This window comes from Archocentrus centrarchus, chromosome 4 (genome assembly GCF_007364275.1).
Source record: "Archocentrus centrarchus isolate MPI-CPG fArcCen1 chromosome 4, fArcCen1, whole genome shotgun sequence".
In the NCBI taxonomy this organism is placed as follows: Eukaryota; Metazoa; Chordata; class Actinopteri; order Cichliformes; family Cichlidae; genus Archocentrus; species Archocentrus centrarchus.
This window is the reverse complement of record NC_044349.1, coordinates 343,609-487,787: the sequence shown is the minus strand read 5'-3', so window position 1 is coordinate 487,787 and position 144,179 is coordinate 343,609. Positions and strand designations below refer to the sequence as shown.

The following is a 144,179-nucleotide window of genomic DNA, read 5'->3' as shown; positions in this document are numbered from 1 at the left end:
GGGTGAGTTGCCTTGGACTCTGTAGCTCATCGCCGGGGCCAGCGATAATACCCCTGGACCCGTGGCTGCCGTGTGCACGGCTTTGGCGTCCATGAAATGGAATCATCACCCCTCGTAACAACACAAATAAATCCTTCCTCCCGCCCGGTTTTGATATGTAACGAGTCGCTGTTTCCCTCTTCTGAGATCTTGTTATATGGCGTATCAGTGATGTGTCTCTCGGCAGCCGCGGTTCATCTGTCAAACTGGATTTTCCCACCTCAAAATAATGATCCCATGCTGCACCAAGGGCCCCGCTAAAGTATCTGCTTATTTAAGATGGCTTTGCACCATCGTTCCATGTAGGTAACACCTGGCCCCCAGGAGCTGTCTGCAGAGGGTTACAAGTGGAGAGGCCCCTGACAGTGATGGAGACACAAACAAGCATAATATCAAGAGATGGCGGGTTTTGCAGTGTGTGAGTAATACTGTGGCTATTGTCTGTGGATCTCCACCGATGATGGATGCCATAAAAATATATACCATACTTAGGAGCAGTGTGGGCTCAAGACAGCCTGAAGAAGAGCAGATGGAGTAATTCAAAAGCAGAGCTTCTCTGCTGTAGATGTGACAGACATTTCTTTGATACCAGAAAATAAATTAAAATGAAAAAACTACATTTTTACAGCCTGCATGTTTCCATTTATTATCACTGATTACTTCCAGCTGATAATAAATATAAAATAATAAGAACACAGGAGTGAGAAGAGCGGTCTCATGATAGGTCAGCATGATGTTGTAGTGATTTGGGAACATGAGGAATACAAAACAAGAAAACAGCATCTTTTGAGTGCAGCTTCCTGATACACGCTCACAATGAACCTTCATTAGCCTTTATAGCACCTGTAGTTCACATACCACACATATTGTGTCATGTACATAATGCAAAGTGTGGTGATGCGGTGGTTTAGTGATGGTTCGGTTTGATCACTCAGGAACGAATCACAGCAGTGAGGCAGCGTTGGAGACGTGAGCTCTGAACTTGTAGTCTTGTTGTCTTTGAGACGGTTGCTTCAAAGAAAGACGACCTGCAGTCAGTCGCTGTCTTCAAAGTCACTTTGTTGCATTAAGATGGCGATAAGACGGAGTCGGTCTGTTAGCTATTGAATCAGGTCACGTTGGCAATTACATGCAAACTGTCATAATATCACGATAACTGCAATAAATCTGTGAAAACTGCAAATCTGTTGACGTCTGCATGCACAGAAATATACATTAAACACAAATTCACATTAACTGGTTATATTTAGAGTGCCGCCAGAACCTCAGAGAGCAACCACCTGGCAACCAGTTGAGTCAAATCCCCCACTGAAGGAGACGCGTTGCAGACAATTCAGATTGCAGCTTTTTGGCAATTTGTCAACAATTATTTGCAAACCTTCACCAACCTTCACAGTCAGTCTGAGTTCAGTCTGAGTTGTTTGAAGATAAATTGCCTCCCAACAGGAAATCTGTGCAATCATTGGTGCGATTGGGGGGGGTCAGTGCCATCACTGAGCAACCACCAATTCTTTGGTTGGAAGGAGGTTACCGTGTGCTTCATTGCCACAGTGATCTGAATCTGTTGGCAGTCAGACACGAAGACAGAAACTGATCAGGCTGGAATGAGCCGGCAGTTCACAGCCAGCGTCCCATAGCAGAGACCAAAGGAAGCCTTGTGTACCTGTGGGGGACTGCGAATGTTATTCATTCATAAAAAATATCATTGCATTAAACTCTTGATGATGTGGCTGTACTTAGAACCATTTTTCTGTGTTTTTTTTTTTTTTTTTTTACATGTACAACTTACAGAAACCAAGAAGTTGCCCTGATGTTGCACCAGGTACAACAAAGCAGTAACAGCTGTCTCGTGTTATTTCTTCTTGTGCTCCAGTAGTTGGAAATCACAGGATCTCAGGATTGCAGTAACTGATTTGCTGGACCATCAATGATTTTCATGCTTCCTGATGAAGTGCACCACAGTACCTACAGTAATACAGTAAAAGTGTCTGTCAAAGGATTTAGATGTCCTTGATCTGCGTATTAAGTGGTGATATAATTTGCTGTATAGCTGACGCCTCCTCTTAAACCTCAGAGGAGCATGTCTGTGTCCCAGCCTGTAGTCTGTGATTCCTGCACCTCTCAGAGCCTTCACATCACTGAGTCGTAGCTGATGGAGGAATCTGTCTGTAGATCAAATACATTTTGTCACATTCAAAAAAAGTTACCTTTTGTATGCATGAAGCTTTAATCAAAACTATATTATTTGAGTGTTTAACAGCAGCTGCAGATCAATGGAAAGAGCTGCTTTGTTTTTGCTGTTGTAAAGGATGTTCGTGTCTTTCAGAGAGGCCTCCTGCATTTCCTTCAGCTTCTTCTGTGCTTTTAACTGCTCTGTTTTAGAGAGCGAGGCAGCAGGGGGTCGAGTGTGAGGGCAGGTGAAAACAGTTGGTGCTGTAGTCTTGAGAAACAGCTTGCCCTTGATACCTGGCCTGTTCTTCATTGTACTGTCAGAGCCACAGAGGAAACCTCCCCGATGACCTGCCGAGGCCAGTGTAGCCCACCTCTCCATCTACCAACCTGCACGCCATCGTAATTGAGACAGTTTTTAAAACCCACTGCATTCCCAAGATGCAACCTTGAGCACATCTGAAATAATCAGAACGCATTGGGAAGGTTTTCTTAACCCTAGCTGGAAGCTAAATTCAGAGGATCAGGTGAGAGGGGAAAAGATGGTTCATATGTGAGGACCTGTTAAGGCTTCCAGTAACAGAACATTTGTTTGGGGGTGTTACCTGCCTTTAATATATTCGAATGATTTTACCTTCACATGGCTCTTCTTACTCCCTGCTTTGTCCTTTTAGAGGGAAATGAAGGTGATGATTGGGCTTCATTAAAGAGGTAAATAAAGAGGGTAGTGCATGGCCCCGATGCTTCATTTGTGTTGCTAATTGGCACGGCATGTGGGTTTGATGTGGAGCGCTGCAGAAGGGGAAGCCGTCCGGGGTGGGCCGAGCATGTGACCTGGAGCTTTGCCATCCCGCCGTGCAGCCCTCTCTCGCTCTGCTCTCCCTGTGTTCGTGCTGTGGGTCCCTGCATGTTTGTGGGCTTTGCTAAGTCAAGGTCTTCTCATTCATGTTAATGACTCCTCTTGGATGTAAAAAATTAATTGATATTCTTACAAGCAAACACCTTCGGGCTCATTAATCAACGTGTCAGTTTCTCACTGCCATAAAAATGTACTTTACAGGGTAATTAATTTCCTAATATCCTCCAGTCATCCTGAGTGCCCTCAACTTAAAATACTTGACATTTAGCCCTTCATATACAGCTCAGTGGCTCAGAGAGCTCTCAGCACACGAAGCCAAACTAAAGAACAAACATGCATTTTTGCAGTGATGCTCGTCTGACACAAACATCACTGGAAGAAATGCAGTTTTTGTTTACCTGCTCCTGAGATGTGCTTTTATCATTTCTACCAAATCTGTATACATGTAGAGGGACGCCACAGCTCTGGGTTTCTGGGTTTAGATATGTACATTAACCCATGTCAATATATTACAAATATACAAATGGATTGTCTTAATATGATGTCCAAGATACAAGACAGTCTTTTACTGTATGGAGGCCATAGCACAGAGCTTTGTTACACAGTAACAAATGATCCTGTTATGCAACAGAAGCTCTTTGATTAGTGGTATGAAAAATAACCAAAAGATCGATATTGTTCCCAAAAAGGCTCAACATTTGAACCAAAGTGATCAAACTCAGATATCCTGCATTCACTTCAGAACTGTGAAATATCTGTGAGGGAGTCGGTGTATGAATATTTGTATCAGAATGATTAGTGTGTAATTACAGGCATCAACCAAACACAGGCCTATATTATATCAGAATGTATTTATCAATAACACCTCTGCATGTTTCATATTAAACGTCTGCTTTGTGGGATGTTGTGCATGAAGCTGTTAAGCGCATTTAGTGATACTTTGTTGGGAAGTTTAAATCTTGAGCTCAGCAGCTGTATGGATCAAGCTCCAGTGTTAGTGTCTTAATGCCAGCATCATCCACCGTCCATTAGGCTCCTCCCTAATCTGAGATAACCATGATGACATCATCCATCCATGGAGCTCATAATAATTGCTGCGTTTATGCTCCAAAGGCAAAGTAAACTTGACTGTTTAAAGGAAATGAACCACAGACCACTCTGAGGTAACGGCTGTGATTTAAGGCACAACCTCTTTTATTTATTGACTCGATACAAAGTAGAAACTGCTGATAATCCAAACACTGAAAGCAAGTGAATTGTAGTTTTTTCTGAACTTTGCTTTAAAAATAAGGATTTTCTATATAAATATACAGAGAGGCCTCTGACCCTGAAAGGTTTCTGGCAAAAGCTGCTTTCTAGTTTTGGACACTGATGTAATGTGCAGAGATTCTGCCTCTGGAGGTGAGCTGTTCAACGTTTTCAGACATTCGGAGTGCCGGAGCTGGTTCATTGCTGTCTTCAAAAGTCAATTTCTTCTTTCCTGATGCTGAAACCAGAACTCAGACTAATGATCAGTCCAAAATTGGAGCGTTTGTATCTGCAAATGCACAATCTGCCTGCCTGTGTGCGCAGAGCGGACATTTTTATGGGAATAGTTGTGTTCATTCGTGTGTGCATACATGTGGTTCTGTGGTGTGCCAGGTGTGGTGGCTTCTTCACAGATGCTCAGCATCTTCAGCTGTTTAATTGTCAGATAGCTGCAAATGTCAGCATCAGGGGTGCAGAGGTTACAGCAGGAACGTGTCATTACCAACGCCTAACAACCAAGAGCCAAGCAAGAAATATCAGCTCCTTCACAGACTCACAAAGTGACTTACATAAATGTGGATGAAGCTCAGACCGATGCAGATTTCACAATAAAATACATAAATCCATCACCCCCCCCCCCCCCCCCCCCCACACACACACACACACACACACACACACACACACACACACACACACACACACACACACAGGCTGTCAGTCTGTCGCCGGGCACATTTAAAACCAGCAGAGTCAAAATTAAAAAAGGTGCGATGCCTGTAACAAGATTGAGACTGAGAGATAAAAATGTCCAATAAGGTGTGTCAGTGGGAGAAAATGAGATTTTTATGGAGATGGTTCCTCGTGAGGTTCCTCAATAAACGTTTTCGTGTTTCTTCAGGTTTCAGAGAACACGGTCTAAAATCAGTGTTTCTGTGACAGAAAGCAGGGACAGGCTCTGTGTCTATCATATATATCCCATCATCATCCCCACAGCACACACACACACAAACATACTGACCTCAGATCAGTTCACAGCTACAGTGCTGCTCTGTTAATAGAAGCCGTATCAAGCTTCATGCTCTGAGCGGTCAGCAGACCGACACAGATCCAGGACCAGCGGCCCGGCCTCTGAGTGGAACTGATGGATTCATCTATTCAAACATGAATGTGTAAAGGAAATGATTTTCTCAGTGGGGCTTGGTAAAGGTCAAAGTTCACAGCTGTGGATCCTCAGCACAGCAGATTTGGCTGCTGGCTAAATTGATTTCTAATTAACAAACTGTGTGTTTAATAAATAACATGATTGGTTTCTCTGGGCTCTTATTCAAAGTCACTCAACATTAAAGTCAGTGTGTTGTTGAGTGTTTGCAGAGTTGGCTGTTTGCTTGTGTTTCGCTCAGACTTTCAGCTCTGAGACGTCTGCAGAGAAAAGGAAGTAATTGCAGACTTTTAAGCAGAAATCATCCAAACTGTAACTTTATTGATATAACCCTTCTGTTCTGACGGTCCTGCACGAGCACACTCGAGAGCTTTTTTTCAGCGCTGTTGATTCTTGTTGATGGCTCTGTGGTAAACCTTTTGGAAGGAAAGGCATTTATCTCCTCGCGCTGCTGTAAATGCACTCGGTGCCGTCTCGTGTCCCACACAACAGCAGACATCTTGCTGTGAACTTAACGATTCAGCACTCACACATCAGACTGAGAGGCAGGCGAGAACATCGCAATATTTGATTTCTCGTCATGCAGCTGAGCATAAATATCACTCTGGAAAATGTCCAATAAGTGATTTACAATCTGCAGTTCTTCATAGACTTCATATAGTTTTCCTTTTCAGATCAGCAGCTGCTGAGCAGATACGGTGGAACTGTGAGTAACTAATGATGCTTAATTCATGGTGGACAGGATTTAGAGCTGCAGTCTAACATGCTCTGTGCTTATGCTGACTATTATAAAACTGCTAGTTATGTTTGTTAAACTTGATTACCTGTTTTACTCCAGGGGAATGTGGGATCTATTGGAATATTTTTGGAAATAACCGTATTTTCTGTCTCAGCCAGTCTGGGAGGGTGATCAATACTGTTTTCATTTATTTACAGAGATATTCCAGACGTGTTTGTCCAGCTTAAACCGAGCACAAGCCAATCCTTTATTTTAAAAATGCATCACATGTCTGTTCACTGCCAAACTTCTCACTAAATCAACAGATAATTAGAACCCGACTTGTCCTTCAGATCATTTTTCAGATGACCGAGTGTCGTTTTGACTCCATCTGTGTTTGACTCGTGACTTAGAAGTGCTGAAAAAGTGATCGCAGTCCTTTTAAAATGTGCAGCACAGTTTGCAGGGCAGAAGCATCAATCCCACAGCTGCTGCTGACTGGAGCGACTGATGCTGATTATCTTTCTTTGCATTGTATTTAAAAAAATGCAGTTTCATGGCACAGCCACAAACACTCATTCATATGGACTGGATGGACTCGAAGGCCTGGTAGTTTCCTGTGGAATCAGATTAGTGTGACTCAGTCACACAGGCCCAGGGACCGATCGACGGTCTCCTGGCAACCTGGGAAAACTGTGCATCCTCTGACCGGCTGCTGGGTGATGCTACATGAACTCGGTTCATTTCTGCACCGAAACCCTTCCTGTGATTGCTTAGGTCATCAGCCATGCAAGCTACAGGCGACCACAGCAGCCTTCTAGCACAGTGGTTCCCAAAGTCATGATTGCTACAGCCCACTTACAAACCAGGAAATCCTGTTTCTGTTATTACTGCGGCCCAACTGCAGTACCTTCACAGCCCACCAGGGGGCCGCAGCCCATACTTTGGGAACCACTGTTCTAGCAGATCATCGCACCAAGGTTTTCGGTCCACTCCCACAACCTCTCTGAGGCCAGTTTCATTTAGTGACTGCAACCCTCAGCATCCAATTAGTCTCCCAGCAGCCTCTGGTTGCCAGCGGTTACTAAAATTGATTGCTTTTATGACAAAATTTCACAATGACACTCAGCGGGGGCGGGGGGGGGGGGGGGGGGTACCAGCTGGTCTCTAAGCCCATGTGACTGGAACTTAAAATAAATTAATAAATTATATATAGTTTAGGGCACAGTCATCTGATGCAGGGGCGCCACTTTAGCCTGTTGGACTGCAGGTAGTGATGGCAGGATTTTATATATATATATTAAAAAACTTTTCTAATTCATTCAGTAAGTGTAAAGTCAGAATGAACAACCTTAAGCCCAGGCAGTCTGAATTTAATAATATACATCGTCCAGTCCAAGAAAATAGAAGATATTTATAGTATGTATATACATCATAAAAAAACTGAGTTTAACTTCTGCTTTTGCAGTTGTGAGGATGCGTTTTACTTGGCTGGGGAGCAACTGTATCAGCAGCCGCGCCCACACAGATGTGTTCTGATTTAGGCTGAATCTGCTGAGCACCTCTGGATTTACTGGAAGGATGTTTTTCGGTTTTGGACCGGTTTCCACACCAGATGCTTGACTTGGTCTGAGTGTGGCTGTTTGAGTCGGTGCAGAGCTCGTATCAGAGCACACACACACTTGTTTTAGCCTGGCGTGTTTAAAGCTTTGCTGCTGTAGCATGTTGCTCGTGGAGTTCAACACTTTCTCATTTGCACTGGTCAAATGGATGTTGTGTCCAACTCGGGGCAGGCTTTGACTTGTTTCCTCCACATGTGTGAATGCTCTGGCAGCCCACTCAGTGTCTGAAGCCTCCCATACAGCAGAAGCTGCTCGGGAAAATGTCTGCCTCACAGTAGCACACACATTTAAGCTAGCTTGCACTGTAACACGTCCTCCTACTCGCTCCTCAGAAAAGTCAACTACACAGCTGCACAGCTCAATGTATGCTGACTTTTTATGTCTTCACAGATTATGTGTGCATTCTTACTTTGAGGCATAATATTTATTAATACCCACTGTGTCCCCCAAAGACTATCTTAATAGCTAATCTTCATCACAACATCAGATGCAGCTCTTTGCTCGAAGCATTCAATAAAAGCATATTCCAGTCAGCTGTGGTGTGTTGCTGCTATTAGAGCTTTGAGCAGGTTTATGCATAATTGGGTGAAAGCGGCTGCTAAATTTCTGTCCAAGCAGTTAATCCTCCTTTTAGGTCTGCGTTGTTCATCGTTACTCAGTTAAGAGGAATATTTACTAAAGCAATCCAGAGTAAATCCTCGGCTCGGGGCGGCATCACCAGGTTTGTCACCATATGGTGCGAGCCTGCAACCCTCCAGTCATCCACCTAAACTGTGCTGTCAAGCTGCAGCCTTTTAGCACACAACACAGAGTTTACTGATTAACATTTTCAGACTGTGCAGCTCTGAAAATTAGGCCTTGGCTTTATGTACAAAATCTGTTCTTCTTAAATGATTCATGTGCTCCAATATGTTAAGACTGGGAATTATACTTCTGATATTTATTTCATGGTATCATGCCCTTGGAAACAAATAGAACTTTATGCTGAGAATGAAATATTAAAATCAGATCTGTAAAATAAATAAGTAGAAAGACCAGTATACATATTTACAAGAGACATGGTGTGATAGTGGAAAATAAATGAGGGCTCATCTAGCATACTCAGAAAATGATGTACAATGAGGCAAAAAGTGCTCTGGGATATTTGGATGAAATTATTTATGAGTTTAAATAAATCATTTATTCAGCCAGGCTTAGACTGTTTATCTAAAATGAATGCACCCTGCATTAGTTTTCATAGCTCAGCATTTAGAGATGTTTTCAAAGAGGAACTGTGGAATAACCAAACCCGTACGGACGAACTGTGTCAATAAGTGTTAGAGCACATTCGAGGCTTCACTGAGAGAAAATCTGTTTTCTCTTTTTTATTTGAGGATACTGACCACTTCTGACCTGCGTGTCATGCATTACAAATATAATTTCTCTGTATTTATCTTAAATATTTCAAGGCTGCTTTCCACGAGTCAGCGAGCCTGTTTGAATGTATTGAATTTAATCGGGTCAAATATTCACTCGAAAGCTTATTTTGGCTCAAACGCAGGACAGCAGCCTATACAACATCTTATGTAAGCAATGAAAATGGAGAAATGTGTGAAGATCAGTGCGGTAATGATGTCATTAGGAGTGATACGGCGAAGAAAACACAGCTTCGTGTGGATATGCAGAATCATCACCTTCTTACCAATAAAAACTGCTGCATTTAAAACATTTAACCCATTTTGCTTCACCGTATTTCACATATCAAACGGCTGTTTTTGAAAAGCGCTCTGTTTCATAACTGCAGGGTACACTTTGTACGCTTTATGCTCTCCCCCCCTTCCCTGGCCTGCCGCCCCTCCACTCTTCATTTCTGAAGAAAGCTAGGTGTTAACACTACAGAAGCAAGAAGAGTAAGAAGAAATCCTGCAGGTACCCTGTGGGTATCTTTCAAATTAATCGTCTGGCTGGTCTGTCTTATGTGCAGTTTTGAAACATTAACAAGACCTTTGAGAGCAGGGGAGAGGGGAAGAGGGAGAGGGAAAGAGAGCAGGACATGGCATGATGGGCTTTAATGTTTTATTGAACAGATACAAATTATTTTGGCCCTGGCCTTCACTGTTTGGTGGAAGTCAGTGGGAAAGCACGTCAGGGCATGCCATGGGCACTGCGTGGGGACAAAGAGGAGCCGTGTGATTGAGGGTCTGAAGCTTAAAGCTCGCTTTACTTATTTATTTATTTTCTGTGGAAAACAATGCCACAAGAAATTCTCAGAAAAAAAAACATTGGAATTGATGGAAAGCTTGATAAGCACCCAAATGTCTCAGAAGAGGAAAAATTAATCTTGAAGATGAGCTTTTATTGGAGACGCTACATCCTACATCTTCATGTGACTGAACGATTGAATGTGTTGTCATGGTAATGTTTCCATTAATCTAAATGTATGTGTTGTTATTTTTTGACTAAAATCACATTTTACAAAAAACAACCAGTCCTGTAATTAGACTTAATTTAATTAAGTTTATGGTTTCATTACTTTTTTTTAATTCTTTTGTCTGGTAAGCACTTCTAATGAGTAAAAGTAGCTCTGCACCCTGTAACACAGTTACAACTGTAACAGAGCTCTGCACCCTGTAACACGGGGACAACTGTAACAGAGCTCTGCACCCTGTAACACGGGGACAACTGTAACAGAGCTCTGCACCCTGTAACAGTTACAACTGTAACAGAGCTCCACACCCTGTAACACGGGGACAACTGTAACAGAGCTCTGCACCCTGTAACACAGTTACAACTGTAACAGAGCTCTGCACCCTGTAACACAGTTACAACTGTAACAGAGCTCTGCACCCTGTAACACGGGGACAACTGTAACAGAGCTCTGCACCCTGTAACACAGTTACATCTGTAACAGAGCTCCGCACCCTGTAACACGGGGACAACTGTAACAGAGCTCTGCAACCTGTAACACAGTTACAACTGTAACAGAGCTCTGCACCCTGTAACACGGGGACAACTGTAACAGAGCTCTGCACCCTGTAACACGGGGACAACTGTAACAGAGCTCCGCACCCTGTAACACAGTTACAACTGTAGCAGAGTTCCGCACCCTGTAACACAGTTACATCTGTAACAGAGCTCTGCACCCTGTAACACGGGGACAACTGTGACAGAGCTCTGCACCCTGTAACACAGTTACAACTGTAACAGAGCTCCGCACCCTGTAACACAGTTACAACTGTAACAGAGCTCTGCACCCTGTAACACAGTTACAACTGTAACAGAGCTCCGCACCCTGTAACACAGTTACATCTGTAACAGAGCTCCGCACCCTGTAACACAGTTACAACTGTAGCAGAGCTCTGCACCCTGTAACACGGGGACAACTGTAACAGAGCTCTGCACCCTGTAACACAGTTACAACTGTAACAGAGCTCTGCACCCTGTAACACAGTTACAACTGTAACAGAGCTCTGCACCCTGTAACACAGTTACAACTGTAGCAGAGCTCTGCACCCTGTAACACGGGGACAACTGTAACAGAGCTCTGCACCCTGTAACACAGTTACAACTGTAACAGAGCTCTGCACCCTGTAACACAGTTACAACTGTAACAGAGCTCTGCACCCTGTAACACAGAGACAACTGTAACAGAGCTCAGCAAAGCTTAACTCAGCTGTTCATCTGTGACAGCTGAAAGCAACAAGATGAACTACAGGATCAGATGAATCGAATGATGATTCGTGAAATGATGGCAGCACTTAAACATTTCACTCAGTTGTTACTTTGACAGCAGAAATAAAAGAGTAAAAACTGGACCAGAAACTCTTGATTAATGTTGCTGTTTTATACCCATCTGCTTGCAGAGGTATTAGTGAATGTCTCTGAAAACATTTAAATTTGCACAACTAAGACTTGAATAATTTGCCAACTATTGAAAAGTCTCCTCTTATTTCTGTCTTAATTTGATTTTAATAGAGAAATTTCTGCTCATCATTTGATGACAGTGAAACGTGGAACATGAAAACTAATTATGGTGTGTGAGGAAACCAAGGCCTACCACTGCAGCATACACAGTATCTGGGTATGTGTGAAGTTCAACTGTTGTGGAAAAATGGAGGAAGTTGAAATGCTTTTGGTCACAGCAGCAACATGAAACTTTAAATTGAACTGATTTGGTCTAAATTATCTCACATGCTGTGAGATTGGTAGCATGTCAGAACAGTTGTTAGCAGTTCCTGTTGGTGATGTAGCAGTGAATGCACTGTGGTGTTTTTCCAAGTGTTTGCAGTGATGTTTGTTCATGTGCTTTTTGCCCTGCTGATGGTTCATGGCTACCACAGAAGGGTCTGTGTACATTTTGGTTATTCGTTTGTCGTTTTCAAATCAGATATTAAAAAACTCCAGATCCATACAATATAAAATGAATTATATTTGGTTTATTCCATTTGAAATCAAAATAAATTTGCAAAGAGCAGGAAGCGGAAAAACGGCCTGTCTTTTTATTTTTCTCGATTGATCACTATGAAGTTAATGCAGATGGTGTAGTGCTTGACTCTTAGACTTTTGGCACCTCGACCTGCAGATGTGCATCAGAGAGTCCACTTCAGCCATTTTCCATGCAAAATCTCCCGATGCTCCTCGGGGAGAACCCCCTTTCGTCTCCATAGCGATGTGAAATAGCCGCAGGGATTGCTGTAGAAAACAGGCCAAAAAGTACATGGACACGGACGCCACAACTTAAATTATCAGGGACTATTTTACTCCCACCTCCCTCTGAAATGTTAATCCCAGCAAAACTGGTGTTTAACACAAGACTGGAATTCTGTATTTCCATTCAGTCAACAAGCACCTTACAGGAAGTTCAGAGGACGTTCAGCCCTTTGACATTTTGGTGGACAGTTGGTACGTTTGCTCAAAGACAGAAGGTCAAAACAATGTAAATTTCCACAGAAAAAGAAGTGGAGCAGATTCTTTTGTTCATGCTCAAACAGGAGAAGAACCAATAAGCCAGCGTTACCGTCCACTCAGCAAAAATATTTTTAAAGCATAACTTCACCCACAGATCCTCAAAATTCCCTAAATTATCTGAGAATTTCTTGGTTTTCCTGGATACTCTCCTGCATGGAGCTTCTCCGGCTGTGTATCCAGTTAATGAGTGCAGGTTATTTGATAAAGTTCCCACTAAAAGGAATTGACAACAAAGAGAATGATGCCTCGACTCCACTTGTTGTCCTTGGAGTGCATCACTGTTGGTGCATGATTAACACACCTGCTAGTTTAGTCTAACGAGCCATGTCCATTTACATGAAACTGGTTCTAATGTGTTAATGATGCGTTTCTATTGTTAATTCATGTTCAGCATATAAATGATTCCTTTAGGATTGGGAGCAGTGTATCATCATTAATGCTGTTGGAAGACTCATATTAGAGTCACTGTTCCAAACCCTGATGTACCTGCTAATGCATGTTGGTGTTAACCTGAGGAGCTCTGATGAGCTGTGTGATGAGGTGCAGTGTGCTGGCTGTGTTCACACAGTCTGATGTTAGGAGAGGTTTACATGACAGATCCTGTTAAGGGATCTCGTCCACAGTCGGTGCTGATCCTGTTCATGCAAACAAAAGCATGCAGGAAGAAATTACCCCTGATCACACCTAATTAAACGCTTTTATACTCAAAACATGTATTTGAATTGTCACAGTTACTCTGAAGATGTGCTCATAACTGCTTCTCAAAGCGGACTTTTCCTTTTCTTATGTGTGCTGTTTTTGGATGTGCACATCGAACATGACCAAAGTTTCAAATATTGGAGTCAGCAAATATCCCAGAAGCTCGGGATTCAGATTGATGAATCTTTATGATTGACATCTTCATGATGTCATAGCCTTGTGTGGTGCTGCAGCCACCGTGGCCGGGCTGAAGTGTACAATCATGCCACCCTGTCAAAGATATATCCGCACAGAATGCACTCAGATTCCCAGATTATTCCGAGGAGTTGCTGAAAAAGCAGCAAAAATGAAACTTTCTGCAGAAAGTTTCATAGTTCCATCTTTCTGTAGTTCCATCTGGAACTACAGAGAACTCCTTGTACAGGATCAGGAACCCTAAGTGCTGCTGCAGCTGTTTATTTACTGTCTCACGTGAGGATGTCACTGTGGAGCTGAGTAGTGACGATCTTTGTGACCTCGAGCAGGTCACAAAAATGGCGGTCGGGGAACTCTCCTTATCCTTTCAGACGCAGCTCCGTTAGGCTACGTTACTGATGAATGTTAGCTTAGTGTGGCTGCTGTCTACGCACAGATGTGAAATTATTACTGCTTGAAACATTTACGATCCACTGTTTACTGTAACAGCGTACTGACTCCTTTAATGGAGCAAAAACACGAAGGCCTGAATCTGCCTCCAACTTTCCCAAAATCTGGAAGCTGAAAATATTCACTGAAACGTGGAGAGGCTTGTTTTCCTGGTGCCTGTTACTACTGTACCTATGAATGTGTCTGCAGTGAGAATCTGTGTGTGACAAAAGTCCACATTTGAACCACAGTCCAGAGAAAGGACTCCCATTACAAACCGTGTTTCTTCCATAAATGAAAGACGGCGGGCTTCTCCCATCGATGGGCCGGTGCATACATTAATGAGGTCGGCCGATGTGTGCTTTGAGGCTCGGCTTTGTGAGGCCCTAATGTGAAAGTGGAAGAGTTCACTGGTCATGAAATTTTCATCGTCTTCCATAAACAACGCCTGCAAAGGAGCCATTAGACAGATGAGTTTAATAAGGAAAAGAAAAGAAGCAGCTGAGCTTCTTCATTTCACTGGAATTTGACTGTAAAGGCTGAAGGAAAACTTTGAATGCAGCTTTTGTGTGACTGACACACAACTGTGTCATCGAGTCTGTAGCCCAGTCTGTTACATTTCACGGTCCGTGTGGGATTCAGTCGCTCCTGTGGGAACGCTGGTGGCAACATGCAGAAAAAGGCTGCAGTGAAGATTCACCTGAGACTGAGGAAAGAGATGAACATTGTGTTATTAATGCGTTTTCCACTGCAAATACAGGGACCGTTCCAACATGTGGCTGTGCACAGACACACAACACAGAGCATTTGCACTACAGTGGACAAACGCTCTGCAGATGAAAAATGTTATTTTACTTTATTTATTTAATGTAATTTAATTTAATTTAATTGATTAATTTATGTTATTTATTCACTTATTTTATACTGCCACTTGTTCAATATGGGAAGGTTTGTACAGTGTTAATTATAGCATTTATAAATGCATAAAATTAATGAGTCAGAAATGGAAAAAAATGCACATCAGTATCCAAAATCATAATTAGAAACTTCATATGATCAATTTTACTCTTTCAAAATAGTCAGACTTGATGAAAAACCTGACACGTCTGCTACCATGAAGAACAGAAAGTCATTGAATTTATCTTTAATCGGTCAGTTTTTAGCACCGTTATTCATATTTTCTCCACAGTTTCTATGCTGGAGTTATGGATGAATCCAACATGTAAGTAAACATGTACACAGAATGTTAAAGGTTATACTTAACATTATAAATATTTCTCTAAAAGGTTACAGATCAGTGTGCAAACGTCCTTGGACTGTAAATGTAGTCGGCTGATTTTACACAGAAGTTTATGCAGTGATGCACAAACGTCCGCAGTCACAGAAAAGAGTGCACCTGAAATCATCAGCAGTGTTTCATGAAAGGATGCTGCCAGTTATTGAAATATAGATTATATATCAGTATTTTGTTCCAGTAACCAATGAAATCTGAGTCCATATACAGAGGAGCAGTTTACAGTGTTAGGGTTAGAATTTCACTCAATCACACAAACTAATATATTTATTATAATAATAATAATATCACAAAATCATCAATCAGCAGGACCCACCCTTGAACCTGTTACATTTATCTTTGCTGCTGTTGTTCCCAGTTTCCTCACTGTCACTGAAGTATGTTTGAGTATCTTCTCCTCAGTTTTACTGTACTCGTGAGTCGCGGAGTGGAAGGATGTGTGCTGACCAGCTGGAGCTTTTAGACTCATCTGCAGCTATTTACTAATTTATTCTTATTTATGAGGGTTGTTTTTCATGTCACAGTCATTTCCCAACTTTTAGGATAAATAAAGTATTTCCTGTGCTTGACTGTATTACCTGTTCCAGTTCATTCAGCCATCAGCAGCGGTCATAACGATTTCGTTTTCTTCATTCGGGAACCACGATGGAATACTTGATTGATGGATTTAAAAGTGAATATTTCCCTTTGGGATGTGGTTCTGTTTTAGTAATATTTGTTCTCCAAAGCAGGCGTCCATCCATCTTGCGCTAATTTGCGAAAAAATAAGAGCAGTGACCATGTTTGGGCTGAACAAAGGTCACGACCTGCTGACCTGATTTCAAATAAAGATACATAATCTAAAATATAGGAGATCAAGGCTTCATCTAATAATTCAGTCACGTTAGTCTGATGGAAAAATGGAGTGAGTTTTTGAATTTAAACTTCTCCCCACACCAGTAATTCCCACGCAGGCCCCGGCCTTCACACACAAACGTGTTGGTAATAATTCAAATACATCACTGTAACAGAACAGGCGGTAACAGCTTGTAACAACATTAATGCCGTTGCTATAAAAATATCGTATTCTGATGGCAGTAGATGTGAGAACAAACATAATGCCAGAAGCTTCTTGATTACAGACACAAAGTTGCCACCGTTTCACTGGAAACAAACGTTGCTTTGGGCCTCTTTGTAAACAGCACACAGCTGCTATTTCGAGTGATGGGAGCTCCACCTTGTCACAACAATTCCCTTAAAGAGGAACGGTTTAATGTCAACAATATTTTCTCCATCTGCCTGCTCATGAAAACCTTCCAATCCACAGGGAAAATGTTTCTCCTATTCCAAAAGGAAAAGCACAACAGAGAAAAGATGAACTGATGACATCGGCGGCGGATTGCAGTGGAAGGCGTAGCATCGGCCTGCTGGAATGAGAGCTTTTGGTGGCACATATCCATCTGTTCACTTGTGCATTTTCAAAGAGGTGTCAGGCCTTCTGTTATTTAGAAATTTCTATGCAATTTTCACAAGGAACTCCTGTGAGCGGTGTGCCCGCTGTCTGATTTGCATGGATGCATTTGGAGGTATTTCACCTGCAAGTATTATCCTGCAATTGTTTCACTTACTTTCTAACTTACATAACCACCTTTCTTCAATATTTGTGCACCAGTCAATGTTAAATGTTATCAGTGTCTGGGAGCAGCCGATCGCCCTGAGGCAGGGAGCGGGCCCGGGGCAAAGAGTCTACCAACCACAATAGAGAGGAACGAGTGCAGGGGTGAAGGTGAGACTGACAGAAAGGAGATTTAATCCCCATCTTCCACCGCTGTCATGGGGAAAGTGAGCAAGAAAGATTGATGAAGCCTTGCAAGGAGTATCAGCAATCCAGCTTAATGTGCGTCATCGAGACACAGCTCCTGGGGAAATAAGCAGACACTACTGTGGGCTTTTTCAGGGTATTTCAGCTTTAGTTTTCCCCCATTCTCAATACAAGAGCAAATCATGCTCAAAAGGCTGGTTATTTGTGACAAAGGCTGGATTACCAGTTGTGCAAAGTGGATAAATGCCCGAGCTTGAATCCTTGTCTGCAGGCAGTGACCTTCACTGTTCCTGCATATCATGATAAACTGGCCTGGGTCAACATCAACAGCCAGACTCTGGGTTTGTTCCAGTTTGCAGAATTAGTTTTGTATTTCATGCATCCTTGTGCCCTGTGGCCCTGAAATCAGCTGAGCTCTGTAACGACATTCCTATGACTGAAATATGTGTCGGGAAAGAAAAGGAGCATATATGCCTGGCATTTGTGTATTTTGATGATTTTACAGTATGTGGCACAAACACAACCTAACAGTCTGCATACAAACTGAAAAAAGTGGCTTCCTCAGTACAGTACATGTATTTCTCTGTCCAAGGTGCTGAAGTTTCTCCTGCCTGTGTGTAAAACACACGGCCCTCAGCCTGGAGCTCGCCTACAAAGGGTGGAAATGAGTTATTAAGTTATTAATAATGCCAGAGGTTTTTTTCTAGTGATGTGAGGATGACTCCAGTGGAAACGTATGGAAAGTTAAGTGTTTTCAGATCTTGACAGGGTTACATGTTTGGGTCTAACACGTAACCCTGTGATCAAACTGTAACCTAAAACTGATGATGAAATCCTGTGTTTCATAAAGAAAAGGACAGCTTTCATATATTTGATTACGCTGTGGTTTATCAGTCTGAAGGTTACCTCTCCTCCCTGTCCTGGGAGCAGACGGCCTCGCAGCCCAACTCTGAAAACACAAGGTGCTAATTAGCTATTAGCATCACTCATTTCATGCTCAAATAAAAGTTTATAAAAATCTTGGATGCAGAATTACTTTGGTGATAACTCAGATGCTTTTACATCACACCAGTGAATAGCTGCCGTTCTCTCAGCACTGGCTCGTTTTTATTGCACGTCAGTAGAATTCTAACAGGTATGTTATAGTAGAATAATGCTGCTATGGTTACAGGAGAGTGGAGCTCTGTTAGCCCTCTGATGCAAACCTTTTACCTGCATTCAAATAGAATCCTAAAACAAATCAAATAGATGTCTGCCAACACCACACCTGTAAATCCAACCTGCTCACATATCTAAAAACATTACAAATGAAGAAAAATCCGACAGATGCTGAACATCTGCATGCTAGAAGTCCGTGATGGAAAACCTGCATGAGTGTAAAGTACGGATTATCTCGACAACAGTGGCCTACAAATGAACACGAGCGCACTGAAACCTTTCTCATAGAACACCCTAAACGCGCGCTACCCCCGGAGACTGCCATCCCATCAGGAGTGACACCCACTTTCAAGTTACGTGTCATCCTCATAACATTTGAAGACTGGCTGTAATTATCAATTACTTGTGCAGCTGCCTCTTCTTCAGCAGCTCAGATGCACTCAGTGTGAGGCCTGCTCAGATATGAAAATCGTATGGAGATTTACTGAAATTTGCAATATTTAATTGGAGTTTGTGTGTCTCTCTTGTGTATGTCTCTGTATCTACTGGCAATGTGCCTCGCAAAATTAAAGCAAAATTCTTTGATCTGATATAAGATTTGAATAGTGGAGATTTAAATATTTAAAATTCTTCTGCAGTGTCACTTTGATCTCTGAAATGATTAATAGGGGTTTGTTATAGAAAATACACTAAACGGAGCTGGGAGAGCCAACCCACTGTAATTGTGAGGTGTCTCGCAGAGTGAGGGTAAATTACACATTTTAAAGTAACAGGGTAAACAGTTCATTTGAATTTTATTTTATTCTTTTATGTTTAATGAGACAAGAAGACAGAGAGTGACTTCAAACACCCCAATCTAAAGTGGGAAAGCTTCCCTCCATGAGAGAATGACACTTGGAAGGGAAAAGTGCTTTCATCGTTTATCATGATGATTAGGAAGAGGAGGCTCTTTGTCTCCCATCTCTGCCGCCTTCTTGGATGAAGAGGGAGAACTTGGCCAGTAATTGAGCGACGTCACTAAATAATCAGCTAACGCTGATAACGCACTGCTGATGCTCTGCCAGCGGTGGACGGTCCTCAGTGAGACATCTTTGACCTTCCTTTAACCAAACTTTCCTTAAACACTGCTAACTAGCTTAGCTTAGCTAACTAGTTTAGCTAAGCTAAAACTGCGGCTGGCAGACACTGCAGGCTAACTATTGAAGCTAATAGTGGTTTCATAAGAAGCACCATGTGCAGCTGTTTCTGCTGAAGCATTGTCCCGTTCACACTGACAGTGATAGCCACAGAAACGAGGCTGCTGAGCACTTCACCTTTTTTCTGTGTGTTTTTTAATGATGTCATTATGCCATATTTTGTGATTATTGTAATTATGATGACCACATAGGCGCTAAAATCACAGAGATGGCCATGAGTGCAGAACGATGGTGAGCACTAACAAACCGCATTCAGACTCCAGTGCAGCCAGTGCTGCTGCCAGCCCACCATCTGACCTGAATAAAGTGAGTGGGTTTGAGCTAAATTAAAATAATATGGTAAACAGCCTTTCTTTAGATGTTTGACAGGATCCTTTATGAAATGTAATATTCTGACAGTCATTCTTTGTAACTATTAATTCTGTCTTTTTTTCACAAATTAAAGAATGAAATTTGGTGCAGTCACACTGATATTAACTGAGGAGTCAATAATTAAATCAAAATTATATTTGCTTTGAATGAATCTTTAATTCATCCCCATCATATTTAAATTCATTAGCATGCAGAGAATAGAATAACTGTGTGCAGTCCATTCGCTGCTGCTTCAGTGACTCTGCCCGGCTAAATCTAAGAGCCATTAAACTGCATTTCCTCTCCTTACAATGCACAAGGTTTTTTTATTCCTATAAATATTCAAAGTTAGTTTGCTGCAAAAAATAAATGCAGGACGTTCAGTTGCTCTGTTGCATGAATTTTTCATTTCTGTATGAAGTCAAACAAAGCATTTAAATCACTTCCACTGCTTTGAGCTGCACCTAAAACTGACATTAACACAAATTCAGTCCCTTTGTAATTTGTGTATCCCTAAAGAACAACATGGATTTTTTTAGATGGGAAGAATCATACTGAACGCATTCCTGACTGGCTTACAGCTTCAACATTGACCTTTCACTTGACTTTCATCACCAAATGCACCTCTTTCACTGTTTTTCTCCCTGAACACATAAATGCACATCTGAAGTGGGGCAGATGCAGCAGGTGCATGTCTGCTTTTGTGCACATGCCATTGCGTCAGTGCAGTATTTCTCTTAATGGCGTCCACAGGTCAGTGAAGATGTGCCTTCAAAAGCTGCTGTCGGCAGCTGACAGGTGACCTACTGGACCGTGAATTGGCTGCCTAACATTTTGAGCGGTGTACCAAACAGTGTTTCCAATTTCTGTGGCTCGCTGCAGGAAAGCCACCTGCTCACCGACCACGCTGATCAATGAAGATGATTTTTTTTTTTTTTTTTTTTTTTTTGGTGACACAACCCAAAAGAGGTGGTATTGACATTTGAGTCTGGGGCATGAATCGATAACAACCAGTCAAGCTGTCTGACTGAGCAAAAGCCATAAACGTCGAGCCCTCTCGTAGCGGTTGAAGGATTGATTGATTATTGGAACAGCAAATATTAAGGGAGGGTGTCAATCCGTCTTTTTTTACTTTTTCACCAGCATTTGCTGAGAGTTCAGAAGTGAAAACATGAAAGACAGATGGTAGAAAATCCCGGACCACCTTTAAGCAAACAGCTCTTATTCTAACACACACTTAATGCAAAAAGCAGCAGGCTTATTTTTAAATGCACAGAAAAGGACAGGCTATAATATCTGTCTCCATGTGCAGCAATGCCCTCCTCGGCTGCCTTTGCCTGTCTCGTCAATATCATGCCCTCAGTAAGTAAAAGCCTCTGACACGTCTGATTTAGTCATTGTGCCTCTCCAAGTATGTTTCCACACTAATCAGAATGACTCTCTGCTAAATAAAGCATGAAAAAAGCTTTTCCATGAATGGTGTGCTGGAGCGGAAGTCATCTCGCCAGTAACGCTACATGATTAATCAACAGATTGGATTCTGCTCAGCATTGCAGTTCCCTCCTGCTGCACTCACTTAGACCCGAATATCAGATCAAAATCAAACGTACCCGCCTCTTTTTCCTTCTAAGTGGAATTAAAGGCAGGCTGATGATGTTTCTTTTAGAGTAGTTGAGTTTCTTTAAGCTGAGACCTGCCACAACGAATGAATGCGTGTCCCCGCTTCTGACAGTCGGGTTGGTTGGTAAATGGTTTTAAAGACAGTGGGGGGTGACACTGTGCATGCCAGGCTGTGGTCTGGATGGAAACGTGGCACCCTTCTGTGCGTACCTTCACCTAACAGGGTGTGGCAGGCGGCTGTCTGCACTCACCACGTGCTTTATGGGTCAGCCAGTGATGAAATGTAGCATATAATTGCCTGGACTCTTGGTCAGCAGCAGCTATGACAGGAAGGAGCGCTAACCAAGCATTAGCTTTCATTACAAGCTGGATGATTGTTGCAGCCTTTGCGTTGCCTGTTCAGTCCATGTCAGCTGTGTGTGTGGCAGGAAATCATCATTATTTTTTAAGTGAAATTGATTTTCCCTGTTTTCTGCTTGTTTACTGTAGCAGGTAAAGGGCACATTCTCAGAAATAGAATCAGCCCTGTCTTCTTCTGCTCAGTGCGTGAAAATAGTATTGATTAATGGTCATCGCCCCTTTTTCCACGCAGAATGATGTAAAGACCCCGTCACTTATCATCACCTTCTCCGAGAATGTGTTCCATCAATCCCACAGCCAAACCGGGCATGCGGTGGCAGGTGGCACATATTTCACCTGCCCAGGCAAAATGGGCCAGTAAGTGGGACAAGGCAGCGAGACAAAAGTGACACATACGAAGGTGACAGCTTTTCACACCTGGGAATAATGGTTTTGATAGGCATCCTGCTTGTTTCACTGCTGTGGACTGGACAGAGACCAAAAATGTGTGATAATATACACAATTAGCTCATGGCGCAAAAAGACCCAGGGCCTTCGCAAGCCAGGGCAAATCTAAACTCTACCTTTCCCCGGGAAGTGTGACGGCTCAGTCTCACCACAGCGCTGAAAGAATACCGTGTTTTGACACATCAAAGATACAATTATTGGACCCTAAAGCTAAGCTTGTCCACACACGCAGCCTATCGGTTTGATAGTGAGCGCCACACCTAATATCCACATCACCCCCACAAGAGCCATCCCAGAACCGCCCGATTCTCCCCGTATGATCAGCATCGGTGCAGCCTCTCATGCACACACTCTCATACGCACACACTCACGCACGCACGCACACACTCACACGCACACACTCACATGCACACACACACACTCACGCACGCACACACTCATGCACGCACACACTCACACGCACACACACACACTCACGCACGCACACACACACTCTCATGCACGCACACACTCTCACGCACGCACATTCGCACACACTCACGCACGCACACACACTCACGCACACACACACACTCTCATGCACACACACACATACACTCTACCGCACGCACACACTCTCATGCACACACATTCGCACACACCCACGCACACACTCTCACATGCACGCACACACATTCGCACGCACACACACTCACGCACATACACACTCTCATGCACACACACACACACACACACACTCTCACGCACACATGCACACACACTCTCACGCACACATGCACACTCTCACGCACACACACACACACACTCTCTCGCACGCACACACACTCGCACACACTCTCTTGCACGCACACACTCTCTTGCACGCACACACTCTCGCAAGCACACACACTCTCGCACGCACACACACTCTCGCACGCACACACACTCGTACACACTCTCTTGCACGCACACTCTCGCACGCACACACACTCGTACACACTCTCTTGCACGCACACTCTCGCACGCACACACACTCGCCCGCACTCTCTCACACACACACACACACACACACGCACGCACACACTCTCACTCGCACACACACACTCTCTCTCGCACACACACACACACACACACACACACGCACGCACACACTCTCACTCGTACACACACACTCTCTCTCGCACACACACACACACACACTCACGCACGCACACACTCTCACTCGCACACACACTCTCACTCGCACACACACACTCTCACGCACGCACACACTCTCACTCGCACACACTCTCACACACACACTCTCGCACGCACACATGCACGCACACACTCTCACACGCACGCACACACTCTCACACGCACGCACACACTCTCACATGCACACGCACACACACTCGCACACACTCTCACATGCACACGCACACACACTCGCACACACTCTCACACACACACTCTCGCACGCACGCACACACACACACACACTCTCTCGCACGCACGCACACACACTCGCACACACTCTCTTGCACACGCACACTCTCGCAAGCACACACACTCTCACACACGCACACACACTCTCACACACGCACACACACTCTCACACACGCACACACACACACACTCGCACACGCACGCACACACACACACTCTCACATGCACGCACGCACACACACACTCGCACACGCACGCACACACACACACTCTCACGCACACACTCTCACACGCACACACGCACACACACTCTCACACACACACCTGACCATGCTGACATGCTCGCCTCACTGACGTCCCACAGTGGAGCTGCAGAGCATGATGGGATGTCTGTGGTTAGGGTCAGTATTATCTGCATACAGGACAAAGTTGCGTGGCTCACTGTCTGCAGGGCGTCCCTGCGAGGCTTCGTCTTATTATTTGCAGTGATTCCAAACACACGCAGCAGCTGGCCCTGAAAGAGAATGAAATGGGAAGAAATCAATGAAATCAAGCCTCTAATACGGTGAGAGGAGAATGAAATATACATGTTAAACCCACACACACCAAAATTAATGGTGTCCTGAAGCTACAGTCAGTAGAAATTACCTCAAAGCTGAATGGGGAATCATACAAACAGCATTATTAGCAGGAATTAAGATTTTTAATAGCTAAAAATCCAATTTAATAACAAAGACGTGCAGCAGAGTCAAGCATACACACTTGTGCTGTTCTCTAATTTTCACATATTACACAGGCTAATAAAGTCCAAGCGCAGACATTAAAGTCCTTAAAGCACTGAACTTGTTACTAAATATAAAAGAATCTAAAGGATGACACGGTTCTGCTTACACCGTACATACAGCAGCTGGATCCAGATGTGAACATACAGCTTCCATTGTTTGGTGCTCTGACACACTTTGTAGTCATAAACTATGATTGTGGTTTGATTCAATCCTGTCAGTTCCCTAAAGTGCTGCTTATTCGCCCACGTGAGGCTGTGGACAGTACTGAGCATGTGTTCATGCTGGGGGGGTTAAAGCAGAGCAGAAATCCAGAACTGTAAAAGCAGCTTCATACCACATGGAGAGCTGGTCCTGGTCATTTGTTTCATTTGATCTTTGGCAGGTGAAATATCATCTCCATAAATCTAAACACAGAAGATGTCTGTTTTTTCCTGTAACCGCAACGCTTTGCTAATGAAGTTAAAGTAAAAAAAAACTGTTGTGTATCAGTGCTGCAGGTCAGCTAAGTAATGTATTTATCCAGGATCATGTCGTTATTTATAAAATAAAAAAGGTGTTCTTACTCAGCTCCTTAAATATTAAATATATTTTGATTAAACCAACAGTGAGTCTCCACATTGTGTCTCCCTGTTTTGTTGGGATCTTGTAAACAGTGATGCTAGGCTAACTCAACATATTCATTAATGATAACAGGCCTGTTAGGATAATCAGACTACAGCTTCTTAAATATCCCACTTCATAGACTACTGAGTAAAATACCTACCAGTAATAATCCAGGGGCACCATCAGCTCCACCCAGCCCCCCCCTCTCTGGGTCAGCTGGTGAAGGCCTGGAATGTGTTTATGGCAGGTTGGGATTTAAGGAGCCCAAATCTGACCTGCTGTTCCTCAAGGCGTTAAAAAGCCGAGCTGGATAATGAAACCGTAGCGATGTGGTTCCTTTCTTCTTGTTCGACTGTTGCTTTCCCTTCCTGCAGCTTAATTTATTTGGACGGGGGCAGACCCGGTGAGCAGACCGGGCGGGCTTCCAGCTCGACTGTGAACACGCTGCTAGAGTGATTCAGTGGCTGGAAGAGTTCAGAGGTTGGGGTGAAAAGGTAGAGCCATCAGGGATGAGCCAGGTCAAGCTCTTTAAGTCAATATTGCTCACCCTGTCTGACAGCCACAGTAACACCTTCCTGATCCACAAGGCCAGCCTGTGCGTCTCATCAGCAAGGGATTGTGGGCTTCACCTGCTGGAGAACGGCCGGAGGGGTGGAGGCATGTGTCCGAAGGTCCCTGCAGAGCAGGCATTACAATGGAGGACTCACTGTTGTTGACCTAGCCCCAGGCCACATGTGTCACCAGCAAAGCCGTCAATACTAGCATGTCATCACATTTGCACTTCAAAAATAAAAGGCTCAACTTTACGGACTCATGGGGATTTCTCAGTATTAATATGCAGCATGAGATAAACCTCGTGCTCCTTCACTACAATGGATTCAGATGTAGTTATTACACTCACAGTCTGAATATTATTAATAAGGTTCCTGCTAAATGCAGAACATCTTTAACAGTGTGTTGACTTTATTTTACACAAAAACATTTCTGGGAAACATTCGGCTTGAAGTCTTCACGTGCACAGATGTGGTGAGTATGTCTTCTCCCGTGCTACCAAAACTATCTGTGTGTGCAGTCTGCAATCAGCAGGCTCTGCACATACCATCTACCCTCCCAGCCCTTGTGTGGGGTCAATCGTCCCACCTCTCCCCAAGCTTATAAAATGTCCCTTATCAATATTTTAGTGCATCAATCGCAGCCCTTCATAAACACATCTCCTGAAAAGTAAATTATCAGCGGACACAGTCACTGGGGATTGGCTGTCTGGATGCTGTCAAGGCTTTCTCTCTTGTGTTTGCTCTCTCTCACACACTCTGACAATTCCATCTTTTGAGTGGAGCACCAATCGTATCCAGCAAAAGCTCTTGTTGAGGATTTTCCAATCTAAACAATGCCCTGGGCATATTGTATTCTCAGGAGGGCTGTTGGCCGAAGTAAGATATGCTTCAATTCCCAGAATACCGAACCCTTTACAGTGCAAGGACAAGTCTGTGTGCACAAAATGAGAATTTTCTATTGAAAACTCAAACTTTATTTAAAACTGTAACAGACTGTAAAGGGTTCTGTAAGGCTATAGTTTAATATTTAGGGATTTAGGCCCATAAATGCCATGAAGCTCCTTGTTGATGCTGTTTACACGCATTCATCGGGAGGTGAGGTGACTCCATTATGGAGCCAAACATTAATATTAGGGAGGAGGACGGACTCCAGTTCTTCGTTGTTCACAGTTTCAGGGCAGCAGCACAGCTGGACTGAGCCGGGCCAGCTGTTTTCTTCTACTCAGAGTCTAACTTTGTATTTCACCGATAGAAATGATCACTGTGAACGATCAGTCCCACCAAAGCTCATGGAAGGAAAAAACATTTAATAGAAGAACATGAACAGAAGAAGGATGTTACCTGTTACTCTGCACGCTCGCGTCTTTGTTCCAGCTCAGCTGTCTGTGCTTTGTGCACAAAAGCAAACACTGAAACCTGCAGTTGACCAGGAGCTCGTGGAAAGACCTGCAGAGCATGAGAGCGTCATCACAGCGAGATGGCAATATTCATCGATGTGTGAAGCTTCCTCGGGCAGGCACAGATTACGTTGGCGTGCAGAAAGATGAGCTTTTAATCTTGAAAAGAGCTTAAAATCAACGATTATCAATTTATAGACAGTCTGGGCAAAGCTAAAGTCTGTTGGTCTGCTATTAATTTTGAAAATAGAATTGATGTAAAAAATGAACTAAAGTGTAGCTATTATTTATTATAACTTGTCTGGAAACCATCCCACACTGTGAGCAGGGAGAATGAGCGTTCTTATAGGAAAGGGCTGAGAACAGCTGTTTATTAACCATTAAAGCAGAGGATGGTATTCACTGGAATCAGGAAGCAGCACAACAGCAGATATAAAAATACAGCATTTTTACCACCTGAATCAGTCCATCAGTAATGTGGTGCAGTCACATCATTTCGCACATTACTGACTTTGCTTTACAAAACCACCTCAACAGCCACGAGCAAGGCATTGCTCATGTCATCTGCAAATCACAAATCGTAGCTCCTGACGCGAACCGCTGCACAGAAGCCAAGTGCCAAAGGGCTCTGGCCAAAGCCAGCATCAGACTTTAAAGTGATTCTGAAACAGTGAGCAAAGGAGGGGCAGAATTCGCCTCCAAGCCCAACATAGACAGAGCTTCAATCTTCAATGGTATGGAAAAAAATAGAAAGATATAAAAAAAGATGAGGAAGGGGAAGAAACAGTAGCATAGCCAGCTCATCCATCATTTCTTTAAAAGGTCAGGATTTTGTAGGTGGAATTGGGAAGAGCAGCGAATTGCAGATGCACCGAACAGCAGGATATTTTCCGCTGCCATGACCAGCTAAGGAGAGCGCCTTTAAAACACATCTGCCAGTAAACATTTTGGCCTGACTCCGGGTCATCTCTCCTGTCTGGACGAGAACCGGCAGAGCGTGAAAATGTACCTGCACAAACCCCAAGACTGACTTAGTCACTTCAGACCTTCCTCTCAGCTCCACCACCTCCATCATAATTAATGACGCTGCAGTGTGTGGTTGTTTCCTGGATTTGGATACGTTTCCATTTGTTGTCTCAACAATCACTGCTGTGGAGCCACTTGGCTACACCACACATAAATATACTGAACACGTGTTAAGATCAGAAATACAGTTAATAAATGAAAGGAAATGCAACAGGAAATGAAATGTCATTCCAAATGATGTGTAATTATCAAACTACATGTCTCAAAGGTGCACTTGGGAAAAATTAAGAGGAAATGGGGCAAAGAAATCAGCAGGGCGGCCTGTCTAAAGTAAAGCCCATCAGTGGCTAAGTGCCTCTTTAACCACAGGAGATGGGGGGGGGGGGGTTCTGGCATTATGAAACAAACCAAACACACGTCACTCACAGAAGACACACACTTTATCAGAATGTGCTGTACTTACAGGGGAATTCAGTGCAGCACTTTCTCTTCCACTGTCAGAATGATGAAAAGGTTGCTCTGGGAGAGGAGAAAAATAGATGGCGAGAGGGACAGATGTGAGCTCGGTTATAAGTCTCCATCAGCCGTGTAGATGCCTCTCAGACACTCCTGGGATACACACAAACATCTGGCAGGAATTGTCAGTGGGATTGATACAGTACCTGGAGTAATGAAAAATGAATTTCCCTGCCGTGATATAAACACAAATGACCTGAGCCATGATGCATTTGCTTAGATCCTTTTTGATCCCCTCCACCCTGTTCCTGAGTCGTCTCCACTCTCCCTGCTGTGTCTCTTAAGCAGTGTGCACCACTCCAAACAGTCCTGTGGCTTGTATGGATTCGGCCTCAGTCTTAAGAAAGCCTTCGTGCCTGAAGTAGTCACTAGTGTCTGGTTTGAAACACCTGTTTAATGATGTTTAAATATCAGAATGTTAAAAAGCAGATGGTTCATTATTACCTTCTTATAGAGATTTAACCAGCACTAAAGCTGCTGAACAGTCTTTGAACATCCTGCATGCTTAGCTAGACAAGTAAGAGAGAAGTGATACATTAAACATGAATTGTTCGAAGGACACAGACTACATAAAAGCATGTGGTGACAGGGTCAGAAGCATTGTGCATGATGTGAGTGGAGGGGACAGATTTGCAGAGTCTTTTAATGTGCTTAACGTTGTTTAGAGCTCAGTGATTTGAAATTACTACCACGGGGGGCAGCCCCGGGGCATTTTTATGATGAGCTTTGGAAAATGTCGTTTAGCTCTTGAAGGTGGCCATATCTTTCTTCTGCTTATAGAAAATCTTTTATCACTACAGAAAACTTAAACCGAGGAACTGCTGATTCAGACGATGTTTGAAACAACAGCTTTTCTGATGCACCCAGGTTCAGTGTTCACACAAGTAACAGTTGATGATGCTGCTGTTACTCTGCTGCTCTGCTGTTGCTCTGCTGCTGCTGCTGCTCTGCTGCTGCTGCTCTGCTGCTGCTGCTCTGCTGCTGCTGCTCTGCTGCTCTTCTGCTGCTGCTGCTCTGCTGCTCTTACTCTGCTGCTGCTACTCTGCTGCTGCTACTCTGCTGCTGCTGCTCTGCTGCTGCTGCTCTGCTGCTGTTGCTCTGCTGCTGTTGCTCTGCTGCTGTTGCTCTGCTGCTGTTGCTCTGCTGCTGCTCTGCTGCTGCTCTGCTGCTGCTCTGCTGCTGCTGCTACTCTGCTGCTGTTGCTCTGCTGCTGCTGCTGCTCTGCTGCTGTTACTCTGCTGCTGTTGCTCTGCTGCTGCTACTCTGCTGCTGCTGCTGCTACTCTGCTGCTGCTGCTCTGCTGCTGCTGCTCTGCTGCTGCTGCTCTGCTGCTGTTGCTCTGCTGCTGCTGCTGCTCTGCTGCTGTTACTCTGCTGCTCTGCTGCTGTTACTCTGCTGCTGTTGCTCTGCTGCTGTTACACTGCTGCTGCTACTCTGCTGCTGCTGCTCTGCTGCTGCTGCTCTGCTGCTGTTGCTCTGCTGCTGTTGCTCTGCTGCTGTTACTCTGCTGCTGTTACTCTGCTGCTAAGCAGTCAGTGAGGTGTTTAAGTTGTTGCCTTGAAACTTGCTAAGGGCTCCTGTTCAGCCAGCTCCTGCTCCACAAATGATTCCCGGGCTACAAGTCAGGTTCCAGCCTGCCTCCGGGGACCTCTTCATTATCTGTCATTAAATGTTTTTAAGTTTGCATAATTGATCTTCTCCAATAAGTCGTCATTGATTTATGGAGGTCTGGGCTGAAGGAGGAACTGGTTAAAAATTCATAACCCTGCTACTAGTCTTCACAATCCATTAGCTGTTCCCAGACCCAGAGTCCTTCCATTGATTGACCTTGTGCAGAGAATCTCATGGACTGCATTTTCCCCTCTTTTATTGCACTGTGGGAAGAGTTATGTTTCAGCTTTTTCCCCTGTAGATAGGTCTTCCTTTGATTTTCTCCCTCTGTACTGCTGGATGTCTGTCTCTCCGTCTCTCTCTCCCTCTGTTTCTGTTTCTGCTTCTCCATCTAAACTGAAGTCCTTACTCTGAGACGATGAATAAATAAAGCATGTTCCATAAACAGCTTTCCACTATTATTTAAGCTTCCAGGACCTCGCACTTTGACAGGCTCCCTTCCCCACCATCAAATTCAAGAGTGTAAATTTTCTAAAAGGCTCTGAATGTTTCATGATGATTTCAGGGAATGATGGAGTAATAGCTGAATAGTGAAGCTATTACTTTTAATATTTATATTGAGTGCTTTGAATCATTAATGTGACAGGATGTAAAATCAGAGCTGCGGGACGTATGTACTTCACAACCGCTGCCACTTGGCAAAAAATATTTGTTTTCCTGAGAAGTCTTTTCCAAACTGTTGTGAAGTAGCCGTCGGGGCGTGCGGGTGACGCTCTTTTTGCATCAATTTTAATCAGACTTTGAGAAAAGGCAATTCTTGGAAAGCGTTGGTTCACATGTGGAGTTTTTCTGAAAGAAATTGCAACAAATCTTTGTTGTGGTGCGTTTATAATTCAGAGGTGAAGAGGCCTCAGAGCCTTCATAATCCTGAGTAATGTGTGCGTGAGCTTCATTCTGCACAAAAGGAGAATTAAAGAAAGAGGAAAAATAAATCTACCCCAGACCATCACACACTGCTGACGGTCACGAGTTAGAAGCTTCAGGTGGGAGCACTGCTGCATGGATGAGCTGAGGTAAACTGTGGAGTGAGACTAAGTTGAATTCATATATTTTTGTGGGAGGAGCATCTGTTTATGCTGTCAGCAGACTTGTATTTTAGTAATCCTGATGTAGAATCTTTTTTATTAATATAAAGTGACCTCTGGTCGGACAGCAGCAACAATAACAAATGAGGAAAGGTTTAACAGGCAGTAACCATCCTGCAGCTGTCCCTGAACATTCATGCTGCTGTCACATCTTTGGTCCTCTGCTGCAGTCGGACTCTCCAAAACCAGATTTGGCTGCCGTGGTGGAAAAGGTGGAAACAGAACCAGCTGGTAAGCATATGTTAATATATAAATACATAGGAGGAGGGAGACGGGTCGTGGGCCGTGTACAGTCATTACTAACACTTCTGTTTTTATTTCCAAGTGGATCGAGGCTGCCTTCATACACTTCTGCTTACTGCAGAAGTAATTTTGCCTGATAAATGATGTAATCACGACCTCTGCATTGTTTTTGTTTGTTTTTAACAAACACGGTGCGCCGTACTCGTAACCACGTGTGACTGTGCAGCCTGTAACCGTCACATCAGCTCATGAACTCCCCGGTGAGTCGATGTTAAAAAGTTTAATGCAGATTTAAAGTTGCATAAAGTCTGATTTTGATTAATCCACATGTGTATTTATGGATGTTTGAAGTCCTTTTCTTTGACCAAGCTTCGATCCTCTGAGTGGATGAGTTACAGGCTTATTGACAGCATTCAAATCCAGGTTCTGTGACCTTTGTCTCAGACAGTGCTGTTATTATCGGCTACAGCTCATCAGAAACATCAGAAAACTCGTGATGTTAGTTGTCAGGCGGCCTTTTGCACATATGACAGGCAGCGGTTAGAATATGGGGCCTTCACAGCTTCGTAGCCTTGGTTTTGTTGTGTTTGGTCCCACAGACTCACACAGCTTCAGCGTGTGTGTCTGTGCTGTGTGGAGCTTGGCAGTTAAAGGCCAGTTTATTCTTGCGGGTATCAGGCAGCCTCGTCCTGAGGGAAATAGCTCTTTCATGCACAGTTAGTGCACTTGACTCAGCATGGAGATGCTTTCAGATGGAAAAGCCATGTTTAGAGGACGTCTTATGAGACATTAAAGCACTACTGTTCCATTGTTTTAGCTCTTCCTAAATGTCACTTTCCTCTCCTGAGTCTGCCCTTCACCACAATGTTGTGGGACACATCACAGAGGAAGGGCTTTCTGTGCTCCCACAGAGGGTCCATTTGAAAAGAGCTCTGACCATTACTGTCAGCCTTACCTGTTTACTTTCCATGCAGTATTTATTGAAAGAAAAGCAGACAAATCAGGCAAATTACGGCCTCTTCAGAATACATTTAGCAGTGTGGGATCGTTTCTTCTGCCCCAAATCCTCTGCTTGCTTTTATGTGGCTAATTCTGCTGTGGTCAGTTAGTGACGAAAAGGCACAAAATGTTTCCTGTAACTTCATGTTATGACTGTTTGTGTTGACATGAGTTTCTAAAAATAACACAAACAGTCCAAAGAAAACATCCTTCATGCTTTGAGCTTAAAAATACTTTTACATATATATGAGAGCATCACAGCCCGCGTGCAGCCGAGAGGTCTTTTAATCAAATGAAACTGTACGTGTGTGCGTGCAGATCTGTCTCATTCAGACATTTCCAGCCACCAGCTGTCAGGCCTGAGGCCAGTGGACCCACATGGAGCTAACGGGACCCTTTTTACCGGCGCGTTAACGGATCGACGAGCCGAGCTCAGAAACTTTTTAGGTTTTTAGGTGCAGATTTAATGGTTGGTGCTTCCTCTGCTCTGTAACGCTCACAGCACTGTAGCTGTTTGGGGGAGCAGTAACATACATTAACAATAAGTAAGCAGTGTACTTGTACGTAGTTTGCAGTACTTTGCAGTTCAACTGCATTCAGATTTACATGATTTCAGTAGTTTGTTTTTTTGTGTGTGTGTTTTAACAGCAACTACAAACACCTGCACAAACAACTTTAGGCCATAAAAATTTTTGAGGTTTTATTTTCTCATTGTTTCTCGAATGCAACACCTTTGACAAGCCCTGCCCCCTCTGCCAAATAAGGGACAGGTAAGCAACCAAGAACTGCTTCCTGCTACCATATCTGTCATATCTATAATCATCAAAACACCTCGATCCCAGCATCAGCTGAATATGTTCAGGTAACAGCTTTTGTGTGTTTAGCTGAGCAGTTTAACGGCCACCAACGAGGAGCTGCTGTGAAACAAACGCTTCAGGCAGGAAAACTGAAACAATGACCTGGAACGTACTAAAATACTTCTTATACTGCAATACAGCAGGGCTGAGGCAATATTTAGGAACAGGCCAAATTATTATTACTCCAAATCTGGGCCTTTTAGTAACCCTAACCCTGAAATTAATACTAAAAACATGATCAACTATTGATACAGACTTTTAACTTGGATTGTCCTACAGTTTCTAAAACTGAAAATAGGAGAAAAACATTTCATAAATAAATAAAATAAAAATAAATACCAACTGAAATAATAAAGGTTTAGGCTGCAGATTCACTGCTCGTAGTTTTCTTGACCCGGCAGTACCTGGCAGCACACACAAACCAAAGTCTGACTTTCTTTAATGTCAAATATTATTTTCATAATAAAAGAAATGATTCAACTTCACAGTTTCAGGCTGGACAGAGTTCACAGATTTATGGATCAAATCATTTTCCTGCCTGTTCATAACTTCATGGACCTTTTTCTCTTTTTCACTTGTCTCCATAACTTTCCCGCTAACTGCTGGGATCTGTTGCTCATACCGAGGCTCCTGGCTCGGAGCGCTGATCCCTTTAGCTTTAGCTGCTTTTGTTTCATATGTCCGTGTTCAGCTGGGTGGACTTGATTTAAGAGCCTGGTTAGGTTTGTTGTTATGTTGGTGAACTTTGTGTTAGCTCGTAGCTGTGAGTGTGTGCGTGACTCTTAGTGATCGCACATATGGGCGTCCGTCCGCCCGGTCTGAGGCTGAGAACGCTAGAAAATCGGATGATTCCAGCTCCTGTTTTAATCTTTGTCCATTTGCAGCGCAGCTCAGCTGATGAGCTTTATGATGTATTATTATGCACATCAACTGTCTTCAAAAGGCCACGTTTGTAATGTGATGCCTGCTCTGAACTTCTTCAGTCCCCTCCATGCTTGAATCCCTAATAAGACTGAAACAGATGAAAATGAGCAAAGAGCAAATCCGTGCTGGAAACTAAGTGAAACTAAACTGGAAACAAAAGCTCAACATGAAACAGACGTGCAGACTAATTAGAAAATACAAAAGTGTAATAAGTGGTGCTGCTCGTGTAAAGATCAACAACTGCACACTGACTCAAACTGCTCAAAGGTCCGACTCTGTGCTGCTAACACACTCCATAATCTTCTGCAAGTATAATTAGAGATTTTCATCATGCGTGCACGACAGGACTAATTAGTGGGTTTGTTTAATTGCTGCTATTGTGTTGTTAAAGTATACAGAGGACTCTCAAGGTCTGCTTAATATTCAGGTGTCAACATTCTCTGTGAGGCAGTCGGAAAGATTCCTCATCGATCCAGCGCGTGTGATACATGCAGGCTGCATCGTGCAGCCGCAGATGGATGATTGACAGCCAGTTATATTTCCTTAGAAGAGACTGAACCAGTGAACCTGGTTAATAAAACATTAGAAGCGCCCGAGAGGCCCGGGTGAAATGAGGGGTGGGGGAGAAGGGGTCACTGGTGTTCAACCACCATCACGACCTGAGAGCGAGCACGGGATCCTCCCATCCTCCAAAGCACATCACAGGGGGTCCATGTGGCCTCATTAAAATCAAGGAGATCACATGTAAGGACCAGAGGAAGAGGGCTAGTCCCGGCTCAAAGCGCCTGGACTCCCAGGGCATTACTGTTTGAGGAAGTGCCACCGGGGAGCGCAGGGATAAAGCCTCAAACCGCTAAAACAGTGGACATTTAACTCAGCCCTCGCACTCTCCCTTCTCCAGGACTCATTCACTTAATGCTTCAAAGGAAGCTGCGGAGCAGCCGCGGCGCTCCCCTGACTCGGATTGAAAGTGAGCCGCGTCAAGTTCACCTGATCTGATTTCTTAGATAGCCTCTTTGGACGGAGATAAAGGCTCTGTTATGTGGTGGTCTGAGCCCTCTTTTTCATTCCATTCATTAGCAGGGAGGAAAACACTGCTGTATCCAGCTAAACTGCATAATTGGGCCTTGGCAGGACTATTTATTTTTCACGATATTTCAATGATTTACATGGTTGATTGTGTAAAGAGTGTGGGAAGAGTGAGCTGTTAGTCACTGCGTTTGTTCAGCTGTCTGCCTCACTGTCGCATGCATTTCATCTTCTCCCGCCTTTATTTACTCTGGTCTTTGGATGCCTTCCGAGTCATGTATTAAAGCTTTGCAGCTTGGCGGCGACAGTGCGCCTGTCAGAGTGGGGGGTGCCACTGCGCATCATCACTGCCTTTAATGGCTCGCTTCAACTTCTGACAAGGCTACTTAGAGCTAAATGAGGGGCTGGGCGGCTGGTGCACCGTGGGACAAATAAACTGCTTATTTTTGTTTTAGTCTTATACATTTCCAGTAAGCAGCACAGCCCTTTGTAGCTCCTACTTATAGCTGACTTTCCTACTTAAAGCAGTAGGTTAGAACCTACTATACACGACAGTGTTCTCAGAGACCATTTACCATGTTGAGATGTCATTAAAAAGCTGCTGTCAGATTCAGGGGCTCCTTCTGACCAGGTCTGCAGTCAGAGGAACACCCATAATGAATGGGTGGCACACAGAGGGAAGGAGGAGCAGGTTTGTTTATGGATACAGTCTCAGAAAGCTCGTGTTTGGGGGACACGGGTTCACGGTGAGCAGAGGGTAATTATGCTCCATCCGGTGGCTTCGGGTTGCTTCACAAAACCTGACACAGGAGGGCAGGCGTGCCAGGCGAACGGGGGTGAGAGAGAAGAGGAACAAACGGTGGTGACAGTGATTTTATGGTGCTCGCAAACACACACACACACACACACACATTGCATAAACACACACCATCCGCGTAACTGGCATGTGCCCCAGGAAGGCAGAGATGCCAGGGAGAGAGGAAGCAGCAGAGAGTTAATTAGGGCTTGGATACACACTCTTAGGGCTCTCACACCTCACTCACCTCCAGCCTGCTTCCTTCCTGTCATTGTTCCCTGCAGTTCAGCCAGGGAGACACACACAACAAGATGGCCCCCAAATAGCTGCTCCCTCTATGACAAGTTTACCTCAGTAGTGTCGGAGGTGTGTGTGTGTGTGTGTGAGTGAGTCAGTGTGTGTGTTCAGTTCCAGTTGTACATTTAACCATTTTTACTTGAAGAGCCAAAAACGGGCCTCCAGCTGTTTATTTACTCATTATCCAATTATCACTCTCACGGCTGCACCGCACTGAAACTTTCCTGTGAGAACACGAGTGCAGATCATGCTACATGTTGAGCGCACACTCGCCCCAGCTGACAGCAAATAGATGTGACACATAAGGTAAGAGTTGTGCTGCGTTATGTTGGGAGACAATGTGACAGATTTGGACTGTAAGCCCTCAGTGAGATGCATTTCTCAGAGTACTCATTTTTCTATTTCAAATTTGTATTGTGCAGAGTGTGAGTGTGGGGTAAAGTATGGAGGTGTCTCCTACAAAGGGCCGTATATACAGACAGTGTTTTGTCTAATGTGCTGCAAAGTCATGCATTCCTGTAAACACATTACATATGGCAGTAATCACAAATGTTAGATGATTTTTAAAGTGTTTGAGTGCTGCAGGAAAACACTTTAAATTTATGATGCAAAAGGAAAAGGAGGTGAAATGCCACCTTTGCTCAAGGCCACTAACAGGAAGCCACTGCTGCTGATATGACATCAAATCTCTTCAAGCAGCTGCAGAAGCAACACGCTAACACAAACCTGGTGGATGAAGACCCCCAGGCCCCCCCAGGTGTGACCTAAGCTTCATTTCAGCAGGTAAGCGTGGATGAAGAGCTAAGAGTTTCTTTGCAGTCCACTTTGACAGAAGCTCTTCTCCTTATGATGAAGGGGTTTGTGGGATATGCAGGAAGATGTAAGGTGTCATTTTTTACTGTAGTAGATTTCAGCTTTCAGCCTTGTTGCTCAATAATTTGTGTTCTTTCTCTTTAATCAAGTTCTTTGTTCATTATCGTTAAAAACTGTCATGAAACATGAAGTAATGCATCATATTCTTTAAAACCGATATGGACCCAGCAGTGTATACTGATACGCTCCTTTCTCAACACGTTTTGAAGGAGGTGTCATTTCTGCCTGCTTTGCCTCTCATATATTCACATGCCATATGCTTATAGCAAACAGTAATTGGTAGCTGTAATCTTTTCTTTTAGCTCTCCATTTTCACTATCAAATGAGCTCTGTGAACACAACCACATCCAACTTTTTTCTGCATAAATATGCACGCAAACCTTTGAGCTAGCACAGAGCTAATGCAAGCTTTCAGTGCATTCACTTCAAATGGGGAGGGGGGGGGTCCTAAATCTCAGCTCGTGGGTCGGTACCCCTGAAATCGCCACAAATCCCTCAGTGGAGCAAAAATCACGCGTACACTACCCTCTACTCAGACTCCCACAATGCAACACGCTGCAAAATGGGCGCGGTGCAGCAGACGCTGATTATGCAAAATGATTCATTAAAACTGGGGTAGGTAATGTGCTCTTGGCATCATTAGACAAAAGACTCACAATTTTAATTCAAGTATGCAGCAGAACAACAGGAGAGTCCATCAGGTGAGAGAAGGAGCACCAATCAGTGGATTATAGGCCGGAACTGCTTCACGAGCTGCAAGAGGACGAACTCTGCAGGTTTTCTTCTGCCTTGGCTGAGCTTTACAAATCTTTCAGTCTTCAGCATTAAAAAACATCAGAGCGCAGGTCGTTAAAAAGAGCTGATACAGTCTGACTAGTCTTCATGTTCCTGCATTCACTGCATTGACTTTGAGAGTCGAGTTTATCTTAGCAGATGAAAAGAAAGCCTGACTTGTATTAATCTGTTTAATATGTCTGCTCCTGCCTGCTGAACTTTGGCACTAATGTTGCCTTTTAGAGGGTTTAGCATCTGTGTCTGTTCTGTTTATTTTACTTTGAAAAGATGGGAGGGTTCCTGTCATCACAACAGTCCTGAAACAGATGGTGAGCGGAGCCTCGCTAACCCACCCCCCAAAGGAATTCCAGTGGAGTGTTCAGATGGCTGGCACGCGTGTAATACTGGGCATATATGGCAATTTGATGCATTTTCATGGACTGGAGAACATTTGTTCTCTTGTTACATGCTCATTCTTTCATAGCCTGTCCCAGTGTGGAAGGTAACCAATGTAAACAGCTGTGCATCGCCGCAGGCTTCCAGATTCGAGCCTTTGGTTTAACTCATCAGGAATACAGCACAGTGTAACAGTGATTTTCCACAGATAAGAGAGGTGATTATTATGTGAAGAGAGTTGATGGTTTCAGCTCATTTGTCTCCCAACCTGAGCACGGTGTAATTATTGACAGATTTCAGGTGTTGCCTGTAACACCACTGGCAATCCATCTGTCTTCTCCGAGAATTTCCCTAATTGGGAAAACTCAATATTTAACTCCGTCTGCCTCTGAGTGCAACAAATTGCACCAAACTAGAAATTCAGCTCCCCTTTCCAGCCCAGCGTGTTGATGATGTGGTGCTGCAGAGTGCTCGCTGCCTGCGTGATGTCACGTGATGGAGGCGCGTGCGGCTCTCTGGCAGATGTACAGAACATCATGTATAATATATGTGTACTCATTCAGCTATGCACAAAAGGCAGCTGTTCTTCCTATCGGCGGGTCCCCGCACCGTTACCACCGTTAGCAACAACAAACAAGTGTTTTCTGTTTCCAGCGGCGGCCATTTTGGAGGAGGCCTGAAAACCGTGGTCTTTGTTTGTGGACCAGGTTCGTGAGGCTGTTTCTTTGTCGCTTGTGTTGCAGGTGAGGTTTGCAGGAGGCTCCTGGATGGCAGTTTTGGCAGAGTGACAGGCGGCTCTCCCAGGGCTAAACAAACAGCTGTGGCATACGGGAAGGACGAACAGCGTGGCGCCACGAGGGAGACGCCTGCCGGAGAGGATGAGGGCGTCGTGGGGATGTGAAACCTAACCTGTCTGTGTTTAATGGCCCGGTCGGTCGCATTCTTGCAGATGCTAGCGGTGGCAGAAGCCCCGCTCTGCATTCGTTAGGCGCGGAGGCCTGGGCCGTGCCCCGCCATGAAAGCTCTGGTGTCAGGCATGATTCCACGGCGAGGGAGCGTGGTGGAGGAAGAGGAGGAGGAGGCGAGGGGGCTGCTCTGCGAAGACCCACCCCTGGGTATCTATCACACACAGCCATCACTCGGGAGCAGAGAAGACCTGATAAATAAATCAACTTAGAGGCCCAGTGAGGTTTCAGGGTCTATTCCTCTTTATGAGTACAGCAGGGTGAGAGATGGAAAGGGGGAGAAAAAAACTTTGACTTCTTCGCGCCTTGGTCCCAGCAGGCATGAGGACCAAAGACACCAACTCTGTGATTCTTTCAAAAATTAAATATATTCACTTATCTGAAAGGCCCAGGCTCAAGATCCTCATCTTTTTCTTTAACATCCCAGATAAAAGCGTGAGGACTTTCCCATTGGCTTTCAATCGGCAGCTCTTTGAAAACTCATACTTAATGATTTGAAGGTCTTTTAGAACTTACTTTGGGACAACAATTTCTGAACTGCCCCTTTTATGTGGAGATGAGTAGAAAAAGGCCTGTATGAAAACATCAGGGAGCTTCAAATTACCCCAACTTTAGAAAGAACATTGCTTATTAAGGCTTAATTGAACACGACTGACTTTACTCCAGAAGCCCCTCTTTCTTTTTAATCCACTCCCCAACGTTTTATTTGTGCTGTTATTTATTTATTACAGACAAAAGTAGAAAGCATGTCTGGGCTTCACTCGAGCTCCTCGGCTGTAACTTTGCAGACGGAGGACATTGTTTACCGTTTTAAGGCGACGATGCTGCAGCGATGTGCTGAAGGAGCAAAGAAAAGGGCTTCACCTCTTCAACCTGATGGCTGCTTTTTATCTTCACAGGTTCAAATTAAATACTTGAGAGCTGGATTTTGATATTTGTCCCCATCAAAACACAGAGAGGAACAGAACAAAACAAAGATTGGGTTGGAGGAGGTGGAGGTGTGTGAGGAGGGCGACGGGGGAGGCAAAAGTACAATCCAGATATTCCCCGCGCTCTCTCGCACTTAGAAACTTAATGGTTGTGTTTACCTTCTCCCCTGAATGTTTTCTCTCAAGGCTCTGCTTTAACACTGGATTTGACTCTAGGAAACATTTCATTCCAGCTTATTTTCCTATCGCTTCCTCATTCTGTTTGTTCTCGGCTCTGTTAACTTTGCTGCAGTTTGGCAAGTGTTACATAGGCTGAATGGGAGACGTGTCTTAAGGCACATTTCTCCCTGACAGAGGCTGCCGTATGAGAGGGGTGACAGCGTCGGCGGGAAATCCTTTCTTCCTTTGTGGTTCAGATAAGTAAGCATGCACAACACCCCTGTGATTAAAATCTCCTTCTGATATTTCTATCAAGATTTCTATTAGCAGACAGACAGGAGGGAAAGAAGCTGCCAAAACACCGCGCAGACAAGACAAGTCTATACATCCTGAGAGTGAAATCCCATTCAAGAGCGAGCGCAGGGTATTTAAAATATTTAAGCCCAAATCTTTGGCTTGCTTCAGTTGTTTATTGTTTGTTGATTGCTGGCATCAGAATGCATTTGCGAGCAGGGCTCCCAAACCCGGAGCGAAAGCACAGACTCGTGGAGATCGGGACAAATTTGACAGATGAGGGACGGATCCCTGCCACGCGCTCGCTGACAGTGCTGCATTTCAGCCTGTTTACAGCACTTCACAGGCTCAGCGCAACAGTCACCTGTCAGCTCCTAAAGTGCCTGGTAATTGTGTTTCCACCACACAATTATGTACGGCGAGCCCGCAAACAGCAGCCAGCTTTAGTTCTGCCTCCTCCTTTCATATTTTCAGCCATGTCTGAGACAAAAGAGTCATTTACATTTCCTTGGGCGAGTGCTCGCTATCAGCCCCCACCCCCCTCCCCCCAAGCCTTCTCTCTCTCTAACAAAAGCTTATTTAACCCAAGGTTAGATTACAGCAGTGAGGTGATTGCCTGGCCCTCTTCCAGCTCGCCATTATCAGAGGGGCTGCCACCTAATCTGAAGGAGCAGCTCTTCATTAATGTATTATTAACAAGCCCGTTACAGTGTGATGCAGGAAAAGGCCCTCCGCTGGGGATACTCCTAATGGGGAGGGTAAGAGTGCGACCAGTGAAGCAGATCACAGCGAAAGGCCGGCGAAGTGGGCCGAGAGGAGGCCGGCCCCTCATCATCCTCCACAACGGATCATAAAGAGTCATCTTAGCAATTAGGCTAATTGGACTGTTAAAGACAGCAGGGTTTAATTGAAAGGCGCCCTTCGACCCCCGCAGCGATGCTGTTGTAAACAGTCTCATCCACACGTGGCGATGCCTCTGAGCTGACGAGTGTTACATCACTGAATCGTTTAATGGTGACGAGAACGCACACGGGCCCGCTATCAGAGCCAATCGGCAGGATGCTTCTTGTGTTATCGCTGACTCGGCTCACTGAGGGTCTGTAGTAGAAACACGTCTGCTGATCATCAGGACAGTTACAGGAGGGTTATCCTTACAGGGTTAGCACAGACATGCTAATGTACTCACCTTTGTCCTGTGAATATTAGTGAGTCATTTTTAAAGACGTCATCATTAGGAAGTTTTGGTCTGAGAGCTAAAGACTCTCCAGGTGAGACAGGTTAGGGTGAACCGTATAAAAAATACCGTAAACCACCTGAGAAAGCCCAGCCTGCAGGTGAGATCAGCCCATAGTCTCAGACCCGTGTCACCTGCCTGATCCTGTGGGATCTTGTTTTTTTAGGGAAGTCTGGCTGAGTCTGCCTGTCACTGGAGACCTGTGAGGGTCTTTATTCGGCGCTCAGTCAACATAAAGAAGTCCCGCTTCAGCAGGTACAGTATGTGGTCAGCTTTAATCAGAGTGCTGATTAAAGGTTGAGTACAGCGGTGTTCCCAGTGTAACGAAAGATAGGCTGGAAATAGAAATCAAATTTCCAGGGAGAACGTTCCCACTCAGGATCAGTAACAATGTTTCTGTACACGTAGTTCTGCAGCTGTTGTTGCAGGGAATGAAATAATGATTTAAAGATCGACTCATCCTTTATTTGTTGGAGCAAATGATGTATAATGGAAAATTATTCATCTTAATCTTGGCTCAAACTGCTTTGTTCGTGTCATGTGACTCCCAAAGACCTGGAAACCACACCTCCAGATTCCTCCTTCCTTTAAGCGTGTTACTCCCTCCACTCTTCACACTCCCTCTCTCCTGTCTAATTGACTTCATGCCTGTTCATGAATAGGATCCTGGTTTCCACCTGCTCTGCCTCTATTCACAGCGTAACACCAAATTCTCCTGTGCTCTCACTCTATTAACAGGGATCATACCCAGGTTCAGTTCCCTGCTATTATTGCAGGAGATGCTAAAATCTCATTTTCAACTCAATTTAACCTGGTCCAGCTCAGGGGGATGGAAAACTTCTCCCTGTGCCTTAATTATGAGCACGGAGCTCTGCAGATCGTTGTGTTTCTGCCCATTTAACATGAGAACATTTACCAAACAAGGCTATGCTCTAATATACAGTGCATGCTAATTGGAGCTAGCATTAACCATTCCCAGTCTTTTTCAACTAGGTGCCCCAGTTAGAGTTAATAATTCAGCCGTCTTTATGCAGTTAGTGCGAGTGACCTAGATTCAGGTCTTTCCTAAATGAAGTAGTCTCTTGTTTCATATTCCACCCGCCTGCATTCAGGTAGCTATTACCTGGCTTCACCGTGTCACAGCCAGCCTTCACCCTGACTCCCTGAAATGTAAACTCTCCAATAAATTGACTCTGGAGGTTCAGTGTCTGTGCCTATCAGACACGATTGTCAGATAGTGTCATTCAGTGCTGCTGCTGCTCAGTATAGACACATACATGTGGATGAGTGTTGGCTCTGGCACCTTCTCGTTCCGTGTTCTCCGGAAAAACTCGAGTGCTCCTTGATTCGATCACCCATATGGATATTCATGCACTTTAGCAGGCGACAGGTTTAATTCACATGCAGCATCGTGAGGTAGCGGGTTCCCTCTAACAAGAGTAAGAGGTGACGTTTATGTGGCATCCTTGAGGAGGTTGTCTGTAGCTGTTGCTTTGAGCTCCCCTCAAGCAGATACACAGATCCTTAGCAGAAAGAGTCTGGCTCAGTGTCTAATGGCACAGCGATACCAGGTTCAGCGTGATGCCGAGGCTCCTGTCTGCGCTGCTTCCTCCCAGCTATTGAGCACTGTTACCGGGCCATCTGTGACTAAGTGCTGTGCAGTTACCCCAGTTTTGGAGCGTTACCCCCAGCACATCTATGATCTTAATGAACCCACAAGCTTTTTACTGTCAATCAATAATTGAGCAGCCACTGAAGGAGCTTTTTCCACAGCTATCTGAAGGGGCAGCAGGGTGGCTGAGTTTATTTAAAATGCACGTCGCAGAGCTTTGGCAGCCGGCTGCTTCCTCTGAGGATGTAAGAGCAAACGTCGCCGTTTGATTCTACAGGATGGTGTTTCTGCTGTATTTTGCTCCTTGTTTTAGTTATATATATTTATGTATAGCAATGATTCAAATTCACACAAAAACTCAGTGAATTTATGGTCTCAGCCTTTTTTTGTCCCATCTTCATTTTCACCTCATTCGCACCTGTAGGGATGCATCTGACTACCATTAACGACAGGTCACAGACCAGCACCGCGCTCCACGAGAGGTTACACCTTCGAGCATCCGCCGAGTCAGGCCTGGCGTCTGCTAGCATCGAGCTGCGACCGCAGCCAAGGCGTTACAGCATCACAGTCATCAAAGATTCAAACATTAATGAGCCCACAGCCATTCAGGGGTTAACGCTGAGGTTGTGTTCATGTTGAGGTCAAAGTGCCAAATGCACGGTGCACACCCTGAAGCACGTTCACAACACACAACAACATGTGGAAACACACCAGCACAGAAACATGCTGCAAACACACAACTGAACACAGTGCAACATTTCACACACACGAGGAAAAAAGAAGTAACAACCTGCCGTCCTGTGTTTAGGATCATTTTAACTACCACAGCTTTCTGGGTGCTCTGACACACACACACACACACACACACACACTGTAACGTGTGTGTTCTGGTTTAAATGGCCCAAAACTGACATTTAGATTTTTGGCTTTGCTGATGTTCGGACTGTCAGCTTTCCCATTCTCCTCCCAGTGCCTCACGCTTGAGTCCAGTCTCATCTCCAGATAGGATTAATTCTTTGATTTGGCAGCTAAAACTGTAGCTGAGGTTCGTTTACCCTGTACTGGCCCTTCACCTTCATCCAAAGCACAGCCAGTTCAGAGCCACGGACTGTTTCCCTCCAGTGTGGGCGGATCTTAGAGGCACCTTTTCTCTAAAAACGCTAAAAATACAGAACGATAGCAGCGTGCACAGGAAAAAGAGCTAAACACACTTGAGAGTTGTTGCTAAGCTCATGAGTGTGTTTTACATCATGATGTAACTCGATTGGTCCTGTGTTAGCTGGTGCACCTGTACACACCTGCTGTGCACCTGTGAATAATATATGAATCATACAGTAAAGTTGTTGAAAACTCCAAATGTGAACCTGACTTCAGCTGCTGTGTCCTGTGCAGATCCAGGCTGCAGCCTTTGGCTTTGTCTCACTGCAGTGAGCTGTTCTGGGCCATCACACACAGGAGACAATAACCAGCTGTATTATAGCCAGATGTTCTGCTTTTAAATGCTTCGGGGAGATCAGAGGACGTCCAGACATCTATTTATTTCTATTTGCTTGGTGGAAACGAGGCAGGAACTCAGTGAGTGCTTGTGAAACTCCCCCCATCAGCTGGCAGTTTTCTTGGGTTGCTTTTAGTTGGAGGTTAAGCAGCTGAGCGCAGAGTTTTTCTTCCTGTAGTGTTCCCACATGTGCAGCAGGGGAATACCAGAGGAAGTATGTCCCTCGGTTCTCTTAGCCCTCTTTATCCTGAGACTGCCACAAAATAGACCTTAAACCACTTTAGCTCTGCTTTATGGTATCATCATTGAGTCACTTGTGACATGTAGATGCACAGGGTGCTGCAGATCTACAGATTCATCCATTATTTATGAATTGTCTCGCAAGGATATAAATGCTGCTATCTCATTGTGGGGTACTTGGCCTTTCGAACCCTCGCCTGCAGACTGCATCATCTATTCACAGACAGTGATGCTGAGCTTTTCATTCCACCAGTGCTCGTGTGGAGAGTATTGCATCTGGCAGGGGAGCTGGTCCAGACTGGACCTGAGCTGTTTGTTATGTGCATTTCCATTTTTGCATTATTTTATGAAGACTTGAAGAGTGCAAGCAAACAACTTTCAGATCTGCCTGAGGCCAGGCCTGTCCTGCACTCTCCTGGGAACCACAAATCCTTCTCCACACAAACTTCCTCTTAATTAGTTGGACTGTGCATAATGGGAAAACATTAGTATTATTATGAGGGGAAAGGGAGTTTGAGTGACAAGGTCTTGCTCTTGACTTTTGTTGAATTAAAAGAGGATGGCTATCGAAGGTTTGGTATATTAAAACGGCCATTTGCATATTTGCAGCTATATTAAAAGGGATTAGCTCCAGCCAGTGAAGCACAACAAACAGAGGGAAGAGGACAGCATGGTTTAATATCACAAATGACACCCAGGGAGTTACCCCCTAGCTCCGAGCCTGATTACAGCTTCTTAATTAGGACAGCTTCTCAACTCACACACATCTTCCTCTCCTGCTCCACCATGTACAGCATGAGTTTAGTCCCAGATTCAATATTTACCCTGCACTCCTCTACTTGTACCAGGAGTTTTTACCGGGGATAGAGGGGTGAGTTGGGGTAATATTAATCATGAAATCTGCTTCTCGTATGCAGGTGCAAACCAATTAGCAGGCTGGCATTTAAAGGACTCTGACTGATATTTCGTCACAGATGAAATCAGTCATGTTTTCATATGCTCGTCCCGAGTGTTGTGTTATCGGCAGCTGCGTGTCAGCAGGTTCAACTGCTGCCTTCCTCTGACACTTCACATTTGCACACATGTGCTGTACACATACTGTGGCACAGTAACAAATTCATTAATACTTCCTGGCCGGGTCGACTGTAAATCACTCTGCAGACAGGCACAGGTAATATATGTGAATATGAAGAGATACCTCACCGGCATTTTTATTTTTGGTTAGGTGTTCGCTCATGTGTACTTCACGATTTTCTGCTCGTAAGCTCATCAAAACATCTTCATTTTCATCAGCTGCAGGCTTCATGAGTCCTATAAAATAACTATTTACCACCAAATACCAACAAAGCCTACAGTGTATGAGTACAGCTGTTCTTCCAGGTGTTGATGCAGGAACAGCATCCAGGTTGTTGTGAGTTGAGCAGGTAGGAGTAAGCTAGCTTGATCCCATGCATGTGCAGGCTGTGGCATTGCTAAAACTAAATAGCAGTCAGGTATCCAGGAAGTGGAGGGTTAGCTGAAATGAGTTCTTGGTCATATACTGAAGAGCCACCCTAGGCTAGCTTGGTATTGGTGGGCTTCTATAAAAACAGGAACCATGTCACGCATTGGAGAAGCTTCGGGGTGAGACTGATTTAAGAACAGTGCACTCTGAGGATCAGTCAGTAAAGTAGGAAGGTGCTGTTTTATGGAGGGATGAAGAAAGTGAAGTGCAGCCAATCGGAGTATTTAAGGTGACGTCCAAACTGGAGACTAGTGACAAATAAATAATGTTTCTGAATGTTTTACCTAAAAAGTTATGATCTCGAGCTCAAAGTCATACCAATACCTGTCATACCTGTTACCTGTGCTTCATTTCTGAAGCATTCATTTACTAATGTGGGGGCACCACCAACCAGAGGGGTGGAGGTTCTGTGCTTGATCGGTGTGTGAAATGAATCATTGTTCATATTATTAAGTGCTGACGATTACAAACACAGTGATCTTTAGTCTGACATCCAAAGCCTTCAGCGTTGGCGCCGCACGTTTCTGTAGCTGATCTGTCGGCTCAGTTCAGTCTGTCTCGTCACACCTCCACCTGTAACGCATTAATTCACACCTGTAATGCATTCATAATTGTCCAGTATCTGTGCTGAAGGCTGACTGTAAAACATGTCAGTGTAGAAAGACTCTAACATTTTATATCTCACACTTCGATATTAAAGCCTGTGCCATCCTCACTTTCTGTTGAGCTTTTGGAATCACAGAGGGGCCGCCGACCTGCAAAGAAGCAACTTCAACCACTTTTTTTTTTTCCCCAGTCACCATGGAGGCCCAGAGGAGGTTAAAGGTCAACTGTCACAGAAGCCACAGAGGATCCTCTAGGGTGAAGATGCTTGAGACTTTCCCCTTAAACCAGGACGCCATGGCCAGGTTTCACAGGTCTGCCCTGCAGCTGCCCCGGGGCTTGAATACATCTGTGTGTTTATGGGACGGTGCTGCACCACAAGCCACAACCCCCCCGACCATTTCCCCAGTCAGAGTTACAGTGTTAATGTTTAAGTGGGCTTACTGCTTTCTGACCACAGAACCTCAGACTGCAGCAGTGGCTCTGCTCTCAGGTTGTGTTGACATCAACTTTACTGAAGGAAGTCATGCAACACTTTTTTTCATAATGCAAGGAAACACTCACTGTTTGCCACACATCAGCAGATAAATGAGATTTGGCTCATTTGCATGTGGTTCAGTGTGGGGAAAGCGTATGGTAAGCACTGATTGGGAATCCACTCAGCCAGAACTAAACTGTGTTTGCTCTATCCACAGTGGAAGGGAAAAAATCATATTAGCAAAAATAAATGTTGGTGGGTTGTTAGAGAGTCTGATTATGTGTGTCTCAGGCAAATTGGCGGTAATGAGTCAAGAGACTGCACTCGTTCACATACATTAAAACAGCGATCATTAGGAAATTAGGGCCTAGATTAATCCTGTTAATGACACGCTGGTGCTCGTGGGAAAAAAGACGGCCCCAGATGTCGAGATGCGGCGCCGTGATGAAGCATCAACTGCGTGCGATGGCTCCGGCTCTCGCCTCCCCTCTCTCTCTTACTGCCTGCCTGACGGCTGCTCCTGCACAGCGCCGCCACTTGAAATGCAAACGAGGGGGGGGCGGCGGGGAGGGGGCCACAGCCGACTGCTAATGAGAGCAGATCCCAGTGATAAGGAGCGAGAGAGGGAAGGAGAAAGGAAAGTGAATAAATTAAAAAAAAAAAAAGGGAGCGATCTGAACTGAGGATAAGACGCAGCAGCAGGAACTCTGATGTCCCCAATTAGGAGGGATGTCACCCCCTGTCTGGGCCGCAGTAATAAAGCCCTCACTCTGTATTCTGAATCACATGGCTCCAACACTGTTAACATTCTAATATCTTGGGCGTGCGTGGTAACATTAATTACTTGGCCGTTTGGATGGCTCCTGAATCTCCTTAATGTTTGCTTCCAAATGGAAATCTGAGCTCAGGCTTAGGAGTGTTACATTAGAAAATAATAAGTAATATTTACCCAGCCAGCAAGCAGTCATGCCTGCTCTACAACTGCTTCAGTTTCTCCTATTGACTGTTTGGATATACTGCTCTCCTATACAAAGACAATTATTCTGTGAATTTTAACTAGGAGGTGATCCCCAGAAACGGTGTCTTTCCCCCAGTTTTTGGTCCTCTTGGATGTAAAGCCTGCTGTTTGAGAGAGGCCATGCCACATTTAGATTTAATTACAGGTGTTTGAAATCTATGCAAATCTCCCCAATCTATTCCTATCAGGCAAGTCCAATAATTGAAGGGAATCTTCCCAAACAACTGCTGCCACCATTAAAATTCATGGTCACCTTGAAAGGCATGTCTGCGGCTGAGAATCCCATCAGTCGGCGCTGCTCTCTCCCCGACAAACAAACACTTTTGTTCTTTAGTTGCTACAATATATATACCACACCAGACGAGGAACCGGGGAGGAATGAACATCCTTCAGACTCCAAATGGTCAACTTTCATCTGGCGGAAGCCGTGTCTACTGTATTGTTTTCAAAGTGTACTGAACCCAGAAGAGAAAGGGTAAAGCCATTTTGGTGTGTGTATACAGCAGAAATGTGTTCTTTGGGGTGGCAATATAAGAGAAGCCCTGGATAGAGGAGAAAAAGATTACAATTTTCCCCCCATGTTGTGGTGGCAGAGCTGCCAGCGAGAGGCTGAGAGGAGCAGCGAATGTAATGGTTGTATTACTGCACTCGGCGATGCATTATTAATGAAAACGTGATCAAGGCAGGTGGACAAGCCCAGGAGAGATAGCGCTGCTTAATAAACAGCCCCCTCTCTCGCAGAACAAGGCCTGGCAGCTGTTAGTGTTGCACTGTGAGGTGTGAGCTGCTGTACCTATGTGGTTAAGGTAGCCCCTATTTAATTAACAAATAATCTGCAGCCACTCCTAATTGACTCTCTTCATAGACCGGTGCACGTGTCAGCGCCGTGGTCACGCCCACCTGTATTTGAAATGGAAACTGATGTTTGGTACCATTCATCATTTGTTTCTGCGTGTAAATGATTCATGTGAAACAAAGTGTGTGCACGCGTGCTGAGTAAATTGTCTGAATGTACACATTTAGATATAAAGAGCCTTTTGTGTCACCCTTTAACCGTACTACACTACGTGGAGTTCCTTGGGTTGGGCCACAGCAGCACTATATCCCAATTTTATGGAATCACATTAGTGTAATATAAAAGAATTAATCGCACATTTATGCACATTAATCTGCATCTAAAAACTTAATTGGATACCATGTATTCTAAAAACCGGCTTTACTTACAGTCCGAGCTGAGGAGGAGTGTGTGCACAGCTGCTGTGTGCATGTATGGAGCCTCATTGAGAGCCGTATGATTATTTAAATTCACACACGGTTTGTAGAAGTGTTGCTCACATGTGCTGTAAGGATTGCTTTTATAGAGGATAACATCGATTTGACTTTAAATTTTCATTTCATTTTTGGAGCACGCACATGGCCCCGTCGAGGCACCGGCTTCATCGGTGCATGTTTTTAAGGCACATGCTGCCCCCCGGTGTGTGTGCAGAGTATTGCTGTATAGCAGCTCCTGTGTGCTGGATTCAGAGATGCATTGTGGCAAGAATGTAGTGAATATGGAAATGCATGATTGTCCAAAAATGTCTTTGGTGGTGTGTGGGTGGGTGTTTCTGAAAAGAGTCTTTTTAAGGGGGAGTTTGTGAATTTGGAGATTTTTACCTCCAAGTCTGCTTTTAGTGCAGTTAAAGTGAGCCGAAGGTCAGGTCAGGGATGTGACTGTAAAGATTAGGTTCAGGGTGCGCTAACACTTCAGAGTAAATGGACTCCAAAACAATGCTCTGTTTGCTACACGTACATATCTGATACACATTTGTGCGTGCACAGCAGTGTTTGTAATACATTCCTTTAACCCCTAAGGTAATGCTGGTTCCACGGAGGTGAACATCCCCCACCCAGAGCCTCGTACCCATGTTGTTTTCCAAGAGACTGCAGCCTGCAAAGGGCCTACAGGGCCCTGCAGTAAAGGAGCAAAGATGTAAGGGGGCACATTCACAGCCAATGAGCACTTTAATAGGCACCTCAGTTCTTGTTTACAATAGGTGCTCGATGCTGATGAGGAACAGGCAGCAATAATGTCGAAACTAAAGAGATGGGTGTGCAGCTACATTCAGTCCCATTTGTCCAGGTCTGATAAATTAACAGATCAAAGACACAAACACAGACTCGCTGATTCTTCCGTGTGCAGCTCTTCAGACCGGGGTTAATGGTATACTTACGGATGTAGTGTGTCTGAGGCTGTGGGAAAGATTGAGGTGGAGGTGGGATTTGGGGTCGCAGTGCAGATGGCTGCCTCCCTGAAGCCCCCACTAACCGTCAGAGCGCATCCCTTCGTCAGGCTGGATTAAGAGCATGTCAGGCTAGACGGAGCAGATAGCCGGGTTTATATATCGGGAAGGACGGACACACCGCAGCGACGCCGACACACACATCCTGCCCTTTTACAGAGGATTTTGTCACGGAACAGTTATTTATGACTCTGGATATGTGCAGACATATGGGCAAATTATTCCAGGATTACACCGATGATGCTTGAAAGCCATCATTGTTATGAATTTGAATTAGGCGATAATATATTTGGATGTGATGGGGCATTATTTTATAGAGGGGGGATAGAGCAGTAATATGTTACAGCTGTTAGCTCAGACATGCAGGATTTGCAGTCTGGAGTGATTTGAATGTCTCAAACTGGTAATGCTGTGTGTGTGTGTGTGTGTGTGTGTGTGTGTGTGTGTGTGTGTGTGTGTGTGTGTGTGTGTGCGCTCAGTTCTACAATAGGCAGAAGAAAGCATGAGAATCCTGCACATTCGTCCGTTTGTAATGAACAGAGACGACTCAAACTGTCAGAGTTTAGATTTGATCAGAACTCATCCCAAACCAGGGGAACCTAACCACGGTGTCTGTGATACCAACGCGAGCCAAGGGTACAATTGGATCTCAGAACGACGTGTCATTATATTTCAGCTGTGCAAAAATAAACATTTGGATACCGTGAAGCCAAGAATTGATTGTGGCTTTGGGGAGGGTAACACTGTAGCCCGTGTAGCTTTGCCTGAGGCTGAAGCTTAGCAGTGCTTTTATACATAGTTTATTCCTACCTGTTCTCTCTCCATGTCTTGGACCTGTATGATAGTATCTGCTTCAATTCCCCAGTCTGAGCAATCTGTTTGAATCCACAAGGTTGTGAATAAAACAAACCTGCTCTCCTGCTCAGCTTAGTGTATAATGCAGGACCTCGCCATTGGTCATGAATTGACAAAGTCCACACGGAGCTATATCCCGCACCCTTACCTGCTGGAAATAGCCATACAGCAGATATGCTAGTATCAAGCAATGAGGTGGGAGGTATTGCACGACGGCACAGAGAATGGAAGGAAAAGCCGAGAAGATGAGCAGAAAAAGGGACATTATTTTTGGAGGAAGCAGACTCCTGAATTCACCCCCCGAGGACCTCGGTTCAAGGTGCAGAGTGGACACTGGACAGGAGTGCGGGGCGAGGCATGCTAACAAAGCCACAGCCACCAGCCTGGTCTCAGGGCGGCACTGAGCCTGAATATTTCATGGCTCCTCCAAGCACAAAAAGACTGCAAAACTGACCCAGCTCATTTGGAGCCATGTGCTCGCTGAAGGTCAGGACCCACAAACAGAAAGGCAGCAGCAAAAGACTTGTTTGAGAAAAGGCCAAACATCAAACAAACTGCACAACGACGCCACTTTTTCTTTAGTATTTTGGTCGTTTCTGTGCCGGTGCAGATTTACAGAGCCTGGATTATTCTGGAGGCTCTCCAGCGTAAACAGACTCATTAGATTGATGTGTTTTTCTTCTAGTTGTGAATGCATAAAGTTGCTCTTTATTATAGGGAGCCTTGACGAGGTGGGTGTAAATTCACATTCGCTCACTACTCCTAACAACACAAAAGAGAAAACAATGGGGCGGTTTATACCCCGCAGACCCTAAAGGGAGGCGTTTAGCTCCTTGTGACTTTGTGTGCAAAGCAACCCAAACTCCCCATGCTGGCGCACGGCAGAGAACAACAGCAAGAACTCAAGGGCTGTCTCTGACAAAAGGGAGCAGGATAGAGGTGTCTGAAACCCTCGTGTACCTCCTCTCCTATTCCCTCCCTAATCAATATCAAAAGCAACAAAAACGCAGGCGCCAGGAAGACACAAAAAAACACTCGCAAAAGCAAACAAATGCCTGTTCAGTGGGGGGAGAGAATTAGAGCGCGGCACCATCTCCCCATCTTACCTGTCATTATCTGCTTTAGCTCTTAATGAGTGCTCCTCTGCACTTGGTCACATCACATTTGTTTTATACAAGTCCCTTTGAACAGCTGAGAGATATTGAGCCTCCTTTGATCACAGAATCCGTCTGAATTTCAAATCAGATACGATCCTCCCCCCATATCTCAGCTCGGTCGTCTCCACACTTTCAGTCACTATTTTGTTTGTTTATACGGCGGCAAAGGCAAAAACAGGCAGAAATAAAAAGAAAGAAAGAAATGTGATAAAGAAAAGCTGCAGATGTGGGAGCCAGCAGCATGTGGGCTCTATATATTTAGTTATTATTAATTAATGTTTATGAATTTAACAATGAAATGATAAAAGTGAAACTGAAGCACTGCCACAAGATGCAGCCTCCTTTATATATATATATATATATATATTTTGTTTTTTGAAGGCAGCCATCCTCTAATGATGACCCTTGGCATGCTGTGGCACCTGGGACCTCCCCCAGCACAGGGGAGGCTGATGAAAATTAGCCCATTCACATTTCAAACAGAATTCAGCCTGGCCCCTGATCACAGTGCTGGGGCCCCCCTCACGGTCCTGCAGAGAGAACACGCACCACCAGAAAAGATCTCCACCCGGCCAGAGCCTCTCCCCTGGCGATCATTGCGGGAACACACGGTGACATGGCTGTGGGACGCGAGGGGTCTGGATGTACTCCGGCTGTTATTCCCTGTTAAAAGATTTAAACCATTGGGGTATGATAGGTCCCTTTGATGTTTGCTAAGCACAGAGCTAGGGAACAAGGAAGAAGGAGAAAGGGGGAGAGGTGGGGCGAGGTACCGTGGTGATGGTGCAGGGCAGAGGCTTGTTACTAGAAGGCAATCATCTGTGGAGCCGCGGCAGAGGAGGGAGGAGACGCGCTCCGTTTCAACGCTGCTACGCCGACAAAGGGAAGATAAAAGACGGAGGTTGAAGCCGAGGCCAAGACCCACTGTGAAGCCGAGATTACTGCCAGCACAAACTTTGGCCACTTCTACCACTGCAGCAACTTTTACCTTCCTAATTGCCCCAATTTGCCTCTTGTATAGAAGTGGGGAGGGTGGCAGACATCACATAGTGATATTCTTTATACTGCAGGAAGAGTTCTCATTGGCTCTCAGATCAGTATCAATTCCAGGTATGTACACGGCTGTTACAGCCTTACTCTCCTTGAATCTGTTAAAAATAATAATTCAACAGGTTGTAAACAAACTTCTAGTTTAGATTTGTGTGAAAAGTTAAAAATGGTGAAAGTAAAGTTTTGTGTGCCCCACAGTTTAACTGCGTCTGCAGATTTAGGCTCAGTGTCCCAGAAATCAGTGACAGTGTACGGAGAGCTGAATGCTCGCAAGTCCCATAACCGCAACCTTGATGGGAGATTTTGCGCTCCCTCCGTCGTCCTTGCTATCAACTTTGTATTTAAGTAAATACTTAATTTGTGTGGTTTAAATAACAGTTAATAACACAAATAACATCTGAATAATTCACACATTGCGTTTAGTTTGTGCATGAACAGAAATCTGTGGTGTGTTCATGGTCAGCCTGGCTGAGCATGATGTTTCTGTGCTTTAGTTACATCATGTCAGACTGCTCTGTAATCACCCTAATTATGCAGCACATTTCACTCGTGTCCTTGATGTATTTTACTCCGTTATTTTCTTCATTTTACTTTAAGTTTGTTTGCTGTGTTTATCTTTTTTAAATATTGGCAAAAGACTGAAAATCATGGCGTCTGTTAGAGGCTGGTTTGTGACGGTAACGAGCTTTCAGTGCTCAAAGCCAGCAGCCGAGGACGAGGACGCGGCGAGCCGAGGAAATGTGGCAACAGGAAGTTCATACGTGCTGGATAGATGGCATTATGTCTTTGCTAACTCGTTCTGTTTTTAATGTGCCAACTTTCACGCCTCAGGCAAACGTTAAACATTTTGCTGTTATTTATATATTTTTTTTATCCAGTGTTCTAGCATTCATGCTGCACGCCCACCACATCTACGGCTGTAACAGTGTTTCATTTAAAGTTACGTGTAACTGTTTTATATTTGGAGTTTATTCTTAATGATGCGCCTCTGTTAATGTGACAGGAATTAATCAGAGATGATGTTTGTCATCTGCTCTTTAGCCAATTAATAGCTGAAACATTTATATCAGTAGGAGAAGTTTATTCTGGAATGAATGAGCGTCATCGTGGAGCTGTACATTTGTCCTGTGTGTACGCCAGCATGTGGCTGCTTCCCGTCACGCTGCAGATGGAAGACTCAGCAAAGGGAATTCTAAAGATCTGAAAGCGTTTTAGCAACAATTAAAATCTTTGATGGTTTAATGTGTTCACATCAAAAGCACCAGTCCCTCTGTTTGATTTTCTTTTGATGACACAGAATAAAACTGATGAAGCCAACAGTTAGCAAACACAGACTGAGAGGAGGATGCATGCAACCATGGGGCAACGAAACCATGACGTGAATGCAAAAACAAAATCACATAAAAAAACATCATTTAAGAGAGAATAGATGCTAAAAACTACAATTTCACAAACTAGTTTTAAACAACTAAATCATGGATGTTTAATTCAATTCAATTTTATTTATATAGCATCAAATCACAACAAAGAGTCGCCTCAAGGCGCTTTGTATTGTAGGTAAAGACCCTACAGAAAACCCAACAGTCCAAACGACCCCCTGTGAGCAGCACTTGGTGACAGTGGGAAGGAAAAACTCCCTTTAACAGGAAGAAACCTCCAGCAGAACCAGGCTCGGGGAGGGGGGGTCATCTGCTGAGGGGGGACAGGAGGAAAGACACTCTGTGTTTTATTTATTCTAATCTTTTGGTTAAATGTTCGGCTCCAGCAGAAGGGAGGAAATTCAGTCTTCAGAGGAGTCTCATCAAACTGCCTAAGAAGCATCACTGGGACCTGTTTCATTGCTGCTCATTCATCACAGGAGGGAGGACTTCACAGGTGAAGGGATTAGTGGAGTCAGGGAGGCTCCCTGACGGCGGTCCGCCGGGTCACTCACTTCCCCCGTGATGCTCTCGGTCTGATGTTCTCCAGGAAAGGATCCGGGTACTTCTCTTTAAAGGAACGAGTCTTTCCACAGCAGGTCTGAGTGCGTCCTCTTCTTCGTGGATGGTATATCCTCCTGAGACCCGGCCCACTGGGTCCCAGGAGGATATAATAAGGTTTTATTGTTGTTATTATTTTACTGTAAGAATTGTCAAACCTAAAGTGTTTTCACAGCTTTTGTTCTGAGAATTTACTTTCCATAAAACATCTCTTCCTGTGTAATTGACGTCCTTTAGTGGAAGTCAATCACATTCCTGCCTGATTGCGTCGATGACCTCAGACTGCTGAGATTTGCACGTGTGCGTTGCATGTGGTATGTTTACATTTGTGTAAATTGAATTCTGCTGCGTGTTCCCGACACCGACTACAAGTGTAAAGTGGCGTGTACAGAGATGTGCGTACCGCTCCTCTGGGGCCCCACCCTCCCTCATTGTTTCATCAAGGCTCAGGATGATGGCTCTGAGAGCTGGAGGAAAATAATCAATAACTCACATGGCATCCTGCATCCAGGAAGACTCTGCTGTAAATTAACTTGACAACAGGGGATGAAAAAGGAGCGAAAGCTCCTCTGGATATCTGTTTGTCTGCTCTCTTCCTCAGAAGCGGCGGGGAAAGAACTACCAAACGGGGAGCAATTGAATGCAAAGTGCTCGTTTTCTCGCCGACTTTTCTGCAAGCGCAGCCTACCCCCCGACCCCTTGAGGCGAGACCAGCAGAAACCCGCATCAGATCAGAAGGTGACATATCAAAAACCATGTCACAAAAAAGGCAGTAATGGTTGCCAAAGATGTGGCAGCAGTTCTAGTTTTCCACTGGGCTCTTTCTATTGCTCCCCTGTCTATTGGGGTTGTATGGTATCAGAGGGAAACGCACTCTCAGGCCTGCCATGTAGGAGCGGGATTTGATCTTGATGGCTTTGTGACAGTTTGGGATGAGGGATAGCGGTTAGTGCTGAACAAGAGACTCTGAGCTGATCAATGGAGCTTTTCAGACAGGCCTCTGTGCAGAGAAGTTATGGGATGGTACCTCTGTGCTGCCAGAAAGCTCCTTTTCCACTTTCTCACTTGTTAATAACCACTCCATCTCTCCTCCTCAAGTTTCCAAGAGTACAAGATGGCAGCGTACACAGACAGCAAGCGCCCTGCTGTCCACTTATAATATTATTTAAATGACAAAAACAAGAGCATCTTCATGACAAATATAAAGGGATGCAGTTTGAACAGTGAGCTGTAGCTGCATTATTACAGGAACAAGGCTGATGGTCACATTTAGTGGCTACTTTTACTTTGATGTAACTAATTCAAACTGAAATGCTTCACGATAATATTTCACTGACAGACACTGAAGCTTATTAATATCAGGAAAGACGGCAGGCCGAGTCCTTTTCTGAAACTCGTTCCTTGGATAGCATCTAGCTAACCATGGTTTCAGATGGCTGTTAGCATCATGCTGCCAGGCTTTCTTATCAATAACTGAAATGTTCCAGGTCACTTTTATATCCGTCATATTTTAAGTCTTTGCCCAGAGGAGGGGGGCAGCAGGATGTGAAGAGAGCACAACTGGAGCTGCTGTTAAAACCTGAGAGAGATTTTTCCCATTACAGTAAATGCACCAACGCCATAATCATGTTTAGGGTCTGTGACATCACAAAATCACACTGATAACATCTGGATCTGGTGGGTTTGCATTATTCTGTTAATAATGTGCATCGCTCATATTAAATAAGCCAATAAATATATGAAAGCTGCTTTGTCAATAGCTCTAATGTAACAAAGGTCTAAATCTAGTTTACTGATGTGTCACGTGATAAATATTTCCAGTTTCTGAGACGTCATCTGATCGATACAGAAACAAACTGATCCAGCAGATACAGCGGTGGCAGGGGAGGCCCGGCCTGAAGTTCACTCTGCTTTATTCTGCTACACAAAGTGTTGTATTAAGATCATCAACATCGATTAATTAATTACAGGGAAATTAACGAATTAAAAATTTTAACGCATTTTGCACCGTGGAACGTTTCTCAGTGCACAAGTTCCAGGCATACAGATTATATCGACGCACAATGTCCAAATTCAGGGGGCGCATCCTTTGAAGGACCCGGCCCGCGTCCTTCGCAGCTCACGAAGACCCCAAAGGCCAGAAGTGAGCGGCTAGCCTTCATATCAGCATCACCTGCCCTCACCTCTGCCTAGCTCATGTCGTCTAGCAACCGTGAGTGCGAAGCACAGCTGTGTAAAAGCAGCTGTTAAACGGAGAACGAACTTTTTCTCCTTTTTGTGGTTTAATTTTAAATCTTTATTCAAAATAAGCTGTTAAAACAAGCATAACAACATCAAGGAATACAGCTGATCAATAATTAGTTTCCAACTATAACAAGTGAGACATTAATGTTGAATAAATCTATCCAGTTATGATGCTTAACTTTAATTTCAGGAGTTTGCTTATCACAGGAGCACTTCCACCCTTCATTGGTCTGTGTAGCAGACTGGTGGGAAAATAAAATTTTGAAGTTTAAGCTTATGTATATTGATTCATTCATCAACCAAACTTAAATTAATATTTATCATGTTAATATTAAAATGTGATTAAAATGCGATTAATTTCGATTAATTAATTACAAAGCTTCTAATTAATTCGATTAATTTTTTTAATCGAGTCCCACCCCTAATATATATATATGTAATAAACAGCCAATACAATCAGAGATTTTACATCACGTGCAGAAAATCAGACATTTCCATTGAAGTGATTCCACCAGCAGCAGGTAGCATTTCTGCAGTCTGTTACAGTGACTGAAGGACGGTTAGTCTCCCACATTAAGGTCACAGGCTTGTTCTAAGTCCTGAGAGATGAGGTGGTTTTAAAGGTCCCTCCTACCTGCTCACAGCGCCTAATCAAAGCGCCACAGACAGGCCACAGATGAATGAATCAAGGAAGGCACCTAACTACAGTGGTCCCAGAGGTGGACGGTCACCAAAAGAGGAAACACGTTAAGGATCAAATGCCAGTGACCATGTGAAATCAAAGGCAAAGACATACAGCGAGGCACCTTTTACCATTTAGAGGCATCTGCAGAGGAAGTGCAGGTTTCATTATGGATGTAACGGAGAGCAGGCCAAGGTCAGAAAGCAATCATTATTCTGACACCTCGCCCAGCAGGCAGCGCTGCTCCTCAGAGCTCCGCCACGCAGCGCCGGGAGAGCCGTCTTACACATAACAACAACAGAAGATGGAGGCCAAAGGCAATGTCACAGGCCACCCGTCCATCGATACCAGTGCAAAGGACCTGTGCCAGAGCTTCCTCTTAGCAGAAAATAGAACCTGTCAGTGTGCAAAATTCGAGGGCTTCATGTCACAGATCGCAGTCCAGTAAGCGATCTTAGGTGTGGACGCTTGTTGGTTTGACATACTGTATGTCTAAAGTGGCTGAAGAAGCACTGAGCCAGGAACAAGTGTGTCTTTTATAAAAGCGCATCAGAGCTCAGCATATGGCGGGGCCCATGGTGGTGTAAAGTGAAGACAGGAGGCAGAAGAGTGCAATCTTGTCCCAGGCATGAGCTGCCATCCCTGTAGAGGAGCCCTGTAATTAGCAAGGCTAATGAAGAATCGGGCCGAGACTAATGTCCCCGCTGACCTCTGAGCCCTGTTGGCAGGGTGAGAGGGTGGACTTCAACAGAGAAGAACATGATACTGTGCTATAGCCATTAACCCTGACCCAGCACTCCCCTCAGGCTTACATCTGGTGCAGGACTGGACCGGTACCAAGTCTCAGTGGGCAGCAAGACTGAATACCTGGGTCCACAGGTAATGAATTGCCACATAGGGCCTATTATATCTCATCTACTCCAGTTCACTGGCTGTAAATTCAACCTTTAGAAGACAGTGTGTTATTACCAGGGCGTGCTTTTCATACCGCTGCTGTTGACTTAAAAATGCAATTGAAAAGTCCATCCGAGGTATCGTCAGGAGTGCCTGTTTAAAGTCTGCACACTGTGGGTATTCCATCATTATAAGAAGTGCTGTTGTCTGCTTTGCACAGCATGGGTCCTCACACTGTGATTACATATCGGAGGAAGACACCTGTCACACGGAGCTGTTACTAGCTGTTACTAGCTGTCACGGCTTCTTACAGATTGGATGCTCATATGAATGCGTAGAAAAAAATGACAAACTGAATATAGAAGCGCATTATTTTGTCTCTGTGAATCAGAAACAAAACGCCACATCCCAAAGAGCCAAAGGAATTACGGGGTTTCCGAGTTTTTGGTTGAGGCTGGAATATTCCTGCCGGGTCCTTGAGGTGAGACACAGGACCGTCCCACAGTACATATTTCCATTAGTTATGATGACACATCTGACACCAGCTGCACTGATGTGTGTCACACTTCAAACTGGTTAAAATCATTTTGGCACAAAGCTGTGACGTCATAATGAGAACAAGTTAAAGAAGATTCTACTGGTTTCTAATGCTCCGGTTACTTCATGGAAGAACTTCATGCTAAAGGTTCGACTAATCCTGCGCTAGAGGAAGCATTTCCTGTTTTATTTTGAAATGGCCGTATTTCCTCATTTTACTTCCAGTCTGTATTCAGTGTCAGTTTTGTTTCAGCTCATTGCTTACTCGTGTACATACCCCTGTTTCTCCTCCACTGTTTCTTTGTTCTCCTAACGAAGTGTTTTTCCTGTTCTGTCCTACTTTAATAATCAACACCTGGTTACATATTTCCCAGTGTGGCCTCTGCATGTTTTGGGCTGTGTGTCAGCAGCTCACAGGTATGACTCCAGCTGTACATGAAAGGTTTGGGGTTGAAACTGTCACAGTGATCTTATTGGATGGGGCTCCTTCCATAAAGCATTATGATTGGGTTAAAATGGTTAAAACTCAATAAGTGAAAGTTCTGCCTCTCTAGTTTTTATGGCCACATTTCATGTGAAAATACATAAGTCTTACAATTCAAACGTTTTCAGCCAATTTAATATTCTAATAATACAACAACAGTTTCTTTCATATGTGCTAATAAAGCTGATTCACTGTGTGCACTGCCTGTACCTGTATGGACTCATATACACATGATTACTAACTGGTAACTTCAAACTGTCGCCCACTTTTGCAGCTCAATGCAATGCTCATGCATCGTGTTCAGGTTTGAACTCCAGATATGTGCAAAAAAATAAGTAGGCTACCAAAAATATCACAAAAAGTGTGCACGTGGTTAACCTGCGATCTAACGAGGTTGTTTTAAAATATTCTCACAAACTTAAAAGAAAATTATATTGTTACAGTGGAATTTAAAAACCTTTTTAACCTTTTACAATCACGTTTAATGAATTTGTTTTTTCTCCTGATTGTACATCATTTAACTGAAATGTCCAGAGTCATCATTACAGCTACACCTTAAACAGCAGCATCATGTGGAAGAAAAAAGATGGGCAGATAATAAAGCTTCAAATAGAAATCTAAACAATGTGATGAGTGAAATAAGAAACACGTTAGCTTTGTCTCTGTGTTTGATTAGACCAAGTTGAAGAAAAGGACGGATAAATATTGTATAAATGAATTTATTGTGTAATGCGAGCAATCAAATTAATTAAGGGGTCCACAGCTGTTGGAGGCGAATAAGGCCATGAATTTTTCAGTGCTACCACTTCTCCCTAAGATTTTACAATAAATATTTCTGGAGGTCTTGGATGAATTTTTCATGGCTGAGTGGGGGAGATGAAAGGCGAATGAGGGATCCAGGGGACGGGAGCTCTCTGCTGCTGACACACCACAGAGAGGTGCATCGGCTCCAATCTTTATCAATGAACCCCGACCGGCAGTATTGCTTTAATTACCCTCCTTTGTCAAGCACTCCACTATCAATAAAGAAAGGCTGGGCCGGCGGTCGGCTAAAGGAGGCGCAGGAGGGGCAGGAAGAGGAGGAGAGGGGTGAGATCGCGCGTTCCCCTTGTTTTCTCGCCCTCCCACTTTAAGAGAGGAAATGATGTAACCAAACAGTGATCGAACAGACAAATGTAGACCACCTCTTCATGCCTGTGACGACTGCAATACACCTGCAACCTTTGTCTCACTCACACCTCAGCAGTGCAGTGTCGGTAACAGCAGCACCGCCCTTAATTCAAGGCACAATCATTTATTTATCTATGATCGCTTTACAGGACACCAATCAATAAAGCATCAAATTAGGATGTATAATATACTACTGTATACTTTATACCATCAATGAGTAACAGATGCCATTGATTTCCAGGCTGTTGTCTAAGCATGAACTATAGCTTGGATGAATAAATCAGAATTGGGTACTTGTATCTTGTCCCTGATTTGGTATTCAAGGAGGCTCCAGAGGTAACTAATTCAGGGGAGACATCTGTTTGGTGGGCAATACACCAGCAATATTCCACCTGGAATCGCATCCATAAACAGCATCCTCATTTTCCCCAGAACCAAAATACAGGGGAGGGAGAGGCAACAGTACAGGTTATATTCATGTTTGGGATATGATGGTTTTAACTGTGTTCACTCTGAGTTTTAAAACAAAACTAAGATTGTGAACATCTGCATATGGAAGCAAAAGGAAGATTTATTATCAGAAGGAACTGGAAACAGTGGCACACTGGCTGGAAACGTATGGATTGTGGTGGACTGCAGGTCAGGGATATTTTTTTTCATAGTTTCCTGTTGAGGGAAACTTTAAGCTGCATTTATTGATTTTTGGTTTCTTGGGGCCGTGTCAGCAGAAGGTAGCCTCTGTGCGAGCACATCACCGAGTAACTTTAGCATTTTTTTGGAGGCAGTTTGAGGAGTGAAAGGTTCTTCACCTATTCAGTGAGCCACCATGATAGCACCTCTTAGTTTGTGGACTGTCACAAGGTTATGAGCTGTGTTTGGTGCTGTACCAGTATTTAATCACGCTGATGGCCAGGGCTTGGCTAACAAGGTCCATCCATAGACTCTATGGCTGCATCACACAGGCACAGATATCTGCTAATGATCGCTGAGTAACATTTAAATAAAATAAAAGTTAGCTGAGGCTGTAAGCGTGTTTAGTTCTGTTGTGAAGTTGGTCATTTTAACATGGGAGTCTATGGAGACCGATTCTCTTTTGGAGGCAGCCTCAAGTGGCCACCGGAGGAACTGCAGTTTTTGAGCCTGGGGGGTTCCGCCTGCTTTAGCTGTGTTTTTCTTTGGTCTTTCATGTGTTGGGGTGGGTCAGCTGTGAGGTAAAGTTTGCGTGGTTGTGAGCCCTACAGTCCCTCCTCAGCCTGAACCCTGTTTTAACCGTGATCTGTTTCCATAATGGTCTGAGCTCATCACTCACAGTTACAGTACTCAGATATTGATCTGCATCATGCAGAGTGATGATGAGGCTCGAATGGTGCTGTCACCAAGAGATGAAAGATGAATTACTGATACTTTCTAACACATACAGTGTACTGCAGTAATATCCCAATAAGGTGTTCTGTGTTCTACTTGCAACAGTGTTTCTGTTCTATTAATAGAAAAGAAAGCTCACAGCAGCTCTTCTCAGTACCGAGGAGCACCGATTCTTTAATTCTGTTATATTCTCACCAATCAATGCCTTCACTTCAAAGCGATGGGAAAGGCTTGCACCCAAAGTAGATTGATCAGTTCTAATACAAGTCATTAACATACAAGCTGTTAACAAGCGAGGCCTCTGTACTGTATCTAGGAATCAAGAGAGCCATCGATGAAGCCGGTTTAAGACTTTTAGCGAGTTAAAAGCGTGAGTACGCACTCCTGCGTTCCAACCATTTTCTTCCTCGCTCTGTCCTTTACTCACTCAGCCACTTAGCTTGAAGCCTGTTGTACGGCATGAGCCCGCTGGTATACTTCGCTGATGTTAAATTTATAAGCCAAACTGAGGGGAAAGTATTAAACAACCTTGTGAATAGCCGGCTGCGCTTTAACCAAGGCGGCGTATCTTTTTCATCAACAAAAATAACTCTTCAAAGGCAGTAAAAGCATGCTTAGAAAGTAAAAGGCCATTTTAGCAGCAGTGGGAGGGGTGAAACTATTTAGTTCCTGATAGCCACCCCACCCCACCCCGCCCCACCCTGCCATCCCCAAACCCCGACCACAGCAACACAGCACATATTCCAGCCTTTAAAAGCTAAATCAAGGCTTTGAAAAACATACAGTGTCTTTAATAATTCAAGCATTGGTGGGTTTGAATAGCCTCTTTAGCATGGAAATATACAGACTCCTGATATAAGATCAGTCCCTCAGGGGCTCCCTCACCATCTTACTGCACTGTGCCCTTTCTTAGCTGCAATATGGGCTCCTGCTTAAAATGCAACTACCTGTCTGATTACGTTAAACAGGAAAATGTAAGATATACGGGATCTCACAGGCTGTACCAGCACTTTCAAAAATATATATTTTTAATGGGTGTACATATTTTTTTAAAGGAACTTGTTTAACAGTGTGAATGCATGAATCAAGCTCAAAGTTCTGCAGCAAAGCAATTATTGCAGTTGACGAGCATCTTTACTGGGGCTGTGGACTAACACAGGATTGTAAATATTTAACTATCTTTGCACCCAATGCACATTCATATTTCATCAGGTTTCTCTCACTTTATTCTCAAAGCAAAGTGTTGGACTGCATAATTATTTCAGTTTAGCTGTTTTTTTCAACCTATTACTTCCATAAATACAGGAATTTGAGTTATGGCTCCTCAGAGGGCTAATTTAAGAAAACCATGCATTAATTAATACAACCTAGATGGAAAGGAAGAAATCCCTGAGTAAGTAAGCTGTTGGCAGATATCAGGGATGATTTTCGCCTTCAAAGGAAATGGGGATGGATTTGAGAGGATGCAGAGGTTTAATCAATACTGTTGACTCTGGAGGTTGGCAGGTGTGGTTGGTGCGTACCTCTCACCAGAAGCATTTCCATCATCCAGGAAGAAAACCTCAGCGTGGCCACTGTGGAAATCTGCACTTCCTGAGGCCCTCGGATGTCATTCGCAGTTTTTAATCGCAGTTAATTTTCTGATTTTGCTCCGAGGAAACGCGTTTATTCATATTTATCCGGGCTTTTCTTTGTCTTTACTCCAATCACAGTCGAGTGTGTGACTTTACCTTTTGTTGCGCGTTTCCATTTGTGTGTACGTCCATTCTCACATCCGATGTGTGGAATAATGAAATAAATATCGAACTCTTAAATATTTTAGTGCATTCTAGGAGTAAAGTGGAAGTGTTTTTCTGACAGACCTTGCCTGCATCCCCACGCCCCCTCCTCTCTATTTCTCTTCACAGATGCATTGTGTGCAGCGGCCGACCCAATCCATCACTCGGCGTCTGGCGGGAGAAAAAGCACTTTCCCAGGGTGGGTGTTTTTTAGTTCTGCCAGCGCTGCTGTTTCAGCGGGCACCCGTGAGACCTCGCTGATGGACACTCTGGTCATCACTGGCAGGGAGCTTTGGGACTCTCTGCAACCTCCCATCCCTCCCCCTGCCTCCCCCTTCTCTCTCCACCTCAGCCTGCTCGTGTTTTCGGCAGCACCTTCCTTTGTCCCAGCAGTGTTGTGCACTCCCTTTTTGACAATGATGACTATTGTACCTGTCTGAATTCTCTCTTGCAAAGTGGCTCGGCCTTCAGAGACCAGCCACGCTGTGTTCGAGGGCTCGGGCCTCTCAGGATGAGATTTTGACCGCATGAAAACAAATAAGCTATAATAATGTTAGCAGGGAGGCGAAGAAGCGCATTTCACGATGTAAGTGAAGCACTGTTTAATCAATCATTATGTGTAAGTAGATGGATCCATTGTGGAGGGATTCTCAGAGGTGCAGCCGAGGATCTGTGCTCAGCATCTCTCTGTGTCTCCCGTTCAGCCTCATTTTGCATCACAACCAGGCAGAATGCATAAAGAGGAGGTTTTGTGCATGCGTGTGCTCAGAACAATTATGTAAAAATAAATCTATTCAAATTGAAGTCTGCTCCAGTTTTACTCCGACAAACTGAGATTTGATTTCCAAAATGCTCACTCGTCTCTTCTACACAAAGAAGCCAGCGGGGAGAGGGTGCAATCGCTGGAGAAAAGTGGGCTGGAAGGCAAATCTAGGTGATGCGTATGTTCTTAGAGTGCCCCTGGGTCTTCCATGGGTAGGTAGGTTCTGACAAAAGAGATCTGTACAGCAAAAAAATCCTCCACTCTGCTTGAGCATGGGAAATTAAGCCCAGATAAAGATTCTCTCTTAAATATACTCCCCTCTCTCTTTTCATCCCTCTTTTTCTCCCCCTCCCGCTGCAGTGGCAGAAGAAATTACCCATTGTACCATTAGATAAACCCAAACAGCCCTCTCCGTAAGACCTCCAGTTCCTCGTGCAGTCCCAGCTTGGCGTCCCTCGGGTGTTTGTTCAAAAGGAAAACTCTGCGCTGCCTCCGGGGGATGTTTAACTCATTGCAGTGGCAAGTATTTAGAGAAAACTCAACAAGTTTGAGGCTGTCAAAGCTAGAATCCAACTGTCAGGCTGAATTATGTCTCCGAGGCGTCTGATGTGAGGTAATGACCAATTGCATCATTCTGACAAACCCACCATCGATGAGAACTGGGGCAGACGGCGATTGCTTTTGCACAAGTGTTTCGTTTGGATTTGAACTGCTGCTGCTAAGTGCATTAAATGATGCTGATTAACTAAGATTATGGCTGCAGCAGGGATGTGATTTCTGTTTTGATATGGAGCATAAATTGAGGCAGAGCAAACAGTTTTTTGAGTGGTTGATGAATAATTGAAAGTCAGCAGAGGGTACATCAATAAAGCGGTAATGAGGCATATTTGTGTGAAATTTCTAATTCTCAGACTCTGTCACTCTCCTGCAGTCCACGACTTCCATTATTACTGCAGATTATGGCTGCTTATTGCTACTATTATTATTATTAATTGCTAACTGAGTTTCATGCCGCTGAGATATTTTTAGATCACATGTTATCGTTCCATCCATATCGAATAACCCCAAATAACCTGCAGTAATTAATTACCTCCCTTTATGCTGTATGGAAGGCATCCTGACCTTTTATTATTAATTACTGCCAGATTCTTGTAACTATTTCCTCCATATTTATTAACCATATCCACATTTTCATTTTCACACCATGCTGCGGATGTGAGTCACTCAGTGTGGAGGATTTCAAACCTTAACCACTCAAAAATATCCCTGAACAATGTTTCATGGCCGCCTGTACCTGATATCTGACCTGTATGTGACCGAGCCAAGCTGGTTATATTTATGCAGTGATCTGTATCTGAGTTTTCTGTCTCATCCTGAAACAGAAGGTTTCCAGCCTGTGGTTCATTAACGGACACGTGTTTCTCTCCTGTTTCATCCAGAGCAGAATTATTCCCCAAATCTGAGCGGTGATGCTTCAGTCCAGCATCTGTTTCCCCAGATTATGGATTATGGATCAGGATTATGATTCTCATGTCATAGAAGTGTTTTTCTTTTGATGATGACTTATCCCAGCTTGTATCCTTTATTGTTAGTGATAGTAATTTTTTAATAGAGCTGTCTCACCTGTGCTGTTGTCCTGTATAGATTTCACAGCGGAGCGTTCACGTCATTTAAAAGCCGGCACAGGCTGTAAATGTTCAATTCAATTCAATTTTATTTATATAGCGCCAAATCACAACAAACTGTCGCCTCAAGGCGCTTTGTATTGTGGGTAAAGACCCTACAAAAATGTTCATGTTCATTTCTGTCAATACAAATAAAGTTTTTCCTGCTCTTGTACAGTGATTTTATCCTAAAGCTGATCCCGTCATTCATTCGTATCAGTAATAATAACAGCAACACTGTGCCTCCTTGTTGTAACCCTCACTCTGTGTTTAGGGTTAAAGGGCGGTTACAAAACTAACCTTTAAGTACACAAAGCGTTTCAGAGCATGTGGATGTTTGACTAGCAGAACGTGAGCCTGTGGCGCCCCCTACCTCCGAGTCAAAGTAGAAAGGAGAGGATTTCTGCTCAAATTGGAGCAGTTTCATTCATTTGGACTTAACAGCAGTTTTGATGACATAAATCTGTGACTGACATCGGACTGGATGAGCCCCCCCCCCCCCCCCCCCCCCCCCCCCGAGACGTTTGTGTGTGACCTCACGCTGAGATTGGAAGTGATGCTGAATAATTTGCTTTGAGAAAAATGACAAAAGCAACACTTTGTTTTTCTTTACAGCAGAGTCTGCAGGTCACTTTCTTTGGAGGAAAACTGTTCCTTTGTTCTGCCTTTTTCTAACACAGTCGTGCCATGTTGTGTCCACCTGGAGTACTGTTGACCTTCTGCAAGGCAGCTAGCTAGTTAAAGAAGTCCATTTTCAAGGCTGTTCTTGCTCATATCAAAACTCCATTATAGATTTTACCTCCAGGGGAACCTAGGGCTCACAAGGTCCTTGGCAATTTTACCTGAGGAAGAAGCTAAAAGGATTTGAATCTCCAAGGATGGGTGAGGAGGAGGAGGGTGTGAGGACGAGAGTGAGGGTGGGATGCGCACCCCAGGACCCGAGCCCCTAATCTTTCTCTGCCAAGCAGGGAGCAAAGCAGAGCAAAAATGGAGATTTGGAGACGGTTCAGTGACACTGAACCCTGAACATCAGGGCCTCGAGAATCGGAGGAGGCAGACAAACCTTGGAAAAACAAGAGGTGGAAAAGAAGAGCTGAGAGATTGTTGTGGAGGGATTGCCAGGGGAGCTGGTTTCTGCTCCCAGAAACAGAGCATCCAATACATTTAACATATATGAAAGAACAACAGCTCTCTCCTCACACCATCCTTAACTATGTGTACTAACAAGACAGATGGAGGCCAAAGATGCAGACAGATCACATCAGGACATCTGTCACTTTATGGCAACAGCCTCCTTAATAAGTGACAAGGCTTCCTCACCCTGTGGGCACAGGACGGGGGGAGGTGGGGGTTATTGTCTCAGAGCAGTGGCTGTGCGAGGCAGCCGTCAAAGTCATGCAGTGCCCTTTTTTTAAACAACTTGTTCCAATTACAGCCAATCACATGCGATATGTACCCTTGATTATCATCCTGGGCAGCAGACATCAAAGCTGCCTTGGATGGGTGCTGACACGAGGCTGTGCAGTAATTAGTGGACTTCACCGGAGAGAGTTTCATCACCAAATGTTTTCAATATACTGAATGTCTTCATTTGCAGGGAGGAGGGAGGGTCGGGGGGAGAATAATGCCCCACAGAAATAATTAAAGCATAATTACAGCTCATCAGCTGTGCAAGTGCTCACAAAGTGCTGTCGCTGAAGATGTGCCGCTGTCCTCGGGGTATCAGAGGCCACATTCACATCCAAAATTCACAACACGACTGCAGCCGGACCAAATACACGCTCCTGTTTTATGACCAGAAATACCAGCAGGAAAATGACATAACAATCCAAACTGAAATGAATTTATCTTGCAGTTACACTGTTGCTTATTATCCCCAATAAAGACCTGCAATTGCTAAGAATATGTTGTCTGCCAAGGACAAACCAGGCAGCACTCATCAAACTGGGAAGCCCAGAATGCACAGCAGGTCGTTAGAGCAATAACTTGTCTCCTCGGCTGATGTGTCAAACCCCATGCTCAGCGCAAGACTGAGATGCACAGATTGAGGAGCCAGTCAACCTTTTAAATTGACATCGTGTTAGCTCTGTCCCCAGGACGAGGCATGGCTGTGTCCTGTGATGACCACTTCATACAAATATGGCTGGCAGTGTGGTCCAGTAAGGGGGAAAGCACGCTAAGTGTTTGTGACGAGTACTAAGGCCACTGTTTGATCCCAAGGAAGTAATGAAGGCGGGATTGTAGGCCATGTGTTTGTCCATCCACCTGATGGCAGCCTTATAACAACCCCAGTGTCAGGCTGGCTTAGAGTCATGCTTCCTCTCTGCGCTGCTGTGCCCACAGTTACCCTGACATATGTTTCCCCCTCCGAGCCGAGGAGGGGGAAACATCTCATGATGTTGCGTGCCCTCTGTGTGTGTGTGTGCGTGTGTGTGTATGTGCGTGAGTGTGCATGCGTGCGTGGAACATAAAAATATGCCAGAATAAAACAGACCGCCCTCTACCGGTGATATGCATGTACAACAAAGCTTTTTCAAAGTAAATGATGGAAACTGAGACTGTTAAAATATTCACCACACAAACACACACACACACACACACACACATATATATATATATATATATGTGTGTGTGTGTGTGTGTGTGTGTGTGTGTGTAATATAATATTTTGATATCTGTATATAGTGTTTTGATGTGTGTGTGTATATGTGTGTATATGTAAATGTGTGTATTGACATTTATATATATATTTTATGTATATAGTGCTTATGTATATGTGTATAGTTTTTTTGCTATTTTATTTTATTCTATTTTAGTTTTAGTTTAGTTATTTGTTCTTACTCATCCTGTTTCATTTTTTCTCTGTATTGAGCTGCTGTAATGCTCAAATTTCCCCGTCGTGGGATCATTAAAGTTTTATCTTATCTTATCTCTTAAATAGCGCTATTCAAAGTAATTCACATAAATAGAACAAAACCATATACGTGCTAACTAATTATTTCCACAAGGGGGCAACACTACACAACAAATGCCTTCAGAAAGTCTCCCATCGGTGCTTCCTGTTTGTATTGTTTTGCATTTGTTAACCCTTTCATGCATAGTGGTCACTACAGTGGACGGCTGTTCAAAGCTGTTCTCTTGTATATGCCTGTGTTTTGTTGTTATAGTTGCATATCAGTCAACACAGTGGATGTTTGTGAATCATCCCGTACACCGCTACCGATTGGCCAGTCCTGGGGAGTTGCTTTTTTTATTTTTATTTGTTATTTGAATATGATTAACAGAATCAGGATTAGTGAATATTAGCAGCAGTGACAGTCGATCTGAGGATGCAAAATCATTTTCTGTTATTGGTGTGTTAAATACACATTTCTCTGGTTGAAAAGTCAAATGCATGGTGTCCAGCTGAGTGGACATATTTGTAACGCCATGAAAAATAGGTTCATAAACAAAATTTTAATTGCATTCTTTTTCTTGCCTTAAGAGAAATAAAAACATTCAGAAAAAAAATCTTGACTGAGGTTCTCTTAATTCATGCATGAAAGGGCTACGGTGATGTTGAAGGTCGTTTTCTGCAGTAGATTTGGTGCATTTTCATGTGTTATATGAATATTTTATATGTCATTTGATCACTTTGATGGTTCATTTCACCGAGAGTCAGTTTGGAACTTGAATGCAGTCTCTCACAACCTGCTGGGTGGAGCACAGCTTCACGGTGAGCTGCTGCAGCAAAGAGGTGGAGAACAACAGGGTCAGAAGTGTTATAAAAACTGGGTACGTTTGCAGGATTTTAATACAAACTGATTTTATTCATTTGTTCATGCTGCATTGAGTTTGCATGTTCTCCCTGTTCCTGCACCACAGTCCAAAAACATGCACGCTTTAGGTTACCTGGTGGTTCTAACCTGGCTGCAGGTGTGAGTCTGTCTCCCTGTGTGTGCCCGCAGCCTTACTCTCTGTGACCAGGGTTTCAACAACCCAAAATATGGAGTATTTCCCAATTCTGGTGCATAAAAAGCATTGCAGTGCAATTTTATTATAACTTCTAGCATTCAGTAATAGCAATAACAACTGTATAATATTCCTTTGTTCATATAACACATTTAAAAACAGGTTTAGCAGAAAGAAACAATGAAAATACACACAAAACACATGATAAGTATTGTGATTAGCACAATAAAACATAACCAGACATAACAGCAGAAGTCAAAATACTTTTTTTAAAAGGAATCTTTGTGATGTGGCTGAAAGCAAAATGGTGTCTACTTCTAAAAAAGCAATAACGTCCGAACTGAAGGATGAAGAAAGAGCAAAAAGGATTCACGGGAACATTTTGGTGTGCAGCATCAAAATGCATCACAGCCTAATGAATATGTTTAATAAGTGTATGCAGACATTTGTACTTTATTCTGTGTTTCACAGACCTACCAGAGAAAGATGGGTAAGTACAGCCCGACTGTTTGTGTTAACAATAACTGCTAACAGCATCTTTGTTGGCGTTTGTGTAGTTTTTGCTGCAAACAACAGTCTTTTATTTCCCAGTTTTGAGAACTCGGGTCTATTGTGACGTTCCCTCCATCAGAATATTGTTCATGGATTTTGAAAACAGCTTTCTGTTTTCTCTGGATAATATTTCTGGTACAGATTCAATTAGCGATAAAGTGCTTGATAAAAACCGTACAACAGTGAGGTCTGTGAATCATGCAGGGACATGAAAATACTGCTTTTGTTTCATTTCTTAAATAATAAATGTCAAATGAATAAGGCACATGCATAAACTAAGAAATACATGTCACCTTTTAAAGGGATAGTACTGCCGTTTTGAGAACTTTTGGGGGGACTGTGGGTTGCATGAAAAGATTGACAATAATTTTATGTTAAATACAGAGCTACAGTTAGCTGAGCTTAAAGCAGGGAGAAACCACCAGGCTATGAATACTGTACGTTACTTAGTGAGCCTTAGATATGCATGAAGAATTTAATTTCACATTCAGACACAGCCGGTGTAGCCATTTCCCCATGTTTCTGCTCTACTGCTAAGCTAAGCTAAGCTAAGCGATCTGACTGGAGATGCATGCAGCCATCAGTCCTTTTCATCTCACTCTTTACACAAACTCCTCATTTAAGCTGTGAAGACAGCAACAGTTGAAGAAAACCAAATGAAGTCACAGCAGTTAAAGGTACTGTATCAATATTATATCTGTAGATATCTGTGCATACAAAGGGTGAGAAGGTGTCTGAGCTGCTGCTATGCATTTACAGTAACTGAAAACAAAATGAAAAAGACAAAATCATGATGTTTTCTGAGTCTGAGCTAAAGTTTCTCACGTGGTACCAACCTGGTATGTGCTGTGCTTTGTTTCCTGTGTAGACCCAGAAGTGCACTCTACTCTGAACAGCTGTTTCTAGCAATGATGCACTTCAAAAACAAAGACTTGAGATGAAATGCCTGACATTTGGTGCCATTTAGGATCTAACTACCGTCCATCACTTAAACATTTACATCCATTAGCAAAAGAAACACTGGCTTCTTGATTGATGCTTTCTTTGACTTCAATTGGAAGCGAATCAAAGAGATGATCCTCCACAATCAGGCAACTCCTGCGGAGGAGGGAGCACTGACCGAGCTGAGCCGGGAGACGATCCAGACAGTTTCCCTTCAGTTCCAGATGTGTGAGCTGAGACAGCTGGCCAATTTTCTCTGGAACAGAGGAGATACAGTTGTGGCCAAGGCATAAAGTCCTCAGTTTGATACACTTGAACAGCTGCTTGGGGACTGCCTCCACTTTGTTGCCTGCAATGGCAAAATACAGGAGATTCTGCAGAAAGCCCACCTCTGGTGGGATTACCACTACAGAATTATGGCTAACATCGAGGTGCCTCAACTTGAGAAGAGTGAATAATGGGGAAGGTAGAGATTCCAGCTTGTTGTGTGAGAGATATAGTGACTCAAGGTTTTTAACATGGCTGATGGACAGTGGAATGGTGATGATCTTATTGTGCCACAGTTTGAGACATGTTAGTCTTTTCAGGTGCTGAAAACTGATGACCTCCTCAATGGTGCGAATGTTGTTGGATTTGAGATCAAGTTCCTGAAGGTTGTTCAAACTGAAGATGGCGTGAGGGATTCGCTCCAGCTCACAGTTATGCAGTTCCAGCTCTGCGAGGTTCATCATTTTCTTCAAACTGTTCAGCACTAAGAGCTTCGTACCATCATTATGAATAACCAGCTTTAACAGATGTGGGGACAAATCGGTTATGTTTGTCGGGATCTTTGTGAGGTTGCTTTTGAGGTGCAGAATCTTTAAGTGCCTGAGATCCCGCAGAGACTCGAGCCCAATCAGTTTGTTGTTCTCGGAGTTCAGGTTACCTACCAAGTACAGTTCCCTTAGATTCTTCAACATGTATACCCAGCTAGGAATCTCTGCGACATCTGTGAATTTGACGTGAAGGCACCGGAGGTGATCTCGAAGGAAAATGAAAGCTGTCTGCTCAACTTTGGCCGGACAGTGGTAGAAGTGCAGCTCTTGGAGGTTTATCATTTGAGAGATCTTCGCTGTTATTTTGGCCTCTGGGATTAATTCCAGTTTCAGGATTTCCAAGTCCGTGAGATCAAACACAGCATCCGGAACTCCAGATAGCATGAAAAGATGAAGTTCCAACTTATCTTGAGGATTGCGCGTTACATGCTGCCGCAACTTGTCAAAGGTCCACTCGTGGTTTAAGCTGATTTCCCGAAGTTTGTTCTCACTCACCTCAGAGAGAAAAACGCCAAAACGTTTTGAATACAGCTGGTCGTATTGATCCACCATGTGGAGGAGGAAAGCAAAGTCATTCTTAACGTCAGGAATGTCACTGAAGCTGCTCTCCTCTCTGACTTTTTCGAAGGAATACTCCTTGAGTGGTCGCCGAAAAAGCCAGAACAGTGTGTATATGCAGATAATGCCATAAACGCATATAAGAGCAATATAACTGACAAGAAGCTTGTTTAACATAAATGCCATGTTATGCGTACAGTGGAACTTGGTATATCCAGTCAAATGCTTTATTTCAGGCTCACACACATGGTCAAAATCTATATAAGCAACAAAGGTCATCGTGTAGCACAGGATCAAAATAAATTTCACAGTTTTGATTACAGTCTGTATGGCATAGAGTCTGTAAATCAGATCACTGTCTTCCACGTGAGCACGGAATTTCCTGACTTTCTCAAACAGGGCTTTCGCTTGCTCACCATCTTTCTTGTCCAGTATGGTCATGGAGGGAATTTCGCTCACAAGCTTTTCAGCAGAAAAGGTAACGCCTGATTTAGTCAGCATTGGAGCGGACTGGTTGGGACTGCCCTCCTCGCTGCTCGTGGACAGGTGTTTCAGGAGAGAGGACGCCCCGGCCAGCCTCTGCTTGTTCTCTGACGAGTCCTCGCACGCGGTCTCAGACAGGGCTTTAGTAGTCCACGGGGATTCGAAACACTTTCCAAGTATGGAAACAAAATGTTCTACTTTTGAACTTGTTTTGGGGTATTTGAACCAGAAGTTGCTGCTGACCATTAATACAATAGTGTGAATTAGAGCGAGGTATGGGAAATATTTTGAGTACCAAGGAAGGGCGACATGGTAGCACATCTGGTTGACAAAAACATACTGCTGAAAATCCAGCTTGGTCCTGACACCTGTAGGGTGGGGCTGTCCAATGGTAGCTGGCTGTGTGAAGCGAATGGTAGGTGTGACGCTGTCAGGACGCCTCTTAGCCATGAGAGGAGCCGCCTGCTCCCCAATGGCGCTTTCTTTGTTCCATAAACCATCAGTTGGTTCTTGTGCTTGAGGTTCCAAGAAGCCCCCGGCCCCCTCTGGAGTTTGCTCCAGAATGGGAAGACAAACTACTTGGTCCTTAGTTAACTGCATGGTTCCAGAAAATATGGCCAACATCAACATGACAATACCAAGATAATCCATGAAGACATCCCACCATGGCTTCAGTATTCTGTAAGTTGGCTGGATGTCATTCAGGGAGGCTACTTCAGTGAGTGTGAACATTCCTGCAACAGAGAGCAATTAGAGTAAGAACATGTGGTAAGATTTTTATCACAGCTGATCTTTTTGTACTGAACTGTTCTCATATGCTTCCTGTCTTCATGCATAATGGACCCACAAATGAAGGATTCTTACAACTACCCTGTAATCTGCTTACAGCGACTCCCATCCTGGTTACACTGGGAATGCCTCCCCTGGCTTAAAAAGTAAAAAAACTTTCATGTTTACTGTGAGGAACTCAGTGAGGTGAGTGCTGTAGGAATGTGATGTCACACTAAAATACCTGATGGACACCTGCAGTTGTAATCTGTAATCCATTATTTATACCCAGCAGAGGTTCGATTTAAAGAGCTCGGGAGCTGAAGGGCTCCATTATGACTGCCTTATCATTAATCCTGCCTTTTGTGCACTGTTTTTCTCATAACACTGGATGAATTGGGGGGGGGGGGGGGGGGGGGGGTCTCACATTTCAGCTACATTTCTCAGGCACATTTGGAGCAGGCTCAGAGAGGACAGCCTCTTGGGATGGCAGATTTAGAGAGGAGGTCGCCCTTGAACTGAGATGTCAGTGTGCACAACAAACAGTGGCGCCTGCAGACCAGCTGTAAAGCATCTGTTAAGCCTCCATTGCGTGATTTTCTCTGCATCTCACTGCCTGACAGTATCCCGCATGTTAACGCAGCCTTAACATGCGGGATACATAACCAGCTGCTTCAGTGTTGCTATTGAAAGACAAGATAAAAATATTTTTGCACCCCTGCGAATAAATCTGTTGTTTGTGTGCAAAGCATGAAGGTCACAGTTTTCCATGGGGCTGCAGAGCAGGCTGAGACCGGCTCCAGCAGCAAGACGCATCCATGGACTGTAAACAGGAGGTGGGGGGATGTCCGTGACGCCTTTAAACGCAGCACTAAAGTCTGTGTTCGGCTGCAGAAAATCGACCCGTTCACATTTAAACCGTGCACCCTGCGCCGGGTTAAGTGCCCGTCCAGCCCCACTACGTTCACAAGGCCACGTAGCTTGCTAACGTTATTGGGCCGAAGCATCGCGCCTGTGTGTGCAAACCTCAGAGGATATTTACCCAAAGCGCCCACATACGCACCTTCAGGGGGTCTGATCCAGTTTCTGAGCCGGCGGTACCGAACAGTGCCTCCTCTTACATGCCATGTTTCGCTGACGTGATGAAGCCGTCCATTCTTCGCACCACTTCCACCGTGGGCCTGCTGGCAGGGCTGTAAGCAGCTTAGCCGACTACCCCTACTCCGCTTCAGATGGTCGGGTCCTCCGCCGCTGACTGGGTGACACAGCACCAGCTGCTGGAGGCGAGCATGGTCTGATGTTCACGGTCACCGGGGCCGGTCCTCCGCACTCTGCGTCAGGTGAGCTGTCCCCTGATACTGCGCATGTTTCCTCGTCCCATCAGGAGCTGAGATGAAGCGATTGGAGCAGCTGACAGTGAAGCGGAGGATGAGGCACTGAAGTTAGGGACAGCGGCAAAAGTGCAGCCGCCACATTCAAAACTAATCTCAGTGATGGACATGATCCACCTGAAGAATGCAGGAAAACACATTTTCTCAACCGTCCGGTTCAGCTGCAGAAACACGCAGCTTTGTATCACACTGCGTCTTTGGTTTCATTCATAAATCACTTCGCTGACAGCTGCAGCCAAATTCCCTTTGCTTGCAAAAGCACATTCACCAAAGGCAAACCCATAGCTTCTGATGTGATCATGGGACAAGAGTTTATGGGCTACAGATTTTATGATCTTGTAATTATTAAATGTGGAGTCATAATCATGAGAGAATATTTGCGTGTTTTTTTATGCATGTGATGCAGGGTTAGGGTCCATATTTATGGAATAAAGTTTGAATCTTTATTGACCACAAATATTTTACATTGTTTTCTCCAAACCATCAAATTCCTGTTTCACACAAGCAGCTACATGTTTTTTCAGCTGTGCACAGATAATAATAATAATAATCTTCATGACAGTTATTAGTCCTCACAAGCCATCAGGGTTACCTCACAGCACAGATGATTTTACTGTCAGTGAACCAACTGAATAAAAACATTTTATTTCATTTTATTGGTGATGTTCTGACTTTTAAAAATTCCAAATGACACATAAAAAAAACTCCAATTTTATTTGTCAATGACATAAAATACTGTTTATAATGCACATTTGTGCTGGCTGCATATTACAAAGACAAAGACCACGGTGACCTCGTCCTTCAGGTTTTAATGCACTTTAACATGATAGCTTCCTTCAATAAAGAACTGTTTAACCAGGTTATTCTCCTTTGCTGTGACCCGTGTGAACTAACAGTCTGTTAGAGAGCAAGGCAGGTCTATACAGTACAACCTAAATGTGAAGATTTACATTCAGTGATGATACAGTGATTGGAAACAGATTTAACAGTATGGGAAATCTGCTTTTCTTTTCCCGTCTACACATAAAAGAAAAAATCAATATCATGTTCTGTATATAAAGCTTGAGGCAGCAGACAACAGGGGGAAGAGCTGGTCTCACTCTAACCAGTGATTACTGATTAATGCACTCAGTGTGACAGCATGTGAATGTAATTTTCCCTCCATTAATGAAACTGCAGAAAGTTATATTTCTCAGCTGTCGTGTAATACTTAAATATAATTCTGACCTCATATGAAACAAATGCTCTGGTAGACAGAGCAAACAGCAGGCACTGCGGCTACAGTAAGGCATCTCACTCAGCCTTCATTTGATCCCTGACATCTGAAGGCAGAGTTTCAAACAGTGCCTCCTCCACTATAAGGCCACTGTGCTTCAAAGCACGACAGCAAGCAAGCTCCTGTGGCAGGAACTCAAAGTGGTTGCCTTTGAGCTCCAGGCAGGTCAGCAGGGCTAGGTAGGATATTTTTGGGGAGAGTTTGGAAAGTGAGTTCTTGCCAAGCTTCAGCGTTTTCAACTTTTTGCAAAAGAACAGTTCATCTGGTAGATTTTCAATTTTGTTACAAGAGACAGAGAGGTACTGCAGACTCTGAAGGACTCCGATTTCTGGAGGAATGAATCGAATGTCGTTGTTGGACAGGTCCAGGTAGCGCAGCTTGTTGCACAAGAACAGGTGCGAGGGCAATATCTCAATCTTGTTGTGGCTGAAGTAGAGGTGCTCTAAGCTGCTGAGTTTTTTGATATGCTCTGGGATGTACATGATGCTGTTGTACCAGAGTTTCAGGCAAGTGAGTTTCCGAAGATGTTGGAAGCTGACGATCTCCTCTATAGAACGAAGATTATTCTCTTTTAGGTCAAGCTTTTGCAGATTCAATAGGCTAAAAACTGCATGTGGAATGCGCTCCAGATCACAACGCACTAGCTCCAGCTCTATCAGATTGGTCATCTTTTTCAGGTTGTTGAGCATTACCAACTTAGTGCCATCATTGTGTAAGAAGAGCCGCTGCAGATGGCTGGAAACGTCCACAATCGACTGGGGTATCTTTGTCAAACTGGTCTTGAGGGAGAGTGTTTTGAGGCACTTCATCTCCCGCAGAGACTCAAGAACTATATTCTTGGAGGCATCGGGACTGAGGGACCCATTGAGATAGAGCTCCTCTAAGCTGCGCAGGCCGTACATCCAGTTCGGAAGTTCCCTGTTATCATCGAATTTCACACGAAGCACTTTCAGGTTCTCTTTGAGGAAGGAGGTAGCAGTTGTGTGCAACTTTAAAGAGCACTGGTAAAGAGACAGCTCCTGAAGATCTTGCAGCTGTGAGATTGAGCCAGGGATGGTGACATTGTTGATGAGCTCCAGCTTGAGGGATTCCAGCTCTGTCAACTCAAAGACGGTGTCAGGTAAACCGGGGAACATGAACAGCTGAAGTTCAAGTCTGTTGTTGGAGTTCGTCTGGAGTCTCTGACGCAGTTTCTCTGCAGTCCACTCGTGGTTGAGACTGAGCTGCTTCAGTTTGTTCTCACTGACCTCAGATAGAAAAACTGCAAATCGTTTGGAGTACAGTGGGTCATACTGATCAATCATGTGCAGCATGAAAGCAAAGTCATTCTTGACATCCGGGATGTCGCTGATGCCCGTTTCCTGTCGCACGTACTCGAAGGAGTACTCTTTCAGTGAGCCATAAAACAGCCAGTAGGAGGTGTAAAGGCTTGTTAATCCATAGACAGACACCAAAAACAGGTAACAGCAAGAAAGCTTAGAAAACAGATGAGCCATGGTGTGATTACATTCAAAGACTTTGTAGCCCGTCATGTTCTGGATCTCTTCGATATCTTTGCAAGGTACTTTATTATGTACTTTATTTACTAGAGCGCTGTTATAGGCAATGATCAAGAGGAATTTAAACACCTTGAATAGAGTCTGGCAAACATACATGAGGTAGAGGATATCTCCTTCCTCAACATGCAAACGGAACTTCTTCACCTTCTCAAATAGAGCTTTAGCTTGTTCCCCTTCCTTTTTATCAAGAACACTTGCTGATGGTGTGTCAACAACAATCTTTTCATTGATGGAACGAAGGGACTGTGTCTTCTCCAGACTGCCTTCTCCAGGAGACGTGGGAATGTTGGACCTAGAAGTGCTGCCCTTTTTATGATCCTTTTCTTCTGGATTTTCTCCAGACACTTCTGACAGAGCTCGTGTGGTCCAGGGAGAGTCGAAGCACTTGCCAAGCATGGAGATAAAATGCTCTATTTTAGAGCTCGAGCCAGGGTATTTGAACCAGAAGTTGCTACACACCATGAAAACTAGAGTGTGCATGAGAACCAAATAGGGAAAGTATTTGGCATACCAATGCAAGGCATTCTCGTAACACATCTGGTTGATGAAACTGTACTGCTGAAGATCCAGATTGGTCTTCAGGCCTGTCGGTACAGCTGTGGTACTGGATTGAAGGTGTAACGCTGGCTTCAACTCTACTTCACTGCTGTTGTCTAAAGGCAACGATGTTCTCTGAGGAAGGCATATAATTTTATCGTGCATTACCTAAAATGAAAAAAAAAAAGCATAATAAGTCTCATTCTGATACAGAAATCAGTGTTTTTCAGTTTTCATGTAATGAAGGGTTTCCACGGGTCCTGAGCTAAACTTCTGGTGAGCCACTGAAGCAACTGCCAATGAGAGCAAAGGATACTGCTGAGTGACATGTGAGGGAGTGGCAAATACCATTGCAGTGTTCACTAGCAATCTAAAGAAAGCAAAAGGTAATGCACTTCCTCAAAAACCTTTCAAAAGAACAGCGCCGTCTGTTCATTTATATTCTTGCTTTCCTACTTTCAGCAGCCAATCATACAGGAGAGGAGCAGAACTGGCAACCCAGAAAGGGCAGCATTAATGATGGAGTTGCTTTTAAAGGGTCTATTGTAACCTAAACCGTGGTCTTTAATAACCTACATAAACCTAAACTCAGGAGTCTTAATGGCTGAGTAAGTGAAAACATATGTAAAAAGTTAAAATATTATATGCAGGTAATAAAATAGTGGCTACAGATGGGAATCGAACCCTTGTGTCTTCCAGCACCGTACCCTCCTCATTTTAAATGTTTTATTAGAACATGAGGAGCTTCAGCCCAGGAGACATTATGTGATTAAGTAGTTTAGAGCATAATTGTCACTGTGATAACTGATCTGATAAGCCTTCAAAATCACAGCTCCGTTACAACAAAATGCTGCTCCACATGGACAACATCAGCTCTCTTTGGTGGAGAGAAGATCGCTTCATGTGACATGAAGTCACTGCATTCATCTGAATAACCAACTTCACTATCTGTTCAAATTCAGACAGATCTGTTTTATTTTATTTATCCTTTATTTAACCAGGTAAAAAGTCTCACTGAGATTAATCTCTTTTCCAAGAGAGACCTGACCAAGAGGGCAGCAAAAGTTACAAGTCTGACCTGTAATAGATCAGATTAAACTTTATTAATCGCTTTGGGAGGGTTCTGTCAGGGAAATTAAAGAATAATAATACACCACAGAGGCCTCCTCTGACTGCACCTGTCACACACATACAGAAACTACACACTTCGGTTTTTAGTGCGGCACCTTTTAGTCCTTCTTAATGTTCTTCTTCACTGGAAGACGTGATGTTGTCTGTGTTATTTGCTAGTTAGCACTTTATTCCTGTTAACCATTGTCTCATTAACTGGTTAAGCTGCTTTGCTCACTGCATGTAAATGTGCTGAACGTGCATCAGTGAAAAACAACTGGTTACTGCTTCTAATGTAAATAATGAAAAGCAGCTGCTCTGCTCTGAAATGCTAATGACAGGAAATGGGCGTTTCAGCTCAGTGGTGGAGGAAGACGAGGAGAAGCTCTGTGTTTACCTGTTTCAAGTTCTGATTCATTTAAATGAGAACACTATCGCCATGGTAACATTCACAGGTAACAGTGCAAAGTCTCGTCTGCTGAGGTCTCTGCGGAGCTTCACCAAGTAACAAGTTTACACAAAGCCGTGCGCTGATGATGGTCCGACTCATGAAGTAAACTTGGCTACAAAATTCAGTATCAGTTTACTAGCTATCAGATCGAGCCCAAACACTGTGATGGTGAGAATGGGAAACAATGCCAGCTCCCAGCCTGATACATTTCCTGTTAACATTTTTTCCTCCAACTGTTTTGGTATCATTTCCAGGATTTACACTACAAATGTCCCCATTCCACACAGAGAGTGAAGCCAAGTGGTGGCCCACAGGAGCTTTCTGTTTACTAAAGGGGGCTGGGCGGGCAGTGTTTCCACTGCTGCCCTCCTGATGGGCTGATTGCTTCCCTCGCTCCACACAGGCTGGGCTGTAAAAGTATATAATTAGTGGGCTTTTTTTAGCTGGATCCAAAGCAGTAATGTTCCATCAGGGAGCCTGCAGACTTGGTCTGAATGTAATCAACATGTTCGAGTTCAAACTTGTGTATTAGTGTGCATCAGCTGCGCCTCCTTCTTTAAGGCGCCGTGATGAGTCGCACTTACTGACCTGAAGAGTGCATCCAAAGACGCCAATCATGAGCATCATTACAGACAGATAGTCAGTGAACACATCCCACCACGGCTTCAGGACTCGGTATGCTGGCTGCTGTTCAGAAAGCTGCCGGAAATCCATCACAGGAATCATGGTGCCTGTTACAAAACAATGGAAAAGAGCACCACATCATTCTCAGTGAGTACAACTGGAAAACTGGATTAGCCACCAGGGAACCAGATTTATGAAACTCACAGGGCATTCCTTTGAAAACCATTCACCACACTGACGTTTATGATGCATCATAAACAGTCTGTCACATCTTTGTTTGGCTAACCATTTTAATTTGGCTCCTGAGCACAAACTCTGCTCTTAAAACTGTTTGTTTCTTACCTTTCATTCGATCCCTGAAAGCACGGCGCACATACTTTAACTTTGTTTTAAACATGCAGAACATCCAACAGAACCCCAGGATCACGACCACTGAGGGCATCGTAAAGAAGGCTGGAGAACCTGGAGCTCATGTTAGAGTCCGTCCACAAACATCAAGGAACCGAAACCTTCAAATTCCTAATTTGTGCTCACATAACTGTGTGGAAAAGCTTTTCCGCAAAGTCCCATCATTCTTTGTTTTTGGGGGGAAAAAACTCATTAGACAGAAATAAAAAACATTTCAATGAACTATTAAGATGAGGACATTTTATTCAAAACTATTGAAAGAATGATCAGTTTAATCCATATGCAGATTAACAGATCAGCCACAGTGATGCAGAAAACTACATCATGTTCTTGTGTCCAGACAGATGCTTTAAATGATTTCAATAAAGCATTTTTAATAATAGTTCTGACTGTTGGCCATTTTATTTTCACAGTGGCATCAGGCCAGAATGTATCAAAAACCTGTGTTTATCACTTTTAGACTGAGGTGCTTTGACCCCTGAACCTCGTCATAAGAGAGTTGTGACATTATTCAAATGTAATTATTTAAAAGTCATGAGACTAAAGTGTTTGGACATTAGCATCAGAGTCCAGGAAGCCCACTGCATTTGCAAAGTAGCTTCACACCTGGGAACATGATGAGTGGCAAAATTGACCCTAACCAATCACAGCACTTTGCTTGTGTATACAACAGGAAGTCGTTAATCTATTTAAAGACTATTTAAAGCTTCTTTCAAGTGCTTTAGCTGCAAGGATCCAGTTTCCAGTGTCTGCCTGCAGAAGAAGACGACTGTGACGAACACTTCGACGTCTCTACAAAATGACTGAATAATCATGTAAAAGGTTCTAAGTACAACATGTGATCATCTGCAGCTCCAACCAGCTGCTGTCAGTAACACTTAATAAGCTTTCGCTGTGCTGCTGAAAGACTGCAGCTTCTCATAGTTCAGGTTCACCCACAACGTCTTTATTGATTCTTCCATCTCACAATCCTAACAGCAGGAAGGATTTAGAGCAGCTCTTCAGGAGGTGTTTACACTGGTTTTAAAGGGTCAGTTCAGCCAAACTGCAAAAATCATTTTTCTCTCTTAGCTCCATGCAGATAAGTGAGTGCCAGGTTTCAGGACATCCATCTCAGTGGAGTTTTGTTTATGGCATTTTTTCTTTAAAGAAGTCCAGCAGCTACATTTGGAGCTCCGCGTTAGCCACATTTCTACCCTGGGAATAGTTTAATAGAATTTGCTCACATACTGCATGCCAGTAGCTTTTTGAGTCAGTGTAATATTAAACTTTGAGTTCATTGATATGACTCTGACAGTAATCAGTTTCTTTGAAGTTTAAAACAAGCATCATGTTTCACACAGACTCCCTGGCAGGCCTGTTGTGTTGTGGGTGTAACTGGGAGATGTGTCCTCCAAAGTCCTTTAATGGCACAATCACACCACAGTTAAAAAAGGGAGGCAACTTCCTTGTGACTAGGAAAAATTGGAGGTTGTGTTGCTTTTGTTTTGTTGTCAGAGACTGGCAGTAAGTAGTTGCAGTGGCACCTTCAACCGCGGGGCAGCCACTTAAAAGGTGACTGCAGAGGTCGTCCAGTGCCACGTTGCTTTGAAGACGGCGAGCGGTCGCCGTCTTCAAAGCAACAAGACTGAAAGTTCTGGCACTGGACGCTCACTCCTGTTCTCCAACCACTGTGACTGCAGCCTGAGTTACACAATGTTATTCAGCTGCTTCACAATCTTCATTTTTCTTTGTGGCCTTTTAGTCACTTTGATACTGATTCACTGCAGAGATCATATCTGTAAATAAATTATAGATTATTTTAAATATTTAGCTAGAAAAGTAACGTAAACGGAGTTTCAAAGCCTGCCAAAAACATGCAGAATCTTTGGACTTTAGTCTTCCAAAAACAAAGTGTTTGTAAATACTTTTTTAAATACTGTTTTACAGAAATATTACTGTTCTTATCGACGACTTTTGGAAACATTTCCGTCTTTAAAGACGCATCTTTACTGCACAGTTCGGGGCGTTTGTAACCAGCCAAATATCTGAACAGTGGAACATTTAGCAGGTGTGGAATATTTTGATCTGTTCTCCTGATAGAAAGGATAACATGGCTGCCTGTGTGTGTGTGTGTGTGTGTGTGTGTGTGTGTGTGTGTGTGTGTGTGTGTGTGTGTGTGTTCTGCGCACTCCTTTTCCATCACAATATGACTTTCAGGGATTTCACTGCTGTCCAAAAAAACACGGTGTCACCTGAAAACAAACCATGAGGCGCGCACTTTGTTAGGCGCAGGAAAAACACTGTCCTGCTGCTGGATGAGTCAGCCATTGAACTGAGCTGACCAGGCCATATCCTTGCCCCTTCCTGACAGGAAACTTGTCTGAATCCCAGATATCCAAAAACAGGCATGTTTGGAACACACCCAGCCGCAGGCACACAGAAGTCCTGTCTCGTTAAGGTCATGGAAAAAAACTGCCCGCACTGCAGGACTGGATCTTTCTTTGTCTGTGGACTTCACTGTGAAGCGGGAGCTCCGGGAAAAGTGCTCAGAGAGTCAGAGGAGCTTTGATTCATCCTGCGAGCGGCGTAAATCATCCAGGAGTCACTGCAGGAGCTGCAGCTCGACCTCAGAAAGCTTCCTGAACGCAGATTACTCAGCAGCCTATTTATATATATATTTATACACCCGGGAGCTAAAGTCACGGTAATCGGGGTAACTTCTACTTTGTGAGGCGCTCCGCCGGTTTGGAGCTCCGCTGCGCGTCGGAACGGTGAAAATCGGTCTGCCGTGTCGGGCCGAGATTATTCAGAGTTAACGGTAAACACTCACCTTCTTTGAGATGGGAGCTGGACTCGAGGATCTGAGCGGGCGCGTTTCAGGCGCTGAAGTCTCCGGTGTGGATGTGCGCGCTCCCCTTTCTCCTCTGGAAGCCGACCTTCCCACTGAGCAACGGGGGCGTGGATTTTAGAGGAAACCCCCAGCAGACTGTAATGCGTGGGCACTGCGGCTCCCTGCTAGTATTAATGACAGCAGTTCTAAAATTCAGACTTATGAAAATGTATACATTCATTTGCCTTTTCAACAAAACAGCTTAGAAGTACAAGTCGTTTATTAAAACTCATCAATATGTTCTCAGAGTATCAGTCTGAAGCATTAGTGCCAATACTAGTAACATCTATGTATCTGTCGCACCAGGAAAACGTCTTTTTTCTCAGCTGATCTTCTGTCAGGCTCTTGGTTACTTTGCAGTTTACAGATTAGATATTAGATTAATAGAATGAAATATGTTTGAATTGGGGCTTTCTGGGTGCATGTTAGGTATGTCAGGTGATGGTACTTGAAGTATGTTGACACTGTGGCATCACTGTTTTTTAAAACCTGAGTAAAAGATTTGGGTATTTCCTCAGTGCATTTGGTAGTAAAATACATAATCATACCACAGTATTACTGCTTCACTGCAAGTGAAAGAAAACATGACAGGAACAAAACAGAAGGATTGGCAGTAAATGTTTTCTTTATTAGTATTAAATGAAAATGCTCATTATACATAAAAACTGTTTAACGGTGCAAAAAGCTGTAGTTATGAACTTGAGTATCTACTGAGTTAAATGCACTTTATTTCATGTGTATAAAAGTATAAAACAACAACATTGCATCAAAACTTCATAAATGACCAGAAAACATCAAGCAGAAAGTTCTGCTGCTTTAACCTTTAGCTGTTTATGGTGTTACAGGCCTGTGTGTGTTTTAGCTCCGCATCTCAAAGTTACTGTCAGTGCTGCTGCAGAGAGCACACGTACAGGTAAAAACTCACCTGTTCAAACCCTCTGAGGGGCAGCCAATCAGAAGAGTGCTGCAGTAAAGCTATGAGTGGAGTGTCACAGACAGCTGGACACCTGCTGGCCTGATGGACTTTGGTTAATTGAACCCAAACATGGTTAGAGGTTGCAGTAAAAATATTACTAACATAAAACAAACACCTAAGTGCTGTGAGAACATTTAAATTAGCATAGGTGTGATTAGCATCAGTAATGAAGCAGTATAGACTGTAATGGTGTCCTCACATCTCTGTGCGCTCCCCCTCAGAGACCTTCAGTGCAGTGAAGCTGAAAAAGCCCCTCTTTGGTTAGATATGACTTTCATCACTTTGACTTATTTGTGGTGCCATCTTTCCCGCTCTCCCACTGCTACTCAGCAACAAGTGTCTAGTTGGAAACTTGGAGCGCCGCCATGTTTGGGTGAATAATATCTGTGGGTTTATTTACCTGATGATCTGATCTGATCCATATTTCATCTGAAAGCTGCTTCCATGGAAGCACACAGCTCAGGAAGCCTTTCCTCCCATTCTTTGTAGGACATCATATTCCCCCCGCAGGCTAAGAGGGAGGGTGGACTTAAAGCGAGAGGACACAGGATGAACTGAGGAACCCTGAATCATGCCGAGCTCCTGCAGCATGGTTACAGCCCTGGATTGCTCTGCTCCGCTCCCCTTCAGTAATTTCAGTTTTGTAGTAATTAATGTGTGCAGACCCATGCTCCTGACTGCTGCGTGCATCTATCCTGCCTTCCTCCCCTGTCTGCTCCTCCCTCTGACTTACAACTACACACACACGCAGTCTGCCCCATTACTCAGTAAAGTGTGCTGCAGTCTTCTTGCCCGGTGGGGGCTGTTTCTGTAACCTGCTCGTTTTACCCTCCATTTCAGGTGCTTCGAACAGCAGGAGGCTGCAGCTAAAACACTGTGATTGGCTACTTTTGCCAGACACATGGGTTTTGGGGTGGTACTCACCTCTGTGACCTTTGCTTTGAACAAGTAGAGCAGTTAGCTTGGATGTCTTCTATTAATTAGAATCAGATTTAGCTTTTAGGGCAGGGCTATTCAATTAGCGGCCCGGGGGCCACATCTGGCCCGCGAACCCCCTTTGACTGGCCCACCCCCTGACTGACCCAACGTAAGCTGCAAAAACGCATTTAAATCATATTCGCTGTGACAGTTTTAAAAATTCCCGCCCTTCCTCTTGTACTTGAACGCACTACTAGCAACGCCAGCCCAGAATACTCTCTCCAAGTGCGACAACCGCCAAAATATGTCAGTGACAGCTCAAAAACGTAAAATTGACAATGAAAATAGCCGTTTTAACCCTGCTTGGACTGATAAATCTGTTTGTTTTACCCCAAAGACTCTAAGACTGAACTCATTAAGTCAGCATTACTTTGAATATGCAGAAGAAGCTCTAATTTTACAATTAAGTGTTCACTTGGTGCAGTTTCTTTTGTTGAAATATTTAATGCACTGCATCAGTTGGTCTTTCTAGTTCAACAAATGCACTTTTGCAAATACATCTAAAATGTTATAGAAGACTTTACTGTTGCAAAAAGTTGTTATTATTACATTTTTTTAATTAAACATATGTGTGGTGAATAGATGCCTTGTTAAAAATATTCTGGTCAAGGTTTGGACCAAATGTTAAAATTTGCAATGCACTTGAATTATTTTGCTCATCAATAAATGATGCAGTATAAAGCCTTTATTGTGAATTCCTTTATTTATTTTTATGACTTAGTTCAGGTGTTAGCATATTTAGAGTTAAATCTCAAGAAATAATATAAGTAGGGGTCTTCGGCCCAGTGGCATCTCAAAATTTTCAAATCTGGCCCAGAAGAAAAAGTAATTGAATAGGCCTGGTTTAGGGTCTCACACACACACACACATACACACACACACACACACACACACACACACACACACACACACACACACACACACACACCTGTTATAAAGTACTGAACTCTGACCTTCCTCCATCTGCTTATTTGATGGTACTCCTCCTCCCACTGAGCTGTAGAGTCCTGAGGACGTGAACACAACCGATCCCCTTTAAGGAAATGCAGTGTGAAAATAACAAAATAAAACAGGGAGTATTTAAAAGTTCTTGAACCTCCAACACTGAATCAGACTTCAGGGATGGAGGCTCTCCTGCATCTGTTCTCACTGCAGGAAGGCGTTATTATGAATACTGGCTGTTTGCTGCTGCACAGATTGAGAGTGCAGTCTGAGTGTTATTATAATATAAAATATTAGAGTGCCATTAGGATGCTGTCTCTTACTTTCCGTCTCCATTGATTTTACTGCAGCACCACTTCCACTGTTACTTGAAGAGAACTTAAAGAGCAGATGCTGCCTGATACCATCTTCTTGAGGGTCCATCTGTTCACTTAGTGAACCACTCTGCAGCTCCGAGACCAGCATATACATCAATATTTCAATTATATTGTATTTAGAAGAATTGAAAGCATGCACTCTGCTCAGTTTAGGGCCAGTGTGATCCAGCAGGCCCGACGTGAGCTATAAGATGGCTCGTTCATCATAGCATGCACTTTGCAGTATTCTGAACTGACTGGGATCTGTTGAGGTATTTGTAATAATTTGCTCCAATCGGACTCATTTTCATCCTCCACTGTGTTTGCTCTAACTAGTGCTCCACTACTGCATGTGTTAAAGTTACAGCTGCGATGAAGATGCTTTTCTCTCTCTCTCAGTGAACAATGCTTCATATGGTGATGGTGTCCTCACATCTCTGTGCGCTCCCCCCTCAGAGACCTTCAGTGCAGTGAAGCTGAAAAAGCCCCTCTTTGGTTAGATATGACTTTCATCACTTTGACTTATTTGTGGTGCCATCTTTCCCGCTCTCCCACTGCTACTCAGCAACAAGTGTCTAGTTGGAAACTTGGAGCGCCGCCATGTTTGGGTGAATAATGTCTGTGGGTTTATTTACCTGATGATCTGATCTGATCCATATTTCATCTGAAAGCTGCTTCCAGCTCAGGAAGCCTCACACGTGTACAAACCTGGGATTTCTTTCTCTTTTACATGTCAGGATGTTTTTGTGTTTCTTTGATTATATGATTATCATTTGACATTTGATGCCTGTACTGTAGTTTTGTATTTTATGGTCAAAGTTGCAGTTCCTTCCCCTTCTCTGACCTCCTCTTCCTTCTTTTATATTTATACATTTTCTTTCACAGTCCTTCTTGTTTGGTCTGTTCAGGAATCTCAGATTAAATGTGGTAAATTAAGGAAGTATAAATATACTGAACAAAAAGAAGCAAACCAAAAGTACACTTCAATTCCAAAAAAGGGACACAGCAATTTGCAAATCTCAGAGACTGTTGTTTCATTCACAGTAGAGAAAACATATCAAATGTTTGCACTGAGACATTTTACATGAAAGATATTTGCTGGCAGGAACACGCCTCAAAAAGTTGCAACAGGGGAATCGAGGGCCTGGAAAGTAAGTTTTACTAAAAGGAACAGCTGGAGGAACATTAGTGATCAGGTTCATTAAGGTCAGGAGTATAAAAGAGTTTCTCAGAAGTAATCGCAGGTCCACTGATCAGTAACAATGAATGATGTTCCTCAGTGGAAAACTGAGGAGTGGCCCTCGGGTGGGGCGAGCTTTCTGTCATAGAAATCCCTTCATGGGCTCAGGAACACATCCAGAAATCACAGCTCACCGTGCCTCCCCCCAAATACACTTCAGTCCTCTTTAACATGGACGGAGGCAAAGTGGAAACCTGTGGTCAGACAAACTGAAAGACTCAGATCACTGCTCACTCTCTGATGGTAGGGGGAGCTGGCACATACGGAAAGGCACCATAGATGCTGAAAGGCATATACAGGATTTTGCTCCCATCAAGATGACGTCTTTTTCAGGGAAGCCCTTCATATTTCAGCAGGACGACTAAGGTATCTTCAGTGATGTGTTCTTGGGAAAATATGCATTAAGACAAAGTCTTAATGCATATATACAAAAGTTTATTAAAACAGGCGCTTTCCTTTGCGACCTGGGAGAGGGTAAGTCTCTAATCGCCCTAGCTCCCCGAACAAAGAGATCACACAGATTATATAGAGGTGGTCAAAACCCCCATACTCCTAACTTTCCACATATGGTTAAGAAAACAACTTCATCCTATATCTGAACATATGGTCATCCCTTATATGGAAGGCCAGAGACCTGCACGAGGCCCTCTGCATTCTTCTTTCTTTGAGCTGAGGCCAAGCCTTCATGTTCAAGCTCATGTTACTTATTTTACACAAATTAATAAAGCCTAAGAGAAAGAGACCATATATGCATATATAGTTTAGCAGAGCAGTACAGACACCACACGACGCTAAACTGCATCCTTCATGTATTCCAGCAGCGCAGCTTCGTAGTGGAGGAGTTTGAGTGCTGAGCTGGCCTGCCTACAGCCCACACCTTTCACTAATTAAAACCATTTATGCATCATGAAGTGAAAAATACGACTAAGACTGCTGAGCAGCTGGAACCCTCAATCCTCAGTAAACGTGGCCCAACCTGCTGCTGGCATCAAATTTAAAACGACCTTATTCTTGTTCTTAAGCACATTTACTCAGTGTAAACATTTGATATGTTTTCTATTGGGAATCAAATCTGACATTTGCAGATCATTCAATTTTATTTACTCTAAAACAACCCCTTTCAGGGTAAAATTTTTCAGCAACCATAACATCATGACTCATGTTTACAGCAAAGGTTTAAAAGTAGTTAAACAAAAAAACAAGCATAAACATATGAACAATTAAACAGAACAAACTGTAAAATCTGTGAGCAATAAATCTGAAGTCAGAATGTGTAAAAAGAAAACATTCCTGATTTAACACAGAGAATTTACAGGAAATTATTTTAAATAATATAGAATTATTTTAATAAAATTAATTAAATTAGACAATGTTGTTTCATTCTTAGTTTGGAACAGTTCAGAAAACTTACGTATATTTGGGCAAAAGACACATTTTTGTCTCAGGTACTTTTCACGTTGGGTTTTAAAAAATGGGCAAACCAGTATATAATGATATTCATCACGATAGCCTTCATATTACAAAGATTGCATTCAGCCTGAGTTATATCATTTAAAAAATGACCTTCTGTAATAGGGAGCCGATGGTTTCCACAATGAAATTTAGCAAAAAGTATACGATCATGATGATTCAGGTTAGAGACGAGATAATTTTCCAAAGAATTTTCAAATTTAAAGTGACAATAGTTCCAACATAACCTATTACTCCGGATTTCACCATACCAATTTTGCTTATAAATATCATCAGTTCTCCAACTAATGGTATTCCTAAGCCAATCAGCATCAATTAACACAATATTTGGCCATACATAAGAAAATCCACAATTATTTATAATCTCTTTAACTTTTGAAACCCATCTTGATTTAAAGACATCCCTATCATGTCTTTAAATCAAGATGGGTTGTACATAAGGATGTCTTTAAATATATATATATATATATATATATATATATATATATATATATATATATATATATATATATATTTGGCTGTTGGACTGAGGCCATATTATTTACCAAGGGAGTTCTCCCATGTTATTATTGTGGCTGTTTACGTCCCCCCCTCTGCCAACCCGACGTCGGCGTGTGACGTCATTCACTCAACATTAGCGTGTTTACAAACTCAACACCCAACTGCCCTTATTGCAATTTCAGGTGACTTCAATCATGTACCATGGAAAAGACACTCTCAAACTTCACCCAGTACGTGAACTGTCCCACCAGAGAGGAGAGAAGACTGGACCTGCTGTATGCTAATGTTAAGGATGCATACAGCTGCTCCCCCCTCCCCCCTTTAGGAAGGTCAGACCACAACTTGGTGAAGCTCAGCTCCCGCTATGTGCCACTGGTGAAAAGTCAGCCTGTGACCACATGGACAATTAAGAGATGGTCTGACAACACTTATGAAGCACTGCAGGACTGCTTTGAGGTGACAGACTGGCCGGCACTCTGTGAGCCTCATGGACAGGACATCGACAGGCTCACAGAATGCATCACAGACTACATTAACTTCTGTGAGGACACCATTGTTCCTACCAGGATTGTAAAATACTACCCAAACAACAAGCTGTGGGTAACAAAGGACATTAAAGCACTTCTCAACAATAAGAAGAAGGCCTTCAGGGCCTTACTTTTTCTATGTCCTATATAAGAAAATGTAATATTACTACATCAGCAGTCACAGATTAGGCGCTGATGAAGGTTTTCGCAAAGTCGTTGGCAGCATTCAGTCAGATTACTTTCAAATGTAATCTGAATACTTTCTCTGCAGGGCTTCAACATCAAACACTGGAAATATTACAATTTATATTCAAAAGTAACAAAATATTGAACTTTTCAACTCAAATGTTTTTGATTACATTTTTAATGGAATGGTTCTCATATGGTCCTTTTCTGCTCTACATGAGCACTCAAAGCCTTTTATATAGCAGTCACCTAACCCTACCCAACGTTCACACTCCGGTCAGCACTTCAGGAACAAAGTGGGCTTCAGACCGGAGCAGCCAGGGCATCGAACCACCAACCTTCCAATTAGGAGATGACATGCTCTGCCCTGAGCCACAGCCACGAGATCATTTAGTTATAGTTGTTCAACAGTACAATACAAATGGAGTTTAAATAGAACTTATTCAAAATGTAATGACATAATAATCAAAAATGATGATATCATTACACATCTTTCCTTTGATAATCTGATTATGTAATTCTGATTAAATGTAATCCAGGATCTATCTTGGGCCCATTACTGTTTTCTTTATATATCCTACCCCTGGGGTCAGTTTTTAGGAAATATAACTTGTCTTTTCATTGTTTTGCTGATGACATTCAGATCTATTTTCCAATGAAATCTAATGCTCCAAATTCATTGCAGATTTTGTTGAACTGTCTTTCTGACCTGAAAAATTGGCTAAACATGAATTTTCTGCATCTTAATGAAAGCAAAACTGAGATTCTTTTGTTCGATTGTGCTGACCAGTTGAGGACCTCTGTTGCCTCTCTTGGACACCTAGGGTCATACATCCATCAATCTGTCAAAAATCTTGGTGTGATCATTGATGGCTCCCTTAACTTTGACAAACAAATTAGTTCTGTGGTGAAGACTAGTTCTTTCCAACTGAGATTGTTGGCCAAAATAAAGCCCTATCTTTCTTATAAGGACTTTGAAAGAGTCATACACGTTTTTATCATGTCTAGACTGGACTATTGTAACTCTTATTGTAACTGTAGGTTTATCTCAGTCATCTCTTCGTTGGCTCCAAATGGTCCAGAATGCTGCTGCTCGACTTTTAACAGGGACCAGAAAGCGTGAGCATATTACTCTGGTTTTAGCCTCACTTCATTGGCTTTGATTGTTTTTAAGATTTTATCTGGGCAGGCACCTCTGTACTTGTCTGATCTTATTCATGTTCATACTCCTGTCAGAACATTAAGGTCTGCTAATCAGATGATCCTAAAAATTCCAAGGTCTAGACTTAAAAACAGAGGTGATCGAGCTTTTTCAGTTGTGGCGCCGAGTCTCTGGAATGCCTTGCCATCTCATATTAGATCAGCTCGGACTATTGCTACATTTAAATCTTTGCTAAAGATGCATTTTTATGGTCTGGCTTTTAATTCGAGCAAATCTTGACATTTTGTATCTATTTAGTTATATTTTGTCTGGATTTTTGTTTGTGTGTTGATGTTTTGTATTTTATGTATTGCCTGTGAAGCACTTTGGTCCATTCTGGTTTTTAAATGTGCTATATAAATAAATTTGACATTGACATTGACATTGACATTACAACACACCTCCAGCCATTAGTGTGTTCAGAGAAGTGAGAAATAAAACGAGGGAAGTGGAGATGCAGGATTTAAGAGTGATATAAGACCAAGTGGGGGGCTCCTACACCCAGGCCAAACACTTTAAACCAATAAAAATCTAATCACAGGTGAAAGTGCTGTTGATAGTGCACTCTTGGCAGGATTCTTCCATTTTAATTTAAAAGCACTCAGATATTTAATGTCTCCAAATATCCCTACAGAGAAATGACTGCAGGTCGGACAGAGTTGTGCCTGAGAGAAATTCTGGCAAGGCATGCCATAATCCTCTGGGGTTCACGATCTTGACTTTAGAAATTAATGTTGCTTTGGCAAATAATAAACACTCGTTTCTTCATATTTTCTTCAGAAAATGGGAAATTTAAACATCTGCAAGCACACATGGAAATGCAGCATATAAGGCAAAAACAGAGTCTGTACATTTGAATGAGCTTGAAAGTCCATTTTTGGTGTGATCGCCTTTATTCTTCAGCACAGCCTGAACTCTCTGAGGCAGCGTTCTTTCAGCAGTGTGCAGGAACAGCTCTCCAGGCTTCTGGAAGGACATTCAATTCAATTCAATTCAATTCAATTTTATTTATATAGCGCCAAATCACAACAAACTGTCGCCTCAAGGCGCTTTCACATTCAAAGCTCTTCTTTGGATGTTTCTGCCTTTGGTTCTGTTCTCTGTCAGGATGATCCCACAGTAATGCTGAGGTCTGGAACCCTATCCGTGACTGATAGTGTTCACCTGTGCATTTTTATAGCCAGGTATGCTTTTCCCACACTGGCAGTGTGTTTGGGATCATTGCTGAAAGCCGAAGCTGTTGCTGGTCAGATGCTTTGCAGATGGTACTGCATGGTGGATCAAAGCTTGATGGTACTTTCCTGTGTTCATAATTCCATCGATTTTGACAGGATCTCCAACACCACTGGCTGAAATGCAGCCTGACCATGACAGAGCCTCCACTGTGTATTACAGATGGCTGTAGCCCCTCACTGTTGGAGCTCTCCTGACCTCCTCTGTACATACTGATGACAACATATCCAAAAATTCTAATTTGGGTTTATCGACCTGTTGCCACTGATTTTCAGTCCAGTTCTTGTGTCAGATGCAGGACATGCTGCACACCAGCCCGAGAAATGCCAGGTTTTGGCTAATAGTGCTTTAGGAATCCGATTTCATGACAAACTGTCAAACTTTTTTTTTAACCTTTATTTTACCAGGTAAAATGTTTGAGAGCAGGTTCTCATTTACAAACATGACCTAGCCGTGATACTGTGTTATCTTTGGAATTTTTCACAGATTCAGCTGAAGAAGTGAGAACAGTTTATGTGGTTTTGAGGCAGCTGGTGACAAAATGCCTAAAGATGCCATTTGAGTTAGGTGCCTTTTAATGCTTGTTCTTTATGCCTGAATGATTTTCGGGTCCGTCTTAAGCAGTTTAATAAACAAAAATCCATCTGGAAATGGTCAGGTACAAGGAGTGGGCTGAAAATGAGTGAAATAGTAGCCAGAGTCCCGAGAATAACTGACAGACCTTAAGAAAGCTGGAGAACTATTGCTCAAAAGCACTACTGAAAAATTACATGAAAGTCCAGTTTGACTCCTTGGAAGTAAAATATAAAGGACTGAAGGGTGGCTCGAGACTTTGATAAGTGTTGTCCCACTCATGGAGAAATGCTTGCTACCCCCGTCTCCAAATATAACCCTCCACAGTTTGAGTCTTGGCACAGACTCATAAACAGCCCAGCCAGCACTGATGTGGTGGCTGTTTGACTTAATGTGCCATTAATAATGGAGCAGCAGGCTTAGAGATGTTGACTCATTTAATCAGAGAATAATAGACAGGATAAAAATGTGACCACAAAGATTACTTAGCTAAAATTATTATTCATAATCGCCCACGTGGGGAAAACGTCACTTCACAGGCCTGTCCGGCACAGTGCTGCCTTCAGGGACGCTACGTAGAACATCTCTGAGTACAAGTCGGAAACGTGTCTTATTCTTTAAATAAAATGGCCCTCGTTGCCTTTGTATAAGTAAACTAAAGAAGGAGGATTGCTACGTCACAGTGTACGTTTTCCTCCGTGATCCGAGCGCTTACAGCGGTGTTTTACTCACATCATTCAGCACTGCTAAGAGTCGAAAGCTGCTAATTTCAAGCCGCTTAAACGCAGCAGCGCCGACGTCCCCTCCCCCTGACCGCCGGAGCAGTCCGTAAGTGTTAAGTAAGTTGCGGTTGCAGACCGTGTGGCTTCGTTTCTGCATTCGTTACATGCTTCGTTACAGCATGGTATGTATTTGTTAATGAAGGGCCGGCAGCACTGGCTACCAGCAGAGGGTTTCATAGCAACGTGAATCTAACGGTACTGCCGGTCCGTGAACCGCGGTTCGCTTAGCCTAGCTAGCACTGCTAATGCTAGCACACGACTCACTGAAACATCCGCGCGGCTGCGCAGTCCGGCTGAGGGAGAAGCAGGAGGTGAAACTGGTTCGTCGGGTTTCAGTGTGTCAGTAGCGGATCTCCCAGCAGCAGCTGTGACGGGACCCTGTGCTGCAGGGCTGAAGTAAAGCGCAGTGGCGCCACCTACTGCTGCAGTAGCAGCTGTGCTCAGTCTGTTAACGATAGACAACTTGATTGCAATGTGCTGACCATACAAAACTGCAAAGATTACAGCCTGTCACATTTAGTTTAACAAGCGCAAAAGTGGCTATCAGAACAAAATATAGGTTTAAAACACACACACGTGTGCCACTGGTCAGCACAAAACGGTAACAATTTAAAGAAACACTGAAAAACTGTCATAAATGTCCAGTTCTTCTTTTGAAAGTGATGAAATGAGACTAGCATGTTTCAAATTGGGACTATAAAACTTGTTAAGAATTCTGAGGTTGATGACAAAGTAACGTATAAAATATGTTCTTTCCCAGCAAAGCTCAAAGCTGCAACTACTGTATCCAAGATAATTGTGATATTGGTGTGTATGAGACAAATACCAAGAAGCAAATCATCAGTTTTATCAAAGTGGTTCATGATCTTTGTCTTCATAAATGGCCTGAATTATGAATTTGTTGAAAAGTAATTATTTTGTTAGAAGTAGGATCAAAAATATTACTCTGTTGCATTTTCCTGTGTGCTAGAAAAAGCATTAATAGCTGTCACCACATTTGTAGTAGTATAGATCCACTTACAGATAATCAGCGTTATTTAGTAGTTAAATCTGGGCCACACTATTCTTAAAGATTTCGTCACTACTGAAGTGATCTAATGAAAGTAACTGCACCCAAAGCAGAAAGAGTTTTTAACAGCTAATCTTGTGATATCAAACGAGTGGGACTGGACCAGTGAAACCAGTTACTCCATCTGGAAGCGTCTAACTGAGCAAACAGAGTGACAGCAGCAGAGGTGTGGAAGGAAGCTGCAGGGCATGCTGGGACAGTGAGAGCACTAAACGAACTTGCTTTCATTTAATTATGTCTCTCTGTGTGCAGCATGAGCATCACACGACAGGCCCTGAACCGCTCCAGGTTTATATGTTGTTCAGCTCACGTAACCTGCAGAAGGAGGATTGCTATGTCACAGGTAAGGCTGCTTTAAAAAGCTTGGAGCTGAGACGCCCAGCATGTTACGTGATTGTTAACTGGAAACTTTAAAAATGCTGGAGGAGGCACATCTCTGATTTCAGATGCTTTGTTAGCGATGTTGGTAGATACTGTCCTCCGGTCACAGAGTCACATAACTGCAGGAGCCACAGAGTAAAGTCCTGGGATGTTGATGTTTTTCACCAAGTTGATGATTATGTGACCTCCAGGTCGCTCTCCTCTGTGTTGGGCTCACAGAAATGATTGTTGTCATCTATTTTTGTGTTTTGCTGCAGCATATGAAGATGTCACGACACACACCCGCCAAGAGAATTGAAGGACTGGAGAAGAACGTCTGGTGAGTGAAGCAGTTGTTCTGTTAACAGCCCGAGGAGAGCGAGCGACCCTGCAGCAGCTGGCAGCTTTGCGCGGTTTGAAGGGGAGAGTGTGGCTCCGGTTACTTCCTGTCACCACTCTGCTGTTGGCTTTAATGTGTTTAATGTGTTTGTGAGTTAGAAATGTACCCCTTTGATCTCGGAGAGCATCTGAGTTTTTTCTCACGATTAAGGTCTGTTGTTTTATTTAATATTGTCGCCGTCTATTTTTCTCTTTATTTTGCTTTTTTTTAGCTTGAATGCTGCTAATTTCCCTTCTTAGTATCTAGCTCTTGCTGTGCATCCATAATCCGGAGTGTGAAACAGGAAATTGGAGCGATGGGAATGCTTATACTGTTTTCAGAGAACTTTTCATGTTGTTTTGTTTTTGTTTGATTTCTGTACCAGTTTGAAATGTAAAAATATGCAGATGAATAAAATAACACATTACAGTGTTGTAATTTTAACTTCCCTTTAACCAGAATCATAAATAATTGTGTAATTTGAAATTATGGACAGATGAATATCTGGCCTTATGGGATGATAAGTTATTAAGCACATATTTCTTCACTGCTCTATTTATGGTCTGCTTTTTTATTTTCTGCCCTTTGGTCAGAAACATTCAGTGGCTCCGTTGTTTCCAGTAAAGCTGTGTTCCTTTGTCACTTCAGGGTGGCTTTCACGTCACTGGCAGCCGATCCATCTGTTGTGAACCTGGGCCAGGGATTTCCAGACATTCCCCCACCTTCTTATGTCAAGGAGGCCCTAGCAAAGGCTGCATCAGTGGACAGTATGAACCAGTACACCAGAGGCTTTGTAAGTCTCAGTAGACCACAGTCTGCAGGCTGCATGTGTTAAGATAGGAGCTGCCAGAGCATTTTGATATTGCATCATTGTTTGTCTTCTGTGTAACTTACGTGCTGTGCTGATTGAAAAGGGGCACCCATCTTTGGTGAAGGCCCTCTCTCAGGTGTATGGGAAGGTCTATGGACGTCAGATTGATCCTTTAAAAGAAATTCTGGTCACAGTTGGAGGTTATGGTTCCTTATTTAGCTCCATCCAAGCTCTGGTGGAAGAAGGGGATGAGGTGAGGCCTTCTCTCCTTGCTTCATGTTCAGAAACATTCATATTTATGTCCTGAAACATGCTCACGGCACATTCACTTCATTTCTTCCCCCAGGTCATCATTATTGAACCTTTCTTTGATTGCTATGTACCTATGGTGCGAATGGCCGGGGCCAAGCCTGTGTTGATACCACTGAGGCTTGTAAGTATGACCACATGTTTAGTTTGCGCCTCCAAATCCAACTTAAAAGCATCGAATACAGTGTAGACGAAAAAGTGGCTTTAAGCTTTAGGCTTACGGTTATTTTTTTATGTAAATGATGTTATGCTCCGACTTTCCAGATGTATAATAGGAGGAGTTTACAGGCATCGAAGATTCAGAAGATGCAGTACCTGATGTTTTATTTTAAGTGGCTTCACTGTAAACTGAATATCTTCTGATGGAAAAAATTGGTAAATGAAAATTAACAGCAGAGGCTGTAAAGAAGACGATCAGAGAAACAAAAAGCTTTTTTCCATTTGAGTATTATTTAAGAATAATTATTCTGGCTTTGATTATTATTAGATAGGACAGTGCAGAGAGTGCAGTAAATGTCTGGCCTGGACTCAGACCGAGGCCGTGGTCTTCAGTGTTTGGATCATCTGCTGCTGACGTTCCTCAATCATTTCTTACTTTTCAGTCAAAAGTTTGGTGCATTTGTTTTCAAATATTTGTGACAAATCTGAGAAAATGTTAAAACTAAGATAAGCTTTGTTTTTCCCAGAGGTTTGGAAATTCCTGTTATAGGAGCCAAAACATTAAACTTATGACAGAATAGCTTAAATAAAGAATAACTTTTGACAAAGCGCAGGAGCTCTGTGTGGTAAAAATATACAATCGAGGTTCTTAATTAAAGGGAAATAAAGTAGTTCAGTAAGTAGAAGCTAAAATGTCTCAATAAAGCAAAGGAAAACAGAATAGAAAGGCAACATTGAGCATTAACATAAGAGGACGATGACTCACTGCTAGATTGAATTCAGTGCCTGCAGCACTCGCTACCTGCTGCTCCGGCCTGAGGATGCCAGCAGATGTTAGATCTGTGACACAAATCTTCTGCTACATTTTAGAAGTCTGGAAAGAAAACAATCACAAGTGCTGACTGGTTTCTCGACCCTGACGAACTCGCTGGTAAATTTAACTCTAAGACAAAGGCCATCATCATCAACACTCCCAACAATCCCATTGGAAAGGTAGGCACACCCCCAAGTTGCTGCACGCTGTGAGAAAGTCACTAAGAAGACGACAGGTGATTTGAGAAGTTCCTGTCGTCTTCCTGCAGGTTTTCACCAAAGATGAGCTGCAGATGATCGCAGACCTCTGTATTAAACACGACACTCTGTGCTTCAGCGATGAGGTTTATGAGTGGCTCATCTACAGGGGGCGCCAGCATGTCAAAATTGGTACGTGTACTGGCCAACATGCATGTCTGACAGTATGTAATAACCTGTCACTGTTGTCCCTGCAAGGTTTGAAGTCTTTAAACAGGTGAAAACCTTCCCTGATTTAAATTTAGCTGACCTCTCACTCAGCATCATCTTCTTGGACATGTCCAGATGGAACCCTAAACCTATGAGATACCACCAGCAGCTTCTCTTTCACATGGACACAGATTTCATTCATTGCTGGTGTTTTCCTGCTGCCTCTTGGTCAGCTATGAGTAGCTGACTGCCAGAAGTTGGCAGTGATGCTCTCATAAGGTGTTTGCCAGCCACTATTAAACAACAAATACAGAAGAACAACCAGGTGTCAGACCAGCACATGGCTGTGGCGAGCTTGGGGCCAGAGTTATTATAGTTAACGAAAACGAATGAAAACTGAAATTGAAAAACATTGTTGTTAACTGAAATAAATAAAAACTGCAATTAAAAGGAAAAAACGATAACTAACTAAAACTGTATTGTGAGTTTTAAAAACTAACTGAAATCATAGATAAAATGACCTTCCTTTTCTTGTTTGTCTTTTTATTTAAAAGCCTTGTGGATTGATCATTTTTTCGCTCTCTGAGTTTAAGCTGGGAGCGCCGTCGGGCAGCTGTGTGCGTGCGTGTGCACGAGAAAGCGGCAGAGTCGCTCTAAACCCACGTAACCTGACGTTCACCTCTGAAGAAACGTGACTACTCGTCGGGTCCACGCAGCCGCAACGCTGTGATTAACCTGTTCAGTCCTCGTGCTTTTCCAGCTACTTTATCAGTCAGAGAATAACAATCAGGAATAATAATCAAAGCATCAATATAAGGACTCACAAATGTCAGCAGATTCCTGGAGGGAGACTGCTGAAACTATCAGGATTGTGTGCAGGTGTTTTATATGCAGTGCAGGCTGGGACTTCTTTTTTGGTCCTCGCTCTTTGTGCTCAGTTTTTTGGCTGCAAACATATTTGTCCCTGTTTTTTTTCACTTTCTTCATTTCTTCACGTCCATCCTGACAGTTTCAGCAGTCTCCTACCAGGAATTTGCTGACAGCTGTGAGTCCTTATATTGATGCTTTGATTATTATTCCTGATTGTTATTCTCTCACTGATAAAGTAGCCGGAAACGCACAAGGACGGAACAGTTTAGTCACAACTTTCTGGGCTGCATTGACCCGACAAGTAGTCCCGTTTCTCAGAGGCGCAGGCCAGGTTACCTGGTAGGATCAGAGCGGTTTCTGTAGCCGTTGTGCGCTTTCAGCTGGACTTTGATGTTGCTGGTTTTTCCTGACTGAGAAGTGTTCCGCCCATTTTTCATCATCCACAACAAGACTTTCGATTCTATCTGTGCTCTTGTACTCAAAGAGCCTCCATACGGGACTCGCGGTGAGCGCACGCACATACACACTCACACAGTTGTCCGATGGCGCTCCCAGCTTAAACTCGGAGAGCAGAAAAAATGATTTCATATCAATCCACAAGGCTTAAAAAAAAAAAACAAGTAAATGAAAGTCAGTTTATCGATAATTTCAGTTAGTTTTAATTAGTTTTGTAAACTCACAATTCAGTTTTAGTTAGTTATCGTTTTTTCCTTTTAATGATAGTTTTTATTTATTTCAGTTAACGACAATGTTTTTTCAATTTCAGTTTTCGTTATTTCGTTCGTTTTCGTTAACTATAATAACCCTGACACACACAATCCAGCTACACAAGCATAAATGCAACATGAGGTCAGCAACTTCAGTGTGTACAGAGGCCACAAAGACCCTGAAGTCTCATTAGAGCATCTAACCAAGCTAGCTCCAAAACAGAACCAGGATCAGGCGGTGAGAACATCAGGATGCAGCTGGATTTGACCTTTGACTCCTTCAAAGAGTTTTTGTCAAACACCACATGAAGCTGTTGTTAATCTGCTGCAGTGAGGCTGGAGTTTATTGGGATTTAATTTTAGACTTTATTGAGTTTGGAGTTCCTGTTTTTCTTTGTTTCTCCCTGTTGATGTTCATGTGTGTCCTTAATATTACACACATTTAGCACGTAGTGCTGCTGTCTGTGAACAGCTGGTTGTTGAATATATTTCTTTAAACGGGATCTTTGGTTGAGTTTTATTACACAATTGTCACTCTTGTGCCTTGAATCTTGCACCTGACAAAGTATGAAAAACTAAAACTAATACTGAAACTAACAAAACTAAACTAAAACTAAGCAATAAACCTAAAATAAAAACAAGTGAAAGCACTAATTAAAACTAACTGAATTAAAGAAAAAAAAGTCAAACTAAACAATAATGTAAAACCCCAAACTATTTTAACCCTGCTTGGGGCTCGTTCGTTGCCAGTAAATAAACCTGCCATGCTTATAAAACGCGATTAGGTGGAGCAGCGATGTCCTCCTCGGCCGCTGTATTCAAGATGGCGGTGCAACATGGTAGCTTCCACGAACCGGCGCTCGCTCATACGTATTTTTAATGGATAAATTCCAAGTTTATGAGACTACATCAGTTTGTTGGGAGACGCAATTACACACTAATCGGTGTACATTTATGAGTACAATATTCAGTAACCTAAAAACTTTACTGTTAGTTACTAACTGTACCCTTTATGTGTTTCTTTTGTATAAATCAGTACAGTTCAGAAAATAACAGCATGAAATTTTTTCTACATTAATTTCTGTTGTTTCTGTTTGCAGTGTAAACAAATGATGTCACTGCCTGTAACAGATTCTCAGCTGCATTTGAATTTCTGACTCTTGGACGTCGTTTTCTTTCTCTGCAGCGACTCTGCCTGGAATGTGGGACCGAACGATTACTGTCGGCAGTGCAGGAAAGACGTTTAGTGTGACTGGATGGAAGGTAAATGGTGTTACCTGTTATTAACCCTTTTACTACCACAGGGGTCAAGGCCACAAGTGACCCCTGAGGTAGTAGAAGGGTTAACAGTGACTTATTTAATCATTTATTTCACTTTGCCATTGTGTGACATTTGTATCTTCTAGCTTGGCTGGTCTATTGGACCTGAGCACTTGATGAAGCATCTTCAGACTGTCATGCAGAATTCTGTGTACACCTGTCCCACACCTTTACAGGTAAGTCCACCAAACTTTTTAATGATGCAGGCGTTTTGGTTTTACTTCAGTTCTGAGCGTCTCTTTCTTGGCAGGAGGCAGTGGCACAAGGTTTGCTCCTGAACTGTGAGCTGATGGGTCAGCCTGAGTGCTACTTCACTTCACTGGCAGATGAACTGAAAGGAAAAAGGGACCGGCTGGCTGCCATTGTGGAGGAGGCTGGCATGACTCCCGTCATTCCAGAGGGAGGCTACTTCATGCTCGTGGACGTCACAGCGCTCAGTGAGTTACTTCAGTCACAAAAACATTTGCTTCCATGTGACGTGATGGTGCTTTCCTGTGTGTTTATCATCCTGGGTTTTCTGTTTTCATATTTACAGTCTGTGCTTTAACTCAGAGCTGGCAGTCGGTGGCCATCTCTGACTTCGAGATTTGTTTAAATGTTGGAGAACGTGTGTGTGCTGGTTTTAACAGTTTACACTAGAACCCCCACAGAGCAGCAAAAAGTGTAAAAAATGAGCATAAAAATACACGCCGCAGGTACGAGGAGGACAAAGAGACCACATTAAACATACGTGGTCACTGTGTGTGGTGATCCTCTTTGGCTCTGGGGTAAAAAAATGCGCTCATTGAAGTGAAGTTAAAGGTTCCACTCATAGCGATGGATGAACTTCAGTAAGTGTAACTTCAGTCTCTGCTCTCACAGCAGGTCTGGGTCTACACTGTATACGCCCCCCCCGCTCAGCTCCAAAGGGCAGACACACAATGTTGGCACCAAGCCTGTGAACATGGTGGACATTAACTGTGTTTTCACTGAAAAGCAGCTGGTAGGACCAAGAACAGATTGAAACAGACCCCTAACCTTGTAACACCAGGCGATCACCGCTGAAGCACCTGTTACCTGCCCTTACCTGCCGTGAACAGCTGGTTAACACTGAGCGTATCACCGCTGATCAAAGGAACTTTGAATTATCGTAATTCCGTGACCGTTTGTCCTATCGGAAAAATTCAAACCGTATCTGAAAGCTGAGAAATTGCGCTTCACACCCCAAAACAGGTTTATTACGGCAATTGTTGCCAGAAGTCAGCAAACGGATGACACTTTTGGCTTTATAGGATTAAAAAAAACTTCTGGGGAAGGCCAAAATCTCTGTGGTGGGTTTTTATGTGCAGGAAAATCAGAGAGGGACTCAGACTAAACTCCACATAATGAGTACCAGGTGCCCAGAGGGACCAGAAAATCCAATAATGCAGGTTTAATAAATCCTCAGATTGCCAGGTCAGTGTGACAGAACCAGCCAGGACACAGAGATTGTACTGCCAGGCGGCTGGGTGTGTTACAGCACATCGTGTGTGGGTGTCCGCATGTGCGTGTGGCCTGTATATACTGGTGTTTCTGTGTGTGATTTCCCCCCCTCTGTGTTTGCTGTAGATCAGGACCTTTCACATATGGCTGAGGATGAAGCCTATGACTACAAGTTTGTGAAGTGGATGATTAAAGAAAAGGTAAATCTTTGTTTTAACTCAAGCACATTGGAGCCGCATACTTTTATAAAGCTTTTATTAATGAGAATATATCTTATATAGAAATTGGCAGCCATTCCAGTTACTGCATTTGTTGGAGAAGAGTCCACGAAGGACTTTGAGAAATATATCCGCCTTTGTTTCATTAAGGTAAACAAACACAAGGCCTCTAAAATCAAGTGAAGATGAATCTCGGCTGAGATGAACCTTTTTTCTCTTTCTTTTAACAGCAAGATGCGACTCTCGATGCAGCGCGGAGCATCTTTCAAGACTGGAGGAAGGTTTAACGGGAGGGTCGTCTCAGGACCTGAACTGTACAATAACTGGAAACCAGATAGTACATATTTGAAATACGTAATTATGAAGAGAAGGACTGAATAGATGAAATCAGCATTCAATTCAATTCAGTTGTATTTATATAGCACCAAATCACAACCGTCCCCTCAAGGCGCTTTGCATTGTGGGTAAAGACCCTACAACAATACAGAGAAAACCCAACAGTCTAAACGACCCCCTATGAGCAGCACTTGGTGTCAGTGGGAAGGAAAAACTCCCTTTAACAGGAAGAAACCTCCATCAGAACCAGGCTCAGGGAGGGGGGGTCATCTGCTGGGGGGGGGCTGAGGGGAGAGAAAGACATGCTGTGGAAGAGAGACAGAGATTAATAACAATTAATGATTAAATGCAGAGTGGAGTATAAACAAAGTAATTAAGGTGAATGAGAAACAGTGCATTATGTGAACCCCCCAGCAGCCTAGGCCTATAGCAGCATAACTAAGGGAGGGTTCAGGGTCACCTGATCCAGCCCTAACTATAAGCTTTATCATAAAGGAAAGTTTTAAGCCTAATCTTAAAAATAGAGAGGGTGTCTGTCTCCCGAATCCAAGCTGGGAGCTGGTTCCACAGAAGAGGGACCTGAAAGCTGAAGGCTCTGCCTCCCATTCTACTCTTAAGTATCCTAGGAACCACAAGTAAGCCAGCAGTCTGAGAGCGAAGTGCTCTGTTGGGGTGATATGGGACTATGAGGTCTTTGAGATAAGATGGGGCCTGATTATTCAAGACCTTGTATGTGAGGAGAAGGATTTTAAATTCTATTCTAGATTTAACAGGGAGCCAATGAAGAGAAGCCAATATGGGAGAAATTTTGGATCAGCTGAAGGCTTTTCAGGGAGCTTTTAGGACAGCCTGATAATAATGAATTACAATAGTCCAGCCTAGAAGTAATAAATGCATGAATGAGCTTTTCAGCATCACTCTGAGAAAGGATGTTTCTAATTTTAGAAATATTGCGCAAATGCAAAAAAGCGGTCCTACATATTTGTTTAATATGTGCATTGAAGGACATATCCATGAATCATGATCTGCTGTTCGGGTCCTGGGATGTGATCAAACATTTATATGAACCTCCTGTTGAAAATCATTAAATTATTAAATGCATTGATAGTTGTTGGTGGCATTTTTGTGGTTCTCGCTCGACTTAAATCATTTTCTTTGTCCTCATTGGTGCAGCTGGTTTTTCTCACTGAGGAAAACAATAAATAAATACAATACAATTAAAAATACAGTTAAAGGCTCTATTGAAGAAATGGTTAATGTGCAGTAAAATCACTGAGAAACCAGTTAAACATTTGAACCTTTGAACATCAGAAAAATGTTTCCTACCATGGATTTGTCAGTTTATGTGTCCACAGCCTTTTTCTTACCTTTGGTTTGGCAAGAATAATAGAAATACTGTGTATGTGTATTTTAAATCATACTGTAGGGTTTGATTTTATTATTATTTTCCACCTCTAATCACTGCACTAATCACTAATGTTTCCAGTGACGCACAACCAAACGGCCTAGAATGAGATCCAGCGACATCCTGAAATCCAGAGTGGGAATAGGGCGGCCAGGTGGGCAGGTAGAAGGCCGGGTAGCATTCCCATTTTTTCTTGCATCACTACTGATCTGAGGGAACACACATTATTAAAAATGGAAAGTTTTTCCTGTCTGGTGTACTTTGTCTCCTCCAAGTGGCTCAAAGCAGAACTTTTTTTTATTTTAATATAAATCTTAAACTGTTAATTACATAAAACCACCTGTAGAACTTAATGTAACCATTTAGCCACTACTTTGCCATTACTACATCACCATCTAGGATTACTTTTGGTAACAGTTATCATTCCTCCATTTAGATATTTCATATTTGTAACTACGTCTGCTGTATTAATGTAAGAATTGCACTGATTTTGTCATTTAAACCATTTAGCCATCATCTGTCCACGTGCCCGTATCTTTCATGAAATTGTTTCCTGATTATTGCACCTTTGAGAAGTTCAGAGAATCAAACCCGCGCCCCCGCAGCGTTTCGGTATATGGGTATCCCTCTCAACTATGTGAGCTCTAATGGCCCAGGTCACCTGCATTTAACAAATACACCTGAAGCCAAACCTGAACAAACTGTACTATTAATTAATATAATTTGCGAGATATATATATATATATATAATATGAAATCATCTTAAATTTTACATATAATAAGATTAACAGGAAAGAACTGGCCTGTGAGGACTTCATACCTCCACTTATATCCAACTAAAACAGGACAGAAGATAAACTGCAGTGGTTTAACAGCTTTATAACATCTAATGAAGGGCAGCGCTGCAACAAGCCTCTGAAATCAGGGCTTCAAACTGAGCGATTCACATGCAAAAGTCACAGGAAGATCCTAACAAAGGCAAAATGAAACGCTAAACTGATGTAGAAAAGTATGATTTAGTTATTGATCAGCTCTCAGGAAAAGAGCACCCGTACAGCTTCAATGGGACCATTTTGTTATTGCAAATTGTTTTAGAGATTATTTTATTCATCCTGTTTTGGAAGTTTGAAATGCAATCCACGTTTTTAACGAACTGCAGCAGCTGTGATGCTGTCACATCAACATGGACCCCCATGGCAGCTGTGCCATCTGTGAAAATGCTCACATTCATCACGCTGAGGTTTCCTGGATGCTGCAGGATGTTTCAGTGCGTTACTACGGATACCATCCACCCTCAGCTGGAGCTCTGGACTCACACCACCTCTGTGCTGCTCTGTAGGTTAAAGAGCCAGTCAGCACCCGTCTCCTGGTGAGGCAGGTATGGAAACTGTTTTTCAGCCATAATCCTGGATCTGAGATTGTTCTCAGCTGTGTGGAAATGTCGGAAATCCTTTACTTCATATTTGTTGGTGTGTTAGGGTTCGGGGTCAGTGTGAGTCAGAGAGGAATATTTTGGCTTTTCTTAGTTTCTGTGAAGCACTTTGTTTTTCTTAGTGTCAGTTTTACAGATGTGGCTGATGTTCTTTCACCTCTCCAAGAAGAGCTCCAGCTAACTCTTCACATGATGGAGAAAGAGTCGAGCAGTTGGAGATGTCAGTTTGATAGCTGTTTCCCTTTGTTTCTCTGTGTTGGCCCTGCGACAGGCTGGTGACCTGTACAGGTGTACCCCGCCTCGCGCCCTGTGACAGCTGGGATAGGCTCCAGCCCTCTCACGACTCTGAACAGGATAAGCGGAAGAAGATGGATGGATGGAAAAGTACAGATTGTTAAAGACAGCGAGCTGCGACTGTAGTGAACGGTGTGTGTTTAAAATCGAAGTGAAAAACGATGCAGCAGGCTGGAACGTTTTCCCAAAATTTCATTGTAGCAACTCAAAATAGTCCTCAGTAGTTTGTGTGGTTCCCACGTGCTTGTATTCCTGTCAATGCTGGGGCTCCTAATGGGATGAAGGATGGTGTCCTGGAAGATCTCCTCCCAGATCTGGACCAGGGCATCTCTGAGCTCCTGGACAGTCTGAGGTGCAACCTGGCGGTGTCAGACAGACTGAAACATGATGTCCCAGAGGTGTTCTATTGGATTAGGTCAGGTGAGCGTGGGGTCAGTCAATGGTATCAATTTCTTCATCCTCCAGGAACTGCCTGCATACTCTCACCACATGAGGCACCAGGAGAAACCCAGGACCCACTGCAGCAGTGAAGGGTCTGACAGCAGGTCCAAGGACTTCATCCTGATACCTGATGGCAGTCAGGGTGTCGTTGCCTAGCCTGTAGAGGTCTGTGTGTCCCTCCATGGACATACCTCCTCAGACCATCACTGACCCACCACCAAACTGGTCATGCTGAACAATGTTACAGGCAGCTTAACGTTCTCCACGGCTTCTCCAGACCCTTTCAGGTCTGTCACATGTGCTCAGGGTGAATCTGCTCAGTGAAAAGCACAGGGCTCCAGTGGAGGACCTGCTGATTCTGGTATTGTATGGTAAATGCTAATCTGGCTCCATGGTGTCGGGCAGTGAGCACAGCGCCCACTAGAGGGTGTTGGGCCCTCAGGCCGCCCTCATGAAGTCTGTTTCTGATTGTTTGCTCAGAGACATTCACACCAGTGGCTGCTGGAAGTCATGTTGTAGCTCTGCAGTGCTCATCCTGTTCCTCCTGCACAAAGGAGCAGATCCCGGTCCTGCTGATGGGTTAAGGACCTTCTACAGTCCTGTCCAGCTCTCCTACACCCCGACTAGATCAATATCCCAGAAGTTTCACTGACTCGATACTGAACTCTGAAAGCTGTTTTATTTTAGGGTTTTATTTTCAATTATTCAGGAATAAGTAAAAGACTAAATGCAACCGACCAATACCTTTTAAACTGAACAGACACGTCACAGTTCAGAGATCACCCAGTAGAGGGCGACAAAACCTTGTGTTTGTGTTGTTTCGTGCTGTGGCCTGATGTTTGACCCAGTCTGACGTTTGGTTCTACTGAACCTGCTTGGCTGTTCGTCAGATGTTCACACCTGAAGTTTGAAAAACCTAATTTGTAGTGAGAATTGTTAATAAAGAGGTTACCTGTAATTAATGGATGTTTCTTAGTTCGTGGGGACCCCAATCTTCAGTCCCGGTTCGTGCCCGGCTCATTTGGTCAGTCAACCAGCGATCCCACGTCGACACAAGGCCTTCCGCTCCTGCAGTCGTCTTTCACGTCCTCGTGTCTTTGAACCTCTTGTACCACTCAAAAACACGTGAGCGTGACATCATCTTATCTCCATACACCTGCTGCAGAGTTTTCTCCAACCAGACCAGAAAGTTCAGCTTGGCTTGTCCCTCTGCTCATCGCTGAACAATCTGTTTGAAAGCATGTTAACAGAATTCAGTGTCTACTGAGCACTGAGAAGACAGGTATATGCCCCCTGGATGTTACGTCACACGGTGACACAACCTGCTAATCCCTCCCCACTCACAGCTAATGCAGCCCACTCAGTCCTGAAACCTTTCTGACACGCCTCGTACATACATAGATTCATATATCCAAACGTGCAGAATAAGAAGCAACTAAAGCTTTAAAATAAAAAGAGCAAACCTCCAGAATAAAGAAGCACTTCTCTAAAGTTAGAAGAGACCTAGTCTCAGTTTGCAGTCTGATCATGTGAGAGTTTTAAATATGGCGTTCCTCAGGAAGGTGTTCTCAGCCCAGGACCTACTGCTGAGTAACATTATTAATAATCGCTGGGTTAGTACAGGTACATGTCTGTGGCTACTTTAAAAAGTAAACACACGGGAAGCTCCTGGACCGGATAACATCCCAGGTCGTGCTCTCAAAGCATGCGTTTATGAACTGGCAGCCGTCTTCACAGACATCTTTAACCTCTCCCGGCTCTCGCCTGTAGTCCCCTCATGCTTCAAGAGGACCACCACCATCCTAAAGAAACCTAATGTGAGCTGTCATAATGGCTATCGCCCAGTAGCACTCACTTCCATCGTAATGAACTGTTTTGAACGTATAGTCAGCGCTCACATCACATCTTCACTGCCTGCTACACTGGACACCTTTCAGTTCACCTGTAGGTCAAACAGATCCACAGATGATGTACTGGCTCTGCACCCCACCCTTTCCCACCTGGACCATAAGAACACATATGTGCGGATGCTGGTTCTTGACTACAGCTGTGCTTTCAACACCATAAGTCCATCCAGGCGTATCATGAAGCTTCAGGATCTGGGCATCAGTGTCTCCTTATGTAACTGGATCCTGGACTTCCTGACAGGCAGACCACAGGTGGTGCGGATTAGCAGTGTCACATCATCTACACTGATGCTCAGCACCGGTGCCCCCCAGGGTTGTGTTCTCAGCCCCCTGCTACACCCTGTTTACCCATGACTTTACGGCCACACACAGCTCTAACACCATCATTAAGTTTGCAGACAACACCACCGTCATCGGCTGCACTTCAGAGGGAGACGAGTCTGCTTACAGAGGAGAGGTGAGAGCCCTGACATCGTGGTGTCGGGACAACGTCAGCAAGACCAAGGAGCTCATCGTGGACTACAGGAGACTTCAGGGTGGAGGACACACCCCCTATTCATATCAAGGAGACAGAGGTGGAGAGAGTCAGCTGCTTCAGGTTCCTGGGGATCAACATCAGTGAGGATCTGACCTGGTCACATCATGTGGATGTGAAAGCAGTGAGACAGCAGCTCTTCTTTCTGCGGCGGCTGAGGAGGTTTGGTGTGGACTCCAGAATACTCACTAACTTCTACCGATGTACCATCGAGAGTATTCTGGCTGGCTGCATCACCACCTGATACGGCAGTTGTAGCACTCTTGACCACAAAGCTCTACGGAGGGGGGGGTCAGATCATCTCAGCGTATTATCAAGTCTGAACTGCCAGCTATCCAGGACCTCTACAGACAGGCTGTAGTAGGAAGGCCCAGCAGATCCTCTCTGATCCCAGCCAGTCACTCTTCACGCTCCTGCCAACAGGCAGGCAGCGCTGCAGCATCCAGACCCTCAGCAGCAGATTCAGGGACAGTTTCTACCCACAAACCATCAGAACACTGTGCTGCTGAAACAACACTGGACATTTGCACACAATAGTTTATAGATACATGTCATTTTGCACAGTCATTGTACGCGCTGCACATGTACACCATCACTTTAGCTGTATCTTATTCTATTTTATTTGTGTATATCCTGTATATATATATATATATATATATATATATATATATATTACTAGGTATTTTGCTTCTGTATTTATTCTATCAGTAAATAGTCTTTAGTCTCTTTTTATATAGTTTACTGTATATTCTACTTATATTTATTTAAGTGTTAGTTCATGTGCAATATTGCTTTTGGTTTATATGTGAAATATTGAAGGGCCTGGGCCTAAGATTTTCATTGCTGGTAGTGATGTGCCATCATTACCTGTACATGACAATAATAATAAACTAAACTCTGTCCTACCCTCCTCCCTCCTCTCCTCTCCTCCATCCTACCCTCCTCTCCTCTGTCCTCCTCTCTTCTCCTCTCTGCCCTCCTCTCCTCAATCTTACCCTCCTCTCCTCTGTCGTCCTCTCCTCCATCCTCCTCTCCTCCGTCCTACCCTCCCTCCCCTTATTCTCTGTCCTCCTCTCCTCTGTCGTCCTCTCCTCCATCCTACCCTCCTCCCTCCTATCCTCTCCTCCGCCCTCCTCTCCTCCATCTTACCCTCCTCTCCTCTGTCGTCCTCTCCTCCATCCTCCTCTCCTCTCCTCTGTCCTAAAATCCTCTCCTCTTCTCTGTCCTACCCTCCTCTCCTCCATCCTACCCTCCTCTCCAGTGTCCTCCTTTCTTCTCCTTTCCTCCCCTCCTCTCCTCTGTCCTCCTCTCCTCCGTCCTCCCTCCTCTCCCCTCACCGCTCCCCGGTGGGCGGGTCTGTTTGCTCTCTCGGATGTGGATCAGATGATTGGGGCTGCTGAGGAGTGATCTGCTCTCGGACATGGAGTGAGTACACTTTATTTCTTCTTCTCTCTCATCTTTCTGTCTCTTCTTCTTCTTTTTCTTTCTCTTCTGGATGTTCTTCTGTGATTGTGACGTATCTGTGACTTGTGTCGTCATTGTGCGGCATCAGGGCGCTGAGTCAGGACCGGAGAGGGGAGGAGGGGGGTAAACTGCACCAAATCGTACTCGCGGACCCTGAGACCCGGAGCCGGCTGCCGGCGGGGTACCGGCCCGGTACCGGCCGGCTCCGAGTCCCCGCAGCAGGCGGTGAAGGGTTAAAGGGCGTGCAGCCCGCGAAGTGATAAAACCGCTCTGTGCGCTACTTTTTCGGGCGGAAGCAGAAAGAACAGCTCCAATCTCTGATCAATGAGCAGCACGAGCCTCTGTAATTACATATTGATCAGTTTTTGTTTTTCTGATTTGGGGTCAGTCAGTTCCGTCAAGCTGGACGCGCAAGGACAAAGTGACTTCCGGAGAGGTGCTTCACAATAAAAGCATGGGCAGTGTTAAGTCCATTTTGATTGGTTTTCTAAACTCAGCACCTCAGACGCTTTTCTAAAGTCTGTTTTTAATTAGCTGTAAGAAAATGTGACGTCATCACAGGGCACTTGCAGCCACGCCCCATGAAAAAAATCTCCCCAAAGTCTGGAAGTCCACAGATTTCAGCAGAATATGACAGAAACAAACAAACACAGCAGGAGGGGGTTTCACCTGCTCAGAAGGATTCATGGGTCTCATAATACACCTGGAGCTCCGACTGAGATGCACCTGATGGACGATTTCCAGAACAAGCAGCAGCTGAAATATCATCCAGTGACAGTCAGAGATAAAATGAGTCTCAGTCACATCAAACTAGGGGTGGGACTCGATTAAAAAAATTAATCTAATTAATTAGGAGCTTTGTACGCCCACAGGGGTTTAAATACCTGGGTCTCTCCACCATTTGGTTGAGAACTGAAGAAGCCTTTCGGATGAGAGGTGAAACGTCTTCAAGAAACAAAAAGAAGTCCAGTCGCCTTTTTCAAGCTCCAGAGACGAGCTTTGTAATTAGTTAATCGAAATTAATCGCATTTTGATCACATTTAAATATTTAACATGATAAATATTAATTTAAGTTTGGTTGACGAATGAATCAATATACAAAAGCTTAAACTTCAAAATTATTTTCCCACCAGTCTGCTACACAGTAGAAAATAACATTAATGTCTCACATAATATAGTTGGAAATTAATCATTAGCTCAGCTGTATTCCTTTATGTTGAAATGTGTTATGTTTGTTTTAACAGCTTATTTTGAATTAAAGACTTAAATTAAACCACAAAAAGGAGCAAAAGTTCGTTCTCCATTTAACCAGCTGCTTTTACACAGCTGTGCTTCACACTCACGGCTGCTGGCGACACGAGCTACGCAGAGGTGACGGCAGGCGACGGTGATATCAAGGCTAGACCGTCCAATTTCACAGCCGCTCACTTCCGGCCTTTGCGGTCTTTGTGGACCGTGGGCCGGGTCCTTCGAAGGATGCGGCCGCTGAATTTTTGACATCGTGCGTCGATATAATCTGTATGCCTGGAACTCGTGCACTGAGAACCGTTCCACAGTGCAAAGTGCGATTAAAATGCGTTAAAATTTTTAATTCGTTATTTTCCCCGTAATTAATTAATCGAAATTAACGCGTTAAAGTCCCACCCCTACATCAAACACATGAAAGATGAACTTTAATAGTCCTTCAGCTGTTGTAGCAGAAATATTCAGTTTACAGGTGACCTCAGGTAAGGAGCAGAAAGAGTCAGATGCTGAGAGGAGAGCTCAGATGTTTCTGCACGTCTGACCCGAGAACACAGAGACTCTGCAGGTTTCAGGTTTGGGATTCATCAGATGAACAGAGTTTACCTGAAGGAAACTCCACTGCAGGTAAACAGGAAGCTGCAGGCAGTTTTTCTCTAATGCAGTAACTGTAACACTGCTTCAGCTGCTTATCTGTGTTATTCTTTTTATTTCTGGTATTTTCTGTCGTATTCTGCAGAAATCTGCATCTTTTGCTCACAGGGAAAATTATGAAAAAGTCACAAAGCGAAGGCGGTGTGTTCCTTCAACCATGATGGCGGCCTCCTGCTTTCTTCACAGCCTCTGGATCGATCCAAACTTGAGAAATCACCTGAGCTGATCCGAATATCGGAGCTGCTCTCGGCATGAGGAGTAAAGTAGCTGATGGTCTGGTCTGATTCCCTGCAGCAGCTGTTTTATTTTGAAGGGTGTTTCCTGTGGGCGTGTGTGAGATTGATGGAGCTGCTGCAGCCAGGTGGAGCCTCTGAGGAGGGTGGAGGACACAGTGCTGGGACAAGGACACAGCCCAGATCAGAACCACAGTCCTTTCTCAATAAAACAAGCAGTGCCTTTCATTTGATCTCCTCACATAAAAGTACTTTTACCCTAATGTGTAACTGAGTACTCTTCAGATACTTTTACTGCGAGTACTTCATCACTGCAGTACATGAACTTCCTGCCTGCCATTGATGCAGCTTTTCATATTATGAGTCAGGCAAGTGCTGATGACGGGAACTCTTTCCTCTTAGATGGATCAATAACTGATCAATAATTAATATGATGAACTCATCAGTCTGAGCTGCTGTCCGTTACCCATCATGCCTCTGTCTATAATGCACTGCTCTCTGCAGGTGTGAACAGCAGCTCAGGGAGGACAGAAAAACAGGAACCCTGACTGAGCTGCAGTTTAACCACTCTTTGTAGTCTTTAAACCTTCTTCTTCCGGCTGCTGGGGGGCGCTGTGACTGTCTGAACTGGTTCCCAGTGGGTCCAGTTCTAGCTGCTGGTTTTGTTGTCAGGCTCTGCTGTGGACTCTGGTCTCCATGGAGACATTAAAGTGAAGCTTTGTTATGAGAGGAAAAGTTCAACTGTTTAAAGGAACACTTGTCCCAAAATCAGATGCTTCCTCTGGCCTGCAGAGCTGCACATCTATTCAGTGTAATAACATTAAACGGCACTCGCCTCGTAATGCTCAAAACAGCAAAAATACATTTGAGGCCTCAGCAGTAACATCTCTCTGCAGAAACCAGCTCAACACTGACTGGGACAGCCAAAGGCAGCAAAATGACAGTGGTTAACTGTCAGGGGGAGATGTCACCATCCACCTCTGAAACACGAAACATGAAGCACCAAAGCTGCAGTTCCTCTGCAGTCCAGCAGAGGCGCCACAGGGAGTCAGTCCCCATAGATTCCCATGTTAAATCTTTACAGCAGAAATAAACATGTTTACAGCCTGATACAGAAACTGCGTTGGTCTCTGTGGATAATTTCCTTTTGGAGCATTTTTAATACACATATCTGACCAGTAATATGGCTGCTGTGCATTTCATTGGACTAACAGGAAATGGGCCTCCTACTCAGCTGATGTCTGAGCTCAGTAAACACAGTCCTGATAGGTTGATGGTCTCAGGGTCTAGTTTGAAGTCTTACTGAATAAAACATGAAGTTCATTTTGGAAGTTATGGTCCCATTAGAGCGAGAAAGGAGCGGGAATCAGGGCGGGGCTACTGCTGCGTCTGAGTCGGAGCCGCTTCTCGAAGCTACGATGAATGGCTTCAAAAACAGGACTTCACAAATCAACAGCAGCTCATAAGCACTTAATGCACAGCCTGAGGCCTCGCGGTGTCTTCAGCTTCAATATACTGAAGAGAAGGCAGACATCTTTACAGCCGAGAGCTCCTAAACTGGTGAATCACTGCAGCTCGTCTGCTATTCGGTCCAACTCCCCCACTGACTGCAGGTGTCCTTGGACAAGACTGGAGTGTGTGCTAGTTAGTGAGTGCTTTAAGTGTATGAATGTGTGTGAAAGGGTGAATGTGGCAAACAGAGTTGTGAGTGCTCGATATGACAAGTGGAACACTGAACAGCAGAGCCGATGGAACGTGCCAGTCAGTGGTGGCTCAGTGATGTCACAACAGCAACATCAATCTGTCTGTCTGTGGGTCTGTTTGTCTGTCTGTCTGCTGGTCTTTCTGCCAGTCTGTCTGCCCGTCTGTCTGACCATCTGTCTGTCTCTCTCTCTCAGGGTGAGCGAGGTTCTCTGTCAGCAGGATCGACTGCAGCTCATTGTGGTGAGTCCAGTTTACTTACAGTCAGTGAATGCACCGTTTCACACAGGAAGGATTAATGACTCAGATGTGTGTGTGTGTGTGTGTGTGTGTGCGTGTGTGTGTGTGTGTGTGTGAGAGAGAGAGAGACAGAGAGAGAGAGATATGTGATCCCTCCCACACTCCAAGGATCTCTTACAGATTGGTGTAATCAGTGTGGTCTCAAACTTTATTTATACAAACAGAGGATGGTGACTGTGAAGAGGACAAGAATAAAACTGTAGGAAACAGGAAGGATGTCAACCATTTCAAAGTGAATTCATATGCATTTAAAAAACAAATAAAGAAACTTTGAACAAAAAACAGGATGAAGATGATGATGACTTCATATTGTGTGTTCCAGGGAATCAGATTAAATAAAGTTACTCATGATATGTTCTCACATTTTTAAATAAAGTTTTTTCAGAGCTATTTTCATCCATCCTGTAATCTGCGTATTTCAAAATAAAAGCCCTTATTAAGACTCCTCTTGATGGAGAGAAGAGTCAGTAATCAGATTACTACAGGGAGAGTAGAAGTGTAGTCAACTGATCAGATTATTGATCCTGATCAAAGCTCATGATGCCACAGGAGAAGAGGAAGTGGCAGACGGAGATCGAGAACAAGAAGCGTCAGCTGGAGGACGACAGGAGGGCGCTGCAGCACCTGAAGGTGAGCCGACCACTTCCTGTTTACTGTTAGTGTTTCCTGTGTGAAGTTCAGAACAGACCAAGAAGCCTGAGCTTCTCCAGGTACATATACAGAGGTGGGCGGAGTGGTGTGAAGACGCTAAAACAGGAGTCATGTGATCTCGTCTCTGAGCTCTGGTTCAAAGCCTGGAAGCTGAGTTCGTTCAGGCAGGTAAACAGACTGCTGCAGCGATCCAGGTGTGATCAGATGAAGGCATCTAAAATCTGATTTGGGAAATATTTCTGAAATTATAAAATTATGACTGCATTATTTTTGTGGAGTCCTGCACTCTGCAAACCATCGTGGTCACTGAACACTGTAAGCAGTGACCTCTGACCTTCTTGCTCATGCAAAACAAACAGCTTGGACACCACATGGCTCTGAGACCTGACCCGTCCTGACCCGAGCACATCACAGACTGTGAGGCTCACTCAGACTGAGTCCTGGAGGGCTCGGGGCATCCCTCTGAGGACTCTCACAGATGCTGCAGTAGATTAGGTCCTGTTACAACCAGAATCATTCCAAATCTGAAAAAAGCAACCAATTAACACCCACCAGGTTAAGGTTGGGGGCTGGGTTGGGTTGGGTTCATCCAGCTGTTTTATGGAGTTTTGCTCATTTGGCACATCCAAAAGGAAAAAAGGAATAACTTTGAGTTCCCATTAAAAATGCATGTTTGAGATTTTGGAAGATAAAATCCTTCAGTTTCTGCAAACATTTGACCTTAGCAAAAGACAGGCTAAAAGACAGCTCTACCTGTGATCATCAGAGCACAGCTCATCAGCTCTCTGTCCCACCTCACCAAATTACACTGGATCGCAGCCAGATTATTAGTTACACCTGTTCAGCTGCTCATTAACACTAATCAGCCAATCACATGGCAGCAGCTCAGTGCATTTAGAGACATGGTGAAGACGACCTGCTGAAGTTCAAACTGAGCATCAGGATGATTTAAGTGACTTTGAACGTGGCATGGTTGTTGGTCTGAGTGTTTCAGAAACTGCTGATCTGAGCACACAAAAAGAGAAAATATGCAGTGAGCAGCAGCTCACTGCATGTTGATGTCAGAGGAGAATGGGCAGACTGTATCATGGAGTGCAGTTAACTTTAGCCAGTAGGTGTGAATCATATCAGGGCCTGATGCTGTCCAGCTCTTCATATGTGAGACTTTCTTGGAGGTCTGCCACTGTGATGGTTACTGGATCCTGTTCAGGGAGGTTGCTGTGGTCTGCTCTTAGATCCACTTGCCACTGAGCATTGGTGTTGCGTCCTTCTCCCATGTGCTCTTCCAGTACTCCTGCATTTCCAGCATTGGTGGGAGGGCTGCTCTCATATTGTTCCCTTGCCACTGAGACCTTGGATGGTTCAGTGGGGAACATCTGGCTTTCTGTCTCTCTGGTATACCTCTTCAAGCAGTTAGCCAAGGCTGTGAGTCTTTGCTTGGCCTCTAAGGCCTCAGGTATGGACAGCTTGTTGTACTTCTTAGGCACATTTCTGATCTTAGCATCTCAAGCTAGCTAGATCTTAGGAAGTATTTCAAGGATCACTGTTGCTGTGGGATACATCAGCTGATCAAAGTAGGGATTGTCTATTAGACTTTCAGAGGGTACAGTCATTCATCACTGTATCATGGTTCCCTTCACTGTATCTATAAATGATATCTAATTCTGTATTGCCGAGTTTTCGCTATATTGTGGGATTTTGCGGTATGTAGAGAGATCAGTTACACTTACGCAGAAATAGAGCAGAAATAGAAGTTAGGGCCGGGGGGGGGGGGGGGGGGGGGGGCACTGCACCACCTGATGAAGCACCTGATGAAGCGGTGCCTTCAGAGGAGCTGTAATGCTCTTCTTGGCTGTGCAGTACTGTACATTCATCTCATCGTCATCACCTTAATCACCATCAGTGCTTCACAGCTACATAATTCATCATCTGCATCATTCAAGTGGTAATAAGAGAGTGGGAAAGGTTTATATGAGTGTGGGAAGGGTTTATAAAGCCTTAAAATATATATAAATAAAATAAATATGACATCACTACTTTGCAGATTTTCACCTATCGCGGGTGTCTCTGGAACGTAACCCCCATGATAGGTGAGGGATCACTGTACTTCATATAGTCTTGGTAATCGGGTTTCCAGCTTAGCCATGAGCTTATCTTTCAGGTCAGCATTTGACCAGTTGTTATTGGGGCTTGGTGTGAAGATGATGATATCTCCCCCCTGACCTGACGTCCTGGCTCCCCTTTGCTGTAGAATTTGTGTTGTACCTCATTAGTCTCTAGTTGTGACATTAGTTGCTCCTCAGGACCCCTCTGGGCCTCTCAGGACCCATCAGGACCCTCAAGATCTCTTAGGACTCTCTGGACCCCTCGGGGCTCCTCAGGATCTCTCGGGACCCCTCCTGAGAGGTCCTGACCCTCTGGATTCTGTCACCTTTCATCTGAAAAGGATTTCAGCTTCTCAGCATTATGTTGTTCAGACTGAGTTTTAGGAATCCAAAATAGATCACAGACAAATAATAAAAAAAGAAAAACCAACTAAAACCCTGAGAGCTGTCATTGTTCTCCTTGGGCTTAAAAAACAGCTGCTTCTTTTACCAAAAATGCTGTTCAAATGCTGAATATGTGCTTAAAGAGATGAAGCTTCTGGCCCACTGGGATATTCATTTCTGCATGTAAATTCTCTGATATTGTATTGATCTTTATTGTTAGATAATATTTAATTAATGATGTCTTTCAGTATGAAAAATAAAGAGTAACTCCATCTGAGCTGAATTCTTCGTGTAGAGGCACAAACATATAAAACAGGATGAAAAATTAAAAGTGCTGAATAGTAAATATTAGCACTAGTATTAGCAGTATTAGCAGTGAGTTCAGCTACTGAACAGTAATTTCTGGGCACCTTTAGGTCCCTGAGAGCCGACCTTCTGCTGCTGTGGTTTACTGTGTGTTCATTCAGGTATTCAGAGCTTTAGAAGGCAGCAGACCAGGAACAGCTGCAGGATAAAAATATCTGAGATCAGCCAATCAGAGGGCAAGAATGACAGAAATGCCAGCACTGCTTTAAATACCAGCAGCTGATTTTTCACAGACATACCATCTGCTGTGATGAGGAAAAGAAAAAAAAATGTCTGCACACTGTTCAGCTCCAATATCAAAGTCTGAAAACTTTTATTCAGTCCAGTCTTCACATTTTTTAAAGGGACACTCCGATGTTTCCCTGATAGCCATTTTCCATGATCTCTGATGAACAGTGCCCCCTGCTGTATGTGCACATCTACGGTGTGTTTCCATAAATCACAGAGTTATCACAGATGTATCACAGTTATATCACAGATATATCAAAGAGTTATATCACAGCGTTATATCATGGAGTTATATCACAGAATTATATCACGGAGTTATCTGAGTCATATAACTGAGTTATATCACAGATATATCACAGAGTTATATAACATAGTTATATCACAGAGTTATATCACAGAGTTATATTACAGAGTTATCACAGATTTATATCACAGATATATCAGAGTTATATCACAGATATATCAAAGAGTTATATCACAGAGTTATATCATTGATATATCACAGAGTTATATCACAGATATATCACAGTTATTTAACGTAGTTATATCACAGAGTTATATCACAGTTATATCACAGAGTTATCACAGATTTATATCACAGATATATCACAGAATTATATCATAGATATATCAAAGAGTTATATCACAGATAATCACACAGTTATATCAGAGTTATATCACAGATATATCAAAGAGTTATATCACAGAGTTAAATCACAGATATATCACAGAGTTATATCACAGATATATCACAGAGTTATTTAACGTAGTTATATCACAGAGTTATATCACAGATATATCAAAGAGTTATATCACAGATAATCACAGAGTTATATCACAGATATATCAAAGAGTTATATCACAGAGTTAAATCACAGATATATCAAAGAGTTATATCACAGAGTTAAATCACAGATATATCACAGAGTTATATCACAGATATATCACAGAGTTATTTAACGTAGTTATATCACAGAGTTATATCACAGATCTATCACAGAGTTATATCACAGATAATCACAGAGTTATATCACAGATATATCAAAGAGTTATATCACAGATAATCACACAGTTATATCAGAGTTATATCACAGATATATCAAAGAGTTATATCACAGATAATCACAGAGTTATATCACAGATATATCAAAGAGTTATATCACAGATAATCACACAGTTATATCAGAGTTATATCACAGATAATCACAGAGTTATATCACAGATATATCAAAGAGTTATATCACAGATAATCACACAGTTATATCAGAGTTATATCACTGATATATCACGGAATTATATCACAGATATATCAAAGAGTTATATCACAGAGTTAAATCACAGATATATCACAGAGTTATATCACGGAGTTATATCAGATTTATATCATGGAGTTATCTCAGAGTCATATAACTGAGTTATATCACAGATATATCACAGTTATTTAGCGTAGTTATATCACAGAGTTATCACAGATTTATATCACAGATATATCAGAGTTACATCACAGATATATCACAGCGTTATATCACAGTTACATCACAGATATATCACATAGTTATATCACAGAGTTATCACAGAGTTATATCACAGATAATCACAGAGTTATATCACAGATATATCAAAGAGTAATTTCACAGAGTTATATCACACATATATCAAAGGTTATATCACAGAGTTATATCATAGATATATCACGGAGTTATATCTCAGATATATCACATAGATATATCATGGCGTGATATCACAGATACATCACAGAATTATATCACAGATGTATCACAGTTACATCACAGAGTTATATCACAGAATTATATTACAGAGTTATCTCAGAGTTATATAACTGAGTTATATCGAAGATATATCACAGAGTTATATCATGAAGTGATATCTCAGACATATCACAGAGTTATATAGCGTAGTTATATCACAGAGTTATATCACAGATATATCACAGAGTTATATCACGGAGTTATCACAGATTTATATCACAGTTATATCACAGATATATCACATAGTTATATCACAGAGTTATATCACAGATAATCACAGAGTTATATCACACATATATCAAAGGTTATATCACAGAGTTATAGCATAGATATATCACGGAGTTATATCTCAGATATATCACATAGATATATCCAGAGGTGGCAAAAGTACTGACATTCTGTACTTAAGTAGAAGTACAAGTACTTGTGTTAAAAAATACTTTGGTAAAAGTCGAAGTACTGGTTCAAGTTCTTTACTTAAGTAAAAGTAAAAAAGTACAGGGTCTGAAATGTACTCAAAGTAAGAAAGTAAAAGTAGCTCTTTGGAGGACATTTCTACCTGCTATTTTTGTGTAAAGCTAACTGAACCTTATTATATATTATTGTAATAATATAAAATAATACATGAGAACACAAACGTTATTCCAATCTAAATTTTAATTCTAATGAATGTACTCAGCTTGAATCACAAACTGTGAAAGGGAATTTAAACACAGCTCTGTTCTCTGTGTCCTCCATAGTAGAGGGTGACTGTGCCTCCACCTAAACACCAACATGAGGATACTCAGGGGTTACAGTGGGATTCAGAAGGTGGAGGAACCCTAAGATCAGCTGTAGTGGCTCTGCATGGGGAGAAGAATCACAACTTTCTATTGTAGCTGCAGTAAATGATGTTGGTGTGCAGGCTGTGATCAGCTGACCTGCTGCTGCTGCTCTGAGGTTTACTGCTCTGTGTGGATGAAGTGAACTCACAAAGATGTAACCCAGTATTTCACAGCTATCTGAGCTGATCTCCATCCCCTACACTGACAGCATACAGGCTGTAGAAATGTTGGATTCAGTGAATGAATCTCAGCATCAGCAGCTTTGATTCAAACTCATCTCTGCTGCACTGATGTAACCTGTAACTCTGACCATGAACACAGAGCTTTACTGTAAATACAGTACAACAAGCTGACCTGTTTATTACACACTAAACTGCAGTATTTTCATACAATCTTTGAGTAACACAAAGTCAGCATACTTCAGTTTGTTTTGCAGTCCTTACTTTTAAATCTAACCTCTCTTCTTCCTCTCCTGTCCTCTTTCTCCATCTCTGAGTGAACTTCTCTCTCTTTGCTCTCCCTGAAATACAGCAGCTCTTCTTTTAGCTAGCAGACACACTGTGTGACAAACTGCACACACTTTGTGTGTTTGCTGATATTTGTTGAGCATTTAAAAACGTTGCATTTACCTGCCACACGTTACTCCCTTCATGCTCGCACCTCTTCAGTAGCGCTAGCTAAGCTGTTTATGTCCCGCGAACATAACTTACGGCTTCGGTCCGGCCCGCTGTGACCCCTGATTATAGCGCTATAAATGATACATTAATTATATGGGTTTGTGTATTTAATCCCTTTGTACCCGATAAGCCGGTGATGGAGGATACGCCAGTACGATTGTCTCTTATCTGTTATTATTCCTCCGTTTAGGCTCAGATCGTTTGATGACTGACGGCGCACTGACCGGAAACGCAAACTTCTCCCTGACTTGTTAAAAAGTAACGAGTCTGTTTTGAAAATGTAAGAAGTAGAAAGTACCGATACTTATGTAAAAATGTAGGGAGTAAAAGTAAAAAGTACTCAGAAAAATAAATACTCAAGTAAAGTACAGATACCTAAAAAATCTACTTAAGTACAGTAACGAAGTATTTGTACTTCGTTACTTCCCACCTCTGGATATATCACACATATATCAAAGATACATCACAGAATTATATCACAGATGTATCAGTTACATCACAGAGTTATATCACAGAGTTATATCACGGAGTTATATCACAGAATTATATCACAGAGTTATATAACTGAGTTATATCAGAGATATATCACAGAGTTATATCATGAAGTGATATCTCAGACATATCACAGAGTTATATAACGTAGTTATATCACAGAGTTATATCACAGATATATCACAGAATTATATCACAGAGTTTTATCTCAGATATATCACATAGTTTCATACCAAGATGGCGCCGCGAATGGATGCCCTGGTACTTCGGTGCGCTCTGTTTTGTTTGTTTTTGTGCGTTATTTCTGTGTCTGGACACTCTTCTGGGTATTCTTACACCAGAGAAGAGCTTTTCAACATTAGGTCCACAACACCTTCGGATTTAGTTCCTGTTTTTGTCGCATCTGCGGCGGATTTATTACACACTCTGGCCCAGAAAGTGAGACGCCGAAAGAGAGGGAAGCGCGCTGGCGTCCTTGTGAGGCTAAGGAGACGGGGATTACGCACAGCCTTACCTGGGATTTTCCTCTCCAACGTGCGTTCACTTAGGAACAAAATGGACGAACTGACACTGATGAGGAGCATGAATAGAGACTTTTCCATATCCTGTGTGTTATGCTTCACGGAGTCATGGCTGTGTGAGGAGATACCGGACTGCGCGCTCCAGTTGGAGGGATTTCATCTCCTCCGCGCAGACCGGCAAGCTGCGCTTTCCGGCAAGGCTACAGGTGGAGGAGTCTGCTTCTACATAAACAGTGGCTGGTGTACGGATGTGACACAGATTGCTAAGCACTGCTCTCCCTCACTGGAATATCTTTTCATTCACTGTAAACCGTTCTACTCTCCGCGGGAGTTCGCTTCATTCATACTGGCTGCTGTTTACATCCCGCCGGACGCGGACGTGCACGAGGCCCAGTGCGCGCTCACAGAGCAGATTCTGTGCATGGAGCGGACATACCCGGACTCTCTTATCATCGTACTTGGGGACTTTAATAAAGCCAGCCTGAGACAGGAACTTCCCAAATATAAACAATATATCACATGTCCGACCAGAGAGGAGAAGACACTAGACCACTGCTACAGCACGATAAGCGGGGCTTATCACGCAGTGCCCCGCGCTGCACTCGGCCTCTCTGACCACGACATGATCCACCTGATCCCCGCGTACAGACAGAGGCTGAAGCTCTCAAAACCTGTGGTGAGGACAACAAAGCAGTGGACCCGTGAGGCTGTGGAGGAGCTCCGCACATGCTTCGAAACTACAGACTGGGACTCAATGAGGGCTGCCTGTGACAGTCTGGATGACTACACGGACACTGTAACCTCGTATATCCACTTCTGCGAGGACAGCATTGTGCCATCACGCACCAGGGTGAGTTATAACAGTGACAAACCCTGGTTTACTCCCAAACTGAAGCAGCTGTGGATAGAGAAGAGGGAGGCTTTTAAAAGTGGGGACAAAGACTGCTACAAAGAGGCCAAGTACAGGTTTAGCAAGGAAGTGGCCACTGCTAGATCACATCACTCTGAGAATATACAGCAGCAGATCTCAGAGAACGACGCGGCCTCTGTATGGAAAGGTTTTAGGCAGATTACCAACTACAAGCCTAAAACCCCCCACTCCACAGACGACCTACAAACTGCAAATAGACTGAACGAGTTCTATTGTCGTTTTGATGGTCAGTTCAGCAGCCTTCACACCTCCACCAGTCCCAACCACAATACAGCCAACACAAATATTCACCCCCCAACCTCCCCCACTCCCCACACCTCAGAGAAGCCCACATCATCAAGGACTCCCACCCCAGAGTCCCCCTCCTCCCCCACCCCCACAGTCTTTTGTATTCAGGAGGACCAGGTGCTAAAGCAGTTCAGGAGTGTCAAAGCTCGCAAAGCTCCAGGTCCAGATGGTGTCTCACCTGCCACACTGAGACACTGTGCTAACGAGCTTGCCCCATTGTTCACGAACATCTTCAACTCCTCACTGGAGGCTTGCCACGTGCCTGTCTGCTTTAAAACCGCTACCATTGTTCCTGTCCCCAAGAAGCCAAGGATCACTGGACTAAATGACTACAGACCTGTGGCACTGACTTCTGTGGTCATGAAGTCATTTGAGCGTCTGGTGCTGTCCCACCTCAAGTCCCTCACAGCCCCCCTTCTGGACCCCCTGCAATTTGCCTACAGAGCCAACAGGTCTGTGGACGACGCCATCAACCTGACTCTGCACTTCATCCTACAGCATCTGGACTCCCAGGGAACCTACGCCAGGATCCTGTTTGTGGACTTCAGCTCTGCCTTCAACACCATCATCCCTGATCTCCTCCAAGACAAGCTGTCCCAGATGAACGTGCCAGATCCCATCTGCAGGTGGATCATTGACTTCCTGATGAACAGGAAGCAGCACGTGAGGCTGGGGAAGAATGTCTCGGACTCCCGGACCATCAGCACTGGCACTCCTCAGGGCTGTGTCCTCTCTCCTCTGCTCTTCTCCCTGTATACCAACTGCTGCACCTCTGACCACCAGTCTGTCAAGCTTATTAAGTTTGCAGACGACATGACTCTCATCGGACTCATCTCAGATGGGGACGAGTCGGCCTACAGGATGGAGGTCAAACGTCTGGTGTCCTGGTGCAGCCACAATAACCTGGTACTGAACGCCCAGAAGACAGTGGAGATTATAGTGGACTTTAGGAAGCACACAGCCCCTCTACCCTCCATCATCCTGACTGACACCCCCATCACCACAGTGGACTCTTTTCGCTTCCTGGGAACTACCATCACCCAGGACCTCAAGTGGGAGCCCACCATCACCTCTGTCATCAAAAAGGCCCAGCAGAGGATGTACTTCCTGCGGCAGTTGAAGAAATTCAACTTGCCAGCAAGGACCACGGTGCAGTTCTATACTGCCATCATTGAGTCCATCCTCACCTCCTCCATCACTGTGTGGTACGCTGGAGCCACCACTAGGGACAAACAGAGACTACAGCGCGTTGTGCACTCTGCTGAGAAGGTGATTGGCTGTAACCTCCCATCTCTCCAGGACCTGTACACCTCCAGGACACTGGGGCGTGCAGGTCGGATCACAGCCGACCACTCTCACCCTGGGCACAGACTTTTTGACCCTCTCCCCTCAGGCAGGAGGCTACGGTCCATACGGACCAGAACCTCCCGCCATAAGAACAGTTTCTTCCCCTCTGCTGTTGGACTCATGAACAATTACCCTAAGACTGTTACCACCACCCTCCACAAACGCTGATGACCCTATGTCTATGCACCTGTCTGACTGCACTGATGTACATATTAGTGGAATATAGTCTACATTCTTCTATCTTTTAATTAGTCTCTGCACTGTATATTTTGTAATTTTGTAATATTGTGCTATAGTTATAGCTCTAATATCTCTGTATATTTGCAATTTGTATACTTGTATATTGTCTTATAGTTTTTATACTTATTTGTTTTTTTCTGTAAGCACGAAGTACCGCAGCAATTTCCTAATGCTGTGAACCTGTTCACCCATATGGCAATAAAAACCTTCTGATTCTGATTCTGATAGTTATATCATGGAGTGATATCACAGAGTTATATCACAGATATATCACAGAGTTATATCATGAAGTGATATCTCAGACATACCATAGAGTTATATAACGTAGTTATATAACGTAGTTATATCACAGAGTTATATCACAGATATATCACAGAGTTATATCATGGCGTGATATCACAGAATTATATCACAGATGTATCACAGAGTTACATCACAGAGTTATATCATGGAGTTATATCACAGAGTTATATCGCAGATATACTACAGACATATAGATTCATCACAGAGTTATCACAGAGTTATATCACAGATATATCAAAGAATTATATCACAGAGCCATATCACAGAATTATCTCAGCGATATCACAGAGATATCCACTTAAACTGGTGGCAGTTGAAAGTTTAAAGGACTGTGACAGCCACTGGGATCTTTGTTTTCTTGCCTGTGTCTTTTTCGGATAAATAGTAGGTGGAGTTGAAGCAATTTCAGATGCAGCACAACTGAGCATCAAGCTCAGGTGCACTATAAAAGCAGCCTTGCCTAGACCTGGTTCCTGGTTGCCCCCCTTTTTATTTTTTATTTATTTAAACTTTATTTAACCAGGATGGTCCCGTTGAGATTAAGAATCTCTTTTTCAAGGGAGTCCTGGCCAAGATAGGCAGCAACAGAATATAAGTAAAACACTGTTAGAAAAATTACATAGTTAAAGTACATGATCAAAAACATAAAAGAATTAAAAATTTAAAACATTAATTAAGTGAAACAAGTACAAATTATGGAATCAGCCACAAAAGTCTGCAGTCTCAATTTAAAGGCACTCAGTGAAATGAATTCTGTCAGTTTCCAATCTTTCTGTAATCTATTACATGAGGAGGGTGCAGAGTAAACAAAAGCTTTTTTTCCCAAGTCAGTGCGAGCAAATGGGACAGAAAGAGGCTGTTTTGGCTGCCACAATGTATTGGTTTGTGGTCTTTTTGGTTTCTTTGCTCTTTTTTTTTTATTAACCTGTTAACTGGCCACTCCAAAATCAACAAAAACGCCTGAAAAAGCATACCCAAATTAAATCAGCAGCTGTTCCTGAACTCTTTGGAGTACATGCAAAAGCTTGGCCTCTTTGTGAAGATATCAAGCTATATTTTTCATTTTTGCAGTCAAGAGTGCTTTAACTGTAATGAGTATGTAGCTATTAAGTTTGGAATACAGAGAAATTAGACAAGTTTTGCCTCTCCTAGATTTTTCCTGTTTGTTCTTCACACTGAGTGTAGAAGGTATGGACTGGGAAATATAATGAAGCTGCAGAATGAAGTCTTGTCGATGTGTATTTAAAATGTAATGTGTAACTGCCAGTTAACAGGATAAAGTAGCAGAACTGTGAGGAAACCCAGAAATGATTACTCCCACTGCTGTGTCTGCTGGATGTGAACACCGTGGATTTAAAATGAATGCCCAAACACTGAACTTTAATTTGAGGTGTTTAAGAAACTAACTGTTGAGGACTTTCAGATGTTTTTATGCTCAGTGTGTTTTCAAGGCCTCCGATGAACGTATTTATTTTAAGCGATTGTTGCAGAAAGTGAAGTCTGAGGAAAGTGTTTCCTTATTTTAGCTGCAGGTTGATCTTATTTTCACGAGTCCAAAGCATGCTGTTCCAGAGCTGCACAGCCTTTCTTTTTAAAGATTCTGAACAGTGAAGAGAGACAGGAAAGTGGAGAGAGAGAGAGAAGGGACAACACGCAACAAAGGTCCATGGGTCGGACGCCAACCCGGGCCACCTGCACCACAGCCATGCAGCATACGTGGTCGCCTGTTCACCCACTGCACAGCTGTTCTTACAGATTTGTAAGGAAGAAGCTTTCTGGTCCTGAGGCTGATGAATGGTCTGAACTCTCTGGATTATGCTGTGATTCTTCTCTTTATGCTATGGATAATGACACATCTTCCTCACTTTGTGGATATCGTGATGAAGGAAAGGATGCTGGGATCATCCCTCTCCTGGCTCCTATGGACATTCAGTTCTTTTTACGTTCTTGATTTCTCTGAGTGGACAAAACTGTTAATGTGTGCTCACCTGATGGTGTTTGGTGTTTGCAGTTGGAGCTCCTTTCAAACACCTGGAATCACCTGCACACCTTTGATCTGCCTCTTTTATAAAGAAATAATGAAGGAATAACCCACACAAACAGCCAGCTGTGCTTGTACATTTGGTCCCTGAACAAAGTGGGGGGGGGGTTCGTAGTGAACAGATGATAAGTTGAGCTTTGAGCACATGTTTCTACAACTCCAAGTCTTGGATTTGTTTTGGTAACCATCTGAACAAATCTGAAGTTCAACATGTTCTTCCTCACATGTTAAAAAACAAATGTAATCATGGAAGGAGGTACATGAGTGTGACGTGTTTTTCTTGTTCAGTCGAAAGCTCTAAGGGAGCGCTGGCTGCTGGAAGGAGCCTCTGCTGGACCAGAACAGGACGAAGTCCGGAGACAGCTGGAGCAGGACGAGGCCAGGACCCGGAGCCTGGAAGAGACCATCAGCAGGTCTGACCCAGCCGAGCGAGAACATTCAGGAAGTGTTTTATCCAGCGTGGGATTTACTGTGTGTGTGTGTGTGTGTGTGTGTGTGTGTGTGTGTGTGTGTGATTGTGTGTGTGTGTGTGTGTGTGTGTGTGTGTGTGTGTGTGTGTGTGATTGTGTGTGTGTGTGTGTGTGTGTGTGTGTGTGTGTGTGTGTGTGTGTGTGTGTGTGTGTGTGATTGTGTGTGTGTGTGTGTGTGTGTATGTGTGTGTGCGCTGCAGGCTGGAGCAGGAACTTGCTGGCCTGGAGACTGGATCTGTCTGCCAGACCATAACACACACCAAGGTGAGTGTCCACAAAAACACACAGACACACTAATTATAGTTTCTAGTATTATAGTCCGATTGGTCAGATGCTGCAGACTCCGCCCCTTTCCTGTGATGACCTGACTGATAAGCCCTGATTTGTTGAATTGATAACCACCTTCATGTGACCTCTCAGCCTGATCGATGATGTTAGGCTAAGTGAAGCCACATAAAGATGTCCTGGGTATCCTGGACACAGATTTGGTCAGATTACATGATCAGCCTGTGGGGGCACCAACAGGACTTCAGACTGCTTTACTTTGGAGGTTTTGTCAGGTTTCTGTTTCCTGTTCAGACTTTTATTGTGAAGGTGAACTCCACATCTCTCTGTTTGTGCCTCCAGGTGTTGTCAGGATCGGCTACAGGTAAACCTCTTCCCTGTCAGTTTTGTCATCATATCCCTGAAGCTTCTATCTCACTTTTGTCTCACCTGTTTGATCACCTGTAGAGGTCAAAGGTCGTGAAAGCCGCCAGCAGGAGAGAGCTTCACCGTCAGCTCAGGTGGTCCAAGGTGAGACTCTGCTGGACTCTGTACTGTGCGCTGTAACTGTAATCAGATTATGGATACCGTTAGGTTACAGTGTACAAAATATGGTAATAGATTACAGCAGTCTGAGTAATCAGATTACAGTGAGTGTGGAGGTAAGTTGTTGTGATGACCCCACAGTTAGTCCTCTCTCTGCTCTGTCTTTGTGCTTGCCTCCTTTTTACCCACGAGCCCCTGCAGAGGTCAAAGTTCACAAAAGTCCTCGATTGAACAAACCCAGAGAGGTGACGGAGGAGATGAAGAAAGGTGAGTCAGACATGACAGCGCCCACCTGAACATTTCTCTGCACCAGCCTGATGAAGTCGCTCTTTAAACAGGTTAACCACATCTACTTTCATCAGGTAGGACATGAACCTCACCTGAAATCACTGAGTCATGAGAATTTGGATAGAACAGATTTTCTTCTAGGTTATTTTTTTGTTTATGGATTAAGATGACAGCAAGCAATCATTCCTGATTTTCAGCCTTTAAAACAAAACCTGCAGTGCATTTATAAACTTTTTACTTTAAGAAGAGAGATTATTGCATCACTTTTTCTTTTTAAAGTCTAATTAAAATGATGATGATAATGATGACCTGTCCCTGATGCTGATGCTCTGGGTACCGGGCGATCTTTAACCTTCACAAAACTCAAACATACAGAAATGTTTGTTTAAAACATGCTGAGATGATTCATCATAGAATAGAATAGAATAGAATAGAATGCCTTTATTGTCATTATACAGGATGTACAATGAGATTGGAGGGCCACTCCTGTTCAGTGCCATGTAACAGAAAATCAAACTCTCTAAAATAAAAATATTATGAAAATATTATAATCTAGTATGATCAATATAATCAAGAGATATACAGAAATAAACAATGTGTAAAATATACAAAAAATAGCATGTATAAAAATATATACCTACATTGGTGCATCTGTACATTGTAAGAAAAGTAAATATGTGTATACATATAATAATGAAGATGATGAATATTGCACTTGGTGAATGAATATTGCACTAGTGAATGAATGCTGGATATTACACAATATATGAATGTCAGATATTGTTCAGTATGAATAATATAATATTGCACAGTTACAGTGGGTGAGTGTGTGAGTTCAGGGTGGTGATTGCTCTGGCGAAGAAACTGTTCCTGAGTCTGTTTGTTCTGGCTTTGATGCACCTGTAGCGCCTACCAGAGGGCAGCAGGTCAAACAGGTCAAAGCCAGGGTGTGAGCTGTCCTTGATGATGAGGATCATGATGAGGACTGGAGAATCTGTGAAATATTATTAATGACAGTCAATGATTTTTAATGATTTTTATGTGTTATTATTCAGACTGCAGACTGTGGTTCACCTGTGTGAGGTCAGAGGTCACTGAGTAAAGAGGTGGGAGGGAGAGGTGACACCGACAGCAAAAATCCGTCTCTAATAGCCATCTCTCTGTGAGCCTTCCTGCTCTATGCTCACATTTAATGACAGTGGATCTGTGTTGTGGCTGCTGTAACAAGTTTGTGTTATTGTAGTGTCGGCCTTATTGTGTGTGTAATTGTAGGGTTTCCCTCAGAGTGCAAAATCTGTGTAGAAGAGAGTTTAAATTAATCACACAGCTTCAATTTATGAAGCTCTGGGAATTTACTGCAAACTGTGCCATTAGTTAAGGCTGAAGATAAGCCTGAATCACTGTGGCAGCCATAGCTGTGGTATTTGCCATGAGAAGAGTGAAGGCATTTGGAAGAGACGTGTGTGAGAACTGTGATAAAGCTTTGGGTCCATCCTGCAGGTCAAGTCCTCACATTGAATGTCAAAATGCAGATATTCATGAAGTGTGTTAAAGTTTGCAGAAACATTAGCAGTTTGTTGGTCACAGCTTGAAAGTTGACAGGTTATTTCATTTGACTCTCATAAATATCACCAGTCTCACTGCAGAGAAACAAGTGATGTGCACATTTACTCACAGTGCAGCAGCAAAAGAAGCAGAATCTGACAATAAATGTATTCAGTTCAGTTAAATTTTAATTGAATTACATTTTTATTTTAATTAATTTATATAGCACCAAATCACAACAAACAGTCGTCTCAAGGCGCTTTATATTGTGGGTAAAGACCCTACAATAATACAGAGAAAACCCAACAGTCAAACGACCCCCTATGAGCAGCACTTGGTGACAGTGGGAAGGAAAAACTCCCTTTAACAGGAAGAAACCTCCAGCAGAACCAGGCTCAGGGAGGGGGGGTCATCTGCTGAGGGGGGGAAGAGAGACAGGACAAAAGACATGATGTGGAAGAGAGACAGAGATTAATAATAACAACTAATGATTAAATACAGAGTGAAGTATAAACAGAGTAAAATAAGGTGAATGAAAAGAGTGCTGGTGCTGGTTCCAAGGAACCAGCGAATCGCTTAAGAACGAGTCCACGTTTCCACCGCGATTTGTGAACTGATCCTTTACGTATGAGTGTGGGCGGGTCCTCGTCTGGAAATGGAAGCTGAAGGGCACAAATGTGGCAGAACATGCTCCCCTTTTTGCAAACTTTATTTCTTGTGCTGCAAACAAATTTTACGGTCCTAACAAACCTACTGCAACATCTGTGCGCGGCACCAGGTATACACGAGCGAGACGACAAGTACGCACTTTGCTTCCTTTTATCTGTTATTAACTGATACAAAGCAGCAAATTCAGCCTCAGGGCTGAATCTAACTCACGGTCATGAAAATTGCATTGCTTTTGTTGTGTAATACACACCATGCAGTGAAATTGCGGTGGAAAACTTTACATAGAGATGGCAGAGTCACGCCCTTCTGCTGCTTGCGTCACGCGTTCCTTGGTTCCAGACCAGCTAGTTTACGGTGCTGGAACAGAACCCATTTTTCAGCTGAACATCGAGTGAGTTTGCAGTGTTGCCGGCACCGTGTCAGTGGAAAACGGGCATCAGTGCATCATGGGAACCCCCCAGCAGCCTAGGCCTAAGGCCTAGGCAGCATAACTAAGGGATGGTTCAGGGTCATCTGATCCAGCCCTAACTATAAGTTTTATCATAAAGGAAAGTTTTAAGCCTAATCTTAAAAATAGAGAGGGTGTCTGTCTCCTGAATCCAAGCTGGGAGCTGGTTTCACAGAAGAGGGGCCTGAAAGCTGAAGGCTCTGCCTCCCATTCTACTCTTAAGTATCCTAGGAACCACAAGTAAGCCAGCAGTCTGAGAGTGAAGTGCTCTGTTGGGGTGATATGGTACTATGAGGTCTTTGAGATAAGATGGGGCCTGATTATTCAAGACCTTGTATGTGAGGAGAAGGATTTTAAATTCTATTCTAGATTTAACAGGGAGCCAATGAAGAGAAGCCAAAATGGGAGAAATCTGCTCTCTCTTTCTAGTCCCTGTCAGTACTCTAGCTGCAGCATTTTGGATCAGCTGAAGGCTTTTCAGGGAGCTTTTAGGACAGCCTGATAATAATGAATTACAATAGTTCAGCCTAGAAGTAATAAATGCATGAATGAGCTTTTCAGCATCACTCTGAGAAAGGATGTTTCTAATTTTAGAAATATTGCGCAAATATAAACATATTTGTTTAATATGTGCATTGAAGGACATATCCTGGTCAAAAATGTAGGGCTGCATAAAACGATTATTTTAGTAATCGAGTATTCTATCGATTATTCCAGCGATTAATCGAGTAATCGGATAAGAAATACTTTTTTTTATTAACAGTTTATCTGCATATTTTAACTTCCGTAATGCAGTTTCTCGCCATGTGAACAAACAGTGGTGGATGGAGCAGCTACAAAGTTCTCTTTTCTTCACCTTAACACTTGCTGATCAGGTGCTTGATGAAGGACCTCCAGCTATTTCACAGATTTAATGATTGTTACTAAAAGAAAAAGCTGCTGTTTTGGACGCTGGAAAAACGTTTCCTTTTTCACTACTTGAGCTCACCGTCACAGCTTCGCCTCTTTGCGCTTGCGCAGTTAAAACCGCTGCCTGCTATGAGTGTTTTGAAAAACTAGTGGCTGCTGGAGCCATGGCACATGTGTGAGTAATGTTGTAATGCTTTGTATTCACAAGCATTCTCGAAAATACGTTTCAACTGCAGGTCTATATTTAGTCACTAATAAGGGATTAAAGTATAAAAATTATTTTGAAGGAGCCCCTCGGTCCTGGGGGGCGGGCCTTCCGGTACCAAACCATCGCTAGTGCTAATGGCCCGCGCTCGCTAGCAAACCAGTTCTGGTAGCTACAGCTGAAGTAAAGACAAAAATAGCAGCTGAAATTCAGACACACAGAGAGCAGTGGAGGCGTTGAAATACATGTCAGCGACAGTTGCCACCCGTCCCGTAAAGTACGGAACCCCGCATGTTATGGAGCCGCCACGGAGTCCCGTAACATACGGGGTTCTGTATTTTACGAGACAGGTGGCAACTCTAGTGATGATCCACTCTGTGTTAAATGAAATCCATCGCAGCGACGGAGAGCTTTTTAGAATGTGTGCTTGTGTATACGTGAGTGATTCACACTCCAGTCCAGTAGGTGGCGGTAATGCAGTTCTATGTTGGTTTGCCAGCCCCCAATAAACCCACAAAAAAACGTCAGCACTAATGCTGCTAATGCTAGTGAGGAGCGCCGCTTACACCGAGACAGCTGAGCGCTGCAGAGTTTAAACGAAGCATCGACACAGTAAATTTGTGTCGATAAATTTTTAGAATCGATTTAATCGAGTTAATCGATGAATCGTTGCAGCCCTAAAAAAATGACTCCAAGATTTCTCACAGTGTTACTGGAGGCCAAAGTAATGCCATCCAGAGTAAGTATCTGGTTAGACACCATGTTTCTAAGATTTGTGGGGCCGAGAACAAGAACTTCAGTTTGATCTGAATTTAGAAGCAGGAAATTAGAGGTCATCCAGGCCTTAATGTCTTTAAGACATTCCTGCAGTTTAACTAATTGATGTGTGTCATCTGGCTTCATTGATAGGTAAAGCTGAGTATCATCTGCATAACAATGAAAATGTATGCATGTATAATGTAAATAGAATTGGTTCCAGCACAGAACCCTGTGGAACTCCATGTGTAATCCATTGAAGTAACTGTAAATGTTATTTCAATAAGAAGAGATCATTAGGAAGAGTTGATCATGATTTATTGATATACAGAATTCAATTAAGCTATCTACTAGTTAGACTCCGATGGCCAATCGAAGCAGAACTGAATCACAGTGATGATAGGAATTAGAGCAGGACCCCCCCGGAGTCTAGATGCTGGTGGTGGTGAAGATACAGACGGAGGCTTGGATGGTGCACTGAGTGACTTGTGTAAGGTGGAGATGAGGAGGAGGTGGGTTGCACAAATTAGCCTGCAAGGAAGAATGACAGGTAAGCAGTGAGATGTAAAGTATGCAGACTGGAGACTGAGTGGCTTGAAGGAGGCAGGCAGAAAGATGTTTGGACTAGAGCAATGATGTCAGCTTTGAGTTTGACAGCATGGGAAAGCAGAAGTGATGAGAAGAATAAACTAGAAGCCAAATACCAGGAAAGTAGACAGAGGTGTGAATACAGATATTCCTTATTGAACGTATGCATAAGCTTCATTAAAAATGATCAGACAGGAGGGGGCTTTCAGGGAATACTGTTAAGTCTTCAGTTTCTATGCCATATGTTAGGACAAGATCCAGAGTGTGATTAAAGTGGTGGGTGGGTCCTTTACATTTTGAGAGAAGCCAATTGAATCTAACAATAGATTAAATGCAGTGTTGAGGCTGTCATTCTCAGCATCTACATGGATGTTAAAATCACCCACTATAATTATTTTATCTGAACTGAGCACTAAATCAGATAAAAAGTCTGAGAAATCAGACAGAAACTCTGAGTAAGGACCAGGTGGACGATAGATAATTACAAATAAAACAGGTTTTTGAATTTCCCAATTAGGATGGACAAGACTAAGAGTCAGGCTTTCAAAAGAATGAAAACTTTGTCTGGTTGATTAATAAGCTGGGTCCATGTCAGATTTATTTAAATAGTTCATTTAAACAACCAGAGTGGACCAAAGGGCTTCACGGGCACGGGCAGCTCTGACAGGAGTGTGAACATGATTAAGATCAGATAAGATGGGTTTAAAAAATGTGGGCAGATTCCTAGAATTGAGAGCTGCTCCATCCACAGTGGGATGGATGACCGCTCACCTAACAAGACCAGGTTTTCCCCAGAAAGTTTCCCAATTATTATGTATGTTACAATCACTGCATAATAGCCTAGCAACACAGTCTGAACTAACCTGTTTGTAGCCTCGGATAATACGCTGAAGCAGTCTGCCAAAAACTGGGTTTCCGATCAAATGGAGGTGTGTATGGAGGTGTGCTGTCCAGGTCCCCCTGGACAGCCTCTTTTTCAATTTTTTTCATTCTGTCAAGTCTTTTGTATTGAACGGTTGTTTTTCAATAACCTCGCCGAAGTTAACGTGTCAAAACACGGATGGCACATATGGACTTCAATTTAAAGTATATGGACGTGTAATTTTATGTTTTAACTTAAAACAGTTAAAGTTTCATCAAGTTTTCTTGATCAGAAAGTAGTTTAATAACGTAAGGAAAATGTCCATTGTTAAAGCGACAGTCCACGGCGGCCAATGTAATCAACAACAACAAAAAAGTCAGCTAGTTTATACAATTAAACTATTGTTTATTATAAAGCTGTTTTCTCGGCTCTTACATTTTCTGTTTGATGTACTTCTGCCTCTCTTTCCTGAATATTTCATTCAAATATTGATTTAAAGTCAGAGAAAAAAATGCTAACTTTTCTGCGTGTACTGCACTTTGAGATCACAGTTTTCATTGATTATATGGTAAAACAGTGCATGCTAACAGAGTAGTTAATCGGGTTTAACTTCATTATTATTTGTGCTATTAGTGGTTTTGATATCAAAATGTAATTTTTTCCATGCTCTTTCTATCAGCATGGATTTTAGATGTAACTGGAAGGAATGAAAATTTTTTTAACATACCTACAATTATCTATAAAGCCCACATCATTTTATCAGTGGGTTGGTCACAGATTTCAGGTCTGCATGCTGAAATAACCTCCACACTAGGGCTGCAACTAAATATTAATTTGGTAGTCAAATAATCTGTCAATTTTTTTCATCAATTAGTCAACGATTATTTCAATCTTACCTCACCTGTTCAAGCCTGCCCACCTGTTACATCGCCTTGTTCTCTTCTCACAATTAAAATAACGACCCATAAAAATACGAGTTTGAAACTAATCCAATTATTTTAACATGTGACCATCACAATAAATATCAAATAAATAATGCATATTAAAGTGAATGAAATTTTCATTTTTAAATGAAAATATAATGTGCAAATGAATAAAAATGGCCTCTGTCCAAAAGTTCAAATAAGGCTTCAAATTAAATAAAAGTTTTTTCCGTCCAAAACAGCTGAAAAGTTTACAGATGATTCAGTTCATACAGAGGTTTACTCTTCATAATGAACGCTGATATTAATGCGAGGAAAAACAAATAGTAGCCACCGTAGCTGCTCCTGTTGTCCTTCACTCGTTAGCTAAATCACTAAAATGGTGGCGCTTAGCAAACATCATCCATGAGAGCTTGTTTCCGACAGGTAAGCTAACAGAAAGATTCCTGTACAAACATTAACAGGTATCAGCGACGCACTGACGTATCCATCCAGAGCTGACGTCACAGCTCCAGGGTGCCGGCGATTTAAAGGCTCAGCACTGCAGCGATGCTGCCGTGGAAGGAAAGCTCTGCTCTGCACTCAGCTTTATTTTAGTTTCTGTCAAATGCTCCCACACCTTTGACAGTCTCTCTCCATTTTCTTTAATTTTCTCCACATCCTCTCTGTTCCACCGTCGTTACGCTGTTCTGTTACTTTCTTCTTCGTTAGTATTGTTGTTATTGGCAGATAATGCAGGCAATATTGCTCCCTTCCTGTAATGTATTGCAGTTACAAAATTAAACAATAAGCGGAAGAAAATAGATTGATGGGTTTAAAAGTACGACGCTTCAACAATGAAATTCCACGTCGACAAATTTTTGTAGTCAACGTCATCGATTATGTTGATGAATCCTTGCAGCCCTACTCCACACACAGTCTCCCTCAACATCTGGTGGAAAACCTGTCCCATGCACTCTGTATGGACAAAGGGACTTGGCCACAGTGTTAATTTCGTTGATGAAATATTTTCGCCATAGTTTTCGTCGATGAACCTTTTTTTCCATGACGATAACGAGACGATAGCTAAATAAAAACTAGCTAAAATGATGAAAACAATAACGAAATTAATTGACACTTTCGTCAACGAATGGAAACGAGATGGAAATGCTTGGCGGGGATGAAATCCAGTCAGAACTGATTTAATTTTGTGACAGGGCGGGTCATGTAGGGCAAAGTGTTTTTCCCAGTTTAGCGTTTGTGTTTAGAGAAAATCTAAATAAAAAACAAAAAAAAACTAAAACTATTCAGATGACTAAATTATGACTAAAACTAAATTACATTTTCGTCAAAAGACTATGACTAAAACTAAATCAGAATTTGCTGTCAAAATTAACACTGCTTGGCCACACCTCTTAAGCTTTAATTCATTCCAGTGCTGCAGATGTATAAATCCAGCACCTGGCCATGCAGCCTGCCTTTATATTTGTGAAAGAATGGGTCATTCTAAAGAGCTCACTGAAATCCAGCATGCTGCTGTAACAGGACACCACCTTTAAAAAAGTCAGTTCATAAAATTCCATCCATCCATCTTCTTCCACTTATCCTTTTCAGGGTGACAGGCAGGATACACGGAAATTTCTTCCCTCCAAGATATTACACAGTCAGCTGTAAGTGATATTACTGCAATCTGTATTATTGTTATTTGCAGCTGCCATGGTTGGGATAGTTATTTGCAGCACCAGGAGCAGTTATGTGTGCTGTGCCAAAGCTTTGAGTCCTCACTCTGGATGATGTTAGCAAAGCCTCACACATTTCTTCTGGTCCTAAAACCTGTCCTTGTTCTGCATGCGTTTGTCACTTTACACTAACAGAGCTGTGGCTGTGCCCTCGTCTCGTTTATGGCCTACTGATTCCTCTGTTCTTGGCAGATAATATGAATAATCTGGTTGTGCTCATAAACTGCCTGAGCATTTGTAGATCACCCTCCAATCTTTTCACCTTGATGCTAGTCCTGAGTCTTCTTCTCTTCTGTGATTTAACCTTCTGTCTGCTGCCTCCATCTTTAGATCTTCACCAGCTCACTGTGTCTGTTGTGTTGACCCTGTCTGACCCCGTGTGATCCCATGTGACCCCCTCTAACCCCTCCCACTCCAGCGATGTACTCGGTGGAGATTAAAGTAGAGCGGGACAGAGTGACGGGGGAAACCAGGGTTCTGTCCAGTAACACCAAACTTCCTGTTGACCTCTCCCACCAAGGGGTCAAAGTTTATGAAGACGAACAGAAAGGTGATGTCAGCAAGTAGATAAGAACAATCAAATAAATAAAAACAAAGCTGGCTTTACGAGAAGCGATCTGCTGATTTAATTATTTACCCTCGATTGCCTGATTTCCACTGCAGGAAGCTCACGCTGATTTTTAGGATGCAGCTACTCTGGGGGGGGGGGGGGGGGGGGGGGGGGGGGGGTGAATGGGCTGATCTGGTAAACTCTCAATTAACCCAACAACCTATCAAAAGTGAGACAAAGACAGCAGACCCATCCTCAACATCAGCAACATGGAGTTACAGGCTTCAGGCTGTACCTGTGTCAGTCAGACTAATCTAACTGATCAGCATTGGTTTTAGGGTTCACAGAATTTCTTCACTGAAGAACAAAGACTGCCGCCAAAAGCTTTACTGATGGAAATGATACTTTCACTCTTTTGTCCAGCTGGGTTAGATCAGGCTGATGTTGCTGAAGTTGAAACCAGATGTTTCCATTGTTGTTGATGTAGGTCTCCAGCTGCAGAGACAACATGTCAAATGGACATGTTTTCTGAATTTATATGATTTTCTAATAATTCACATAGTATCCAAACTTTGGAGATCTTGCAGATAGGTTTGTACAGCACACTGGAAGCAGATCTGAGGGTTGTTCCTGCTCTGAGTTCCTGCAGTGGAAAGGCCCTGAAGACATTTTACACCAAATTGTGAGGAGTATCAGATTCAGCTTTCTGGTCTTTATTGAGCCTCCTGATGGAGGTACACAGTCATTCGGATTCGTGTGCAGTTTACTTTTCCTAAAGTCAAAGCAGCCTCAACCCATCCTGCATGACTTTCACAAACACTCATCTGACAGTCAGGTGGTAACACCTCATCAGGTTCAGTTTAGGCCTGAAGGAGGATGAACCGCAGCTCCAGCTGAAGGAAGTTGATGCACAGGTGTGCTCTAGTACACTGTAACATCACTTAGAGGACTGTTTTTATTGGTCCATCAGCTGGAGACTGTTCAGGTGTCCTGCACTCACCTTCATCTGTCTCTCCGTGTCTCTCAGTGGTCCATGAGCTGAACGGTGAAGATGTCCACCTCCTCAGCTCCTCTGAGGTCGAAGAGCTCATCCACAAAGCAGACGAGGCCTCAATGATGTTACAGACTGCCACCACAGTGACCTCCCTCCCGACAGCAGAGTTTCAGAAGGAGGCAGGGCCAACAGGGTCCAAGTCACCGCTCCCACGGGCTGCAGTGGAGATCACTGGGCTGGAGGCCAAACCGGCCAGCGAGCCAAGCGTTACTGAGCCCAGCGCAGAGAACCCAGTCACTATGGTGTTCATGGGATACCAGAACGTGGAGGATGAAGACGAGACCAAGAAGGTGCTGGGGCTGCAGGGGACAGTGAAGGCGGAGCTGGTACATATCGACGACCCCAATGGGAAGACATCAGCAGGAGAGAAGGAGGCGGCTCCACCTACTCACACTTCCAAGGCCAAGCCCACCTCCACCAAACCTACAGGAGCCATGCCGGTGGCAAGCAATGGGGAGACGGCGGGGGAGGTGGTGGAGGCAAAGGGAGGAGTGGCGGAGGTGAAAAAGGAAAAGCAGCCATGTAAGTGCTGCAGCATCATGTGATCTGTGGGGGGCACTGCCTTCAAATGTAACATGCTAATACAAAAATAAAAAGGACTGAAGACTCCAGGAACTAAACTCCACCCACTGCCCACATCCCGCCTCTAACGACACAACATCACTTCCTGTTTCTTTATTCAGTTTTCTAAAGCCTTTCTTTACTTTTTCTATTATCTTGAAGCCTTTTTACTTTTGTACTCTGCACGTCTTCAGGTACGACGCCTCAGTGCACCTCAGCATTAGCTTTAGCATTAGCCTCAATATTAGCCTCAGCTTTCAGCGCACTGCGATGTTTGCAAGCTCCTCCTCTCTATGAATGTATTATTGTATTTATTAGAAGCTGCTGTCTGAGTTTTCTAAAAGAGGAAATAAAATGAGCTGAACCAGGTTTTGTATTTGTCACAGCCTGAATTCTTCATCTCCATCTTCCTCCATCACACCACTGGGTGGCACTACATGTAGTTCCTAACAGTCAGATTCCAGGAAATGAAAACCTCTGAGCAACCTCTCAGAGATTCTATGAGGATGACCAGCATCCACAGGTTCTTGGTGACCTCACTGTGACTGTGTTAGTTAGCTTGTCCTGATAACAAAGGGTTAATCCGTT

At 43.4% G+C, this 144,179-nt stretch overlaps 4 protein-coding genes across 7 annotated transcripts; 2 read left to right on the top strand and 2 right to left on the bottom strand.

Moving 5' to 3' along the window:
* Nucleotides 1-71,814: 71,814 nt before the first annotated feature.
* lrrc8db (leucine rich repeat containing 8 VRAC subunit Db) lies at nucleotides 71,815-77,387 on the bottom strand. Its single transcript, XM_030728259.1, has 2 exons — nucleotides 77,111-77,387; nucleotides 71,815-76,013 (listed from the first exon to the last, which is right to left on the bottom strand). Exon 2 carries the CDS (start codon nucleotides 76,009-76,011, stop codon nucleotides 73,456-73,458), a length of 2,556 nt encoding a protein of 851 aa, XP_030584119.1. The 5' UTR covers nucleotides 76,012-76,013; nucleotides 77,111-77,387; the 3' UTR covers nucleotides 71,815-73,455.
* A 554-nt stretch (nucleotides 77,388-77,941) lies between these two features.
* Nucleotides 77,942-86,320, bottom strand: lrrc8c (leucine rich repeat containing 8 VRAC subunit C). Its single transcript, XM_030726535.1, has 3 exons — nucleotides 86,216-86,320; nucleotides 82,960-83,102; nucleotides 77,942-80,978 (listed from the first exon to the last, which is right to left on the bottom strand). Exons 2-3 carry the CDS (start codon nucleotides 83,095-83,097, stop codon nucleotides 78,732-78,734), a joined length of 2,385 nt encoding a protein of 794 aa, XP_030582395.1. The 5' UTR covers nucleotides 83,098-83,102; nucleotides 86,216-86,320; the 3' UTR covers nucleotides 77,942-78,731.
* A 10,909-nt stretch (nucleotides 86,321-97,229) lies between these two features.
* LOC115778987 (kynurenine--oxoglutarate transaminase 3) lies at nucleotides 97,230-106,641 on the top strand. 3 transcript variants are annotated; one of them, XM_030727395.1, is made up of 14 exons: nucleotides 97,230-97,297; nucleotides 98,562-98,652; nucleotides 98,948-99,009; nucleotides 99,697-99,841; nucleotides 99,963-100,112; nucleotides 100,206-100,292; nucleotides 101,198-101,320; nucleotides 101,410-101,530; nucleotides 104,312-104,388; nucleotides 104,532-104,621; nucleotides 104,696-104,882; nucleotides 106,033-106,106; nucleotides 106,188-106,274; nucleotides 106,355-106,641. In XM_030727395.1, exons 2-14 carry the CDS (start codon nucleotides 98,563-98,565, stop codon nucleotides 106,409-106,411), a joined length of 1,350 nt encoding a protein of 449 aa, XP_030583255.1. In that variant the 5' UTR covers nucleotides 97,230-97,297; nucleotide 98,562; the 3' UTR covers nucleotides 106,412-106,641. The 3 variants fall into 3 exon arrangements, with proteins under 3 accessions (XP_030583255.1, XP_030583257.1, XP_030583256.1); XM_030727397.1 differs by having other exon boundaries at nucleotides 97,260-97,286; XM_030727396.1 differs by having other exon boundaries at nucleotides 97,278-97,362.
* Nucleotides 106,642-113,809: 7,168 nt separating this feature from the next.
* On the top strand, nucleotides 113,810-143,954 carry palm1a (paralemmin 1a). 2 transcript variants are annotated; one of them, XM_030727536.1, is made up of 10 exons: nucleotides 113,810-113,899; nucleotides 117,966-118,011; nucleotides 118,618-118,698; nucleotides 131,524-131,648; nucleotides 131,906-131,969; nucleotides 132,333-132,354; nucleotides 132,438-132,500; nucleotides 132,708-132,782; nucleotides 141,845-141,976; nucleotides 143,004-143,954. In XM_030727536.1, the coding sequence occupies exons 1-10, from the start codon at nucleotides 113,895-113,897 to the stop codon at nucleotides 143,573-143,575; spliced, it is 1,185 nt and encodes a 394-aa protein (XP_030583396.1). In that variant the 5' UTR covers nucleotides 113,810-113,894; the 3' UTR covers nucleotides 143,576-143,954. The 2 variants fall into 2 exon arrangements, with proteins under 2 accessions (XP_030583396.1, XP_030583397.1); XM_030727537.1 differs by lacking the exon at nucleotides 141,845-141,976.
* Nucleotides 143,955-144,179: the final 225 nt, after the last annotated feature.

Excerpts from the sequence above, each read along its gene's own strand:
- lrrc8db (XM_030728259.1), bottom strand. The coding sequence starts at position 76,011 with ATGTTCACACTCACTGAAGTAGCCTCCCTGAATGACATCCAGCCAACT.
- lrrc8c (XM_030726535.1), bottom strand. The coding sequence starts at position 83,097 with ATGATTCCTGTGATGGATTTCCGGCAGCTTTCTGAACAGCAGCCAGCA. Across the intron at positions 80,979-82,959 it reads TCTTTGGATGCACTCTTCAG|GTAATGCACGATAAAATTAT; the intron begins GTCAGTAAGTGC and ends TTTTCATTTTAG.
- LOC115778987 (XM_030727395.1), top strand. The coding sequence starts at position 98,563 with ATGAGCATCACACGACAGGCCCTGAACCGCTCCAGGTTTATATGTTGT. Across the intron at positions 100,113-100,205 it reads TGGTGGAAGAAGGGGATGAG|GTCATCATTATTGAACCTTT; the intron begins GTGAGGCCTTCT and ends TTCTTCCCCCAG. Across the intron at positions 100,293-101,197 it reads TGTTGATACCACTGAGGCTT|AAGTCTGGAAAGAAAACAAT; the intron begins GTAAGTATGACC and ends GCTACATTTTAG.
- palm1a (XM_030727536.1), top strand. Across the intron at positions 118,699-131,523 it reads GGGCGCTGCAGCACCTGAAG|TCGAAAGCTCTAAGGGAGCG; the intron begins GTGAGCCGACCA and ends TTTCTTGTTCAG. Across the intron at positions 132,355-132,437 it reads GTTGTCAGGATCGGCTACAG|AGGTCAAAGGTCGTGAAAGC; the intron begins GTAAACCTCTTC and ends GATCACCTGTAG.